We start from the raw sequence: 106,824 nt of genomic DNA, 5'->3' as shown, positions 1-106,824 counted from the left end.
CCCGGCTAATTTTTGTATTTTTAGTAGAGATGGGGTTTCACCATGTTGGCCAGGCTAGTCTTGAACTCCTAATCTCAGGTGATCCGCCCACCTTGGCCTCCCAAAGTGCTGGGATTACAGGGGTGAACCACTGTGCTCAGCCAAGAATTCCCATTTCTTAATCAGGCTACCTGGGTGGTGGAAGCATGGGCTCAGGTCTTGGCTGGGGTCTCTAGCTGTGTGACCTTGGACAAGTTTCTTCACCTTTCTGAACCTCAGTTTCATCATCTCTAAAATGGGAATTTTACTGTCTGCCACCTGAGCTGATGCTGTTTAGCAACTGAAGTAGAAACCAAACCTAAAGCTCCGGCTGCCTGCGCTGAGATTTGAGATTAACCAGGGCAAAGGGCTGATGAGGTGGAGGATCCAAGGGTAGAGGAATTTATGGCAGCCAAGGGTTTATGGTTTTGATATGGGTTTATTAAGCACAATTTAGGACTGAAATAGTCTCCTCTGGCCTCCACCCCCCCCCCCCCGCGCTTGTCCCCGATGGCGGCAGCATGAACAAGGCCTCCGTTGCAACGTTATCGAAAACATTTCCTGGTGCTGACTAGTGGAGGGAAGGCACAGGGGAAGGCGGGAGCGGCCCTAGGGATCAGGTAGACAGCGAATGGGTGCTCTGAAGCCTGGAGAGTTTAATGGTTAACTTCTCGCTAAAAAGGGGCGCATGAAGAGTTCACTTGTACTCCTCATGTAACGGGAGCTCTCACAGTTACTGTGATCTCATTCCATTGAATCCTGACATCTGCCCTGGAGGGAGATATCATTCCCACTTTACAGATGAGGCTCGGAGTGGTGGAGTGACCTGCCCAAGGTTACGCTGATCAGCAAAACGTGTGCTTCCCAGACCAGAACTTTTGTCCCCTCCCTTAAGGAAGAGGTGAAAGGATCGCCCTGCTCTACCCTCATCCCCAAGGAGGATGTCCCCATATGTAGGCATCCCATGGTCCAGCCATTGCCGAATGCTGTGGTGTGCTGGTGAATGTTAACAACGGGCTCTCCAGGAACAAAAGCCCGGATTTGTAGAGTTTGCTAGTCCTTGTGGTGTAAACACTCCGGCAATAACCAATTTCAAGCTATCAGTGTGGCACTGGCAAACATGGAGTTGGGAAGAGAAGCTAACAGTCAGTTCTCACAAGCCAGCTCCAGCACAACCCCGAGTGAATGGAACGCTGTGGTCTGTGGTGACCGAGACACAAGGCCACCCTCCTGTAATAGTTTAGCCTTGGAGAGAAGCCCAGTGGCTACAGATCTGGCTGGAGATTCTCAAGTGCATCTCTTGCTTTTATTCTTTTTACTTATTATTTATGTTTTGAGACAGAGTCTTGTTCTTTCATCCAGGCTGTAGTGCAGTGTTGCATTCATAGCTCACTGCATCCTCGAACTCCTGGGCTGAAGCAATCTTCCCACCTCAGCCTTCAGAGTAGCTGGTACTATAGGCACACACCACTATACCTGGCTAATTTTTAAATTTTTTGTAGAGATGGGGTCTCCTTATATTGCTCTGGCTGGTCTCGAACTCCTGAGCTCAAGTGATCCTCCCGCCTCAGCCTCCCAAAGTGCTGGGATTACAGAGGTGAGCCACTGTGCACAGCCTTGTTCTAGAAAAAAAAACAAAAAACAAAACAAAACAAAACAAAAAAACCACTTGCTTTTATGAAATGTCCCCACAGCTACTCATCTTCCATTGCTGGCAGATTGAGGTGACCCAGCAAAAGGTTCTGTCTTGAACCTTGGTGGAGGATGACAGACCCTTGGACCCTCTTGCCATTCTTCCAGATCTTGCCATTGCACTCTCCCCTCATCACTCCCCTCTTCAAGAAGGGGGATCAACTTTCACTCTCTCGATATACTAAGTACTTGGAATCAAGAGACCAGGGTTAGATGTCCACCTCTGCCTTCCAAGAGAAGTCACTTCCCCCAAGCCTCAGTCTCCTCATCTGGAAAGTGGGAGTAATCATGTCTAACTGCTTACCTCTTGATGTGAAGACTGAAAAATTATAATGGACACAAAAACATTCTGCACATCACAAAGAACTATAAAACTATTCTCATTCTTCCTTTAAAAAAAATTTTTTAACCCCCAAGTAGAACCAGAAGATTCAGTCTTATTTCTGATACCTGAAAGAAAAGATACTTATCCAAGGACTTAGAAAACATATGCGCCATTTATTTTGTTTTATAAACTTTTGTTAAAACACAGAAGAGTAAGAAATGTTTTTTGTTTCTTTGCCCCATCAGGCGGCAGTGATGGGGGCTCAGGGGTCAGCGCAAGACCTAATGACATTCACACCCACAGAAAGATGTGGGTCGTTCTGATGGGACCCAGCCCGCTTTGATAATTGCTTGATGTAAATTTCACAATTCATCTTAATCAGGGCAGATCACAGAAAAATTTGGCAAAAGTAATTGGCTTGGTAATGACAAGAAATAGAAGAGCGTTCATTTCTGACCCTCTCCTCTCCTCTGTCCACTCTCAGGAGAGCCATGCGGATTTTTAGAAGCTCCTGAGACCCGCCTGAAGATCAGGGTGTCTTGGTGGGGAAATTGTGCCCACGCTTGTCCCCCCAGCAACCCTCTGTTTGTCCATCAGATTTTATGTTTTAGGACCACAACTCAAGTAGCCAAAAAAAAAAAAAAAAAAAAAAAAGAGAGCGAGAGATTTTCTAATATCATGTCAGCTTAGAGTCAAAAAAGTAAACTTTGTTTTGTGTTTCTCACATTACAATAAAGTTATTAAGGTGGAATGGGTTTCTCCTCCAGAAAGGGGTAGATTCCCAGCAGAGAACTGACCCCCTGCTCCAACAGATTGTTCCCATGAAGGGCCACTGTTGCCCACGGCACTCCATGGGACATTCTTATCTCAACCTTTCTCCCAAGACAGAGGTCTGAGCAACGCTGGAGGGAGGAGGTGGAGGAACACAGTGGGAATGACCACAATGCCCAGAAATGGTTCCAGCCTCCCTGCCTTACCGCAGACCAGGCTGAGCCGTCTGGCAGGGATTTCAGGGGCACTTGAGTGAGGTGGTGGGGGAAGGCTTGGGAGCTCTGAGCAGGGCACAGTCTCCGCTGGGATTGGGGGCTTGGCTGGGACTGCCGTAGGGATGTGGTGATTCCTCCCTGACACATTGCCCCAATACTTCTCCACGCCTCTTTCTCATAAAAAACAATCACTAATGGTGGGATTTCTGGGCACTGGGGCACTGCCTCCAACCACTCAGAGGGGTCAGTGTTGAGCAGGGGGCAGGAGTCGGTCCAACAGTTTCCCTCCTACCTAATCACACCTCCAGCCCCATAACACATCCCTTTTGTTCACACTGGTCAGTGGCATTTTCCAGAATGTCCTCAAAGCCACCAAGATTCCACATGGATGACATGCTGGTCGCTCCATCCTGGGGTCTAATGCTTCCAGAATGCACCTGGAGTGACGGTCTCCGGAGCAGCCCTCAAACCCAGGCCTGCTTAGCCCTCCCCTGCCCCCACACTGTGCACACTGTCCCACCCCCATGCCAACAGGCCAGATGAGCCTGACTTCCAGGAAACAGACCCCTGCCACCCCTCCCCTTGACTTGGGGAGTGAAGAGAGAAAAGCTGTCAAGAGTCATGAATTCTCCTTAATATTTATCAGCAAACAGGATGCTCGACCCTAAGTGAATTTTAGTGCAGCCTCAGGCCAATCTTGGTCCTGGGAGTGGGCAGGGTTCCCAGAAGAACGAGTCTGGTTTCTGAGGCTGTAGAAGGGAGCCGGAAGCCCCTCAACTTGATCACGGTGAGAACACAGGGAGCCTTTGGAGAAGCTATTCAGCCACTGTAGTTAAGAGCTCCTGTTCTGATCCAGGGAGACCTGGGTTCAAGTCCTGACTCAGCCACTTCCTAGTTGTGTGAGTTTCAGAAAAAAAATCACTTCACCTCTTAGAACGCAATTTCAGCTTCTGTAACAATCTCTAGGTTAGGAGGGAGTGGGGCGGGTGAGGGCGGGGAGGGAGGAGGAGAATAAAAAACAAAAACAATCTCTAGGTTAATAGGGAGGAAGGGAGGATTAAATGAGATGATGCATGTCAGATGCCTTAAGACAGTGCCTGGGAGTAAGGAAGAGCTTGAGACAGGCCCTGGGAGCTTATTCCTCCTGGATGTCACTCTGATGTGAGGGTTTACCCATCTTGTCCTCTCCAGCCCCAAGCCTCATTACTCTCACCCGCATTATATCATCCACCCCACCTGACCTCCCAGCTTCCAGCCTCCCGTCCTCTGCAGAACTGCTGTGTTCATTTTCTGGAAGCCCAGCTCCCTGCATACTCCTTGAAGCTGATCAGGACCTCAGCCTGGTGTTCCAGACCCTATGCTCTCCAGCAGGCCCTCTCTCTCTTCATCATCCCTCTCCCACACCATTCTTCCTCAATTCTTGCTAGATTCTTACTACCACTAGGCCTTGGCTCAGGCTGTTCTTTGGAATGTCCCATCTCACCTGCTCTACCAGCCAGAATTCTACCCTTTCTCAAAGGCCTGGTGGATGGTCTGCCTCTTTCTGATGCTTTTCCTCTCCACTCCAAGTTCCTGTTGCAGTCGCCAACCTGGGTTTGTTTTCTCGGGTTGAAGGCCTTCAGGGATCCTCACCCAAGTACCCACCCAAGTCCCTGAAGAAGGAGGATGAGGTTGGGTTGGAGGAGAAAGGCGTCTTCCCTCACCACAGCCTTCTAGACCCTGCCTGGTGCCTGGTCCCAGTCAGTGCTTACAACATGTTCCCAGAATGACTGGGGGAATCGTTTCCAAGGCCTCCTTGGCCTCTGGAGAGGTGGTGTTGGAGAAGACGGGATGGCTGAGCAAGGTGACAGCAGAGGGAGGCAGCAGAGGTGGGGGCAGCAGCAGAAGGAGGAGCAAGGTGCCCCAAGTGCCACAATTGGACCCAGCCTCACAGGGCTCTGTCTGGACACCATGACAGGGGCTAGGAGAGGAGAAGCACCAGGCTAGGGAAGAAGGGAGCTGGGTTTAAGTAAGGCCTCAAGTCATCTCCAGGCGGCTGTCCTTTGGGATGAAGTCGGGGGTTGGACATGGATGAAGGTGAAGGTGAAGGCAGTGGCTTCAACATGAGAAAAGTTGTCCAAGGCAGTAGAGGTCTCCCCAAGTCAAAGTCTTGTTATCCAGAGCAGGGCGTCAAGGGTGGCAGTGGGATGTGGCCCTTAGGCCATGTTCTCGGGCCCTTCATCCTTCCCATTCCTGCTCTGGGACTGGTCCTGGCATCACGTCTTCCTTTGCCGTGACCACGTGATCACCAGGTGCTCTCTTAGGGGGCTGGGGGGAGCCAGTGGAGCCCCCAAGCCCCAGCGGCTTGCTAGATAACTTCCTGCTTGGTGATGGTCGGCTGGGGGATGGCAGAGAGGGGCTTGACGATTGTGGCGACGGCTCCCGGCAGGAGCTTATAGGGCTCAGACCCTGAGCCACCTGGCGGTGAGGGCTGTGGGGTCTCAGGGGTGGCTGGAAGGACAAACAGACAGACAGGGGCTGCTCAAAATTCCAGCCTTTGTGGGAGTAAATGAAGAGGCCCGGGAAAGTTCTCCCCTCCCACCCTGCCCCACCTTGACTTAATTTCTTCCTCTATAAAATGAGAGAATTAATTAAACCAGATAATCCCTAAGGTCTTTTATTGCTCAACCTTCTGTGAGTCCCAGATCATAAAGCCTAAGTTTTATGAGGTCTGGAAGGTCCTACCACCCATCTCCTCCATCATTTATTTGATATGCAGACTTGGACTGCTTCTCCCAAACCAAGGCCCAGGCCTGGCTGTCCCCAGCGGCAATGGGATGGGTGACAGGGATAGTCTTTCCTGGGAGAAGGAGCAGCAGTTGATGAAACCCCGGACCAGCTGGCTCAAAAAATACCATTTCTTGGATATTTAGGAGATGAGTAATAGAAACTAATTGGCCTCACTCTCATGGCAGGTTTGGAGAGCAAATTTGACCCAATTGGCCATCTTTGTTCAATGGAAAACTTTCCCTGAGAACAATGTCAGTAAAATATCATCTTATCTCAGTGGATCACTTCATCCCATTGATAATCTTATCCTTTGAAGAGCTTTGCCCAATGACAAGTTTATACTTTGGAGGTTTCAGAGGATGGTCTAGCCCAGCAGACATCCTGACCCAATGGGTAGTCTCATCTAATTGTCTAATGGATAGCCTTACCCAACTGTGCAGCCTTACTTCAATGACCACTTTTACTTAATGGACAATGTCAACTAATGGAATTCTCACCCAAGAACATCTTCACCCAATGGGTTACCTCATCCAGTGGATTGCCTCATCCCAACAATGGCTTCATTCAGTAAAGGCTGTCAGTCACCTTACTGAATAAACAGCCTCAACAAATGGACAATCTTGCCCTTTATTCCCTACCCTGGAACCCAGAAAACTGTTGCATCCTGGTTCTACCTTCTAGACTCCACTTTCTCCTGCCTCCTGTCTTAAGCCCCATCCTCACCCTTTGCAAGGTAAAATCCCAGAGTTTGCCCACCTGCCTGTCCCCTGGGTCGGGGCCACTCACACATCTGTCCGTTGCTGAGGTGAGTGGGCATTGTGTTGGCAACGATGACGTTGGTTCCCATATGTTCCTGCATCAGGTGAGGGTGCAGGGGGTGGTGGGCATGGGGTGCATCGCTGGGGGACCCTGCAGGTAGAGAAGGTCGATCAGGATGGAGAGTCTGGGATGCAGACCTCAGGCCTTGGGACGCCATCTTCCTCAGGCGTGGCCAATCAACCAGCCCATCCAATATTGGCAGTGCCTGTTGGGTACCTATTCCTGGGTTAGTAAACTAGGGTGTACCATTCCCATCTATAGACTTCATGAGGGTGTTAAGAGGACCCCAAAAAACCAAGAGAACAAAAGTGAGTTGAAAGGAACAAGGTGCATATAAGGAAGCTCTGAGATCACGTAAATGTTCTAATGAGTAGTGTATTGGTCACATAGTAACATAATGGATGTAATCAATGGCTCTCAAAGCTCCTTGGAGTGCAAGTCCTTCAACCATTTGGTCCCGCCTCACCTTTCAGCCTCATCCCCCACATCTCTGCTGCAGCCAACTGACCTACTTATAGCATCTATGTGTCCCCTGTGTTTTTCTATCTCTATGCTTCTGCTCACGTTGTTGCTTCTGTCAGAGATGTTTTTCCACCCCAAACCTGTTCCATGTCCATAAGCCCAAATCCCAGCTCATATATTTCCTCTCTTTAGAAGCCTCTCCTGATTCTCCTTCCTTGGATTTCTCATAGTAATTTGTCTGTAACACAACTTTTAGGAACAACCACTTCTTCTGTCTATGAGCATTACAATTTCAGAGGTATTTTTCTTCTTTCTTTGAGGGCCTAGCAGATTGTCTGGAACACAGTAACCGCTTCAAACATATGTCAGGGAGTAAAAATACCACATGGGATATGGTTTAATAATAGCCTATGGTGAGTAATATGACGATGATGGAATTTCAACGCTTGCAAGCGATCTCTACAGTACATCTATTTCAGTGATAAATAACAATTGTTGATAATTAACAATTATCACGTGCCAGGTACTGTTGTATAGCACTTCCCATGTTTCACATAATTTAATCCTCACAGCAATCCTATAGGATGGATACTATTATTAGCCCATTCTACAGATGAGACAACTGAGCCCAGAGAGCTCTTAATTATTTGGCAACAGACCACAGGCTCCTGATCCTGATCTCAATGACACCTGATTCATAATAACCCCATGTTCACAGGGTCAAAGTGAGAATGAAATGAGCTATCACATAACAGCGATTCCCAACTGGGGATGATTTTGGCCCATCAGGAGACATTTGACAATATCCAAAGACATTTTTGGTTGTCACCACTGGAGAAGTGCTACTGGCACCTTATGGGTACAGGACAGAGATGCAGCTGAACAATGTACAGGACAGCCCCACACAACAAAGAATTGTCCAGTTCCAAGTATCAATAGTACCAATGTTGAGAAACCTCACCCTCGCCTTGTCATCTTCAGTCACTGAAACACCTCCAAAATCTCGAATTCAACATCCCCACTTTGACTTCACCTCATGTCCTTCCAGCTCCCGTAATCTAATACCATCGCTGCAAAAATTCTTCAGCCCTACTGAGACTGTCAATTCACTGACACTCTCTTTTCACTATCACCCCATCCTTTTGTTGTTGTTGTTGAGACAGAGCCTTGTTCTGTCGCCCACGCTGGAGTGCAATGTCATGATCTCAGCTCACTTCAACCTCCATCTCCCGGGTTCAAGTGATTGTCCTGCCTCAGCCTCCCGAGTAGCTGGGATTACAGGTGCATGCCACCATGTCTGGCTAATTTTTTTTTGTATTTTTAGTAGAGATGGTGTTTTGCTGTGTTGCCAGGTTGGTCTTGAACTCCTAGCCTCAAGTGATCCACCCGCCTCGGCCTCCCAAAGTGCTAGGATTACAGGTGTGAGCCACCGTGCCCGGCCTCTATCTTTATTTCTTTTTGAGTGCAGCCCAGACTCCATGACCTATCATTCTAATCACTCCCTTGCAGTCATCCTAACTCCTTCATACTCCCCTTCATAGTCAAACCATTTCAAAGGGTTATCTACTCTATCTCCACCTTCCCACTCACTCTCTTTGGAGCACTCTCCAATCTGGTTTCCACTCTCCCAGCTCTCTGATGCTGCTTTCAACACAATTGCCAAGAGCCTCCAGCTGTCAATCCAATGGACCCTTTCCTCTCTCTTCCCCTCCTCTCTTCACCTCTCCTTTCTTCCCCGCTTCTTTCTGTTTCTCTGTAGAGTTTAACACCATTAAACACTCTGTCCTTCAAACACGCTCTTCTCTTGGATTCTGGAATTGCCCTGGTTTTCTCCTACCCCTCTGGCCAGTCTTCTTCCCTTCCCTCCATGGCTCCATCTTCCCCCTGATTCCACAGAGCTGCCTTTAATCTTGTGCTTGAGCAACAGACTCATACATTCAACAGCCTCCTTGATAACTTGGATTTGTAATAGTCATCTCATGCTTAATGAAAGTCCACAATGAGGCTGGGCATGGTGGCTCACACCTGTAATCCCAGCACTTTGAGAGGCCAAGTCGGAAGGATTGCTTAAGGCTAGGAGTTCAAGACCAGCCTGGGCAACATAGTGAGACCTTGTCTCTATAAAAAATAAGAATGAAGAATTAGCTGGGTGTGGTGGCACGCACCTGTAGTCCCAGCTACTTGAAAGGCTGGGGTAGGAGGATCTCTTGAGCCTGGAAGGTTGAGGCTACAGTGAACTATGATTGCGCCACTGCACTCCAGCCTGGGTGGCAGAGAGAGATCTCGTCTCAAAAAAAAAAAAAAAAGGAAAAAAGAAAAGAGGGTCCACAATGGATCTCTGAGGTCACCCCTCACTACCACCCCCAGACCCAGTGTCTTGTTGTTTATTCTGTCCTCCTCATTTCAGTAAATTACTCCATCGTCATTTCTGCTACTCAAAGCAAAAATGTAGACTTTGTCCTTGACTCTTCCTCTTTCTCTCACTCCCTATGTCTGATCAATCAGCAAATCCTGTGGGTGTGGGCTCTTCCTCCAAATAGATGATCAGGTTTATCTTCACTGCTCCATTGCCAGGGTCCAAGCCTCCATCATCCATCACATGATTGGAGACAGTGACATTCTCAGGAATCTGCAATTCACTCTCTACCCAACAGAGTGGTTTGTTTGAAGCATTAGTCTGGGATGGGTGTGGCGGCTCACACCTGTCATTCCAGCACTTTGGGAGACTGAGGTGGGTGATCACTTGAGGTCAGGAGTTTGAGACCATCTTGGCCAATAGGGTGAAACCCTGTCTTTACTAAAAATATAAAAAAATGAGCAGGGCGTGGTGGCGGGCGCCTGTAATCCCAACTACTCAGGAGGCTGTGGCAGGAGAATTGCTTGAACTCGGGAGGTGGAGGTTGCAGTCAGCCAAGATTGTGCCACTGCACTCCAGCCTGGATGATTGAGGGAGACTTTGTCTCAAAGAATAAAAATACTTAGTCTGGTTTTCACTCTCCTTACAATAGTTGCAATGAGAATAAAATCCAAATTTCTGAAAAGGCTGACAAAGCCATATGTTTATGATTTGGTTTCTGCCCAATCTCCATCTTCACCTCCTACACGTCCTCCATCTCACAACCTTGCCCTTCTTTCTCAAACACAACACTCTCTCCTATCCGCAGCCCTTGAAGTAGTTTCTTCTTCTTGGAATATTCCTCTCTTGTCTTTTAAGCCTTCCATTTCCTTTCAGCCGTTAGGGTCTTAGCACAAGAGTCACCACTTCAGAGAGGTCTCCTGTGGCCTCCCCTATCTAAAGAGGATTCCTTTTCAGTTAAACTCTATCATATTACCTGTTTATTTCAAAATCATAAAATGTGAGGCTTTATATACACATGCACGCACATACGGGCATATACACAGATATCCACGCATCCATACATACTCACACACACACAGCCTCCCCGAGGGCAAAGATCTTGTTCTTTGCTGAATTGCCAGCACTTAGAACAGTGACTGGCACGTGCTAGGTTCTCGGTGCCTGAACAAATAGACCATTGCCTTGTTCCCATTTTTCTGGTGAGGAAACTGAGGCACAGACAGGTTAAGCAACTTGCCCAAAGCGGCACAGTGGGGAAGCCAAGGAGCTGAGGGGTGAGCTCACTGTGTGAGGCCTGTCTCCTGGGGAGTCCCCACTCCAACCCCGCCCCTCCTGGGCTTGGCACGGACCTCCCAGCAGCATCTCCTGCAACAGGTTGTCAATCTTGGCCATGCCGAAGAGCTTGATGAACTGGATCTGCTCGATCATCTGCCAGGTGATGCTCTGCAAGGTGGGCAGCAGCAGCAGCAGCTCTCCAAAGCGGCCACGCGAGTCATACTGGCGGTCGTTGATGTAGTCCTCCAAGCTCACCTGCACCTGGGAACGCAGCCGCTTGATCTTCCCTGGATCGCTCAGCCCCTTGGCATCTACAATGGAAGAGGGTGGGCAAGGGAGGGCAGCAGGGTCCAGCTGGAGCATCTGGGGAGTCAAGACCCAGATGTCCCCTGACTTGTATCACACAAGGAGTCTTCAGCAGTGTGGGCACAAGGATTCAGGGACCTCAACAACCAGGGTACGCCAGCATGAATTATGATTTCCTAGACACAGGCAGAAAAAGATTTCTGCCACATTTCCTAAAGCACTAAACCAGAAGAGAGGGGAATAGGAGATGGAGGGCGGGACTTGAGGAATGCATCCAATAAGCACCTAGCAACCGCCTCATCTTACACACGGGGAAACCCAGACACAGTGCAAAGATAGGACTTGTCCTGGGTCGCACAGCCAGTTGTTGGCAGAGCCACAATGGGAACTTGGGGTTTTGGGCCACAGTTGAGGTCCCCTCATCCAGACCTCAGCAGTTGCTGCTTCTACTGTGTTAGAATAGGCTCCCCTTCCCTGGTTCCTGCTTCCTATCACCTTAGGGACTCAGGTTAGGTTTCACCTCCTCCAGGAAGTCTGCCTTCTACCCTCCTATATCTGTATCCTGTGTCCCTCCTGTTTCCAAATCTCTGCGGCCCCTCCATCACTGCTGACCACACAGGATGTAATTGTTGTGCCATCCAACTGTGAGTTTGGCAGGGGCACGCGTATGTCTTATTTGCCATTTTTATTTTATTTTATTTTATTTTGAGACTGAGTCTCCCTCTGACCCCCAGCCTGGAGTGCAGTGGCGTGATCTCGGCTCACCGCAACCTCTGCCTCCTGGGTTCAAGCGATTCTCCTGCCTCAGCCTCCCGAGTAGCTGGGATTACAGGCACACACCACCACACCCAGCTAATTTTTGTATTTTAGTAGAGACGGGGTTTCACCATGCTGGTCAGGCTCATCTCAAACTTCTGACCTCAAGTAATCTGCCTGCCTCAGCCTCCCAAAATGTTGGGATTACAGGCGTGAGCCACTGCACCCGGCCTTTGCCTTTTCAAACTCACCACCTAGCACCATGCATAGTCAATATTTATTGAATAGGGCCAGGCATGGTGGCTCATGCCTGTAAGCCCAGCACTGTCAGAGGCCGAGGCGGGGGGATCACTTGAGGTCAGGAGTTTGAGACCAGCCTGGTCAATATGGTGAAACCCCATCTCTACTGATAATACAAAAATTCACCTGGCGTGGTGACACATGCCTGTAATCCCAGCGACTCAGGAGGTGAGGTGGGAGAATCGCTTGAAACTGGGAGGTGGAGGTCGCAGTGAGCCAAGACGGTGCCACTGCACTCCAGCCTGGGTGACAGACTATATATATATATATTTTAAAAAATATATATTTATATATAAATATATATTTATTGATAACTATATGTATATTTTTTGTTAGATGGCTGGATGAATGAATGAAAAAAAAATCAGTGAATAAATTCTAGATCCTTAGCCTAGAAAGGAACTTAAGCGGTCATACAATATTTAATCTCAACCTTCATGGAGGTAATGCATTTATTTCCTCTTTCATGGACAAAGGAAGTGGCAGAAAGAACATTCACCCACATTTCTAGTGGGCTGTCTCCACTGAATCATGCTTATTCATTAGTTCATTCAGGCCACACATGTTTATTGAGCACCTCCTGCATGCCAGGCCTTGAACTAGGTCCCCCGCCCCTTCAAATTGCTGGAGGCTGCTGCCTCTGACTCAGCATCAGTGATCCTTCCCATTTTGCAGAACAATTCTGCCAGTCCAGCCTCGTGTTGAGCACTACAGAGGATACAGGCTGGGCCAGGCTGTGGAGGGAACTAGAACTAGAAATCTCACCCTCTGGTAAGTGTGGGATAGCAGGTGGTAGGTAAGAATGTGGGCTTGAGAGAGAGAAATTGGGATTGACAGGTGGTCTGAAGTTCAAATCCAAGCTCTGCCATTTTCCGGTTGTGTGACCTTGAGCAAGTTAATCATGCCTCAGTTTCCTTATCTGTAAAATGGAGATAATAATAATTCCTACTTCACAGGTACCATGTTGGTAAGTAAGACAATCCACATAAAGTGTTTAAAAACAGCTCTTTAGGGAGCATTCAATACATGGGGCTCATCTTCCACTTCATCACTCTCTCTATATATAATATATATCACTATATATATATAAAATATATATCACTATATATAATATATATTATACGTAATATATCACTATATACTATATATATCACTATATATTATATATATATAATATATATTATATATATATACACATATATGTATTTTTTTGAGATGAAGTTTTGCTCTTGTTGCCCAGGCTGGAGTGCAATGGCATGATCTTGGCTCACTGCAACCCCCGCCTCCCAGGTTCAAGCGATTCTCCTGCCTCAGCCTCCTGAGTAGCTGGGATTACAGGCACGGACCACCACACACAACTGATTTTTGTATTTTTAGTAGAGACGGGGTTTCACCATGTTGGCCAGGCTGGTCTTGAACTCCTGACGTCAAGTAATCTGCCTGCCTCAGTCTCCCAAAGTGCTGGGATTACAGGCGTGAGCCACCACACCCAGCCTTTTCATTACTATTATTACTAGAGGTAATCTATTTGCAGCGTGAAGGACAGTGCCTGGCACACAGTAGGTCCCCTCTAACATGTAAGCAGGGAAGGCAAGCAAGCCTCCAGAGTTCAGGCACCTTTGATGCTGGGAAACAAAAGCAAGTTTTGTACAAAGACTGATGACAAATGCATTCTGTATAAATGCAGGTGCAAAAGTCAGTGGACAGAATGGGGAGAGGAGAGCCAAGAGCCACAGGAGAGGGTAGGAATGCTTTTTCTTCATCCTGCAATGTGAAGGGTTGGGAGATACCGTCTACAGTTGATAGAACAAGAAAGGAAAGATAAAAGCACATAACTTGCAACAGAGACTCAAAAATAGCAATAAAAATATATTGGGAAAAATGGGGAAGAAAAGATGGGAATGGTGATGGAGAAAAGCAAAATCCTCTGCCATCCTAGGAGGAACATTATGATCCAAAATGGATGCATCAACAAATATAAGGCTTTGTCTTTCATTTAGAATTGTTGAGGAAACTGCCAGAAGAAACAATTAAAATAATCAGACATGCTTCTCTTGGGGAGTAGACTTAGAGCTGGAAAAGTAGGATGGGGAGAAGTATTTGCATTTTAAGTATGTGTAGATTTATTTATTTATTTATTATTATTTTTTAGATGAGGTCTTGCTTTGTCACCCAGACTGGAGTGCAGTGGTGCAATCACATCTCACAGCAGCCTCCACCTCCTGGGCTCAAGAGATCCTCCCACCTTGGCCTCCTGAGTAGCTGGGACTGCAGGTGCTCACCTTGGCTTCCCGAGTAGCTGGGACTGCAGGTGCTCACCACTATCCCTGGCTAATTTTTTTTAGTTTCTATAGAGACGAGGTCTTGTTATGTTGGCCAGGCTGGCCTCGAACTCCTGGCCTGAAGTGATCCTCCTGCCTCTGCCTCCCAAAGTGCTGGGATTACAGATGTGAGCCACCACATCCGGTTCTAGATATTATTTTGATAAATTTTTTTGAGGAAAAGAAGCAAATATGAAAGAAAAGAGGAAGATGGGAAGTAAAGAGAAAGAAGGATGGAGGGAAGAAGTAAAAGAAGGGAAAGCCCAGGCCTTTGGAGTCAGGGTGCCCTGTCAAGTCATATCCTCCCTTTGTTTTTGTTTTTTTGAGATGGAGTCACCCAGGCTGGAATGCAGTGGCGGGATCTTGGCTCACTGCAACCTCCGCCTCCCAGGTTCAAGCAATTCTCCTGCCTCAGCCTCCCGAATAGCTGGGATTACAGGCGTGCACCACCATGCCTGGCTAATTTTTGTATTTTTAGTAGAGATGGGGTTTCTCCATGTTAGCCAGGCTCATCTTGAACCCCTGACCTCAGGTGATCCGCCCGCCTCAGCCTCCCAAAGTGCTGGGATTACAGGTGTGAGCCACTGCGCCCGGCCATATTGTCTCTTCAAATCTTGACTTGCCTCATCTGTTAAATGAAAACGGCCTCTCCTGGCTGTCGTTAACATGAGATGAGGCTGTGAACTCAGTGTACAGAACCCAATAGGAGAAGTCTGGCAGAGCGTTCTGGAGAGAGAGTCAGGGATGGCTTAGGAGGTGTGCACTGTACCTGGGTCAAAGAAGATGATGGCTTTGAGGTAGGCATACTCATTGTCATCGATCTGCAGCTCCTGGAAGGGCAGCACCAGCTCGTCAAGGATGCGTATGGACACCCGGCTCATCTCCGCCAGCTCCGGGCAGTGCCGAGGGACAATGTAGTCATTGCCTGGAAGGGTTGGGAGGGAGGGAGGATGGGAAGTCACCTTGGGTTGACCCCTCTCCTCTAGTTTTGGCTTTTAAGTTGGCAAGATAGCTGGTGCCTGTGGGAGGAGGACCTGCAGGGATGGTGACTCCCATTTCACAGGTAAGGAAGCTGAGGCCCAGATTCAGAAGATAAGCTGCCTTGAGTCATCCGGCTGAGCTTGGAACTTGGCTTTCTAGGACCTCTTTCACATGACCCAAGCTCCATTTACCAACATGACTCACAAGATCGATGACATTCAAAGGTCACCTGATAGGCACCAAAGCATCAAGGTTAAAGGACCAGATTCTGGAACTGCACTGCCCTGCTTAAATGGCTCTGCCCCTGATAGCTGGTTATAGTTGGATAAGTTACTTAACCTCTCTGTGCCTCAGTTTTCTTATCTATAAGATGAGGATAAATAATCGAGCTTCCCTCATAGCATTGTTATATTAAAATAGGTAGTGTTTGCAAAGCAGTGAGCACAGTCCCTGGCACACAGTGTGTGCTGTACAAGCGTTTAAAATAATAACTATGCCATGAAGGCACAGGTGACGCGGGCTGGGGCTTTGTGCCATTCTTAACCACCTCTTGCTCCTACTCCAGAAAGAACATCAGAATGCACAGGTAGGCCAGGCGCGGTGGCTCACACCTGTAATCCCAGCACTTTGGGAGACTGAGGCGGGTGGATTATTTGAGGCCAGGAGTTTGAGACCAGCCTGGTCAACATGGTGAAACCCTGTCTCTACTAAAAATACAAAAATTAGCTGGGTGTGGTGGTGCACGCCTGTGGTCCCAGCAACTCTGGAGGGTGAGGCAGGAGAATTGCTTGAACGTGGCGGGTGGAGGCTGAAGTGAGCCGAGATCACATCATTGCACTCCAGCCTGAGTGACAGAGCAAGACTCTGTCAAAAGAAAAAAGGATGCACAGGTAATTCCAGGGATAACCCTGATCGTGCTCTGACTTCAATGCTGGGAATTTGGTGACTTGCATCCACATTTCCTTGCATCTGAGTGGGGTACCCAGTTGAAAACTGAGTCCTGGAGCCCTCTAATGCAAGCCTGAGGACAGGGCCACTCCTGACTAGTCTCCCTCACCCTTGCATGCCACCATGTGAATCTCCTTGCCTGGGTGAGTGCCATGCTAGGCATACCCTCCCTGGAGCCCTGGCCAGGGCAGGCAGCCGCCTCACCTAGGAGCAGCACGTCCTTGAACACCATGGATCTCTTGGTGGCTCCGAGCAGCAGGTGCTCGCCAGCATGGGCTCTGAGCAGGGCCACCTGAAAGAGAGAAGGAACAGTGTTTGCCATCTGTACCCTTGGGAAGGCTGCCCGTAGCCAACTCAGTGACGCTGGGCAAGTCAGCTTAATGCTCCCCTCTGCCTCTACCTGCCTGAACTGTGAAATGGGCATCATAAAACTACTACCCATAAAACTAGAAACCTGGAAGGGGAAAGAACATGTGCTCAGAGCTGAGAGACCTCGCGCTGACTCTGTCCTTGAACTGCTGTGTCCTTGGGCAAGAAACTGCTTCGTGCTGGGCCTCTTCTGTGTGCCTGATGAAACTGTAAGCAACATTCTGTGTGCTTTTTTTTTCTTTTTTGAGATTCTCAAAAAGGTCTATGATCCCAAAAAGTTCCAAAACTGTGGGTCCCAAATTCCCACCCATGGACCAGCTATGGAGAATTATGAAGGGTGCTTTGTAAAAATACAGATTCTATTTTTTTTTTTTTTTTTGAGACAGAGTCTCACTCTGTCACCCAGGCTGGAGTGCAGTGGCATGATCTCGGCTCACTGCAGCTTCCGCCTCCCAGGTTCAAGTGATTCTCGTGCCTCAGCCTCCAGAGTAGCTGAGACTACAGGCGTGCACCACCATGCCTGGCTAATTTTATTTTTAGTAGAGACGGGGTTTCACCATATTGCCAGGCTGATCTCGAACTCCTGACCTCAGGTGATCAGCCCAACTCAGCCTCCCAAAGTGCTGAGATTACAGGTGTGAACCACTGCGCCCGGCCTGAAAATACAGATTCTTAGGCCCTGAGATTCTGATCCTGATTTTGTATGTTTAGGGTGGGCCCAGGGATCTGTGTTTAAAAAGCTCCATAGTTGACTCTGAAGTGCAATTCTGTTTGGGAAATCATTGGTCTGGCAGATCCCTCCAGGGATCGACATTGCAGGACTCCAGGATTCTGAGAGGGCATTACAAGAACTTGGATGTGGATGTTAGGTCTCAGGGCTGGTCCTTCTCAGAGCAAATGTATGAGCACTGGCCCCTGGCAGAGAATCAGCTTGATGAAACCATTCTCTGCAGGGGGTACAAGGCAAGACTTCTAAGACTGGAGTCATAGGTAGGGGCCCAGCAAGCTCACAGAAGGACATAGCCAGCCCACTGAGAGCCATCTGCTTTAGTGCTTGCCTGAGGACCAAAGGATGGCTTGAAACAAAACAGCACCAGGCTGGTAGCCTCAAGGATCTCATCTTCTCATCTTCAAGGTTGGGTTAGGGAGTTTGGAGGTTCCATAGCAAGCCAAACTAGAAGGTTAAAATCCTTTGTTTGTTCATTAATTTGATTGTTCATTCTTTCAGTTATCAAATCCTAAATGCCTACTAAATGCCAGACACTTTTTAAGACAATGGAGGCACAATGTTTAAAAACGAGAGACAAGGTCTCTAATCTCATCGAACTAACATTTATAGGAGAGAGGATGAACAGATAGTAGAGAACAAATAAGTACAGAGGACACAGGGTGATCACAGCATAAAGGAAAGAAGGAAGGAGAAAAGGTGGGAGGAAGGGAAGGAGGGAGGGAGGGGAGTGGAAAGGATGGTGAGAGCAATGGGGCAAGAATGGCTACGTTAGATGGGGAGGTCAGAGAAGGCCTCTAAGGAGGTGAAATTGTTGTTAGAGGAAAGAAGGCATTTGTCTGAAGATATTTGGCACAAAATAAGCCTTCAATAAATATTTGAATGAAGGAAGGAAAGGGGAAATGAATGAATGAATGAGCAAACATCTTGACTTCCTCTCTAGCTCTAGCTGCTCCTGGGCAGCCACTTGTCCTTGCCCCTTCTATTCCCCATGGATAGAAACCTGTGAGGAAAACAGAAAAAGAGGAAACTGCCTGGGAGGGAAAATCCACTTTCCATGACCAGTATGGAGGGAGGCCGAGGATGCTGATTGCCAAGCGCCTCCTGCGCACTGGGCACTGTGCAAGTCTTTCATCAGTCACTCCAGTGGCCTTCACATCGCGAAGCGGAAGACCTGGATTTGAATCCCAGTTCTGTCGCTAACTTGCTCTGTGACTTCAGGCAAATTTCTGTCTCTCTCTAAGCCCCAATCTCTTTCTGCAATTGTATCCAGGCCCAAGAAGCACACCAACTGGGAATCTAGTTTCTGGGGCAATGTCAACAAAATTGGGAAGCCCTTTGGAGGACAATGCCCCCGACTTTCCCAGGGATGCCCCACCTGCATTGGGCAAGCTGGGCTCCTCATATACCAGGAATGGGGAGCTGGGAACCCTTCTGATCCCAGGTTCAACCCCCTGATATGGCAGCTGTTCTGGGGGGTGGGCCGGGAGGTCGGGGTGGTGTGTTAATGATTGTCCTGTGTTATTGGCCACCCATCATTGCTCTCTGAGAATGCTCTGAGCCCCAGCCAGGGAGGTTTGGGTGGGAAATCGAGGTTAACAATTGCTCAGGTTGGGGGTATCTTGTTGCCCTGCTAAGCCCCTGGGAAGGAACAGGAGGGATTAAACATTAATGTAGAGACTCCAGCAGAGGGGACTGGGGCCAGAGCACAAGGAACAGGGGAGAGGGTAGGGGCGGATTGTCCAAGATCCTTGCCCTGTCGACTCTGCTAATGGAAGGAGGAACCATGGAAGAGGGCCCCGGGTCCAGCCCCTGTATGAGGCTGGGGACAAGCCAAACCAGCGTTTTCACAGTGTCCCAATGTGCAGTATTAATAGGTGTTCCAGGAGAATCTTGCCGAAGGAGTTTGAGAAGCCTCGGCCTCTGCAAAGTCAAACAACTGCCTGGACGAGACTTCTCAGAAGCTTTCACAGACTCACATGCATTGTCAGTGTCTTATGCAAAGGTGCGAAACGGGTAAGCGAATGCACCAGAGTCTGTCTCCGAAGCTGAGAAGGTGGCCCAGCCCAGCTCCTCTTCCCCAGATGGGTAACATCTCTTTGGAGGCCCAGGGGTGCTCTGGGCAGGAGCTTCATAGGTGGCATCTCCGAAATTCATCTGTCCTCAGACACACGCCACCTTCCTTCAACCCTTTCTTCCCCCTAGGGACATTTCAGTATTCCAAAAAAATGTACGGTGGGAAATATGATGCTCAGTTCAATTGTTTTGGTGGGAAACACGATGCTGAGTTCAATCGTTTTGGTGGGAAACAAGGAAGAAACTAATGTTTAGGGAGACCAGCTCTGGTCTGGCCACTGTGCAGCTTGCCCCATCACCTGATTTTTGTACTTTTCAGACACCAATGTCCTCAATCCTCCCAACCACACTCTAAAGTGGATATTATCATTTCCACTTTACAGATAAGAGAACACTGAGGCTCAGAGAGAGGAACTCATTTGCCCAGGATTAGGCAGACAACCAGTCTTAGAGCCATAGCTTAAGCCAAAATCTCCTGATCCCTGTCCTAGGGTCCCTGTCAACATCCCCCTGGGAGAGCCTCAGGTACAATGGTCAGGAGCTTGGACTTTGGAGCTTCCTGCCAGGTTCTAATCCCAGCTATGCTGGATAGTAGCTATGTGACCTTGAGCAGGTTACTTAACCTCTCTGTGCCCCAATCTCCTCACCTATGAGATGGCAGTAATAATAGTACCTTAGTACCTACCTCATAGAGTTGTTGGAGGAGCTAACTGAGTTAATATTTGTAAGGTGATTTAAAGTTTCAGACACGTGTGTGCACTACATATTTTGTTAAATAAAATAAAATCAAGCCAGTCCACGGCTATATCCCAGGTGGGCCAGCAGCCCCCTGGCTGCCCCGCCCACTGCCCACTACTGCCCACCATCCACGCCCATCCTCACCTGGTCGTCCAGGGGGAGCTCGCAGAAAGCTGGGATGTACTTGGCCCACTCAACGAGAACCAGCAGCTGCTCCTTCATGGACTCACACACATCTGCGATGCTGGCAATCTTCTTCGCCCGAATGTCGCCGTTGATCCCGGAGACGGGGGAGGTGATCTTCGAGAGATACAGGGAAGAAAATGCTGGAGATGTCCGGGCCCTCCCGCACTCTCTGTCCCCTGCACAGAGCCCCCTCCCTGGAATCAGATGTGGGGAGGGGGCTGGATAGTGGGTGCCCTCCAGCTCTGAAGGAAGCTCAGGGTAAAAACGGAGGGAGGGAGGAGGCAGGGATGAGGGAGAAGGGCTCCCTCTGTGCCTTCACCTGTTACCTGCCCCCTGCCCCCTCCTCTGTCAGCTTTAGAGCCCCAAGGAGTCTGTCAGCCTTAGAGGAGAAGCAGGGCAAAAAATCATCATCCTTTTCTGACAATGAGGCAACCATGGCTCAGAGAGGTGCTGTGACTTGCCCAAGGTCACTCAGCAAGGGAAGGGCTGGGCCCCACTTTGCCACCTCTCTCCACTGAGCCACTGCTCTGTTCTCTCGGAGCTGAGCTGATCGCAGGCCCTCAGTGAAGGTGAAGACTCTGCTTGGCCTGTGGGATGCAGGCAGTAGGATGAATTAGAAAGTGCCCCAGGGCGCCAGGTTCGATTCCTGCCCTTGCTGCAAACTGGGCCATGTGAAACCGGACTCAGTGTCCCTTCTGTAATATCTGAGGCCCCTCCCGTCAGCTGCTCCAGGGCCTGGCTGGGGAGAATGGAGGTGGAGGAGGTGAGCTCCTCTGTAGTGTGGGGGATCCCTGGGTGGGTGGCAGGATCACCCCGGTACCTGTCGGGACAGGACCTCCGCCTGCAGGAGCGCATTGATGGAGGGCAGGCTGCTGTCCTCATAGCTTGACCTTCGAGTGCTGATCCGGTCCCGCTCATTCTGGACGGCTGTGAGGAGGCACAGAGAGGTGAGGAGGGAGAACAGGGATGGAGTAGGGGGTGGGGGTGTCTGTGACTGATGAGGAGTGGGAGCAGGAGGTGGGGGGTGTCCAGAGAACAGGCCCACATCAGCATGTGGAATGAGGGGAGATGGCCTCTAACTCAGCTGGTGGAAGAACTTTCCACATATCACAACTGCCCCCAACACAATGGAGAGGCTATAAGAGTGATCCACCCATCAGCAGGGGCGCGCAAGACAGTGAAGACTCGGCTATGGGTTTAAAATTGGTCTTGAGCATTGAGGAGGGGATCTGACTAGCTTAAAGATGTTCAAGCTCTGGTCTACAAAAGGGTCCCTTTCTTTCCAAATGAAAGTGAGTAAAGCAAGCAAAACAAATTACTCTGGGTGACAAGGAGATGGCCTGGGGATTCCTGAACAAGAGGATCTGGGGGCTCCAACTGCCTTGATGGTTTTGTCCATCAGCAGGAGCTGCATGTACTCCAGACTAACCTCAGCATCAGCAAGGCCAGGCGCTGTCTCCCTCCCTCCCACTGCTGCTCTGTTCCAGGCACTGAGGGATCTGGAGCCTACGCCCACCGGGGCCCCAGGCTCCACTGCCTGCTCCCATCTGGGTCAGTCCTGGCCTGAGATAGAAGATGATCCTTCCACCATCCCGACAGTGGATGGGATAGCCCTTGGAGTCCAAGAGGCCTCACTGTGGAATGAGGCTTGGCTGATTCAGAAAGGAGGGAGGTTGAAGCTGCACCAGACCCGGCTTCCTGTCTGGAACCTGCCACTCTGTGTGCCGGTGGCAATCGCAGCCTCTCTCTGGGGCTCAGTTTCCCTACCCGTAGGCATTTCCCTGCCAGCCGGCTCCCTGCACTCTTTCTCGTCTCAGGGACTGGCATCAAGCCTGGCCACCTTCCTTGGCTTCCCCTCACACCCCAGTGCTGTCGTGATCCTGACAAACAGACCTGCTGCTCCCTCCCTGCTCCCAGGCCCGCTGTCTCTCCTGGATTAGATCAGCCTCCTCCTGGGCTCTGCTTCTGCCTTGCGCCTGCAGTCTGTGTTCCTCTCAGAGACAGAGGGATCCGTTCAAGTCATGTCGCCTGCTGCTCAAAACCAGTGCCTTCCAACCTCACAAGTCCCCAGGGCCCTTCCTCTCCTCTCGGATCGCACCTTTTACCGGCTTCCCCCTACACACTCTGTCCGCGAAAACCCGCCTCCCCACCTGGACGCATCCGCACGCTTGTAGGCTGCTGTGGTCACTGCCTGGGGTTCCCTTTCCTGCACAGCGCAGCAGCATCTTCATTTCACTCCTGCCTCTGCACAAATGTCGCCTTTCAGACACCCTCTCCAGCCACCCTGTCTAACACAACATGACTCCCACCCTGGCCCTGCCCCCCATGCTTTATTTTTCTTCAAGTCACTTATTGTAGAATTATTTGTTACTTCCTTTACTATCTGTCTCTCTCTGAGAAGGAAAGCTTCAGAAGGCCAAAACTCCATCCCTCTAGTTCACTGCTGTAGTCCCAGCCACCAGAACAGGGCCTGGTTCACAGTAGGTACTCAATGAATATTTGTGCAGTGAGAGAACGAAGGCATTGGAAGAGACAAGCTCTAATTCTTTTTCTTTTTTTTTTTCGAGATGGGGTCTCATTTTGTTGCCCAGGCTGGACTGCAGTGGTGCAATCATAGCTCACTGCAGCCTCAACCTCCTGGGCTCAAGCGATCCTCCTGCCTCAGCCTCCCGAATAGCTGGGATTATAGGCGTGTGCCACCACGCCTGGCTAAATTTTTTTTTTTTTTTGAGAGACGGGGTCTCATTAGGTTGCCCAGGCTGGTCTCGAAAACCTGGCTTTAAGTGATCCACTCAGCCTCACAAAATGCTGGGATTACAGGTGCGAGGCACCACACCTGGTCATAAACTCTAATTCTTATAAGAACCCTATTTCTCCAGGGAACATTGACACCCCAGCTATTCAACTTTCTCTTGATGTTGACACATTGTTAAAATCAGAGAATAAAAGTCAAATCCTTTGCACTTGAGCCCGGGAGTCAGTGGATAGAACAGAAGTCCAGAGGCAAGCAACCTCCTCTCAGACCACCATGTGGACGGGGCCAGCTCAGAGCACGGCTTCCCTGACCGGGCCGTCCACCCCACCCGCCCACACCCCTCCCACGGCAGCCTCCTGCCAGCACCCGCACCCACCCATCAGGGCGCCGAGTGGCCGGCGGGCGGAATGAAAGGGCTGCTGTCAGCAGCTGCGGATAGGGCTCCTCAAGGTTAGGCGGGCGTTATCAGTGCCCGGCGCGAGCTCAGTCACGGAATGATGTTTTCCAAATGTTTGCTCAGTATTAGCAGGGTCGGGGACCTAATGTAACTTCTATTGAATATTAACCGACCTGGGCAGAGGCGGAGAGGTGATGAGCCTGTCTTCCCAGGGAACTCCTGGGTAGGGGGCTGTGGGGAGCAGGGCAGGGGCTTCCGAGGAAGGCCTCTTCAGATGGCCCCTGGCCCATCACCTACGCTCACCTCCTGCAACTCTGGGTCCGCTTTCTGGGCTGGGTTTTTGATGCCAGGAGCCGAATATTTGTCCTGGGCCTGACAGCTTAGGCCAAGGCAGGTGTCTGTCTCCCTGGCTTTCGGTTGCAGGAAAGAATTCTTGACCTGCTGTTGGCCCACTGACCCCCAGGGTTCTCCCTGGATTCTTTGGCCTTCCAGGGAGCCCCTTCCAGCCATGGTGGACTATCCTGTGGCAGAGACTTATAGGCCCATGAGACCTGAAGCCCCTCTCTGTGGTCGAGAGAAAGTTTCAGCCATCTAGATCAAGAAATGTGCCTCCCAAGCTGATCACTGCAAGTTTCACTCCAGGGAGCTTGGTGTCTGCTCAGCTCTGGGGAGCCTGAGTTCTAGACCTGACTCCACCCCTGACCCGTCACATCACCTCTCTAGCCTCAGTGTCCTCTTCTGTAAAGTGGGGAGCAGGTAGATTTGATGACCTCTTATAGACTCAGCTGGTCTTGAAATCCTACCTTTCCAGCTCACACTTTCTGGTTCTCAGGGACTATTTTAGGGTTTCAGTCCTCAAATTCTCCTAAGGTCATCAAGAAAAAGAAATAAAAACTTGTCCCAACTCTCCTGGCCAGTGAGACTTCCACCGAGACTTTCTTTTGGCTTTGGGAGCTTCCCAGCAGGCTGAGGAGGGGTGGTGGGGCCTAGAAGACAGGCACAGCTAGGAATACCCTCATTTCCTATGGCTTGACCACAGTGGCAACTGAACACTTTGTCACTCTGGCCCGTTCTCAAAACAACCAAGTGACTGCATGTGTCATGATCTTCCAGGTAACCCAGGCATGTAAACAAACACTAGCATCGACTAACCCACGCTCACTCGCCATCAGCCAACTCTCCTATCCTCCGGGCAGCATGTCCGTTTCCCTGGGCCAGGAAGCAAGCAGCTATTTTCAAGGCTGAGCTAAGGCTGAATGGTCTGGGGCTCTCATCCCCCTTCCAGGAGCCTAGTAAGGGGTTTGCTGGCTTTGCAGCAGCTCAAGAAAGGGCCAGGGGCCGGGCGCAGTGGCTCATGCCTATAATCCCAGCACTTTGGGAGGCCGAGGCGGATCACCTGAGGTCAGGGGTTCCAGACCAGCCTGGCCAATATGGTGAAACCCTGTCTCTACTAAAAATACAAAATTAGCCAGGTGTGGTGGCACATGCCTGTAATCCCAGCTACTTGGGAGGCTGAGGCAGGAGAATCACTCACACCCAGGAGGTGGAGGTTGCAGTGAGCCGAGATACTGCCATTGCACTCCAGCCTGGGCAACAAGAGCGAAATTCCATCTAAAAAAAAAAAAAAAAGAAGGGACCAGGGAACAAACACACCCATCCTAGTGGGCAGTGTGACTTGTGCAGGTAGGTCAGGGAGTGAGGAGCGAGACTCATAGGGCTGAAGGGTTCATTATCCAATGTCCTCATTTTATAGATGGGAAAACTAGAGCCCAGAAGAGACAGAAATGTCCCTAAATTACACAAGTGAAAATGACTCTGGATGTCTAATAAAAGACATTTATAACAACTGACCACACGCAGGACCAGGCCACACGCAGTGGAGGTGGGTAGCCATCCACTCAGGAGGGCTGCCAACCCCTCTCCCATCTGCCTGTCACAGACCTGAACTTTCACTGTGAGAGAGCTGTTCTCTCAAACACAGTGCCCTCTGGATGACACCTATGAGGAATCATAGTGCCTAAAATCTTAGGCTTTTGGGATAATGGAATCACTGACTAATACAACCACAGAAATGTTGGAACCTTAGACTGTAGTTCTCAATCTTTTTCTTGCCTCCAACTGTTCACACATGCATCAGGTTCCCATTCATAATCTTTCCCAGTCCACAAAATGGAAGTTGAAGTGGATGAGACAGGCTTAACCCCATTGAAAACTGGGTTTGGGAGAGGAGGGAGTATTTGCAGCTTAAAAAGCCCCTCTTGCCCTTGGAGAACCACTGATATCTAGATGTTAGAATTGCAGCGTTCAGAGCAGGCCTTGGGGACCACCCACTCCTGCATCGGGATCAGCAAGCCCAGATTTTCCAAGACAGCTCATGAGCCCAGACTAAGGTCCCATAAGGATGAGACATAGAAGATATTTCCAAGGGAGGGGGCAGAGAAAACAGGGGGCCAGGAGCAGATACAGGGGAAAGAGAGTCTACCAAAGCCTCCCCTCCCCTCCTTCTCAGTGGGCCCTGGAGCAAGCTGGGTCCTACGTTCCTGCTTCTGGGGTGTGCTGGGGTGATGGGGGTGAGGGGTGTTTGTACCGAACTAGCAGGACTAGACCAAGGTTTGGCTGGTACGGCACAACTGTGGGCTAGAAGGGAAGGTCTGGGACTAGTCGCAGAGCTGGGAAAGGTTGAGTTTAGAGGAGCAGGAAATGAAGAGATTCGAAAATGAACTCGTTACTTTTTTATTTTTTTTGAGAGAGTCTCGCTGTCTTGCCCAGTCTGGAGTGCAGTGGCATGATCTCAGCTCACTGCAACCGCCTCCTCTTGGGTTCAAGCAATTCTCCTGCCTCAGCCTTCCGAGTAGCTAGGACTACAGGCATGCACCACCACGCCCAGCTAATTTTTTTGTATTTTTAGTAGAGACGGGGTTTTACCATGTTGGTCAGGATGGTCTCGAACTCTTGACCTCAAATGATTTGCCTGCCTCGGCCTCCCAAAGTGCTGGGATTACAGGCCTGATTCACTGCGCCTGGCCTCAAGTTACTTTAAAGCAGTTAAAAGATTTTTGCTTCCCTTGCTTGGGCTGAAAACAATTTTAAATGTCCCTGGTATCTGGAGAGCATAAAATAATAGACAGTGCTGAAGTGTGGTCCAAATAGCAGAAGCTCTGGGACTTCAGATCTTCCAAGGATCAGTTGTGGGGCCCTAGGCAAGTTGCTTAACCATTGTGGGCCTCAGTTCCTTCATCCACAAAAAGGGAGGAATTGTAATAGGTTCAATGGGCTGGGCTCATTTCATTTTCACAACATTTTCCCATATAGGGTTGTCATGAAAATGAAATGAACCCAACCTACTGAAGTGTGGAAAAAGCACAGCCCAGTGACTGATACCTGCTGGTAGCAGGAAGCCTGGCAAGACCTTAATAAATGTTGTGCTCTGGTCTTCTCCTCCTTTGTCCAGGATGGGTCTGGGGTCTTGTTCCCATTTTCTAGAATGTGAAGACTTTGGAGATCACGTGATACCCACGAATGAATACTAAGGGAACTGGGGCATTTGTCCCTGGGACCGGAAGCTCAGGCATCGGGCTCCTCTGGCTGTCCCTTTTGTAAAGTTGGGATAGTGAGTACTCAGATGTTTGCAATATCATTCTCTATGCTTGTCCTAACGTTCGAAATATTATATTAAACACACACACACACACACACACACACACACACACAACGTGGCTGCTTTGTGGTGGCGCAGACAGGCAGGCAGGGGTGGTGGTTGCTGGGAGCCTGAGGAGCCAAGAGTGGGAGCTTATCTCTCTGAATCTTTCTCAAGACCAAGCCCAGCCGCTCCCTATGGTCAGATTTCCAGGCCCTCCCTCTTCTCAGCCATTAGCCAGTCACCCTGGGGCCTGCCACTGAGTCATAAAGTGTGGCTACAGTTGTAAATGACTGTCGGGGAGCTGTGGGTGCAGGTGGGGCAGTGGTGGTGGGGCGGGGAGGGCCGAGGCTCACCTTCCTTCTTCATGCCAGCCCGGAAGCATTTCTTGAGCCTGCAGTAGCGGCACTGGTTCCTCTTGTCTTTGTCCACCACGCACTGCCGGCTAAATCTGGGGAGGGCTTTGGATGGTTGGATGGAGAAGACACAACTTCCTCCTCTTAGGACAGAACTAGGGCCCTGGCTATCCAGTTGACCCCCCAACCTCAGTGCTCTCATCTCTTCATCCCGGGAGTTCTCTCTTGAACCCACCAGGAGCTGGAAAGGTGCTATGAACTCTCTAAGAGCCCAGTCCTGTCCTGCTAAACATGGGAAAACTGAGGCTCAGAGAGGCAACATGTGGTCCTGGGTCGCTCTGCTGGTTGGTGTTAGAGCTGAGTTGGGAACCTTGACCTCTGGAGTACCAGAGCCCTGCTATTTCCACCACATCCTATAAAAGCTCAGAACCCATAGCAGGCTCCTGGTTATGGCTCAGAGTTAATACTCGGTTCACATAAGCCTCTCTCTGGAGGGGGATAGGAAGTAGAGGCAGTGCCACACCGTGGTGATGGGTGGGGCCCTGAATGTTAACCCTGGCTCTGCCAGTGATTCAAGCTGGTTGACCTTGGGCAAATGCCTAGCCCTCCAAGCCACAGCTTCCTCCTCTATAAAATGGGAATAACAACAGTAACCATCTCACAGGGGTGTTGACAGGTGAAATGAAGTCATGCGCCGATGGGGCACAGTCTTTGTACATGACAAGTGCTCGCAATTGACAGCTGCTATGATTTTATTATTGTCATTACCCAGAACAGGAGATGCTTTCGAAAGAGGGCTCTCCAAGGCCTTGGGAAGACTTTGGGGTTGGTGGAAGCCCCTGGGGTAGGTGGAACGGCCTGGGGTCAATCTCCTATTTGTCCCAAAAACAGCACCAGACTGGAAGACGGGCTCATCTACTGAGGCTTCAGGAGAGGCCCCATGGAATGGGAAAAACAACAATGGGCTCAAGGGGATGGGTAAATACACACAAAGACTTAGTATTGTGCCTGGCATATGATAAGAGCTCAATAAACGGCAGCCAGTAGCTTGATGATCAGTAAATGTGGTTCCTAGAATAGATGCTCTTCTTGGATTCACAAAGTCTTTTACAAAACCAGAAGAGCCTTGAAGGCCCTGAAGGGCAGCTGTCTCTGGGACCTACCCACTCAGGGAGAAGACAGACCTTGGGGCCATGAGCCCAAGTGTGCCCATTTCCCAGCTGAAGAAATTGAGGCTCCTCACCTGCAGGAGTACATGTGGTTCTTCCGCACGCTCCTCCGGAAGAAGCCCTTGCAGCCGTCACAGCTCGAGGCACCGTAGTGTTTGCCCGTGGCCCGGTCCCCGCAGATGGCACACAGGGCGCTGACACCCAGGCTGTTGGGCGCGTTGAGGTTGGTGCCTTCTGATGGGGACGTGTCTGCGCCAGGAGAGAAGGGAGTGAGGCTTCAGGAAGAACAGAATGTCAGGCATCTAAGGGAGCCTTGCGGGGATCTCTCCAGGGCTTCGGCCTCAGCCAGATCTGGGGGCTGTTCCCACTCCATCACCTCCCCACTCAGTGACCTCCTGACTTTTTGGAGCTTCAGTTTCACATCTGTAAACTGGGGCTGGTTGTGACTTCACAGACTTGTTTCTGAGGGTCTGCGTCTTCCTGTGGTGGAGGCCACGAGCCCCAGCTTTCTCTAGGAAGGCATGAAAACCTGGCCACCTTCTGGGGTGGGAGCCGGCCTCCTAACTCGCAAGGGGGCTGTGGAAGGGAGAAACATTCCCCTGCATTTTCCCCAGAACCAGGTCCTGTCCCTCAGTTCTTGCCAAGGGACCAGGGCTGGGTGGATCTCAGCTTGTGTGCCCAGGGGCCCCGCAAATTCTCTGAGGAACGAGAAAGACTTGGGCCGAGAACAGTCACACTCATGTGGCCTCCTAGGAGGGTCTGGACACATCTCCCATCCCTCCCATCCCACAGGCAAAAGCTACTGCATCTACACAAATGTGAGGGGGGCCGTAGAGGCAGGTGGAAAGAGGATCTTGGGCTGGGTGCCAGGAGTCCTGGGCACTACTGCTGATGCTGCCACTAACTCGCCTGTAAACTTGGGCAACTTCGCTTTCCCTGCTTCAATTTCTTCTGGGCCTCATTTTCTCTAACCATAAAAGGCAGCAGTTTGACTGGTCTGTTTCCAAATTTAAAAAATTTAAAAAATTTAAAAAATTTGTTTCCAAATTTAAAAAAATAGCAGCAGCTGAACCCCCTTTATTTGTCAGCAAATCTTTCAGCAAAGATAGACCCCTTTGAAGAAGATGACAAATGCAATGGGTCAGCCCCCGGGAAAATGCAAGCGTGTGTGCCACACAGTCCACACACACGCACACACGCTACGCACAAGCACACACACGCACCACACAGTCCACACACACGCACCACACAGTCCACACACAAGCACACACACGCACCACACAGTCCACACACACGCACACACCACACACAAGCACACACACACCTTACACACCACAGTCCACACACACCACACAGTTCCCACACACGCACACACACCACACACAAGCACACACACACCACACACACCACAGTTCACACACACCAAGCAGTCACACACACGCGCACACACACCACACAGTCACGCACACACACACCACAGTTCACACACACCACACAGTCCACACACCACACAGACACACGCACACACACACATATATACACACATGTGTACACATACAGTACACACACATGAACACAGAGTCCACACATAAGCACACACACGCTCCACACACATGCACACACATACACACAGTCCACACATGCACACAGTCCACATACATTGCACACACTTGCACATAGTCCACACACATGCATACATACAAACACATCAACACACACATATACAAATGTGTGCACACATACAGTCCACACATATACATACACATACACACAGTCCACACACACATGCTCACATGCACAAACATACACACATACACAGACACACACACACACACGTGTATTCATAGAAATCCTGAATCCAACCTTGGATTCCTCAGGGGCATCCAGTTAAGACCCAGAGAGGGCCATGCACTGTAGGTAACAGCACAGCCTCTGAAGTCCTTCTGCCCAGGGTTCAATTCCAGCTTGCCCACTTTTTAGCCGTGTGACATTGACTGTGTTCGTTTACTTCTCTATGCTTTTGTTTCCTCACTTGTAAAATGGGGAACGTGATATTCCCCTAGGTTCGTTATGGGGATTCGGTGAATTCTCATATGTGTATGTGAAGTGCTTGGCACATAGTAAGCACTATATCAGTGTTCATGAAATAAAAACTTTTCCACATAGGAAAACTCTCGGAGCAGAGGACTTCCAGGCTCCTTGCACAAGCAGACACTGCCGCATCTCATTTCTGCCATCGCAGACTCCCAGGTGTCCCCAGGAGTGCAGCCCCCTCCACTTGGTGAATTATTCCTGGAGATGGGGATAATTGTTAAGCCACGTGGGTGCCCTTTCTCCCTCGGCCTCTCCTCCCCCGACCCCCGGGGAGAGCTGACCCCCACAGCTCCTGGCCATTCAGCAGGAGGCTGGGGAAGTAGCTCCCACCTCTGAGGCAGGATGGGCTGGGGGCTGTCAGCTCTATCATCTCCCCTCTGAGGTCAGCCGAGCACCTCTATTCCACAGATGAGGACACTGAGGCTTAGAGAGGAAAAGTGGCTTCCTGGTGTCATCGCACTGCTTCCCGTGAAGCAGAGCCATGGGTTTATGGTCCAGGCTTGCTGGGCTACTCCAGCCAGTGCCACACATGTTGAGGTGTCTGCTGGGCCTCTAATGAACAAGGAGCCACCCAGGGCTGCTGCTCCATTGGGGTGGGGAGAGGACGGGGGAGAAATATCCTTGGAGCCTTTCAGACACCAGCCCAGGATGTACTCAAAACACTTCAGAGGACAACTTCACATAACCCCAATTCAGACCACTTCAAACTCCAGTGAGGAATGTGGGGACCCTGCTTACAGATGCTCAGAGCCCTTGAGATGACCCATGGTGGGGCCAGGCCCTTTACCAGGGCTAAGCACCCAGGCACCTCATCTTATTTATCCTCTGGCCAGCCCTGGGAGACAGACACTATTATTTATTCCCATTTTATAGGTGAGGAAACTGAGGCTCAGAGAGGAAATTGCCTTGCCACATTCACACAGGTTGGAAGGATCTATGCCGGATTTGAGCCCAGATCTTTCTGGTTCCAGAGCTGGAGGTGGTCTTGTCTTTGGGACTCCCAGTTCAGGGGCTTGGCCTCTGCCTCAGGAGCACACAGTTCCTGGGCTTGGAAAAAGTGATGGGGGCGGGGAGCAGCCCAGGGCAGGGCAGTGGTCCTCGTGGGGCCACACAACACTCCACCTAGTGCAGCAGCAGCTTGTTTGCTATCTCTGGTGTGTTTTTGCCTTGCGCTCCTGGCGTGGTCCTCAGACAGGCCTAAAAGCCGTCCAGCCAGCAGGCCTGGGGGAATGAAGCCTGTTTTGTAGAAGATACAGAAGCCAGGATAGGGGAGGTGACATGCCCAAGGTCACACGTGACTGGACGGCAGGGGCAGGTGAGCACCTGCTGAGCTGACAACAAGCAGTGCCCAGCAGCTGCCTCCTCACCCTAGCTGAGCTGACCACAAGATTCCAGACCTCAGCTGGAGCTGCAGCCTCATACTGGCTGAGTGGCTCCAAGACACAGAAGGAAGCAGGGTGGCAGGCTGACCTCAGCCAGCTGCCTGCCCCCTCTCCTCTGAGGCTGGCCTGGGACCGATGGGGCTCTTCCCTCCAGGAGGGGTTTCCGGGCCTCCTCTTTTCCCCTACCTCCCTGTGGAGAACTGTCCACCCCTCCAGATATGCTCCAGTGATGTCGGAGGGGATGCCTCAATCTGGCGAGACGCAGCGGCAACAAAATCTGCTCAGAGACAAACGGACATGTTGCTGATATGAATCTCACTTGGTGAGTGGCAACAACAGAGTCCTGCATTTGGGTCTGTGCAGTCGTGCACACCAGAGACCGCTGACCCCCGCCCGCAGCACAGGGAACTGCATATATACACAGCAGGTACAAATATGGGCACACGACAAAACGCCCATACAGGATAAAGATGCAGGAAGAACAGGGCACTCCAACAGGTCCGCATGCACAAACGCATGTGCTCTATGACCCGCACACACAGCACACATGTACAAACATCCACAGACACAAGTACACACACATACACACTTACATACATAAGCAAGATCAACACGGGCAACTCCTAAGACACAAACACAGACCCACTCAATGAATACAAAGGAAAATAGACCCAGAACTCACACACAGAGACAAATGAACACACATATGCAAATGGGTTCCTGAAGGCATCACCCCACCCATACAACCTACATGGAAACTCACTATCACACACGAACGCACACACAACACACACAGTGCTGAGTTGGCTTCGTAGTTAGCAAAACTTCCCTGAGAGCTCCATTTTCCCTAAGTGCCAATTTCATTTCCCTAGGAAAGTCCCAAAGACACCGAGAAATGCGGTTATGTCTCCAACCACCATCTCCAGGGATACAACATCCCTTGCCGTCTCTCTGAACCTAGGCCCAAGGGGTTCACGAAGGGGCCGTGCTGGGCTGAATCGCTGGAGCTGGGCACCAAGGGGGAGCTCACCATCACGTCACTGTGCCAAGCGCCAAGCAGAGCCACTGTGAGGCAGTGAGGACTGGAAGGGCCTGGGAGGAATAGCCGGGATCGACTTTTGCTGGAAATTGGCCCTTGCAGGCCTCCCTTCACCCAGAATGCCTGTGATCACTGTGCCTGGGCACATGGGCTTCACTTGGCAACACCTGTGCTGGCCTGTAGGACCAACCTACCATTTTGTATCATTCTCCTCCCACCCCAAAGTTGAGTGCCAAAGATCTGCTCCTGGACCCAGGCACACCTGCCCCCACTGGCACACCTGGGCACATCTGCCCCCACCTACCATTGCCCATCGTCAACACCTGCACATTCTCAAATTCCAGGGTGGTGTAGGCTGGGTCCAGTGCAGCACTGTAGTCGGCCATGTCCATGTCGACGAGGGTTTTGGAGAGTCGCATTCTCCCTGCCTCCACGCCGCGGCCACCTGCCCTACCCTGGGCGCCCACCCCGAAGGCCCCCGCCCTCCGCCCTCCCACTGCCTCCTCCCAGTGCCCTCTCTGCCTTCCTTTCAAACCGTCCTCTGGGAAGATCTGCTGGGAGTCTTGGCCTAGCCTCTGTGAAGGGGTGGAGGCTCTGCCGGGGAGGGGTGGGGGTTAATGGTTAATCGGTCCCCCGCCGGTGGATAGGCTGGGCGGGGCTGCAGGGATTTGGCTGTTTGTTGGTTTCTGGCTGACACCCGGGGTGCTAATTACAACTGCTGGGGCCCTAACTCACCGATGTTCAGTTATCAATTGTACAAGGCAGGCATCATGACTCACGGGCACTCATTTGACCCTTGACTCACCCACCCCTCCAAGCCATTGTCACCCCAAGTCAGGCATTCTAACTGATACTATCAGGCACTGACAGCCTACCTCCGAGATCCCCTAATTCAATAACTTCCCAAATCATTGACTTCTACCCTCAATGCTTTTGCAGAGATAAGGCTGCCCCATGGCCCACGATTTAGAAACCTAAATCCCAGGCCCCAGATGCCAATCTTCTGGATCCTTGTTCTGGGAGCTCCCTTCCAGTTCCCCCGCAGTTTCCCGGTTCCCCTGGGAGCAGAATGGACTGGAAGTTTGGGAGGGCCAGATTCACCTCCAATTCCCCGCTCCTGCTCCCTGTGATCCCACCCTGCCCCTCTCCGTCTCCCACAGCTCCCAGTGTTTCTGGCCCAGGCTGGCTCCATCTCGGATTTTCCCATCACATTCTCCTGTTTCCCTCACCCCCACCCCCTCCCGGAGCAGGCAGAGACCTGGATTTACATTCAGGCACCTACCGTCTACTAACTGGGACCTTGGGTAAATGATTCTCCTCTCCGAGCCTCAGTTTCCTTTTCTGTAAAATGTACAATCAACTTCAAAGGGTGGTTTGAGAAGGAAATGAGATGGCATAAATCAAGCACCAAGTGGGGCCTGGTAGACGTCCATCCTCTTCCCCCTCCTCCCTCTCCCTGTTTCGTATCCCCCTTGCCATCCCCCTGTTTCTCTCCACCCGTCTCCTACCTTCAGAGTGGGCTTTGTGGGGGTATCGCCAGTGCAGTCACAGGCAACCCAACCCTTAGAAAGTCCTGGTTCCTGGTTCAGTGCTCTGCTGTGGTTGTCCTAAAATTCATCATGACTTTTGAACAAGGGATTGTGCATTTTTGTTTTGGACGGGGCCCTGAAAATTACACAGCTGGTCCTGGCTGTCTGAAGCTCATGGTGCACTCTGTTCTTCTCACTCCCTCCAGCCCTCATTGCCTTCTGTGCAGACATTTTCAAGGGCTGCCAATCAATCTGGGGAAGTAAAGTCTTGATGTAGAAGGCAGAGAGTGAGGGCAGAGGAAGAAAAGCCTGAGACTTGGGAGGCCTGGGAGCCTGTCCTCCACTGCTGGCTGGAAGGGCAGGTTGGAGGGCCTCGGTGACACCTGTGAGCAAGAGTGGGCGAATTAGTGGGAGCACCAATTAATGAGTGAGTGTGTGGGGGAATTGATGAGTGGGTGAATTAGGAGTGAGTGAATTAGAGACAGGGAGAATTAATGAGTGAGTTGAGTGAATGCATGAATGAGTGAGTGAATGAACGAATGAGGGTAAATTACTGAGTAAGTGAGCAAATGGGTGGGTGAATTAATGAGTGAATGGGTGGGTGAATTAATGAGTGAGTGAATGAGTGAATGTGTGGGTGGATTAATGAGTGAGCAAATCGGGAGTCAGGGCATGTGTGTTCGAGTGGTATGAGGAGGCATCTTCATGTTCTTTCCACTGCTAGAAGCCCTTTCTCTGCCCTGCTTAGCTTTATTCTGTCCACTTGATCTGACCTCTGAAGCTGAGATGACTGGGGAGTGCTATTGCCTGTAGGGAAAGGGGAGAGGGAGCAACTGTTGTGGAGGACAAGAGAGGCTAGATTTGATGTCAGGAGACCTGGGGTTAGGAACTAGCTCAGTCACTATTCCGATAACTTTATTTACATCGTCTCTTCTCAGGGCTTCAATTTCTCCCTCTGTAAAATAGAAAGATGATCCTGGCTCAGTTTTCTGTTAGCCAGGACAAGACTCTGAGGGAGGGAGCAAGAGGCAGCCCCCTGCAACCCACACTATGAGACTTGATAAGGGGCTGAAAGAGACCAAATACCGGCGGGTTCCTCCCATGCCTACCTCAGGAGTATCTGACCTGGCTCCACCGGCCTTGGGGGCAGTGCAGAGGTGGGAAGAAACAGAAGATCCGACCAAGGGGTAAACACAGAAGAGATGTGGAGGGCAGCTCCGGGAGGAGCCTCCAAGGGCTGAGCCCAGGCCTCTGCCACCTGCCTGGCACCTATGGCAGGCCACAGGCACAGCTACTCCCCACACAATCCAGGAATACATGGCCTCTTCCACTCTGAGGCACAGTTCCACATTGCTTAACGGGGAATGTGATCAATGTCATGTCAGAATTTCATTGGCAACAAAAATAACAATGCATTTTTCCATAGATGACATCTTAGATTCAATTAAATAAGGTCTACGATCAACCAAGATCAACCACACCATGCCACAGCCATGACCCGTTATATCCAAGAGCTACTAGGTGGACACTGCAAATGAAGAGCTATTAGATACATGAATCATGACATACCTGACTTACCAAATGCACAATCTGCATGACTGCCTAGGAGGCACATTCTAGATTCACATCCCACCACATTATAACCTACCCCATAAGTAAATCTATCCACTCATCACTGTAAATTGCATAATCTATTACATACATGATTCATTCCACCCTTAGCCAACGCCAAACAGTATCTCCTAGATACACATTCCTCATATAAATGACGCACCACCTATAAGATCTGCTGGCTCTGTGACCTCAGGCAAGCTATTATTTCTTTTGTTCTTGTTGTTCATTGTTACTACATAGTTTATTTAAACCAAGCTATGATAATACAGCTGCCCAGAATCTTTGTGGATTACAGATGCAAAGTAACTGGAGACGTGTCCTTGCACCTATAGTTCAGTAATAGACAGAAAGTTTGTTACATTTACTAAGTACAGAGAACTGAATACACATGACATTGTACATCCATCTTTTTGCTTTGTATTTCCATTTTAAACATATGTATGTTACAACTTTACATTTTAAATATGACTCCATGTATTTTGTGACAATGGCTAAGAACGCAATGATCCCATGCCCCTGAAATAAGCACACTTTGGTCTGCAATGCAGAATGTTTTCATTGGGGTACCAAACAAACCCTTAACACATAACAGACAAAAACTCCTTAAAAATCAGATTTAATACAATGTTCTTCATGTTAGATAAGGAGAAAGAACGGGAGGTGGAAAAGGAAAACATTGGGGTACTTTAAATGTACAGTGTCTTGAGACCTTGAAAGTTTCAGGCCAGGCACAGGGGCTCACACCTGTAATCCTAGCATCTTGGGAGGCCGAGGCAGGCAGATCACCTGAGGTCAGGAGTTCAAGACCAGCCTGGCCAACATGGAGAAACCCTGTCTCTACTAAAAATACAAAAATCAAAAATTAGCTAGGCATGGTGGCATGCCCCTGCAGTCCAGGCTACTTGGGAGGCTGAGGCAGGAGAATCACTTGAACCTGGGAGGTGGAAGCTGCAGTGAGCCGAGATTGTTCCACTGCACCTGGGTGACAGAGCAAGACTCTGTCTAAAAAAAAAAAAAGAATGTTTTCTTCAGGGGATGAAGAGACGTTGGTTCATGGGTACAAAAATAAGTGAGATAGAAGGAATAAGATCTAGTTCTTATAGCACAGTAGAGCGATTATAGTTAACAATCATTTACTTTATATTTCAAAATAGCCAGAAGAGAAGATCTGAAATGTACCCAACACAAAGAAATGATAAATGTTTGAGGTGATGGATATCCTAAATACTTTGCATGGTATGCATGTATCAAAATACATGTGCTCCATATATATGTACAATTATTATGTATCAATTATAAAAAGTTTCATTCCCTTCCTCCAAGGGATTTTTTTTTTAACTAGTGGAAAAAAGAAAGCAACTTCATAACGCCCTCCAGTGAGGAAGAACATTATCCTGACAATGCTTAGGTGCTTTCATATGAGCACATAATAAATACAGGAAGTCACAGAGCAAATGTCACAGTATTGGTTTGGTTTTTATTTCTATGCTTATAAAAAATATTAAGCTTCTTTCTGTGGACTGAGTGGGTGTTAGCCTGTGGGTATTGGTCTCTGGTGCCTGTATACCAGTGACTATTTATATTCCAAGCCCAGGGCCAGCTGTCTGCACAAGGCAAGTTTTTATTTCGAAGCCTTGGTTACTCCTTCTGTACAAGGGGTCTAACTTGTCGTTTGTCGTGAAGATTAAATGAGAGAGTAGATAAGCTTCTTAGCCTCTCTTCCCCTGACCTCTCTTTAGGGGAATAAACCACAGACCTTGTGGGTCAGATAGATCTAGGTTAAAATCCAGGCAGTGCCAATGTACCAAACTCTGTGACCTCAACTTCTACTTTTCTCAGCCTTAGTTTAAGCATCAGAAAAATTGGGTTGATACCTTCTTTGTAGGGATGGTTCAAGCATTAAATGACCACGTGTAGGCATACAGTACAATAGTAGCAATCACTGTCATTGGTCATTGATTGCATGACACACTGGCCACATAATCAGTTGGAATCAGGACCCCTGCTCAGGACAGCTCCAGGTACCACACACCCAGCCATGAACAAGCACTAGCCTCAATGCCATCAATTTAGCAGCTGTTCTTTACCTCTGCTCACTTGCTGTCGGGCCCCAGCTCAAGAGGCAGCAGATTCCAGGGGATAGCAGAGGACCTCAGAGCCCACAGAGAGACCCAGTTGAGACGGGAAGGGATTGCCCTGGGCAACCTGCAGTTGGGGAGGCATGTGTAGGGAGCTTGTGCCTCTGCTGTGGACGGTGGTAAGGGAGCTGCCACTACGAACCACATTGTTTCTCTTTTACATTATAATAAGGTCTAATGTTTACAGAGAAATTTTGTGCTAGCCCTGGTGCTAAAAACCTTCTAGCCTTCTCATATTATCTGCCTGTTGAGATAGGGGCTATTGTCATCCCCATTTTAAAGATGATGAAATTGAGGCTCAGAGAGGTGAAGTGACTTGCCCAAAGCCACACAGCTCGTAAGGGAGGGGCTGTTGTTTGAACCCGAGTCTGCCTCCAGAGCTTGAGGGCTTCACCCCTCTACGCATTGCCTGCATCATGACTCCTGGAATCCCTGAAAGGACTTCGGAATTCTAAGGCACTGGAGCTGGTGGTTTCACTGCCTCAGTCTTGCAGGGGAACTCAAGGACCTGAGAAGTAAAGCACCTTATCCCGGGGTATAGGCAGGGGCAGGGGCATCCTCCACACGCCTGGCCACCCCAGGGCTGCTTGGCATCTTCACTTCCCCTTGGCGCTCACCACACCATTATCTCCTATCTTTTCTTCCCCACCCACCACTCCGGGAGAGGTGCAGAGAAAACTGGGACTTATCAAGACAAAGAACAAAAGTCGTGGAGGAAAGAAGCCAAGAGCCATCTCTACTCTGGGGTAGGGCCCTTCAGTTTTGCCCCTTTGAAATTTCAAATTCCAGTTTGTGGACAAAGTCCTAACTATCTCACAATATAGGTCCCCAACCACTGACCAAACTCCAGTCCAGGCAGCCACCAGCTGGCCTGGTCTTGCTGCTTCCTTTAGCGGCTTCCAAGGTCCAGGGACAGGGGGTCTGGGCCACCAAGAGGCTCTGCTAGGCTGTCCCTGCAGCCACAGCCACCCCACTGGACCCCTGCCTCCCATCTGAGAGGACAGCCCTCTTCCTGGAGCTGGGATCTGACACTTGCTGATACCAACGGCAGATACCAGGTAGGTCCCCTCCCTTTCTCTTCCTTGAGCTCCTAAAATGCCACTCATACCACCCTCTGCACTCGGCAAAGGCCACTGTGGCTTAATCAAATCAGGCACCCACAAAGCTTCAAGACTGGAAAAGATGCCTTGGCTAACCCACCCATTTAGTGGACGGAAACACTGAGGCCGTCAGGGGAGTGGCAGCTGGCCACAGACTGAACCATAGACTTGGGGCCCAGACCTGGGGCCCCTCACGGAGCCTCAGAGGGTGAAAGGGACTTGCTCAAGTCCACGCAGCGGTGGTGGGTGAGCTTTGTCTTAACAACGAGCACTTTCTACTTCATCACAGACCATGAGTGGCATTGTGTTTGTTCACCCGATGATGGGTGGCCACTGGCTTGTTCACCCGATGATGGGTGGCCACTGGCTTGTCACAGGAGTATTTCCGAGAGGAAGATGAGGGAGCTTGGGGCTGAAGGCCAGTGGGTTTGGAAGGAAGCAACATTCATGTGGTTAACTGATAACTGGGCCCCATCCCTGGGCCTCCTTCCTCCCTCCCTGTCCTTAGCCTGATTAAGACCAACTTACCCAGCTGCTAATCATTGCTGAGCCTGTTGATTTTGCCTTAAAAAATTAACTGGGCATGAGTTTGCGGTTTTCCTCACCCCTAACCCTGAAAAGGCCTGGGTGGGCAGGAGGCCTCCAGGGTTATGCAAGAGGCCGCTGGCCTCCCAACGCATAGCCCACGGCCACCTCGGCTGCTCTCCAAAGAAGAGGCTTTGCTCAAGAGTCAACAGTCTGCTTGTTCCCCCTGTGCTGGGTCCTGAGCAAATTTGCTCTGTTACCAAAGAGAGATAAAGGCAGCTGGGGGAGAGCTTTCCAAACAGGGATGGGAAGCGGCAGCTTTGAGCTTGGGGTTCTAGAACTCTGCAGTGTCAGAGCCAGGAGAATCTTTAGGAGGATGTGGGCTGGGGTTTTTCAAGCTGGGTTCCGAGGCTCCCAGGAGCCAAGGGTATGCATCCACAGGCCCAGCTTCAACCAGCGACTCCCTTTTACATGTAGTCTTAATATTTTATTTGAGGGTTGGAAAACCACTGATTCAGCCCCATCCCCTCATTGCACAGATGGGGAGATGGAGATCAGAGGGGGAAGTGACTTGTCCAAGGACAGAAGGTCACCTCGGGTATTCAGGGGCTCCAGCCAGCATGGGAATGAATGGTGGGCTCTCTGTGGACCCGGGCAATGTCTTGAAAGACATTGGTGAACAAGACGGCTCTGCAAACGCCTTGCCATGCCGTTCTCCCCCTCCTCCCAGGGCTGGCTGGAAGCAGAGAGGTGCCTGAGAGCCATTGGAAGACCCAAGTCAGGGGAATGCACCTGGCTCTGTGTCCCATGGGCCCTGTGAGGATATGACCAGCAGCCAGGCACTGCAAACCGGAGACTACGTTATAATCCATCTCAGCCACGTCCTGTCTCTGGAGGCATCAGCACTTTGGGAGGCTGAGATGGGAGGATTACTTGAGCCCAAGAGTTTGAGACCAGCCTGGGCAACATAGTGAGACCCTGTGTCTATTTTTTAAAAAGATTTTTTAAAATTAAAGACAGATGCCCAGTCCCTATCACAAAAAAAGATGTAGAGCCCTGCCCTGACTCTCTCCACCTCTCTGAGCCTCAGTTTCTTCACCTGTAAATTGGGAATTATAATACTTAACTTCCAGGGTTGTCATGAAAATGAAATGAAGCAAAATATACACATTGATCATCATGGCCACTGGATATGCAGCTGTTTTAGGAGCTTTGCATGTGTTACTTCCTTGATCCTCCCAGCCACTCTGGGAGGTAGGCAATGTTTTCACCAATTTTTTACACACCAGAGGCACAGGGAGGTTGAGCCATATACCCATGCTCACACAGCTGATGAGAAACAAGAAGTGGAATTGGAACTTGGGCAGTCTGTCTCTAGAGTCTGTGCCTCTAACTCCAGGGCTACCCTTCCCTTCCAGGGATGCCAGTGAGAGATGGCCAGGAGAAGGGCAGAGAGCAGGGCACTGTGGGAGATGCTGACTGTAAGGCTCCGGAGGTAGGGCAGAGAGTATGGTCTGGAGAATGATCAGGAAGGAAGCCAGGAGGACTTGGATCTGTGTGGGTGGAGCTTCTCCGCAGGCTGCCTCCTGCCAGGTGGCTTATGACATCTGGGCTGAGGGTGTTGCTGTCCTCCTGTTTATGTTCATCCCTCCTGTTTATGTTCCTGAATTTATCTGCAGGGGTGACCTTGGGAATTAGATGCGGCCTTCCCGGCCCTTGTGGGGCCTGAAGGCTGATGGGAGCCCCTGCCTGACCCAGACTCTGGTTTGGGGAGTGAGGGCTGAGCCCACATCCCAGAAGCCACCCTTGGTCTCCCCATACTCTTGTTCTGAGGGGCCCCAGGGATTTGCCAGGTCACTAAGGTGAAGTGTTTGGAAGTCCTGAGGCTCAGATCAGAGTTACTGCCCTGTACAGTTGTGCAGGTTGCTCACTGCACAAAGGTTCTCCAGCCAAGAGGGCAGGTAGGGATGGAAACCCAGCCCTTGTTCCACTTGCCAAGCGAAGTGCCCATGGAGCTCTGCCTGCCCAGAGTGGGGTGCCTTTTTCTTATTTGCCCTAGGGCTTCATGTAAGCTGCTGGGTGTCCTGCCCCAGCTCTGGTTCCAGCCACTGTGTGTCCTTGGGCAAGGTCATTTCCCTCCCTGGCCTTGGTTTCCCATTGGAGAAGTTTTGTCTAACAAAGCAGAGACTCATCTCTGAAGATGAAATAGAATCATCTGAAACCTTTAAAATATACAGATGTTGGCCGAACATGGTGGCTTACACCTATAATCCTAGCACTTTGGGAGGCTGAGATGGGAGGTTTACTTGAACCCAGGAGTTTGAGACCAGCCTGGGCAACATAGTGAGACCCTATGTCTATTTTTTAAAAAGATTTTTTAAAATTAAAGACAGATGCCCAGTCCCTATCACAGATCAATGATCGAATCTTGGGGTAGGGGTGGGGAGGTGCCAGGCGTCTATATTTTTGTGCAGCCAATATTGAGACCCACTGTAGGGGGGCTTCAAATTTGAACCTGGAAAGCCTTCGATGGCATCAAGTTCTATCACTTACTACAACTTACTAGTCAAAACCTCAGCGAGGCTCAGTTTTCCCATCTGTAAAGAGGGAATGATGATCGTTTCCTCACAAAATCAAAATGCCAATTAAATGAGATAATGTTCAGACAGTGCTTGGCACCATGTTCCCCAAGTAGGGAGCTCCTGATTCTTGCTACCAAGACTATTATTGTTGTTATGGGCAATTTGACGTTGACAAAATAAAGGGCCTTTCTAGGTCAAGGATTCGGTGACTTGAAGACAGGCCTCCTCTGTTGCTTTGAGTCAATTTCTAGTACCTGGGCCTAAATCTTGACTGCACACCGGTCATATTATTGAGGTATGTGTTATTATTATTATTTAATATTTTACTTAATTTGTGAACATCTTTACATTTAGTTTTGAATTGGTGCTACATTCGCATGGTTCAGAATCAAAACATAAAAGGTGTAAATTGAGAAGTCTTGCTTCCAGCTGTCTCCTGTTCACCTGTTCTCCTTGACTTCCTCACTATGGGGAACCACATCCCTTACAGATGTATCTGCCAAGGTTTCTTTATACAGACCAGATAGCATGTAAGATCATACATGAGTAGCCTCTGCTCTTACACTGTTCTGTATCTTGTTTGGTTCATTTAATATCACAACCTGGAGATGCTTCCATAGCAGCTGAGAGCAAGCTTTGAGGATGGAAGGGTTCTCGTCTCCCATCACAGGTGAGGAAACTGAGGCTCAGAGAAGAAACATCATTTTCCCAGTGAGCCAAGGCAATGGTGTTAGAACTATCTCTACCTGGCTCCAGAGCTTGTGTTTATGCCCCTGCACCGATACGGCCTTCCATGAAGCCCGGCCCAGAAAGCTTTGGAGTCTGGTTACATCTCTGCCATGCAGGCCTGGCCTTCCCAGGACAAGAGGTGAGGAGGGGGGCTGTCGGGGTCCTCACTGTGTCTGGACTCAGAAATCCCAAAGAGAGGATGAAGTGTAGAACAAAGAATGTCCCAAGTCATCCAGATAGGGACCCAGTGGGAAGGTGTCCCCTGGATGGAATAGTGGGGGCCTGGTGGCTGTGCCCGTCAGCACTGGAGAACCTGCCAGGAACTCTCTGCCAGCCTCAGGTGGTGCGGGTGGCAGGGGAAGTCAGGAGGAGGATGAGAGGCAGGGAGGGAAGCATGGCCGATGAGACAAGCTCTGGGTGAGGGGATGGAGGGGACCCCATGCCTGGAGCTCAGGAAGGAGGATTTGGAGTTCAAGGCAGAAGTGGCAATGAGATTTTAACCGATTGTTTTCTGCTCAGGGAACTTCAGGGTTCCCTCTGGATTCTTGACCTGCTTCAGTTTGCTGACTCACTGGCTTTGGGCAAGTCATTTTCCCTCTCCGTGCCTCAGTTTCCCCAACTGCAAAATGAGAGAGATAAGAGATCTGGTCTTTAGGCAGCCTTGGACTACCCCTAATACTCTACGGGGCTCCTCTCACCTTGTTGAGGTCGTCTGGATTCTCCTTCTCTGATTGGAACGTCATTCACCCATCAGGGCCATGGACGTTCCTGGGTTAGGGGATGAGGGTACAAATCCTCCACACTGCTCCCAGTCTGGAATCCTCCCCCTTGGTTCTGTGTCTCTCTCCTACCATCCCATCCTTCCTTCCAGGCAGATGTGGAGTCAGGACCATACCTGGTGGGTCCTGGGGGAAGCCCTGGCCCCAGTCCGACATCCTCCTCCTGCTGCTATGGGGTCCCGCACAGTGCACAACCTCTTCATCCTTGAGGGAGCTCCTGCTGGCCCCTCTCAGCACCCCAGACCCTGCGAGGGCCGCTGGGCAGAGTTAATCCCTTAATACTGGTCACAATGAGATTTCAGGGATGGTGGGAGGCGGTCTCCATGGAAACTGCAGACCTGTCCAGGATCCATGCAAGGAATTAGCCCCAGGGCTCTGCAAGGGGCTCCTAGAGAGCCAACCCCAATAGGAATGGGAGACACAGTGGTCTGGACTCCTGGGTCCTGCTCTGGCCCTCCTGTTGTCTCTCTGGAGGGCTTGGAAAAAACCATAACTCTTGCATTGCTTCAGTATTCTGCTCAACTGGACAGAGCCATATTCACAGGGAGAGCCCTATCACCTTTCTGAGCGTGTTTCTCCATCCCCCTATTGGCATTGTAATCCTTAACCCAGTGGCTTTTCTAGAAGAGTGCAGGCTTCAGAGTCTGCCAGACCTGAGCTTGAAGCTCAGCTTTTCCCTCCACGACTGTAAACTTAGCCGAGGCATTTCACTTCTCTGAGCCTCAGCTTCCTCATCTGTATGATGGGCACAATAATAGCAACATGGCATCCCTCTTGTGCTGGCTGGTGGGTAGTAACATCCAGTGAATGTGAGTCTCCTTCTCACCTTTTCCTGACTGCCACGCCCACACTGCACATTTGCCCTCCCCAGCCCCCTGCAGCTTCCAGAACCCCGTGGTCTCAAGCAGAGAGCTGTCGCACTTCCTTCTTTGCCTTCTCATCCTCCAAGTCCCATCTTAGTCATCTTCCTCCGGGAAACAGAACGCCGGGGTCCTCCTCTGTCCCCCCATAGCCCCCAAAGCTTTACATCATCATCGTTTAGTCAGATGGTAATTAGACTGGTTGTGTGCCTCCTCCACTGGACTGTGTCCCATCTACCATTGTATTCCCAGGACCCACTTGATATAAATAGGCTGGATGAATAACTGAGTGAATAAAGGATGGAAATCGTCCATCGAAACAGTCAACATTTATTCAGCACCTTCTGCGTGCATCGTTGTGGGTGGTGGAGATGCAGCAGGGAAGACCATGGGCAAAATATCCCCCTCAGAGGGGTGCAGATGAGCAAATAAAAATACAGGATGCCCAGTCAAATGTGAATTTAAGATACACAAGAAATACTTCGTTAGTATGAGCGTGTCCCAAATAATGCATGGGACCTGCTTATACTTTTAAACTGTGGTGTTCATCTGACACTCATATGAAACTGGGTGTCCTGTGTTGTGTCGGGCAACCCTACACCCTCCCTCACAGAGCTTGCGTTTTGGTGGAGAGGCGGGTTGCAGACATAAGCAAGTAAATACATGAAAAACGAAGTCAATTACAAACAGTGGTTAAGTGCAGTGAAGACGCACAGCGCGATGTGATAGCACCTGGGGATGGGCAGGACGATCCCCTGAGCTAGTGGCCTTTGCCTGCACAGGTCATTTTAGCTCCAATGAGATGCCACTTTGCAAAAGTTCTTTGAGGATCTTAAAGGGCACGGTGGAGGCTGCTAAACTTGAGAGAAGGACTCTGAGGAGGGCAAGGGGCGCACCTGAGGGAGTGGGGCTGCTAAGTCTCACTTGATAGACTCCACAGTTTTGCAACTTGGATCTGGGCCTTCACAAACCTTCGCGAACCCGCAGCCCCACCCCTCGGGTCAGCCAATGTCTTCTGTGGGGCTGGGAGCCAGGGGAAGAGGCCAAAGGAACTGTGCAGAGAAGCGTGGCCACCCGGGCCGCAGCTGGGAGCCCTGACACCCTTTGCCGCCCCACCTCATCCCGCGGTTGCCCCAGGGCGCAGGGCAGGGCAGGCACCGCGCTGGGCCGGAGGGCGTCCCGGAGGAGGCGGCCAAGACTCTCCGCAGTGCTGCGCTTTGCGCTTCCTGGGCTCCTCCTCGTGGCCAACGCAGGAACTGGTGTTCAGAAACTTAGATAGCCTTAGGGACTTCACCAATCACAGCAATCCCGCCAATCACAGGCCCAGACGCACTATGTCTCTCCAAATCCAGAGGAGGCCTGCTCGGTTCGATCACCAATCACAGCTCGTTGGATTTAGTTACCTAAAAGAACATCTCCCCATCACACACCAGCACATGGCCACGGCAGCAATCAGAACGTAAGATTTTAAAACCAGTTCCCAGGGTAGCAGCCGCTGCCCTTCCACCACCTACTAAACTTCTGTTCCCAGCACCTTGTTCCAATGTACGGGGGTGGGGGGGGTCTTTGAGGAAGGTTCCAGGCTTTGTGCTGCTTCCATGTGGAAGCAGATGTTAGCATGTATGGGGCATGTATAATGATATTACTATCAGTAAATGTCATACCCATTATGAAAATTAAGATAGGCAGGGCGTGATGGTGCATGCCTGTAACTCCAGCTTTAGGTGGCCAAGGTGGGAGGATCGCTGGATCCCAGGAGTTGGAGGCTGCAGTGAGCCACGATGGCGCCACTGCACTCCAGCCTGGGTGATAGAGTGAGACTCTGTCTCAATTTAAAAAAAAAAATTAATGTGTGGATATAGGAGTGTGGAAAAATTATAACCTTTGGGTTAGACACACCTGGAGCCCATATACTATCTTTGTGAAGTAGGACGACTCACCTCCCCTTCCTCAGTCGTCAAAAGAGAATGATAGTCATATCTACATGTCATATATCATCACCCACCTTCTCTCAATTATTCAAGCCAACATCTTGCAAGTCACAATCTTTGTGTTGTGTTTCTCATGCCTTCCAGTTCATCAGAAAATCCAGTTCTTGCCACCCTCCAAACAGAATCTAGATTTTCCATCTTTCCATCTCCACCCCAGCCAACCTTATGCATCATCTCTGGAGGTCTGCAAAAGTCTTTTCACTTCTTCCCTTTTTTTTTTTTTAAACCTGCCAGGGTTGGGGAGGGGATCTCCCCCGCTCCACCGCCCCCCCCGCCTCCCCCCCCCCCCGCCTGCCTCCACCCCACCCCTTCACTTTTTCTCCTGTGGCTTCCCTACCCCCTACTCTTCACTCAGGGGCCAAGGGTGATCTTGTACAAATGTACATTGGCTCAGATCCTCTTCTACTTAAATTTTTATGACTTCCTATGCATTTATAACAAAACTCATACAACTCCCACTTAACACTGTGAGGCCATGCACGCCCTTGTTTTTATATCCCTCCGTGTCCAACCTCATTTCATTCCACTTGCCCCCACCCCTATCAGCAGCAGGCATACTAGCCATTTTAAAGTTTTTCTTTCCTGTCTTGGGGGCCTTTGCATATACTTTCCCCTCTGCCTGGAATACTTCTTTTTTTTTTTTTTTTTTTTTTTTTAAGATGAAGTTTCGCTCTTGTCACTCAGGCTGGAGAGCAATGGCACGATCTCGGCTTGCTGCAACCTCCGCCTCCCAGGTTCAAGCAATTCTCCTGCCTCAGCCTCCTGAGTAGCTGGGATCCACACCCAGCTAATTTTTTAATTTTTAGTAGAGACGGGGTTTCGCCATGTTGGCCAGGCTGATCTCAAACTCCTGACCTCAGGTGATCCACCCACCTCGGCCTCCCAGAGTGCTGGGATTACAGGCATGAGCCACCACACCTGGCCTGGAATACATTTTAGTAAGTGTTTAATGGATAGTTGTTGGATGAATGACTGAAAAGGTCTTTCAAGAGGAACTGATAGTGATGTAAACTTCAAGTGCTCGGTGCGTAACAGGTATTCAATGAAAAGGATTCTATGCATATAGTAGAAATTTTGGAAAATAAAATAAAAATTGAAGATTTAAAAATCGTATGTGCTCCAACATTTAGAAAGGTTCAAACTCTTAATGGCTAACCAGGGTTTCTTGACCTAAGCACTAATGACATTTGGGCTAGAGAATTCTTTGTCGTGGGGACTGTCCTGTACATTGTCCCTGGCAGCATGTCTGGCCTCTAGCCACTAGATGTCAGCAGCACTTTTCCCTACCCTCAAGGTGTGATAATCAAAACTATCTCCAGACATTTATAAATGTCCCTTGGGGGTTGAAATTATCTCCACTGAGAACCACTGTGCTGGGCTTCTACCCTTACAAGAAATTTTCTCTCAGTCATTCAATGCTTCTCAAATCTTGGTGTCCATAAGAATCATCTGGGGCCATTATTAAAAATTCAGATGGCAGCTGGGCGAGGTGGCTTACACCTGTAATCCCAGCACTTCGGGAGGCTGAGGCAGGTGGACCACTTGAGTTCAGGAGTTCGAGACCAGCCTGCCAAACATGGTGAGACCTCGTCTCTACTAAAAATACAAAATTAGCCGAGCGTGGTAGCACATGCCTGTAATCCCAGCTACTTGGGAGGCTGAGACAGGAAAATCACTTAAACCCATGAGGCAGAGGTTGTGGTGAGCCGGGATCGTGCCATTGCACTCCAGCCTGGTTAACAAGAGCAAAACTCTGTCTCAAAAAAAAAAAAAAAAAAAAAAAAATCAGATGGTGGCTGGGCACGGTGGCTCACGCCTGTAATCCCAGCACTTTGGGAGGTGGGTGGATCACCTGAGTTCAGGAGTTCAAGACCAGCCTGGCCAACATGGTGAAACCCTGTCTCTATTAAAAAAAAAATTAGCCAGGCGTGATGGTGCATGCCTGTAATCCCAGCTACTCGGGAGGCTGAAGCAGGAGAATCGCTTGAACCTGGGAGGTGGAGGTTCCAGTGAGTGAAGATCGTGCCACTGCACTCCAGCCTGGGCGCCAGAGCGAGACCCTGCCTTAAAAAAAACAACAAAAAAAATCAGATGCCTGGGGTCCTACCTCCAGGTGCCAGGACCAACAGTGGGCCTAGTCATCAGATTAAAAAAAAGAAAATATTTAATAAATAGAGGTGGGGCATGGTGGCTCATGCCTGTAATCCCAACACTTTGGGAGGCCAAGGCAGGTGGATCACTGGAGACTAAGAATTCAAGACCAGCCTGGCCAACATGGTGAAACCTTGTCTCTACTAAAAGTACAAAAACTAGCTGGGTGTGGTGGTGCATGCCTGTAATTTCAGCTACTTGGGAGGCTGGGGCAGGAGAATTGCTTGAACCTGGGAGGCGGAGGTTGCAGTGAGAAGAGATCAGGCCACTACACTCCAGCCTGGGCGACAGAGTGAGAGTCCATAAATTAATAAACAAACAAATTAATTAATTAAAAAATAGAGACGGGGGGAGGTGTCTTGCTATGTTGTCCAGGCTTGTCTTGAACCCCAGCCTCAAGCAAATCAGCCTCCCAAAGTGCTGGGATTAAAGGCAGGAGCCATGGAGCACCTGGCCCAAGTGTTTAATGAGCTTCTGGGCACTTCTGATACCAGGTGCCCTCAGACCGCACTTTGAAAACTCCTCAAGGAGGCCTCTCAATCACCTGATCACCAAACCCTGTGTGAGGCTCCCTACCCACCTGGACCCTCTCCTTGAATTCCTCTCCTTTCCAATTATTACCCTTCCCTAGATAGCAAGTGGTGACAGAACCAAACCCTAGCTCAGCCAAAGCCCAAATTGCCTCATCTCCCTTCAGGGAATAGGCAAAAAAAAAAAAAAAAAAAAAAAAAAAAGATCACAGAGTTCAGCTGAAACCACTTAGGAAATATCAGCATCCCCACCTCCCCACCCAAAAGGACTCCTGAGTGGCAGCCTGAGAGGTGTGTCTGCTCATCAGAATAATGTTGTCAGACTGTGTTCTTTCTGGGGGATCATCACACTCCCTTTTCTGGGAACAAATGTTGGCCACTTGGTGGGATGGGCCATCATGATCTACGTCAGACAAATTCAGTGAGTCATGACTCAGCCTATCTCTCTAGACCCATCTTTTATGCCCCCTTACTTATAGTCTCTCTGAGGGCTGTTCTCAACTATTCTATTTCTCTCCTTTCCGGCACATGATGGGGATTACATTTTCTTGCTTCCTTTGAAATGAGATGTGACCATGTTACTTGTTTCAGGTAACGAGATGTGAGCAGAAACAACCTGTGTCACACCTGGGCAGAAGCTTTAAAGGCCAGTGCTGCCCTTGTTGGGGAAGCAAGTATAGATATGAATCGTTCCACAACGCGGAGCGCCCCCTGCCGACCCATGCTGGGCGTGTACTATAGGTGAGCAATTAACTTTGCTGTTCAAACCATTGAGACTTAGGGGTTTTTTTGTGGTTGCAAGCTAACTTCACTTCACTTGACTGAACACAGTCTTTCCAAAGTTTCACTAATTTTTTAATGACCATTATGATTTTTTCATATCTGTAACATTTTTCTTACATCAACTCACTTCTTTTTACTTCAATTTATTTTAGAAAGAAATATTATTACTACCAAATGAAACAGTATCATAAGTAGAAAGCAATGAGAAAATAAACAGAATGAAAGAAATCCTGATATCAAATCCTGACTTAATACTATTTGCCTTTCAAAGCCTCTGGACCTTTGGTCTTTATTTAAAAAAAAAAAAAAAAAAAAAAAAAAGGAGCCAGGGGCCAGGCGTGATGGCTCACACCTGTAATCCCAGGAATTTGGGAGGCCGAGGTGGGAAGATCACCTGAGGTCAGGAGTTCGAGACCAGCCTGACCAATATGAGGAAACCCCATCTCTACTAAAAATACAAAAATTAGCCGGGTGTGGTGGCATGTGCCTGTAATCCCAGCTACTCAGGAGGCTGAGACAGGAGAATTGCTTGAACCTGGGAGGCGGAGGTTGCAGTGAGCCGAGATCGCTCCATTGCACTCCAGCCTGGGCAACAAGAGTGAAACTCCGTCTTAAAAAAAAAATGGGAGCCAGGTGCGGTGGCTCATGCCTGTAATCCCAGCAGTTTGGGGGGCTGAGGTGGGCAGATCACTTGAGGTCAGGAGTTCAAGACCACCCTAGCCAACATGGTGATATCCTGTCTCTACTTAAAATGCAAAAATTAGCTGGGCATGATGGCATGTGCCTGTAATATCCCAGCCTCTTGGGAGGCTGAGGCAGGAGAATCACTTGAACCCAGGAGGCGGAGGTTGCAGTGAGCTGAGATTGTACCACTGCACTCCAGCCTGGGGGAGAGAGTTGAGACTCCGTATTTAAAAAAAAAAAAAAAAAAGAGGTCCCCAAGAGTACTTCTCAATCTTTTGGATCCCCAAAGCTGTCTAAGATTGTCAGAATATTTGAAGGCAGCACAGTATTGAGGCTGAGTGTACCAATTCTGGAACTTGACATCCTGGGCTTAAATTCTGGTTCAGTCATGGACTAGCTGTGTGACCCTGGACAAGTTACTGAACTGCTCTGTGACTGTTTTCTTATTTGCAAAATAGTGACCATAATGATGTGTATGGCATTAGGTCGTGGTGGGGATTATTTGTGTTAATGTATAAAAAGGGCTTAGAAGTGTGCCTGGCACTTAGTGAGTGCTATGGAGGCATTACCTATAAAATGATGGCAGGATCCAGATCCAAATAGATTTGGTGAATTATTGTTTGTTTTTTTTGAGACAGGGTCTCTGTCACTCAGGCTGGAGTGCAGTGGCGCCATCACAGCTCACTGCAGCCTCCAAGTCTCCAGGCTCAGATGATCCTCCTACCTCAGCCTCCAGAGTAGCTGGGACTACATGTGTGGACCACCACCCCTGGCTAATTTTTCTATATTTTGTAGATATGGGATTTCACCATGTTGCCCAGGCTGGTCTGGAACTCTTGGGTTCAAGCAATCTGCCCCTTCTTAGTCTTCAAAGTGTTGGGATTACAGACGTGAGTCACCCCACCCAGCCTGGAGAAATGTTTGAACTCCATGGAGATAAGTAAAAAATCCTCTGCATTGGTTAAAAATAAATCACCTGGATGATTTATTTATTTAGTGTAGATGGGAAAAGCTACCTTAGCAGAAAGTGACATAGCAAAATTCTAGAGGTTTTACTTGGTGGCAGCTGCCCAAACCTCTAACCCAGTCGTATGTATCATTAGAGAGAATGTAGTTCCCAGGTCAGAGGAGCTAAGAGGTCCTTGGCATTCTACTCCTAAGGAGCATATATGGACAATTGTGTTTAGTTTTCATTTTAATATGAATACTTAAAATTTTCCTAGGATGGCAGAGGATGAGAAAGCTATGCCCCTTAGGCCGAGTGCAGCGGCATGGCTCATGCCTGTAATCCTGGCGCTTTGGGAGGCCAAGGCGGGCGGATCACGAGGTCAAGAGATCGAGATCATGTTGGCCAACATGGTGAAACTCCATCTCTACTAAAAATACAAAAATTAGCCTTGCGTAGTGGTACGCACCTGTAGTCCCAGCTACTTGGGAGGCTGAGGCAGGAGAATTGCTTGAACCTGGGAGGCGGAGGGTGCAGTGAGCCGAGATCTCGCCACCGCACTCTAGCCCGGCAGCAGAGCGAGAGTTCGTCTCAAAAAAAAAAAAGAAAGAAAGAAAGAAAGAAAGCTATGCCCCTTGAAGAATAATCAAAGATCCAAAAGAGTTTTGGGCTGGGTATTGGAGAAGAGGAGAGAAAGGTGGTGTAGCAGAGTGGTCAGGGCCATTGCCTTTGAAATATCAGTGGTGCCATTTACATAGCTGTTGGACCTTGCTAAAATCATAAGCTCTTCAAGCCTTATTTGCTTCATCTATAAAATAGGAATCAATGATAGGACCTTTTCATAGATTGCTTTGTGGAGTAAATGTGTTAAACCTTATAAACCTGGCAGGTAGCTGCCCAGCATATAGTTGCGTTATTTACTCAATTCAAAGTACTTTCCTGCCGGGTGCGGTGGCTCAGGCCTGTAATCCCAGCACTTTGGGAGGCTGAGGTGGGTGGATCACTTGAGGTCAGGAGTTCCAGACCAGCCTGACCAACATGGTGAAACCCTGTCTCTACTAAAAACACAAAAATTAGCCGGGCGTGGTGGCAGTCACCTGTAATCCCAGCTACTTGGGAGGCTGAGGCACAAGAATCACTTGAACCTGGGAGGCAGAGGTTGCAATGAGCTGAGATCGTGCCGCTGCACGCCATCCTGGGTGATAGATTGAGACTCAGTCTCAAAAAAAAGGCAACAAAGTACTTTCCTTTGGAAAAGAGTGCCCACTGGCTGGGTGAAGTGGCTCACGCCTGTAATCTCAGCACTTGTGGGGCTGAGGCAGGCAGATCAGTTGAAGCCAGGAGTTTGAGACCAGTTTCACGTGGCCAACATGGTGAAACCCCGTCTACTAAAAATACAAAAATAAGCCAGATGTGGTGTCATGTGCCTGTAGTCCCAGCTACTCAGGAGAGTGAGACAGGAGAATCATTTGAACCCTGGAGTTGGAGGTTGCAGTGAGCAGAGATCGTGCCACTGCACTCCAGCCTGGGTGACAGAGTAAAACTCTGTCTCAAAAAAAAAAAAAAAAAAAGCTCTCACTGATTCCTACAGCTTCAGAGAATGAACGAGGACCAAAATGTGGATGCTACAGGGAGGAAACTTGAGGCTCAAAATGGAGATCTTTCTATAAAATACAATTGTTCTACCACAGGAAAAGCTGCTTTATTAAGTAGTGAGTATTCCGTCATTGGAAGTATTAAGCCCAAGCTAAATGGTCAACTGTCAGGGAAGGATGGTGAGAGGATTCCAGTGGGTTAGAGGTCAAAGAGCGTCTACCAGGTGCAAAAGTCTTAATTAACAAAGTACTATCAAAACCAAATTCATGTTTGGGAAACTGTATATCCACATGCAAAAGAATGAAATCAGACTCTTTCCTTACACCATATACGAAAATTAACTAAAAATGAGTTTGACGGAAAAGTATAAAACCTTTGGAATAAAACATAAGGGAAAAGCTTCATGATATTAGATTTGGTGATGATTTCTTGGATATGACACCAAAAGCACAGGAAATTTTTAAAAATTAGATAAATTGGACTACATCAAAATTAGAAAAATTTGTGCACCAAAGGACACTTGACTGAGTGAAAAAGCAACTTACAGAATGGGAGAAAATATTTGCCAATCATATATCTGATAAGGGGTTAATGTCCGAAATATATAAAGAACTCTTACAACTCAATAACAACAACCAAAAACTTTAAAAATGGACAAAGAGGCCAGGTGTAGTGGCTCAAGTCTGTAATCTCACCACTTTGTGAGGCAGAGGCAGGAGGATTGCTTGAGCTCAGGAGTTTAAGACCAGCCTGGGCAACATAGTGAAACTTTGTCTCTACAGAAAAATTTAAAAATTAGCCAGGCATGCTGCACACCTGTAGTCCCAGCTTACTTGGGAGGCCGAGGTGGGAGGACCACTTGAGTCAAGGAGTTTGAGGCTGTGGTGAGCCACGATCCTGCTGCTGCACTCTAGCCTGGGTGACAGAGCAAGACCTGTCTCAAGAAAACAAAAAAATTGGCAAAGGACTTGAATAGGCATTTCTCCAAGGAAGATATACAAATAACCATTAAGCACATAAAAAGATACTTAACATCACTAATCATTAGGGAAGTGCAAATCAAAACTGCAATAAGAGGCTGGGCACAGTGGCTCATGCCTGTAATCCCAGCACTTTGGGAGGCCAGGGCAAGTGGATCACTTGAGGTCAGGAGTTTGAGACCAGCCTGGCCAACATGGCAAAATCCCAAATCTACTAAACAATATAAAAATTATCTGGGTGTGGGCCAGGCACAGTGGCTCACGCCTGTAATCCCAGCACTTTGGGAGGCCAAGGCGGGCGGATCACGAGGTCAGGAGTTCAAGACCAGCCTGGCCAGCATGGTGAAACCCCATCTCTACTAAAAATACAAAAATTAGCCGGGCATGGTGGCATGCATCTGTAATCCCAGCTACTCAGGAGGCTGAGGTAGGAGAATCGCTTGAACCTGGGAGGCAGAGGTTGCAGTGAGCCAAGATCGCGCCACTGCACCCCAGTCTGTGCCACACAGTGAGACTCTGTCTCAAAAAAAAAAAAAAAAAAAAAGGAAAAGAAAAATTATCCGGGTGTGATGGCACATGCCTGTAATCTCAGCTACCTGGGAGGCTGAAGCAGGAGAATCGCTTGAACCCTGGAGGAGAAGTTTGCAGTGAGCTGAGACTGCACTACTGCACTCCAGCCTGGGCGACAGAGCAAGACTATGTCTCCAAAAAAAACCAAGACAAACAAACAAACAAAACACACAATAAGAGACCACCTCACACCCATTAGGATGGATATTATAAAACAACAACAAAACAGACAATAGTAAGTGTTGGTGAAGATGTGGAGAAATTGTAACCCTTTTACGTTCCTATCACTGCTGGTGGGAACGTAAAATAGTGCAGCTTCTGTGGCAAGCAGTATGGCGGCTTCCTAAAAAATGAAAAATAGAACTATCATATGATCTAGCAATTGTACTCCCGAGTATATACCCAAAAGAACCAAAAGTAGCATCTGGAAGAGAGATTTGTATACTCAAGTTCATAGCAGCATTATTCATAATAGCCAAAAGGTACAGGCAACCCAAGTGTCAATCAATGGATGAATGGATCAATAAAATGTGGTATATGCATACAATGGAATATTATTCAGCCTTAAAAAGGATGGAAATTCTGACACATGCTACAACATGGATGGATCCTGAGGGCATTATGCTAGGGGAAAAGCTAGTCACAAAGAACAAATACTGTATGATTCCACTAGCCTACAGGAAAGTAGTCAAATTCACAGAGACAGAAAGTAGAAGGGGTTTGCCAGGGCCTGGGAAGAAAGGAGAACTATTTTCTTTTCTTTTCTTTTCTTTTTTTTTTTTTTTTGAGACGGGGTCTCTCTCTGTGGCCCAGGCTGGAGTGCAGTGGTGCGATCTCGGCTCACTGCAACCTCCACTTCCCGGGTTCAAGCGAGTCTCCTGCCTCAGCCTCCTGAGTACCTGGGATTACAGGCACGCACCACCACGCCCGGCTAATTTTTTTGTATTTTTAGTATTTATTTTGTATTTTTAGTAGAGACGAGGTTTCTCCATGTTAGCCTCCCAAGGGGAGCTATTTTCTAATGGGTACAGTTTCAGTGTGGGAAGATGAAAAAAGTTCAGGTGATGGATGGTGCTGATGGTTGTATTACAATGTGAATATATTTAATGTCTCTGAACTGTACGTTTAAAAATGGTCGGCTGGGCGTGGTGGCTCACACCTGTAATCCCAGCACTTTGGGAGGCTGAGGTGGATGGATCACCTTTGGTCAGGTGTTCAAGACCAGCCTGGGCAACATAGTGAAACCCTGTCTCTACTAAAAATACAAAAATCAGCTGGGTGCGGCGGTGCATGCCTGTAACCCCAGCTACTCGGGAGGCTGAGGCAGAAAAATCACTTGAACCTGGGAGGTGGAGGTTGTAGTGAGCCGAGATCACGCCACTGCACTCCAGCCGGGCGACAGAGTAAGACTCTGTTTCAAAAAAAAAAAAAAATACATGCATAAAAGATGTTTCTAAGAGTGCTAAAAAATGCCTACAAATTGATAAGGAAAGGTAAATAATACAATAGATAAATGGTCAAAGGATACAAACAAGCACACTCATAATGTAGGAAGCTCAAATGGCAAAAGAGCCTCTCCTTCTCTAGTAATAGAGGAAATGTAAATTTGAAAGTGAAGCATAATTTTACATTCAGTATCTTACAAAATCAAGTGCTGATGAGGTTGTAGAGCAACCAAAACTCTGTAACTATTGTTGGAAGTGGAAGTTGGCATTCAAGAATGAGCAATTTAGCAACATCTCTTAAAAGTGTTGATATCCACTGTCTAAGATACAGAAATTCCATCTCTGCATGTTACCTAGAGAAACTCTCATCCACAGGTATAAGAATAGTCTTTGGAGCATCATCTGAGATAGTGAGCCAAGATCGTGCAACTGCACTCCAGCCTGAGTAACAGAGTGAGACTCCATCTCAAAACAAACAAATAAACAAAACAGAATAAATATACTCAGGATATTTACAGACACTTTTATTTTATTTTTTGTTATTTCAACTTTGTTTTTTTTACCTGCCTCCCAGGTTTAAGCGATTCTCATGCCTCAGCCTCCCAAGTGGCTGGGATTACAGGTGCCCACCACCAGGCCTGGTTAATTTTTATATTTTCAATAGAGATAGGGTTTCACCATGTTGCCCAGGCTTGTCTCGAACTCCTGATCTCAAGTGATCCACCCGCCTCGGCCTCCCAAAGTGCTTGGATTACAGGCATGAGCTACCGCGCCCGGCTGCATGTGTTTTTAAACATTGCCTGGCCCGTTATTTCAACTTTTATTTTCGAATCAGGAGGTACACGTATAGGTTTGTTACAAAGGTATATTGCATGATGCTGGGGTTTCCAGTATGAATGAATTCATCACCCAGGTAATGAGCATGGTACCCAATAGGTAGTTTTTCAACATTTGCCCCCTCCCTCTCTAACCCCTTTGGTTTCTCCAGTGCCTATTGTTCCCATCTTTATGTCCATGTGTACCCAAGGTTTAGCCCCCACGTATAGGTGAGAACATATGTTATTTGAATTTCTGTTTCTGCATTAGTTTGCTTCGGATAATGGTTTCCAGCCATATCCATGTTGCTGCAGAGGACATGATTTCATTCTTTTTTATGACTGTATAGTACTTCATGGATACACAGCATTTTATCTATTTTATTTCTTTTTTATTTTATTTTTTGATAGAGACAGGGTTTCACCATGTTGCCCAGGCTGGCTCTTGAACTCCTGGGCTTAAGTGATCTACTTGCCTCGGCCTCCCAAAGTGTTGGAATTACAGGTGAGCCACTGCACCCAGCCTACACAGCATTTTAAATGAGTGGTCTGGTGCAACTTGTATCATCATGAAAAGATCCAGAGACCTATTATGAGGAGTAATAAAAGGAAGTTGCTGCAGGATATGTACAGTATATCATTTAAATAAATTTTCCAGATAAGCAAAATATTTTACTTTGCTTATATAGCCACGTATGGTAGAACTGTGAAAATGTGTCTGGTAATGACACATTACCAGATAAATACCAAATACACATGATAAATACCAAATGGTGACCATGATCACCACTGATAAGGGTGGCAGGGTGATGGGATCAGGAAGACAAGGGGCTTCAACTCTAAGTGTAATGTTTAATTTGTCATTAAAACAAACAAACAAACAAACAACATCCAAAGAAAACATGGTCATGTAGTAAGATTTGACAAAATTGAGAGGTGGATACATAAATGTTCATAATATTATTCTCTATACTTCTCTGCATATTTGTAATATTTCTTACTTTAAAAAAAGGAGAAATGAGATTATAAAAAAAAGTCAACCATCTTCCTACATACCAGCGACAGACAATTTGGTAGTATAATTTTAAAAATCATACAATTTGCACAATGACAACAATTTGCACAATGACAAGCAACCGTGGATAAAAATCTAGAAATCTATATATATATTTTTTTCTTTGAGACAGAGTCTCAGTCTGTTGCCCAGGCTGGAGTGCAGTGGCATGATCTCGGCTCACTGCAACCTCTGCCTCCCGGGTTGAAGCAATTCTCCTGCCTCAGCCTCCTGAGTAGCTAGGATTACAGGTGCATGCCACCATGCCCGGCTAATTACCATGCCCGGCTAATTTTTTTTGTATTTTTAGTAGAGACAGAGTTTCATCATGTTGGTCAGGCTGATCTCAAACTCTTAACCTCGTGATCCGCCTGCCTCAACCTCCCAAAGTGCTGGGATTACAGGCATGAGCCACCATGCCCGGCCCTAGAATCCTATTTTTTAAAAGCAACTAGGAGTATATCTAAGATATAGCATTTCTCTGTCTGAGAGCAGGGAGAGCTTGCATAGGTGTCAATGTCCTTCAAGGGACTCTTGAAACTAATTCAGGGCCCTATACACTGCAGGCATTTCTTGGAGTGGCCAAGGTATTGTCATGTGTTAAGAATTCTGAGAAGTTCTCGGATAATGAAATTTGTGCAGCTTTCTTTAATTCAGCAGTTTTCAAACATCTAACAATAGAATCCTTCTTGTCTGAGGGGCCTCGCCTTAGGAAAGGCTGCCCTAACAACCTCAAAGTTCCCTTCCAACACCCACAGTCCACCATTCTAGTCTTGGCTCTGCCACTAACTTACTGTATGACTTTGGCCGAATCACCTTTCCTCTTGGGGTCTCAGTTTGTTAAGTTATTAACACCCTGGGTGACAGAGCAAGACCCTGTCTCAAAAAAAAAAAACAAAAACATTTCCCTGGCAAAAAATTTATGACTAAATCCTCCAAAGCAATCGCAACAAAACCAAAAATTGACAAGTGACACCTAATTAAACTAAAGAGCCTCTACACAGCAAAAGAAACTATCAACAGAGTAAACAGGCAACCTACAGAATGGGAGAAAATATTTGCGAACTCTGAATCCAACAAAGGTCTACAAGGAACTTAGCAATTCTACAAGGAGCTAGAACCTACAAGGAACTTAAACAATTCAACAAGCAAAAAACAAAGAACCCCAACAAAAAGTGGATAGAGCACATGAACAGACACTTCTCAAAAGAAGATGTACAAGCGGCCAACAAAGATGAAAAAATGTTCAACATCACTAATCATCAGAGAAATGCAAATGAAATCGTGAGATACCATCTCACACTAGTCAAAATGATTATTAAGTTTCTTTTTTTGTCCCCACCCTTGATATCTGAAGAATGGCTGTCATTAAAAAGTCAAAAAAATAACAGATGTTGGCAAGGCTGTGGAAAAAAGGGAACACTTATACACTGTTGGTGGGAATATAAATTAGTTCAGCCACTGTGGAAAGCTATTTGGAGATTTCTCAAAGAACTTAAAACAGAACCACCATTCAATTTAGCAATTTCATGATTTGGTATATAACCAAAGGAAAATGAATTCTTCTACCAAAAAGACACATGCACTTATATGTTCTACACAGCACTATTCACAATAGAAAGACATCAGCCAAGCACAGTGGCTCACGCCTGTAATCCTAGCACTTTGGGAGGCCGAGGCGGGCGGATCACCTGAGGTCAGGAGTTCGAGACCAACCTGGCTAACATGGTAAAACTGTGTCTCTACTAAAAATACAAAAATTAGCCAGGCATGGTGGCACATGCCTGTAATCCCAGCTACTTGGGAGGCTGAGACAGGAGAATGGCTTGAACCTGGGAGGCAGAGGTTGCAGTGAGCTGAGATTGCGCCACTGCACTCCAGCCTGGGTGACAGAGTGAGACTCCATCTCAAACAAAACAAAACAGTAGAAAGACATGGAATCAACCTAAGTGCCCATCAGCAGTGGAATGGATAATGAAAATGTGGTACATATACACTATGGAATAGTATGCAGCCATAAAAGGGAACAAAACCTCAACCAAGTTCAAGGACAGTGTCAAAAAAATAAAAAAGGGAACAAAGTCGTGTCCTTTGCCACACCAGGAATGGAGCTGGAGGACCTCATCCTAAGTGAATCAACACAGAAACAAAAAAACAAATACTGCATGTTCTCACTTGTAAAAGGAAGCTAAACATTGGGTACACGTTGACATCAAGAGAGGAACAATAGACGCTGCGGACTTCTAGAGGAAGGGCAAGGGCTAAAAAACTCTCTGTTGGGTACTATGCTCACTACTTGGGTGATGAGCTCAATCATAGCCTAAACTTCAGTGTCACACAATATACCCATGTAACAAACCTGTACATGTACCCCCTGAATCTAAAATAAAAGTTTAATTAAGGCCTGGTGCAGTGGCTCACACCTGTAATCCCAGCAGTTTGGGAGGCTGAGGTAGGTGGATCACCAGAGGTCAGGAGTTCGAGATCAGGCTGGCCAACATGGTGAAACCCCACCTCTACTAAAAATACAAAAAGAAGCCAGGCATGGTGGTGCGTGCCTGTAGTTCCAGCTACTCAGGAGGCTGAGGCAGGAGAATTGCTTGAACCCAGGAGGCGGAGGTTGCAGTGAGCCGAGATCATGCCATTATTCTAGCCTGGGCAATGGAGCAAGACTGTCTCTGAAAAAACTAAAAAGTTTAATTTAAAAAAAAAAGGGTGTGTATAGTTTGATCTCTTACCTTTTCCCAGCCATAACACCTCATGTTGGACCCCACGTTTAGGGGTTTATTAGGGGCTTTTTAGGGGTTTGGTTTTATTTCTCCTCCCCCAGTTAACTGTTTCTTACTTAACTAAAGCAGGTTCATGGTAGAGGAATTACAAAAATGCAGAGAAGGATGATTAAAAAAGAATTAAACTAGGCTGGGTGTGGTGGCTAACACCTGTAATCCCAGTGCTTTGGGAGGCTGAGTTGGAAGGATCATTTCAGGCTAGGAGTTTGAGACCAGCCTGGGCAACACAGTAAGACCCCATCTCTACAGAAAATTTTAAAACTTAAAAAAATTAAAAAGTAAACGTTAGACAGGCATGGTGGTGTGTGTCTGTAGTCCCAGCTACTTGTGAGGCTTAGGCGAGAGGATGGCTTGAGCCCAGGAATTTGAGGCTGTAGTGGGTTTTGACTATGCCACTGCACTCCAGCCCGGGTGACACAGCAAAACCCTATCTCTTAAAAACAAATCAGATTTACTCCAAATGCCACTTTTGGCTCTTTATGATGACAGCTGACATTTATAGAGCCTTTATGTGCAAAGCGCAGTGGTAGGATATCTCGTTTCACTTCTCGTTGAAGTGGAAGTCAAGTCTATTCTTATCCTTATTTTACAGATGAGGAGACTGAGGATCAGAGAGATAAAGTCACCTGTCCAAGGTCATACTGTGGATGTAGCTCTAACCCAAGCCCTCCCGACTGCAGCACAAATTCTCAGCCACTACCCTATTAGCCCCTTCATTTGAAGGTGTCTTCATCATTGCCAAGATTCCTTTTCCTCCCGGCCCCCTAAGTCTTCAGGATTCCCTCATCTCATCTCCCCAGAGAAGCCATGACACCATCTTCTCCAAAAACAAAGTCAGCGCTTTCACTGTAGATGGACCTGTGTTCTTCCCCCAAACTCAGTCCACCTCATCTCCAGAAAAACTATATGACTTGCCCTGGAGAAGAGGGGGAAAAAAAAACCTCTTCCCACCAACTCCACCTCCCAAATTACTGGATTTGGGGTAAATTTACAGGCTGGAGACAGAAGAATGGATGTGTATTTAGCTTTCAAATTGACTATTGTTTTATGTGAATGTCTGATAAAGAAAACACAATGGCTGCCAGATGGGGCCTGGGAGTGAGATTTCCCATGTGGAGAATTCTAGAAGACATGCCTGGAGTTCTGGAGCCTGGATCCTCTGGACAGACAGGTGGCCAGCTAACCAGGGTGGAGGCACCAAAGATAACTGTGGGGTGGGGAGAAGACACCAGCCCAAGAGATTTGACTGGGATTGGTCTACGCAAGAATGGAAAATGGAGGCAGAATGAGTTAGCAGCAAGCACACGTACACTGCTATAGAATCTGAGGGACCCGGCCAGTGCTGGCCAATAGAAATAGAATGTGAGCCACAGACATAATTTAAACTTTTCTTGTAGTCACTTAAAAACATGGTAAATCTATGAAATAGAAGATTGCTCGTGCAAATAAATGAACTCTGCTTTGGTCTCAGTGATCAGGGGTCCCACACTCAAGTGCCCTCAATACCCAGAGAAGTAACTGAAATAAATGGAACAGATAGGGTGTGAGCAAAGTTCACACGTTCCTCTAAGAAAAACAATACAGCAAACATGGTGATTTATGTTCATTAATAAGTTTCCGTATGGGGACACTAAGGAATAGTGGGGACTACGGCAAATTAGAGGAAGCATGAGAATCTAAAGTGGCTCCAGGAGACTGTTGTCTCATAGGTATCAGTGTTGCTAGACCTTCACTTTTTTTAAAGGAGGTGAAAGTTGGGATTTTCTTTAATTTATTTTTTTGACAGGGTCTTGCTCTGTCGCCCAGGCTGGAGTGCAGTGGCGATCTTGGCTCACGGCAATCTCCACCTCCTGGGTTCAAGAGATTCTCCTGCCCCAGCCTCCTAAGTAGCTGGGATTACAGGCGTGCTCCAGCATGCCTGGCTAATTTTTGCATTTTTAGTAGAGATGGGATTTCCCACTGTTGGCCAAGCTGATCTCGAATTCCTGACCTCAAGTGATCTGCCCACCTCCACCTCCCAAAGTGCTGGGATTACAGGTGTGAGCCACCGGGCCCAGCCTCTAATTTTTGTATTTTTTGTAGAGACAGAATCTTGCTGTGTTCAAGACCAGCCTGGCCAACATGGCGAAACCCCGTCTCTACTAAAAATACAAAAATTAGCTGGGCAGTAGTGGCACGCGCCTGTAATCCCAGCTACTCCAGAGGCTGAGGCAGGAGAATTACTTGAACCTGGGAGGCGGAGATTGCAGTGAGCCCAGATCGAACCATTGCATTCCAGCCTCGGCGACAAGATTGAGACTCCGTCTCAAAAACAAAAAGCAACAACAAAAAAAATTGTTTGAAAGCCACTAATCTGCCCATAGCCTCTAACTTACAAGTAAGGAAGCTAAGGCCTACAAATGTCAAGTACCTGAGATCCTGTGTGTGTCAGGGCTAGAGCTGGGACCACAACCTGCTCCCAGCGCTGAGCCCTGCAGGCAGCTGGGTTTGCCTGGGAAGCTGCCCAGGGGAGCACCCAGGCCTCCCTCCAGTTTCTCTGGCTCTGCCCAGGGCAGGGCCGCCTGCTCTCTCCCTGTCTCCCCACCTCCTCTGCCCTTCGTCATGCCTGTTTTGACAACTTTCTGACCTGCTCCTTCACAAACTCTGCTGGAGGTATGGCTGCCTCCACTGCTTGTCCCAGAGAATACAGAGGCGTTGGCAGTTTGGCGGCCCAGGCTCAGCCAGGCCCATGGCAGACAGTCGTCAAACAGTGGCTGTCTGGGGAGAGAGAGGTCTGTTTACCCAGGGCAAGGCCCAGGCAGAGGCTGCCGTTTCCTCCCTCCACTACTGGCCCATCCAGCTGCTCACCCTACTGACTCAGCTGTCCCCATCTGTATTTGCTCATTCCGCAAATACTTATGGGGCGCCTACTGTGTGTCAAGCACTGTTCTACATGCTGGGGATACAGCAGGGGACAAGACAGCCTAACTCCCTGCTGTCATGGAACTTCTGTGAAGGAGACAGATGATAAACAGATCAAGGAATACGTAATTTCAGCGCTGTAGAGGATAATGGAATTGCTATCAAGGGATGGAGGTGGGGCAGGCTTAGATTTGGGTGTTCAAGGGAGGCTGCTCTGAGTGGAGGACATTTGAACTAAGGCCCTGACAATGAGAAGAAATCAGCTATGCAAAGATCTGGGGAAGAGGCATTCCTGGCAGAGAGAACAGCAAGTACAAAGGCCCAATGGCAGGAGTGTGCTTGGCGTGATTGAAGGATTGTCAAAAGGCCAGTGTGGCTGGGCGTTGTGGCTCACGCCTGTAATCCCAGCACTTCGGGAGGCCGAGGCGGGCAGGTCACAAGGTCAGGAGATCGAGACCATCCTGGCTAACACGGTGAAACCCCGTCTCTACTAAAAATACAAAAAATTAGCCGGGCGCAGTGGCGGGCGCCTGTAGTCCCAGCTACTTGGGGGGGCTGAGGCGGGAGAATGGCGTGAACCCGGGAGGCGGAGCTTGCAGTGAGCCGAGATCGCGCCACCGCACTCCAGCCTGGGTGAAAGAGTGAGACTCCGTCGCAAAACAAACAAACAAACAAAAAAAACAAAAGTCCAGTGTGGCTGACTGCAGTGACCAAAGGGAGAAAGACGAGAGACCATCAGACAAGAGTCAGAGCCTGTGAGAGCCTTTTGGTCAAAGAAAAGAGCCCAGGGCCGGGCGCGGCGGCTCACGGGAGGCCAAGGTGGACAAATCGCTTGAGGTCAGGAGTTTGAGACCAGCCTGGCAACATGGTAAAACCCTGACTCTATTAAAAATACAAAAATTGCTGGGCATGGTGACACGCGCCTGTAATCCCAGCTTCTTGGGAGGCGGAGGTTGCAGTGAGCCAAGATCATGCCACTGCACTCTAGCCTGGATGACAGAGTGAGACTCCAACTCAGAAAAACAAAAGAAAGAAAGAAAGAAAAAGAGCTCAGGTTGTATTTGAAGGGCGATACAAAGCTGTTGGAGGAGTTTCAGCTGGGATGTGAAACATGGCTGTACTCTGACCTTCTCTAACTCTGCCCCATTCCCTTCATGACTTCCTGTCCCAACTGTTTCCAGGTACATTTGAGATTGTTTGAAATAGCGTTTAAATATTTTCTTTTCCTTTTAAATTTTCATTTATTTATTTATTTTCCTTTCTCTTTTTTTGAGGCAGGGTCTCAGTCTATCATCCAAGCTGGAGTGCAGTGGCATGATGTTTGTTCACTACAGCCTCGACCTCCTGGGTTCAAACGATCCCCCCACTCATCCTCCCAAAATGCCAGGATTACAGCATTTTGAGCCACTGTGGCCGGCCCAGTTTTTTTTTTTTTTTTTTTTTTTTTTTTTGAGATGGAGTTTTGCTCTTGTTGCCCAGGCTGGAATGCAATGGCGTGATCTCAGCTCACTGAAACCTCCACCTCCCACATTCAAGAGATTCTCCTGCCTCAGCCTCCACAGTAGCAGGGATTACAGGTGCCCGCCACTATGCCCAGCTAATTTTTTTGGTATTATTAGTAGAGACAGGGTTTCACCATGTTGGCCAGGCTGGTCTCGAACTCCTGACCTTGTGATCTGCCCGCCTCGGCCTCCCAAAGTGCTGGGATTACAGGCGTGAGCCACCGTGCCCAGCCTCTTGTTTGTATTTCTAAACATCATGGTTATACTGACTTCTCAAGAAATCAAGACTTCTTGATTTTTTAGTTATAGACGTAATGTGTTAACTTGCTAGTAAGAAAGATCCTATACAACTATATCCCAATTTGGAGATAAATCAATATTTTAAATTGCATAACCACATTACTATTATGGCTATTACTCACAGCTGACTTTGTCTGTATGTGAACCAAGGTCTTTCCATGCACTGTTTCAATTAATCTTCACTGTAACATGGTAATGTAGCTTTGGTCAATATCATTAACAATACATACTAACATTTTACATTCAAGGAACTTTTTGCAGTTTGCAGGACACTCTTGCCTCTATCCCCTTGAGCAGCAGAGCTACCCTGAGGGGTAAATAGAACTAGCATTATTAACCCCATTTTCAGAGGAGGATGTGGATCCCAGAATGATACAGAAAATTCTACCCATCCCAGTAGGGCCCAGTGGTTCAAATAAAACCCATCTTCCTGGCAGGGCCTGGTGGCTCACACTTATAATCCCAGCACTTTGGGAGGCCGAGGCAGGTGGATCACTTGAGGTCATGAGTTCGACACCAGCCTGGCCAACATGGCAAAATCCCATCTCTACTAAAAATATAAAAATTAGCTGGGTGTGGTAATGCAAACCTGTAATCCCAGCCACTCAGGAAGCTGAGGCACGAGAATTGTTTGAACCCAGGAGGTGGAGGTTGTGATGAGCCAAGATGGTACCACCGCACTCCAGCCTGGGCCACAGAGTGAGACCCTGTCTCAAAAAAAAAAAAAAAAAAAAAAAATATATATATATATATATATGTATATACACACACACACACATATATGTATACACACACACACACACACACACACATATATATATATATTTATGTCTCAAAAAAAAAAAGCCCATCTTCCATCTAGGGAGGAAGGAGTTGGGGACCCTGGACAACTGCGTGAAGGAGAGATAAACTCTCCTCTCGTGTTTTGGGTTGATAAGCTGGTATTGCCTTTTCTAATACAATCCTTGATGTTGAATTCTAGCTCCGCCTCTCATGCGCTGCGTGGTTTTGAGTAAGCTATTTAGTCTCTCTGAGACTTTGTTTTCTCAGAAATGGGTATGATGACAGTACCTACCTCAATAGACGGTTGTGAGGATTAAAGGAGTAATTTATTTATTTATTTATTTTCTCACTTTGTAGCTCAGGCTGGTCTTGAACTCCTAACCTTAAGTGAGCCTCTTGCCTCAGCCTCCCAAAGTGCTGGGATTTAAGTGTGCGCCACCATGTCTGGCCAAGGAGTTAATTTTTTTTTTTTTTTTGAGACGGAGTGTTGCTCTGTTACCAGGCTGGAGTGCAGTGGTGCGATCTTGGCTCACTGCAACCTCCGCCTCCTGGGTTCAAGCGATTCTCCTGTCTCAGCCTCCTGAGTAGCTGGGACTACAGCCATGTGCCACACCCAGCTAATTTTTGTAATTTTAGTAAAGACGGCATTTCACCATGTTGGCCAGGATGGTCTCAATCTCTTGACCTCATGATCTGTCTGCCTCGGCCTCTCAAAGTGCTGGGATTACAGGTGTTAGCCACCGTGCCTGGCCAAGAAGTTAATTTTTTTTTTTTTTTTTTGAGACAGAGTTTCGCTTTTGTTGCCCAGGCTGGAGTGCAATGGCGCGATCTCGGCTCACCGCAACCTCCGCCTCCTGGGTTCAAGTGATTCTCCTGCCTCAGCCTCCCGAGTAGCTGGGATTACAGGCAAGCACCACCACTCCTGGCTAATTTTGTATTTTTGGTAGAGATGGGGTTTCTCCATGTTGGTCAGGCTGGTCTTGAACTCCTGACCTCAGGTGATCCACTCACCTTGGCCTCCAAAAGTGTTGGGATTACAGGCGTGAGCCACCGCACCCGGCCAGGAGTTAATTTTTATAAAGTGCTTAGAGTAGTACCTGGGCCATGGTGTTATACAAGGATGAAAAACAACCTAGTGCTAGAAAACAAATGAGCCGGGTCCCAGATCTGGGCCTTCTGATGCCAGGTTTAGTGTGTGGCCCCCAAGCCCTAGACACTTGTATTCCTCTTCATACAATTGTTACCACATCTGCCTTTTACCTGTACTTTATTTATCTATAATTGTTTACTTGATGTTTTCCTTTCTTTTGAAGATATACCTTAATTTTTAAAAGATATTTTATATTAATGCTTTAATATGCTATGTATAAATTTTTCTAACATACAATAAATGCACAAAGATTTAAAAGTGTTTGTGGACTACCTACAATTGGCCCCTGTACTTTGTGGGTTCACCTAATACAAAGTATGCTGTTTTTTTTGTTTTTTTCTTTTTGACACAGGATCTCGCTCTGTTGCCCAGGTTGGAGTACAGTGGCGTGATCTTGGCTCACTGCAATCTCCACCTCCTGGGTTTAAGAGATTCTCCTGCCTCAGCCTCCTGAGTAGCTGGGATTACAGGTGCGTGCCACCATGCCCAGCTAATTTTTGAATTTTTAGTAGAGATGGGATTTCAGCATGTTGGCCAGGCTGGTCTTGAACTCCTGACCTCAAGTGATCCGCCCACCTTGGGCTCCCAAAGTACTAGGATTACAGGCGTGTGCCACTGCGCCCGGCCAATAGGGACATTTTGAGAATTAGGAGTTAATATGTGTAAAACCCTAGTAAGTACTCTATAAATTTTTGCTATTATCACAACATCAAGCACAAATCCATAAATATACATAAATAAAACAAAAGTTTCAAAAACATACATATCTTACTCTTACTACATGAAATGCTCTATGATATTTTCTATTTTATTTTATTTCATTCTTTTGTTAAAATGTGAAATTTCATAAAGCGATACATTGATGATTTGTGCCTTTTTCTGTTTTGAATGTTATACTTCAGTAAAAATATTTTTTAAGTCCAGGTGTGGTGGCAATTTTTCTGCCTTGACCTCCCAAAGCACTAGGATTACGCTGTGTCACCCAGGCTGGAGTGTGGTGTTGTAATCTCGGCTCACAGCAACCTTCACCTCTTGGGCTCAAGCAATCCTCTTGCCTCAGCCTCCCGAGTAGGTGGGACTACAGGCGTGTACCACCAGGCCCAGCTAATTTTTGTGTTTTTTGTAGAGGTGGGTTTTTGCCATATTGCCCAGGCTGGTCTTGAACTCCTGGGGTCAAGTGATTCACCCACCTCAGCCTCCCAAAGTGCTGGGATTACAGGCATGAGCCACGGCGTCCGGCCAAATCTTACTTTAGTTATAACTTATTGTTTTAGTCTACTTATAGGTCTAGTAAATTTTAAGAATTTCATTTTCTCCAATATTTTACTTTGAAAAATTTCAAACTTTAAAGTTTGAAAGACTAGTATAGTGAGCACTGATGTATCCCTTCGCCTAAATTCACCAACTGGTTGCATTCTGTCACATTTGCTTTATTGCTATCTCTGTATCTATCTATGCACTTTTTTATTGAAACATTTTATGTAAAAAATTGTAAAGGCCAGGTGCAGTAGCTCACACCTGTAATCCCGGCATTTTGGGAGGCTGATGCAGGAAGATTGAGGACAGGAGTAGGAAACCAGCCTGTGCAACACAGCAAGACCTGTCACTACAAAAAAATAAAAATAAAAAATTAGCTGGGCATGGTGGCATGCACCTGTGGTCCCAGCTACTTGGGAGGCTTAGATGGAAGGATTGCTTGAGCTTGGGAGGTTGAGGCTGCAGTGAACCATGATTGTGGCTCACTGTAGCCCACATGACAGAGCAAGACCCTGTTTCAAAAACAACAACAAAACAAAAACAAACCAAAAAAAAAAGATACTTTTTTAAATTGTATATTTACACTTGTTATACATATTTAACGTGTGTGTGTGGAGGGACGTGTGAGCATGACCCTACTGCACAGACGATCAACTGTGTACCAACTAATTCACGCTCCCCTTTACAAACTTTACAGCTAGTCCCGCCCCGCTAGGGACCACATCTTCCAGACCCCCTTGCATTTGGCAAGGGCCATGTGACTAGTTCTCACCAATGGAATGTGAGTAGAAGTGAAAGTGTCTTTCTGGGCTAGGGTGACCTTAGGGGTCCCTGGATGACTATGCCACAGAGGTCAATAAACTTCTAACTTAAAGTCTGCATTTGCTTGTTACATAAGCTATATTGTCTGAACTAATATAATCCCAATAAATTGAAGGACCGGCTGGGCACGGTGGCTCACACCTGTAACCCCAGCACTTTGGGAGGTCGGGGCAGGTGGATCACGAGGTCAGGAGTTCAAGACCAGCCTGGCCAAGATGGTGAAAGTCCGTCTCTAGTAAAAATACAAAAAGTAGCTGGCCGCGGTGGTGGGCACCTGTAATCCCAGCTACTCAGGAAGCTGAGGCAGAGAATTGCTTGAACCCAGGAGGCGGAGGTTGCAGTGAGCCAAGATCGTGCCGCTGCACTCCAGCCTGGGTGACAGAGCAAGACTCCATCTAGAAAAAAAAAATAAAAAAAAAATTGCATGACCTATTCCTGGGTTAAGATTGCAGTTTGAAACACACTGGTGTGGTCTTCTGATTTTCCAAATATTTTTGAACTGTGGAGACCCTCCATTAAATATTTCATTTAAAAGTCAAAACAGAGTGCCGGGTGCAGTGGCATGAGCAGGTAATCCCAGGGGCTGGGAGGCTGAGGCGGGAGGATTGCTTGAGCCCAGGAGTTTGAGGCTAGCCTGGGCAACATAGCGAGACCCCTGTCTCTAAAATAAAATAAAAAGAAATATACAAAAGTCAAAAAGAAGTGTCTCTGATGGAGCCAGAGGTTGAAGGGTGGGGAGAGGCTAAGCCCTAGTCCATTTGAACACGTCCCTACCCACATTACCCTCAAAGGGAACCCTGCAGCATCTTTCCTGACTCTTAGGACCCAGGGAATACTGTGTGACAATGGCTGAGCCAGATGGTTGTCATACCTCCATTTCTCAAAAGAGGAAATGGAGGCTGGGTGCTGTGGCTTACACCTGTAATCCCAGCACTTTGGGAGGCCGAGGTGGGAGGATCACAAGAGGCCAGGAGTCCAGCCTAGCCAACATGGTGAAACCCATCTCTACCAAGACTACAAAAATTTGTCAGGTGTGGTGGCACACACGTGCAATCCCAGCTACTTGGGAGGCTGAGGCATGAGAATTGCTTGAACCCAGGAGGTGGAGGTTACAGTGAGCAGAGATAGAGCCACTGGGTGACATTGAGACTCTGTCTCAAAAAAAAAAAAAAAAAAAAAAGAGTAGATGGAGAAACAGCAGGAGAAGGACTTGAGTGAGGTCACAAACAGCTACCCAGGGCCAGGGCCAGAGCCATCTCCCAGGTCTCTGATGAGGATAGGTCTGTCCCCTCCCTTTCTATGCCTCTCATCTGCCTCCTCCTCTGTGAAGGAGCCACACAGGCCCCCATCTATGAACCAGCACCCCCAAGAGGAGACCCTGGGCATCCCAGGGCCCCAGAAGGCTTGCAACAAAGCCTTGTCCTTAGTCTCCAGCCAGAGACAGTTGCATCCTGGGACCAGTTATCTATTCCTTACTCATCTCTGTTGTTTCTACAACAGCCAAAATGATGCTAACACCTAGTAAGCATCCAGTCCTTTGCATATAGTAGATGCACACACTATAGGTATAATAATAATAATCGTTCAAATTCACATAGCACTTTCTATGTGCTAGACACTCAGCACTTTACAAATATTGACTTTATGTCTCACAACAACCCTGTGAAGTAAATGGTATTATCATCAACCCCATTTGACAGATGAGGAAACTGAGGCAAAAAAGATTGGGTCGGCCGGGCGCAGTGGCTCAGGCCTGTAATCCCAGCACTTTGGGAGGCCGAGGCGGGCAGATCACTTGAGGTCAGGAGTTCAAAACTAGCCTGGCGAACATGGTGAAACCCCATCTCTACTAAAAATAAAAAAAAATTAGCCAGGCATGGTGGCAGGCGCTTGTAACCCCAGCTACAATCCCAGCTACTCAGGAGGCTGAGGCAGGAGAATTGTTTGAACCCAGGAGGCAGAGGTTGCAGTGAGCCAGGATCATACCATTGCACTCCAGCCTGGGCAGCAGAGCAAGACTCCGTCTCAAAAAAAAAAAAAAAAGAGAATTGAGTCATTCACTCAAGGTCACACAGCTAGTAGGTGGTAGAAGGTGGTAAACTCCTTGGATGCTATTATGACATAATAGCTGAAAGAATGAAGATTTGGTGTCAGACTAGATTTTAATCACCTATTTGCAAGGCGATGCAGGGAAACGTGACTTAACAACTCTGAATCTCAATTTCTTTGTTTATAAAATGGAGATAATATTTCCTACTTGGATGGGTTATTGCAAGGCTTAAAAGGGAGAAAACATATCAAATAGCCAACATCTTGCCCATTACATAAAAGGGGCTTAAATGAAAACAAATTCCTTTCGTTATCATTGACCCATCCTTATGCTACAGGCATATGAGTCAGGAAAAATGGAAGGCACAATTCCTTCACTTAAGCATCTCAGCATGCTTTTTTTTTTTTTTTTTTTTTTTAAGACAAGTTTCCCTCTGTTGCCCAGGTTGGAGTGCAGTGGTACAACCTCGGCTCACTGCAACCTCCACCACCTGCGTTCAAGTGATTCTCCTGCCTCAGCCTCCCGAGTAGCTGGGATTACAGGCGCCTGGCACCACGTCCAGCTAATTTTTGTATGCTTAGTAGAGACAGGGTTTCACCATGTTGACTAGGCTGGTCTGGAACTCCTGACCTCAAGTGATCCACCCGCCTTAGCCTCCCAAAGTGCTGGGATTACAGGCGTGTAATCCACAATAAGCCACCATGCCCAGCCTCAGCATGCTTTTAGGAATAAGATTAATCAATCATGAAACAACCAGACAAGTCTCAAGATACTTTCAGTAAAGGATGGAATTAATTGCAGTCAAATATAAGTAAAATCAGAGCAGTGTGTGGCCAGGCTCCAGGCCTTTTCATATGCTGTTCCCTCAGCTGGGAACACTCTTCCCCACCGTCTCTTCTCCCGGCTGACTCCTGCTAAACCGAGGTTCCAGCTTAGATATCAGTCTACTCCTCCAAGGTCAAGAAGTCTGTGACCCCTTCCCCTTCTCCTAAGTCCCTCTGTATCCCACAGTGCCTTTGCTGTCCTTATCATGGCACTCTGTCTTTGGTTGCTGCTGGCTTGTCTGTCCTCCTGCCAAACTGAGCACAGTTTAAGATCTGAAGCAAAGTTGTTTTTTTTGTTGTTTTTTTTTGGTTTTGTTTTGTTTTGGTTTGGTTTTGAGACATAGTCTGACTCCTGTCGCCAGGCTAGAGTGCAGTGGCGTGATCTTGGCTCACTGCAACCTCTGCCTCTACCTGGTCTCTAACTCCTGACCTCAGGTGATCCACCCACCTTGGCCTCCCAAAGTGCTGGGATTACAGGCATGAGCCACCACGTGAAGCAAAGTTTTATCCTCCTGTGTTTCCCCAGTGCCTTACAAAATGTCTTAAATACCATAAGCCTCCAGTGGAAGATTGTTGAAGAAATGAACAAATGAACAATGAATTAATGAATACGGGAGGCTTCTGGGTTGAGGCAAGATGCACTCTGGATATTTAGTTCCTCTGTTTACTAAATGGGAGAAAGTAAGGCAATGGTTTCCATACCTCAACTGAACTGCATACCCTAAGTCACACAAGGAGCTCAAAAAATTACAGACTCTTGGAACTCACCCCAGGAGACTGATTCACTGGGTCTGGAGTGGAGCCCCAAAATTGTTTTAAAAAGTTTCCTATGTGCAACCAGGTTTGTGAATCATAGGGGCTGAAGACTGAATTGACGTAGGATGGGAAGGTGATGTGGGAGGGGAGATAGGGGAAGGGCTGGAGAGGGGCCATATTTTAAGAATGAAGGGTGGGAACAGCCATAGCCTGATATTGGACACGGTCCCATAGCCAGCCAGCATCTGGGGTCCTACTCGATTTTGGGCCTATCCACCCTTCACAAGGACACGGCATGTTTGTTATAGCTTCTATTACCTTTTCTCTTTCATTAGCTCATGGAATCTTCACAACAACCAAGGCTCATTTGATGGGTGAAGAAACTGAGGACCAGAGAAGTGAAGCAAAGCACCATCATCATAGAGCTTCAAGGGGCAGAGCCACATCACCAAACTGTCTCCGACAATGGCCTCTGATCTGTCCTCAAGCTGATGCTATTGGTCAAAGGGACTAGGCCTACATAGCTAGGAAAAATTAGGCTCACCTGGCACTTAAAAACAGATATACAGTATTGCCCTGATGGAAGATTGTTGACATCCCCTATCTCTTCACTTGTCCTGTTTAGAGCACTTGAAGATGCTGCTATTCCAGGCTACCTCAGCCCACCCCTTCTTATCCATCCATTCATCCATCTTTTCATCAACCCACTCATCACATCATTTGTCCATCCATCCTTCCCCTAACCACCTACCCATCTATCCAGCTACTTATTCATCCATTTATCACATGCACCTACATATCTTTCCATCCATCTACTTACCCATCCATGCATCATCCTCCACACCCAACCATCCACCCATAACATCTTTTTATTAATCCATCCACCCATCTATCCACCCAGCCATCTCCCCAGTTACTCATTCATTTGTCTCATCCATCCAGCTATTTCTCCCTCTATTCCATTCATGCATCCCTCCACCCATCTATCACATCCATTCATCACATCACATTCATTCATCAGTCCATTCACCTATCCACCCACCTAAACATACATTTATTCATCCATCCATCTTCCCATTCATTCATCCACTTAATTAATCTTCAATCAAGGTCTACATGGGATCAGGCCCTGTGGAAGGCTGGACTATAACAAAAAGAATGAGATAGATACAGACCTTTCCTTTAAGGAGATTCGAGGTACTTACGGAAATGAGCAACTACCAAAGAAGCAAAATAAATAACCAAGGGAAACTTGTTAAAGGGAAAATAAGGGTAGAAAAGTAATAAGGCCAGGAGTCAGGTTAGCACACAGATATGCATGTTTAGCATCTCATCCTCAGAGTTACTCAGGGTAGTACCAGATTGGCACTGAGCAAGATCCTGGCACTCAAAGCAGAACAACACAAGAGTCACAGTCTACTCTACTCCATTGTGGTAGACACTCCCCAGAACTACCTTGTTCTCCTATAACACAGTGGGGTTATATGTGCCCCAGGGTACATTTGGCTTTCTGGAGACATTTTTTCTTTGGCAAAACTGATGGGAAGAGATGTTACTGGCATCTGGGGAGTAAAGGCCAGGGATGCTGCTTAACATCCTACAGTGCACAGGACAGCCCCTCACCACAGAGAATCTTCCAGGCCAGAAAGTTAACAGTGCTGAGGCTGAGAAACTCATTTATACCAGAGCCTCAGTTCTGTTTGGAGCAGGAGTGTGCCACACCCCAAGAGAAAAATCACTGGTCTAGGTCCATCTTGGCTTTCCCATCTCTTTCCACTACATACTTGTCTTCCCAGCTTTCCTTGAACTAGGGGAGTCTGCCAGGAGGTTTCTGGGGAAGTTTTGCTTTTGGATAAAAGAAACAAGGGCACTGAGGAAAACCTCTTCTCCTCCTGCCTCCAGCTTCAGACACGTAAGTGCAGACATGACAGCTGAAGCTGGGACAGCCAGTTTGGGTTATAATGGGGCAAATACAAGGACCAAAGACAACGCAGTGAGGAGGGCAGAGAGGAAGGAAGGCAAGAGAGTGGGATCTGGCTGACATTGATGATCATCATTGTAGCGCTGTTTTAAGCCCATCATTTCACTCATCCAACAAATGCTTATTGAGCATTTCTTCTGTGCCAGTCACCATGTGAGACATAGTGAGACAAACAAGGCTGAACAAACTACCCAGGTCCCAGAACTCACGGAGTTTATAGTCTGGTGGGGCAGCCAGACACCACAATTCACACCAGCAACTATCTGATCAGAGCGATGACGAGAACCGCAAAGCCAAAACCAGTGTGCCGTGGAAGCACCGGAAGTCCAGGGAGGGCCAAGTCCACCCAGCATCACCACACCAAAGAGCAGCTCTTTAGAATCCTGCTAAAGCTCAAAAACATGAAACCACAACGAGGATTTCTTGCGTGCTTGCTCTGGACCCAGGACTGTTCTAAGCACTCATGGATCCTTCCATTTGATCCTCACAACAGCCATGTCTTCCTCTGCCTCTAACTGAGGCTCTGCTATGTGCCATGTCCCTGACCCACCAATGCACCTCTACTATAGTCATCTTAGGAGATGATTAATGTTATCCCCATTAGAGAACCCCAGAAGAAGATTTTTTGTTTGTTTTTTGTTTTTTTGTTTTGTTTTGTTTTTTTTGAGATAGAGTCTTGTTCTGCTGCCCAAGCTGGAGTGGCAGTGGCATGATCTCAGCTTAATGCAACCTCTACCTCCCAGGTTCAAGTGAGTCTCATGCCTCAGCCTCCCAAGTAGCTGGAATTACAGGCGTGTGCCATCATACCCGGCTAGTTTTTGTATTTTTAGTAGAGACGGGGTTTTGCCATGTTGGCCAGGCTGGTCTCGAACTCCTAATCTCAAGTTATCTGCCCGCCTCAGCCTCCCAAAGTGCTGGGATTACAGGCGTGAGCCACTGCACCCAGCCTGGGAGAGGGGTTTTGTTTCCTCGGAGCACTTGTTTCTTTTCTCAGAAAGCAAATTTTTCTTTTCTTTTTTTTTTTTTTCTGGAGCCTTCCAGCAGACTTCAGTAGCTCATTTTACAGATAAAACATGTGAAGCTCAGAGAGGGGTAATGATTTGACTCACAAGACCACACAGTTTTTTGTTTTGTTTTTTTTTTTTAAATAAGGTAGATCTAGGATGCTAACCCAGGTGTATTTTATCAAAAATATCAAATCAGGGTCTTTCAGCCACTCTCACACACATACACATAGGCACACATACACTGCAGTGAATGTTCCACTGCCCCAGGACAAAAGTGCTCATTTTTTGTGGATGTACTGCAAGGTCACTGGAGTTCTCCTTTCTCTGTCCAGCCATATCTGTGGCCTAGAGCAGAGGGCCAGCAACAGCTGGATTGTGTCAAGTCTCGAGTCAGATGACATTTTTTGTTTGTTTGTGTTTTTTTTTTAATCTTGAACCTTAGTTTTTTCTTCTGTCCTTGGAGATTACAATATTATTTATCTCAGACAGCCGTTTGGAAAATGAAACAGCTGTCTGAGAGATAATAGTAGAACATTCACTAACCCATTCATCCATCCATTCACCCACCTACCTGTCGATAGAAGCAACCATTCTAATAATTGCTGAATGTTTGCTATATAATGAGTATGACACAGGAGCAGAGATGAAGAGACATGAGGACATCCTACAAGGTGCAGAGACGTGGGAGACAGTGAAAGGCTGTCAGGTTATATTATTGTATCATCCTTTAAGAGACACTGTGGGGCCTTCTGTTCACCCCTAGCTTAGCCTTATGACCTGGGCTGTCCTTCCCCAGAAGCTGTCTGGCCCCTTTGAGAGACAATGTCTTCCCCTAGCCACAGGTTCAACCAAGTCATCCATTGGCATCTATACTCCAGGTCTTAAAATTGTGGATTAAGGGTGGCCTCACCCTTAATCTCCTCTATGCTATCTCCTCTAATCTCCCCGCTCTCTGGGAGATAGGTCCTGTTGTTATCTTCATTTTACAGATGAGGAAATAGGTTCAGAGAGGGGAAATGTCTTGCCCAAGGTCACACAGCTGGTGTGTGGGATGGGTTCCCAGGCTGTTGGTTTCTTCAGCCTCTGCCATTTCCAGTGCATCACATATTCCTGTTTGATGGGGGTCAAAGCAAAGAAGATTCTTCCTGACTAGAGTCAGGAGATCAGGCCCTGATTCTGTCATTCCCTGGCCCTCTGTCCTCAGCAATTGATGACATAAATGTTGATTGTGTCTTTGCAATGCACGTGGTATCAAGGGCTTTACATCCTTGTTCCCCACGGCATCCACCATGATCTTAAGACACATCCTAGTCCTGTCTCCACTTCAGAAAGAAAGCAAGAGGCACGTGAATGTTGAGCCGTGTGACAGAGTCACAACTAGACCCCGAGGTCTGCTGGATTCCAGAGACCAAGTTCTGTGCGGGTGTGTGATTTGAACAGGTTTATAAAAGGCACCCAACTTTTAAAAAATCCAAAATGTGTCCCCAAAAGATAAAACATTCTCTTGAATTTCCCTCCTCAGAAACAAACCTGTCACCAATTTTATTGTGTCATTCCACGAATTTTCTATGCGTGGAATGTACACGTATACGCGTGTGTACATATATACATCTATATCCGTTTCGCTATCAGCAACTACACAGTTCTTCAGTGTACCGTTTTCACTTAATTTAACTGAGAGGTTCTTCCCTGTCACACACAGATGTGCGTTGTTTCCTTGAACAATGGGATAGCATTCCACTGTAAAGACGTCTCACGCTTTATTTACCCGTCTTCCCTCTGCTGAGGGACATTGGGTTGCTTCCAATGTGGGGGTCACCCTAAGGAGTGAGCCTGAGCCTTTCACTCTCAGTAACACATGCTTTCTAGCCCTGCATCTGAGTTTCACACGTCCGCACAAGATATTCTCATTTTCCAACGCTCCACCCTGCGCGGCGCTTTCTACCTCCTCCCCATTATCCAGAGCCAACGGAGGTGCGGAGCGACCGAGCTGCCCGGTCCCACGCCCAGCTTGATAATGCACCAGCAACGTGACCTAGGCCCAGCAAGCCTCTCCTGGTGGACCTCAATTTGCCCCGCATCGAAACAGGACGGTGCTTCCAAGCCCCACCCTCTGTGGGGTTTTGGAAAGACCCCTGAGATGCATTCCCAGGAAGGCCTCTGGACAGACAAAATGAGCCAAGCCTCTGCCCCAGGGCTTCTCGGCCCCTCCCAGCACTTCTCGCACCAAGCAGGCCATGCCCCGGCTTGAGAGCTTAGGGAAGCGGTCACATTGCCTCCGTGGGGCTTCCTGCCCTTCCAGAGGAGCTCCAGGAGGAGCTTTGGGCCCGTAAGAAACACACGGGGAGGTGTCCCATGGCCTCCCAAAGCTGACCGCAGTCCCGCCCTGTCCAGTCTTCCCCCAGCCCCACTTACCGTAAGAACTCTCCACTGGAGCCCCGAGGGGCGCGTTCACGCTGACCATGGCCAAGCCCACCCAGCCGGAGAGCTGGGGGCATGGAGGAGCAGGGGCCCGCTCACAGCAGCAGCACAGCCACCAGGAGCCCGTCCACCAGGAAGGCGGTGAGTGCGGCCAGCTGCCACCGCCCGGTTATCTTATTGATTCTTCTAATCACCCAAGGTGGGTGGATACGTTAAAGAGTAACCAGTCACTTAGGGAACCCGCGGCTGGGGACTGTTGCTGTCTCCATGGCAATGGCGACCTGGCCAGACCTGAGGTCCACTCGGGTCCTAGTCCTGCACTCTGGGGTTAGGGGAACCCAGAGCCAGGTGTATGGGGACATCAGCCCCCCAATTTGAGGACAGGGCCGGAGCAGAAGGGGCTGGAGAGGTGAGAGTCCAACCTGGGTTGGGTTTTATGGCTCCAAACTATGGGTGTGTCACCATGCAGGAAGTAGTGGGAAAACCGAGGGAGGGGCAGAGGAAAAAAGGAGGGTGGAGAACTGTGTTTAGTGAGTGCCTACTGGATGCTGGGAGTTGCATACAGGCGTTACCATATTTAAATTAAACCTTGAGATGAAGGGACTGAAGGACAGAGAGAAATTGCATGCCTGGAGTCTCACTGCTAGTACATAGAGGTGTTATCTTCCTTTCATCTAACATATTTATTGAGCACCTACTATGTACCAGGCCTTGTGCTAGACTCTGGGGATATGGAAATGAGCAAAGTAGATGTACCCCCGAAACTTGTGGACTAATGGAGGAGACGGACCTTAATCAGATCGTCATTCAAAGATACTATTACAAACTGGTGAGTGATATGAGGGGTGGAGAAACATGGGGCTGCCTCCAGGCCAATGGGACAAAGTCATCCTGTCTGGCGTCTCCTCTGGTCTCCTTCCCCATTCTAAATTCAACCTGCTGCTGAAACTCACACACTCTGTTTTAGCTCCCTGGCATGTTAGACACCTGCCACCTAGCTTTTTTTTTGGAACAGCCCCGTTTCTTTTGTCTCAGTTTTGGATCTCACCACCTGCTTGGGGATTCTGAAATCAAGGTCATTCATCCTGTTAGAGAGAGCTGAAATGAGAACAGTGAAACAAATTCTGGACTCAGAAAAATCAGAAAACTCCAGCTCTATTATTTTCTTGCTGTATGTTTTTTAGTAAATTATTTCATTTCCTTATAGGAATACCTAGCTCATAGTTTGCCCTGCTTCTAAAATAGCTAATTGATAATATTCCTCTTCTCTTCCCATAGTCTCTTTTTTCAGCTTTATCAATCACCTCAGAGGGACCTTCAGCCCCTACAGATGGGCATGGGTTGCATTAAAATGTCCTTTCTTTTCTAAAACAACAGTGATAACAAACGTTAGATTTTGGGGCCGGGTGCAGTGGCTCACGCCTGTAACCCCAGCATTTTGGGAGGCCGAGGCGCACCGATCACGAGGTCAGGAGTTTGAGGCCAGCCTGACCAACATGGTGAAACCCCGTCTCTACCAAAAATAAAAAAATTAGCCGGGCATGGTGGCAAACGGGAGGCTGAGGCAAGAGAATCGTTTGAACCAGGGGGACAGAGGTTGCAGTGAGCCAAGATCGTGCCACTGCACTCCAGCCTGGGCAACAGAGAGAGACTCCATCTCAAAATAAATAAATAAATAAATAAATAAATAAATAAATAAATAACTTCGATATTTTTTAAAAAAAAGTATTAATATTCTTGGTCGGGTGTAGTGGCTCATGCCTGTAATCCCAGCAGTTTGGGAGGCTGAGGCAGGTGGATCACTTGAGGTCAGGAGTTTGAGACCAGGCTGGCCAACACGGTGTAATCCCATCTCTACTAAAAATACAAAAATTAGCTGGGTGTGGCAGCGAGCACCTGTAATCTCAGCTACTCGGGAGGCTGAAGGAGGAGAATCGTTTCAACCTAGGAGGCAAATGTTGCAGTGAGCCAAGATTGCACTACTGCACTGCAGCCTTGGCGACAGAGCCAGACTCCATCTCAGAAAAAAAAAAAGTATTAATATTTTTATATGGGGGTGGGGGAGGTTTGCTAACCCTATGTCAATTTCCCAAAATGTTCTGGAGATTTAAGTGGTACGTAACCCCCTGCATGAAGTGGCGTCATGAGGTCACATAACTACGAAGGAGCCAACACAGAACTGGAATTCAGCATCATCTGACCCCAAAGCCCGTGCTATTTCAACAGGTCTCACATTGCCTTCCTGAGCACCAGGATAATGAGGATGACAACCACTGGCATTTATGAACTCTTTAGTTTGTCAGCATTGTATATTCTTAACGTCATTGAATTGTCACTGTCAATATTCCCATTTTACAGATGTAAAAACTGGGATTCAAGAAGTTTCATTAAATCTGTTCTTTTTTTTTTTTTTTTTTTTCTGAGACAGAGTTTTGCTCTTGTTGTCCAGGCTGGAGTGCAATGGCGCCATCTCGGCTCACTTTAACCTCCGCCTCCTGGGTTCAAGCGATTCTCCTTCCTCAGCCTCCCAAGTAGCTGGGATTACAGGCACACAGCACCACGCCTGGCTAATTTTGTATTTTTAGTAGAGACGGGGTTTCACCATGTTGGTCAGGCTGGTCTGGAACTCCTGAACTCAGGTGATCCACCTTCCTTGGCCTCCCAAAGTGCTGGGATTACAGGTATGAGCCACTGTGCCAGGGAAGAGACAAGCCAAAAGTGCCACTGTAAGGTGGGAATTCCACGTGATCTCTTCGGTTTTCCATTTCTGATACTGCCTTCGAGAGCCCATTCCAAAAAATAAAGTAGGAAAGATATAGTCTAAGAACAATGAACTCACAACAGTGTCCTTAATTCTCTCTCTCTTTTTTTTTTTTTTTTTGAGACACAGACTTGCTGTGTCACCCAGGCTGGAGTGCAGTGGTGCAGTCTTGGCTCACCGCAACCTTCACTTCCTGGGTTCAAGCAATTCTGGTGTCTCAGCCTCCTGAGTAGCTGGGATTACAGGCGTGCCCCACCATGCTTGGCTAATTTTTGTAATTTTAGTAGAGACAGGGTTTCACTGTGTTGCCCAGACTGGTCTTGAACTCCTGGCCTCAAGCTATCTGCCGCCTTGGCCTCCCAAAGTGCTGGGATTACAGGCATGAGCCACCACGCCCAACCTCTTAATTCTCTTATTTCACTCATTTCCAGCATTTGGAAGCTAGTACTCACCCCATGCCTCATTTATCTCATCTGTAAAGTGGAGCAATAGTATACGTGCATGCACTTGTGCATTGATCTAGCCTTCTGCAGAGCGGGGCCCAAAGCGCTGTTAGTTCCTTCCCCTGGTCTTCCAGTTGAGCTGGTTTTCCTCTCACCCATCTTCCCCCACCCAGTTCCCATTCCTTGTGTTTTGACCCTCTTGGGAGCCAAGAGAGGGAGGGACCAGAAAGAGCCACTACACTGGATCTCAAAAGACTTTATTGGGGGTGGAATGGGAGGGGGTGACATGCACAGGATGAGAAAATTCATTCCATCCAGGACAACGTAGGGACTCCATGGAAAAGGGCCTGTTTTCCATCCCGGGTCTTCAAAGGAAAAGCTCTCCAGCCAGGCAGGGAGTGGGCCCCAGCTGCAGGGCAAGGTCTGAGGGAGGAGATTTTACTATCTCTGGAGACAAAAGGACTTTTGTGTGCTATGATCCCTGGGTGGGATGGTGGGGGGAGAGGGGAAATGGTTTATTGGAATGAGAGTAAGATTATATGGGAGAAAAAGAATCAGAGATGCAGAGACCAAAACAAAAACAGGCAGAGATAGAACGGACAGTAGACAAAAGAGAGAGAGACCGAGGCAGAGATAGAGAAAAAAAGGCCCAGAGAGAGTCCCCTCAGGCCAACTTTGGTTTTCACTTCTCAGTTCTGAGAGCCGAGGAAGCAGGAAGGAGCTGTGAGAGACTGAGCTCTAACCTTGGCCATCAAAGACAAGCTGTGCAGCTCTGGGTAAGTTACACCCTGCTCTGAGCCTCAGTGTACCCATCTGTAAAAAGGGGGGCCTGGACTCTGTCGTGGCTCCAGTACCATGCAGTGGGGGTGGGGGGGCGGATGTCCACAAGCCAATTTCAATGTTTTTCAAAATCATGGGCCTGAAATGTGCCCAACTCAGGGAGCGAATCACGAGTCCTCAAAGACTGCCCAGAAACTGGTTGACTGTTATGAGACGAATGAAAGCGGGTTTCCTTTCTTTCTTTCTTTTTTTTTTTTTTTTTAGAGACAGAGTCTCACTCTGTCCTCAGGCTGGAATGCAGTCGCTGGATCTCTGTTCACTGCAACCTCCGCCTCCTAGGTTCAAGCGATTCTCCTGCCTCAGCCTCCCGAGTAGCTGCGATTATAGGCGCGAGCCACCACTCCTGGCTAATTTTTGTATTTTTAGTAGAGACAGAGTTTCACCATGTTGGCCAGGCTGGTCTCGAACTGTTGACCTCAGGTGATCCACCTGCCTCAGCCTCCCAAAGTGCTGGGATTACCGGTGTGAGCCGCCGCACCCAGTGGAATTCCTTTCATTGGATGGACAAAGTCATTTGGGTTTGACAAAGCCTGAGAGTTACAAAACCGAGGTGCCAGGTTTTTTATTTGTTTGTTTGTTTGTTTCTAAATAGAGATGGGGTATCGCCAGGCTTTCCAGGCTGTTCTCCAACTCCAGGACTCAAGTGATTCTCCCACCTCAGCCTCCCAAAATACTGGGATTATAGGTGTGAGCCATTATGCCTGGTCCCAAGGTGCCAGTTCTATGCCTTCCAGCCTTGGTTCTCTGAGAACCGAATTAATGAAAGATGCAGGGCTCTTTCCCAGAGGCCCAAGAAAAGAAAGATGCAACTAGGAAAGAAGGAAGGCAAGGAGGTCATTTTCTTTTGACCCATGTTGGACATTTAAGAAGGGGATCTAGGAGGGAAAATTCAACAGGGGGTGATTCTAACTCATATCCTTTAAAGAAACAATTATTTCTCCACCCAGTTTTTTGAGGGCAGGACATGGAGGGTCAGGCCCAGCTGGAGGCGCACCAAAGCCCAGAGAAAATTCAGAACCACGTGAACTTGTTGGATTTCAGCCCCTTGAAGCACATGTTGCTATTGCAGCTGCCTTGATAACTGGGGGGACAGGAGGAGCACGGCTTTCCCATCTTGTACGGGGACTCGCCAATCCAGTTGCCCCTGGAAGAGAAAAGGACCCAGGGAGACAGAGGAGCATTAGGTGAGTAACCTTCACACAGATGTCCAGATCTCAGCGCTGCCACTGACCAGCCCTGGGGACCTGGGGCAAGTCACATCTGCAAGCCTTGGTTTCTTTTTTTTCTTTCCTTTATTTATTTATTTATTTATTTTGTTTTGCTCTGTCACCCATAGCTCACTGCAGCCTTGACGTCCTGGGCTCAAGCAATCCTCCCAACTCAGCTCAGTCTTCTGAGTAGCTAAGACTACAGGCACATGCTACCATGCCCAGCTAATTTTTTATTTATTTGCAGAGATGGGGGGTCTCCCTATACTGCTCAGGCTGGTCTCAAACTTCTGGACTCAAGCAGTCCTCCTGCCTCAGCCTCCCAAAGTGCTGAGATTACAGTCATGAGCCACTGTGCCCAACCTGTAAGCCTTGGTTTCTCCTGTAAAACCAAGAGAAGAGCCTCCTCTCTCTCTAAGGAATTCAGCAAAGATCACATGTATGTATGCACCTAGCACTGTGCCTAGTTAATTAGTGGCTCCCTTGTAAGGGTTGATTTTCTTATTCTTTTTGTTTGTTTTGTTCTGAGAGGGAGTCTCGCTCTGTCACCCAGTCTGGAATGCAATGGTGCGATCTTGGCTCACTGCAGCCTCCGCCTCCTGGGTTCAAGCAATTCTCGTGCCTCAGCCTCCTGAGTAGCTGGGATTATAGGCATGTGCCACCACACCTGGCTAATTTTTGTATTTTTAGTACAGACAGGGTTTCACCATGTTGGCCAGGCTGGTCTCGAACTCCTGACCTCAAGTGATCTGCCCACCTTGGCCTCCCAAAGTGCTGGAATTACAGACGTGAGCCACCGCGCCCAGCCTTTTTCTCCCTCTTTCTCCTTTCAAAGCCTAAAATTGTTCCTCCAGCTCTTGCTCATGGCTGCCTAATAATCTCACCACTGGCCTGTGGCATTCTTTGCCAAGCCCCAGTGCCTTGTTTTCTCACCTTAAATGAACACACCTTTGAGCAGAAATATAATCTTTTTTCTCCAAACGTGATTGTTGAGTGACCATGAGTGAAATCAGCTGAAGTGCTCAGAAAAATACTCACTTCTGGTTTCCTAACAGGACTCATTCAATCATTTAGTCATTCAACAAACACTTCTGGAGCACCTATTGAACATCAGGATTTGTGCCGGCTGCTGTCAGTCCACAGTTCTCAAAAGGTGCTCTCAGAAGTTTGGGGGCGGGGAGAGTGGGTGGTGGTGATACCTGGGATGACATGGAGTTCTTTTTTTGTTTAATTTAACCACTTAGAAAAAAGTTCTGCTTAAAAAAACAAAGGATTGCAATCACTATAGTAGAAGGATATAGAAATGAAAACGGTCGATTTCCCATGCCCAAGAGTTTATAACTTGGTTCTAGTCATGGCCACCATTTATTTAGCATGTACTATGGGCAAGGCACCACAGAGGCTATTTTTATTTTATTTTATTTTATTTTATTTTATTTTATTTTATTTATTTTATTTTATTTTACTTTGAGATAGAGTCTCGCATTGTCGCCCAGGCTAGAGTGCAGTGGCATGATCTCAGGTCACTGCAGACTCCGCCTCCCGGGTTCAAGCGATTCTCCTGCCTCAGGGACGCACCTCCATGCCCGACTAATTTTTGTGCTTTTAGTAGAGATGGGATTTCACTATGTTGGCCAGGCTGGTCTCGACCTCCTGACCTCAGGTGATCCACTTGCCTCGGCCTCTCAGAGTGCTGGGATTACAGGCGTGAGCCACCACACCTGGCCTCACATTATATTTTAATCCTTAAATTCTGTGAGCAGGTAGCATTTACCTTAAAGGGGCTGGGCTTGGTGGCTCGTGCCTGTAGTCCCAGCACTTTGGGAGACTGAGGTGGGCAGATTGCTTGAGCCCAGGAGTTCCAGACTAGCCTGGGCAACATGGCGAGACCCCCGTCTCTACAAAAAACAAAAACAAAAAACAAAACATAAGCCAGGTGTGGTGGTGAACGCCTGTAGTCCCAGCTACTGGGGAGGCTGTGGTGTGAGGATTGCTCGAACCAGGAACGTGGAGGTTGCAGAGCTGAGATTCTGCCACTGCACTCCAGCCTGGGTGACAGAGCTGGACAGAAGAAAAGAAAGGAAAGGAAAGGAAAGGAAAGGAAAGGAAAGGAGAAAGGGAAAAGGAGAAAGGGGAAAAGGGAAAGGAAAAAGGGAAAAGGAAAGGGGAAGGAAAGAAAGGAAGGGGAAGGGGAAGGCCGAAGCCTGTCAAGATAAAATGATGTATTCAAATGCTTAGTAGATGCATTGCAGAGGGGAATCAAACCTAGGCCTGGTAATAACAATAGTAACCAATCTGTATTTCCCACTTATGAGCCTGGGGGCATTACCTGTGTTATCTCACTCAATTCCAAGATTGGGTATTATTTTATTCCCATTTTGCAGATGAAGAAACAGGAGTAGAGAAGTTAAGTAAGATCACACATTTGAACCCTGGTAGTCTTGGCCCCAGAGGCTAAAAATCTTAACAACTATACTGATAACACTCAATGCTTCAAACATTTGATATGTCAACAAACAAACTAGAAAACTTGAGCCTGGGAGGTTGAGGCTGCCGTGAGCTGTGACCATGCCACTGTACTTCCGAGCCTAGGTAACACAGCAAGACCCTGCCTCCAAAAAAAAAAAAAAAAAAAAAAAAATTAGACGCTATTTGTAATGAAATTTGGTTTCTTGTATTTTTCTGTCTCTGATAAAGCTGGGCTGTAACGTGACACATTGTCAATAGATGCCATTTCTAACAAATAACAAGTATCCTGTTTTGAGAATTTGTTTCAGGCTACTAATGACTTCAAGAACATCAGAATAATACAATAGAAAGAATTTGGAATTTGGAATCAAAAGACTGATTCTTCTGAACCAGCTCTACTACTTGTTGGCTTTGTGACATTTGGTAAATTACTCAACCTGCCTGAGCCTCAATTTCTTAATTTGTAAAAAGAATGTCCTCCTAGGGTTCCCCCCTTTTTCCTTCTTTCTTTCATCTCTTCAATGAGATAGTGTGAAAGTAGTTTGTAAATGATTAAAGGCTATGTGACAGTAAAATGTGGTTATTATATAATTTTGGAATTCTAGGGCAGGCACGGTGGGTGGCTCACACCTATAATCCCAGCACTTTGGGAGTCCAAGTAGGGAGATTGCTTGAGGCCAGGAGTTCAAGACCAGCCTAGGCAACATAATGAGCCCCCCATCTCTACAAAAATGTTAAAAATTAGCCAGGTGTAATGGTGCATGCCTGTACTCCCAGCTACTCAGGAGGGTGAGGCGGGAGGATTGCTTGAACCCAGGAGTTGGAGGCTGCAGTGAGCTATGATCTGGCTATTGCACTCCAGCCTGGGCGACAGAGCAAGACCTCGTCCCCCCCCAAAAAAAAAAGAAAAAAGAAAAAAAGAAATTCTAAATATCATGTTTACTTAGAATTTGTTCTTGTTTTGTTTTTGTTGTTGTTGTTGTTTGAGACGGAGTCTTGCTCTGTTGCCCAGGCTGGAATGCAGTGGTGTGATCTCAGCTCGCTGCAACCTCCACTTCTGAGGCTCAAGCGATTCTCCTGCCTCAGCCTCCCAAGTAGCTGGGATTACAGGCACGCGCCACCATGCCCAGCTAATTTTGGTATTTTTGGTAGACACGAGGTTTTGCCATGTTGGCCAGGCTGGTCTCAAACTCCTAACCTCAGGTGATTCACTCGCCTCAGCCCCCCAAAGTGCTGGGATTGCAGGTGTAAGACACTGCTCCTGGCCTGTTCTTGTTTTTCTATGAGAATCTGGAACGTCTGCAAGTTTCATTACGCTTGCTCCCTGTTTCCAAGAGGCTTGTATGCAGGCATCTCCTAAACTCTCCCACCCAGCAAACTGGAGAAGCTAAGCACACTCATTCCTCCTTCCTTTTCTTTGGGATCTGCCTGCCTGCAGGGAGCATGTGTTCTTGGCTGTATTTTTCTTGTCGTAAGCTTAGAGGGCTGGCACTGTACTTCTAAGAAGGGGCCTTTGGCTATCCAGTGTTACCTGCCACTGGATGTGTAGGTCTAATTCAGTAGTGAGATATTTGTAAGCCTAGTTGGCTGGTGTATTGGCAGATGTAAGCCACATTCTCCACTACTGACTTCAGCAACACTGTCTTTCCACCTGTGTCAATCCTGTCTATTTCCCAGTGATTCTCAAACTTGGGTAAAGGAAAAGGATTATTGGGCTGGGTAGGGTGGCTCACGCCTGTAATCCCAGCACTTTGGGAGACCTTGGAAGGAGGACTGCTTGAGCCTAGGAGTTCAAGACCAGCCTGGGCAACATAGTGAGACACCGTCTCTACAAAAAATTAGCGAGGCATGGTGGCATTCACCTGTAGTCCCAGCTACTTGAGAGGCTGAAGTGAGGAGGGTTACTTGAGCCCAGCCAGTCGAGGCTGTAGTGAGCTGTGATTGTGCCACTGTACTCCAGCCTGGGCAACAGAGGGAGACCTTGTCTCAAAAAAAGAAGAGAAAATAGGCCAGGCGCAGTGGCTCACTCCTGTAATCCCAGCACTTTGGGAGGCCGATGCGGGCAGATCACCTGAGGTTAGGGGTTTGAGACCAGTCTGGCCAACATGGCGAAACCTTGTCTCTAGTAAAAATACAACAATTAGCTGGGCGTGGTGGCAGACGCCTGTAATCCCAGCTACTCGGGAGGCTGAGGCAGGAAAATTGCTTGAACCTGGGAAGTGGAGGCTGCAGCGAGCTGAGATCATGCCACTGCATTCCAGCCTGGCTGAGAGAGCAAGGCCTCTTCTCAAAAAAAAGAAAGAAAGAAAGAAAAAATGGATTATTAATTGACTTTTTTTTTGAGACAGTTTCTCACTCATGAGTGAGCATGATAATGGCTCACTGCAGCCTCAACCTCCTGGGCTCAAGTGACCCTCCCGCCTCACCCCTCCCCCAGTATCTAGGACTACAGATGATCACCATGACACTCAGCTAATTTTTTTTTTTAAGAGTTGGGGTCTTGCTTTGTTCCCCAGGCTGATCTTGAACTCCTGGGCTCAAGGGATCTGCCCACCTTGGCTTCCCAAAGTGCTGGGATTTCAGGCGTGAGCCACCATGCTCGGCCTTAGTAAACTCTTAAAACTACCCAAATTATATGGTATTGAGGGCACTTAGAATGAAGAAGGGATATGGAGCGTATCTTTCTTTGAATTCTCAGGACCCACCCGCCGGCCCCAGGGCCCTCTTTGCCTTGGTGCAGGCACTTACTTAATGGCATAGTTGCAGACCAGGTATGCCGCCCGATGCCAGGTGTTGCCCCAGACACTGATGCTACTACAGGTGTGGATGGCACAGCCCAGCCGATTGGAGGATGCCCACACCATCTGGTGAAGGACAGAGACAGAGGGGGCTATGAGAAGGGCTCAGTGGGACCCAGGCTCCCTGGGGTTGTACAGTTGCATTAGGTGAGGTCTTCCTGGGAGAGACAGTCTGCCTGTTCCAAGGTGTTGGGGGAGGAAACGGAGGCATTTATATTGTAACATGATGTTTCTCAATGTTTTCTTTTTATTACAACCAACAGTAAGGAATAATTTTTATATTGTTACAGGTGTACAAACAGACACACACATACACACAATTTGAACAAGAGTTTTACAAATCACTAGCCTTATCATGTTATCATGTGTGATATATTTTCTTTCTTTCATTTCATACTGCACTCAGTCAAGTGCAGTCGCGAGAAGGAAGTTGGATCTGTAACTGACTGTAAACAATCAATTGAGAGAACTCACTACCTTCAGACTAGCCAATATATTTTCTTTTTTTTTTTGACAGTCACTAATGTTTTTATTTATTTATTTATTTGGAGACAGAGTCTCGCGGTCTCCCAGGCTAGAGTGCAGTGGTGGTATCTTGGCTCACTGCAACCTCTGCCTCCCAGGTTCAAGTGATTCTCCTGCCTCAGCCTCCCGAGTAGCTGGGATTACAGGCAACCACCAGCATACCTAGCTAATTTTTTGGATTTTTAGTAGAGATGGGGTTTCATCATGTTGGCCAGGCTGGTCTTGAACTCCTGACCTCAGGTGATCTGCCCACCTTGGCTTCCCAAAGTGCTACGATTACAGGCATGAGCCACTGCACCTGGCCAGCCAATATATTTTCTATACTTTTCTATTCATTTCCTTTTTAAATTATTATTATTTTTAGAGAGGTGGGTCTCACTGTCACCCAGGCTGGAGTGCAGTGGTGGGATCATAGCTCACCACAACCTCAACCTCCTGGGCTCAAGCAATCCTCCTGCCTCAGCCTCCCACGTAGCTGGGACTAAAGGTGTGCACCACCAAGCTTCACTTTTTTTTTTTTTTTGAGACGGAGTCTCGTTCTGTTGCCCAGGCTGGAGTGCAGTAGTGCAATCTCGGCTCACTGCAACATCTGCCTCCTGGGTTCAAGTGATTGTCCTGCCTCAGCCTCCCGAGTAGCTGAGATTATAGGCACATGCCACCAAGCCTGGCTAATTTTTTGTATTTTCAGTAGAGACGGGGTCTCACCGTGTTAGCCAGGATGGTCTTGATCTCCTGATCTCGTGATCCACCCCCTTGGCCTCCCAAAGTGCTGGGATTACAGGCGTGAGCCACCTTGCATGGCCACACCTCACTATTTTTAGAAAGGTTTTTAGAAATGAGGTCTTTCTCTGTTGCCTAGGCTGCTCTCAAACTCCTGTGTTCAGGAAATCCTGCCATCTCAGCCTCTCAAGTTACTGAGATTACAAGCGTGAGCCACTGCACCCAGTCATTTTCTTTCTTTATATATATATAACTTTTAATTTTTTGCGGGGGGGACAGAGTTTCACTTGAACCTGGGAGGTAGAGGTTACAGTGAGCCGAGATCTCACCACTACACTCCAGCCTCGGCAACAGAGTGAGACTCTGTCTCAAAAAACAAACAAACAAAAAACAAAAACAAAAAAGATTCACCTCAATTCATTGTGCACACAACTTTCCAGGAATATGCCTCTTTGGTGAAAAGAAGCTCATAACGGTCTTTGTTTGCATTCTTATTTCTGCTCCACACATTCCTTTTCTTCTAAGGCGCCAGGATGTGTTATCCCAGGGGCCCTCAGCCCTGACGGAGGAGTACCTGGGTATAATGGGAGCAGGTGGGGCCATCGCAGCGCCAGGGGCAGTGTGGGTTACAGTCCCTTGGGGCCGGAAACAAGTAATGCCACTTCTCCTCAGACCAGGACTTCATGAGATCCACTACGGACCGGTACCTGGGGAGGCGGGGGACACGGAAGAAGCTGGGTGAGAGGATGGAAAAGTGGCTCGGCCGCCAACTTGCTGGTGACCTTGGGTGATCACTTTGCTTCCTTTCCCCCATCTCAGTTTCCTATCTGTGAGCATGAGGGCAGTGGCCCTGCCTCACAGGCATGTTCTGAACCCATGTGAAGTGCCTCCCTGTACCTGGCAAGTGGTAAGTCCTCAAAAAAGGATACGTGTTACTGTTATACAGAGGGCCGGGCAGGAGGTGCATCTCAGACGGGGGAGCTTGCATTTTTAGGAAAGGAAGGGCTCCTCGGATGATCTCCTAGGCCTCTGAGATGTGAGGAGAAGGCAGATACTGGTGTGTCACCCAGAGATAACCTCTGTAGTCTGAAAAGCCATCTGGGAGGACCTGAGGGCTTTTTCTTTTTTTTGAGATGGAGTCTCGCTCTGTTGCCCAGGCTGGAGTGCAGCAGTGTGATCTCAGCTCACTACAGCTTCTGCCTTCTGGGTTCAAGCAATTCTTGTGCCTCAGCCTCCCAAGTAGCTGGGACTGCAGGTATGCACCTGCATACGCCTGGCTAATTTTTGTATTTTTAGTACAGATGAGGTTTCACTATGTTGGCCAGGCTGGTCTCGAACTCCTGACCTTAGGTGATCCGCTCGCTTCTGCCTCCCAAAGTGCTGGGATTACAAGCATGAGCCACCGCACCCGGCCTCTGAGGGCTTTTTCTATTACACATATTTGACAGGGGCACAAATATATAAAAATATACATAAATGACTAAAGAGGGAGAAAATCTGGAAGAATGCACATTCATAATTTACGACAGCACAGCTTCGTGTCTAACACTGCTTTCTTTCTCTCTGTGAGCCTCTCAAATGGTGGCCATGGGTAGGGGTGGAGTCTGGCAGGAAGAGTTCAGCAGCGGGGGAGAGGGAAAGTGAAATGGAGGCAGGACTGAATCACCCGATGTCTGCTCTGTAGGGCTCTGAGTGACCATTCACGGCTCTCAGAGGCTGGTGCTGGTTGTGACCAGTGAAGGACATGAAAAAACACAGACAGGGCCCTGAATTTCCACTGAGCTCACTTGAAGGGACTGGCCTTAATTCTTTCCCACTCTCCCCGGGGTGATGGCAGAATGGCGAGGATGGGAAGGTAGTTGTTTTTCTGACATCCTTATTTGGCAAAATAAAAATCTGACAATTGTGTGGCAGTCTCACAGATTTCTTTTTGCAATTTTATAGGCCTGTGAAATCCACAAGTCTGGAAAGAACTGAGCTAGGCTAACAACTTTGTTTTACAAACAGGGACACCAAGGTTTAGAAAGTGGAAATAACTTCCCAAGGCTACCCAGATCAGAAGGTCCCCGGAATCTGACTTGACAGTCAGAATGGCGGTGAGAAGGTCAGGCCAGAAGGGTGGGTTTGCCATTCTCAGACTTATCTTTATTTTATTTTATCCCCTTATCTTTATTTTATTTTATTGACATTATTATTTTTGAGACACAGTCTCACTCTGTCACTCAGGCTAGAGTGCAGTGGCGCAACCTCAGCTCACCACAACCTCCACCTCCCAGGTTCAAGTGATTCTCCTGCCTCAGCCTCCCGAGTACTTGGGATTACAGGCATGCGCCACCACACTGGGCTAATTTTTGTATTTTTGGTAGAGACGGGGTTTCACCATGCTGTCCAGACTGGTCTTGAACTACTGACCTGAAGTGATCTGCCCACCTCAGCCTCCCAAAGTGCTGGGATTACAGGTGTAAGCCACCGTGCCCGGCCCCCTTATCCTATTTTCTTAGTCTTCCAATCCCTCCTCACTTTCCACCACAATCTGTGCACTTGTTTGTTCTCAAACCAAACAAGACTTGCCTCAATTCAATGTATACACAACTTTGTTAGGGTTTTGCCTGCCCCTTCTAACTAGAATGCAGGCTCCCTGCAGGTGGAGAGCTTGTCTGCCTTGCTCGCCACTGTATCCCAGTGTCAAGTGCAGCACCTGGTACAGAGTAAGTGTTCAATGAGTATTTGTTGAATGACTGAGTGAAGGAAGGGCAGAGGGTCACTCACTGGCCAGAATGGATGGAGAGGTTCTGGCCCACGTATCTCATCAGCTGTGAAGGCCCATGTGCCCAGATGCACTGGGTGGCCCAGGCTTCGGCAGCCCTGGCCAGCCGCTTGTCCCAGACCTGGGGAAAGAAAGGCAATGAAATTCCCCAGGGGAATTGCCACCATCGTCACAACTGTGTCCAGAGATGCACATTTACCTGGTGCCGTTTCTACCCCATCTCCCTGGAACCCTGCAACAAACCCACGTGACAAAGTAGAAGACTGAGGCTCAGCTCGCTGATGACTTGAAGGGCAACCATGAGTCCATACCAGAGCTGGGGTCCACACCCAGATCTCTTGACTCTGAGCTTGGGCTCTGCTCTGAGCAGGTCCCAGGGTGTTCGTACAGGAGTTCTCAGCAGTCCCTAGAAGTGACTGAACCCAGAAGGATGAGAAAATAACTAATTCTTAAATTGTACTTATAGTATTTTCTTTTTCTTTCTTTCTTTTTTTCTTTTCTTTTCTTTTTTGAGACAGGATCTCACTCTGTCACCCAAGCTGGAGTGCAGTGGTGCGATCGCAGCTCACTGCAACCTCTGCCTCCTGGTACAGTGGGAGGTGGTGAGGTGAGAGGCGATCCTCCCACCTCAGCCTCCTGAGTAGCTGGGACTGCAGGCGCATGCCACCACACCTGGCTAATTTTTGTAGAGACAGGGTTTTGCCATGTTGCCCAGGCTAGTCTCCAACTCCTGGCCTCAAACAATTCACCTGCCTCAGCATCCCAAAGTGCTGGGATTACAGGGCACTTCGGGAGGCTGAAGCAGGTGGATCGCACCCGGCCTTGTAGTATTTTCTAAATGTGTTTATTTTAACATTGAAAATGGTTAAGTCAAAAGCTTTTTTAAATCGTGAAAATATGCATAATTTTAATATGTAAGATATCCGCTTGGGCACAGTGGTTCACGCCTGTAATCTCAGCACTTTTGGGAGGCTGAGGCAGGCAGATCACTTGAGGTCAGGAGTTCGAGACCATCCTGGCCAACATGGAGAAACCCCCTCTCTACTAAAAATACAAAAATTAGGCCAGGCATGGTGGCTCACATCTGTAATCCCAGCACTTTGGGAGGCCGAGGTGGGCGGATCACCTGAGGTCAGGAGGTCGAGACTAACCTGGCCAACATGGTGAAACCCTGTCTCTACTAAAAATATAAAAATTAGCCGGGTGTGGTGGCGGGCACCTATAATCCCAGCTATTCGGGAGGCTGAGGCAGGAGAATCGCTTGAACCTGGGAGACCGAGGTTGCAGTGAGCTGAGTCCATATCATTGTACTCCATCCTGGGCAACAACAGTGAAACTCTGTCTTCAAAAATAATAATGATAATACAAAAATTAGTCAGGCATGGTGGTGTGTACCTGTGGTCCCAGCTACTTGGGAGGCTGAGGCACGAGAATTGCTTGAACTCAGGAGGCAGAGGTTGTAGTGAGCCGAGATCGTGCCACTGCACTCCAGCTTGGGCAACAGAGGGAGATTCCGTGTCAACAACAACAAAAATAGATAACCAAGGAGGAACAGTAGAAAGTCTCATCTCTCTCCTATACTTCTCCCCCAACCCCACCACCCTGCACACCGTCCCAAGAGGCAGTCACCACTGCTTCTTGTGTCCTCTGTATACAGGTATATATTCTATACCTGTACAAGCAGCTCTCTATATATACACACACACACAGACACACACACACACACACACACACACATATATATAGGCAAATGGCAGCATATTCTATTCTGCACCTTGCTCTTTTGTCTTAGTGATTATTCCCCATCACTACATGGTGAATGCCCTCCTCATCCTCCTTAACAGTTTTGTAATTTTCCAATGTATGAATTCTCCAAGTTTTATAACCAGAAAATATGTCATTAAAATACTAGTTCCCTTCCATCTCTGACTTCCTGGGATTCTCTGAAATAGGATTTGTTCATTCATCAAATATCAAACAACATCTCTAGGCACTGAGGACTCAGGGTAGCAAGGCAACAAGGCCTTCAACAAGTCATTGATTATTACAGTCCTGGTCGGTGTGAGAGTGAGAAATGGGAGCCAAACTTTCTTGCGGCAGTGAGAGAAGGGCTGCTAGGGCAAAGGCTGTCGAGTTGGACAGCCTGTTCTGTGAGTAGAAGTCAGCTAGGGAGGGAGAAATGGGGCATCCAAAGAGGGGTCCAGGTATCTACCAGGGTTGTCTGGCCCAATATTTTTTTTTTTTTTTTTTTTTTAGATAGAGTTTCACTCTTGTCATCCAGGCTGGCTGGATCTCGGCTCACTGCAACCTCGGCCTCCCAGGTTCAAGCGATTCTCCTGCCTCCACCTCTCAAGTAGCTTGGGATTACAGGCGCTCATCACCACACCCAGCTAATTTTTGTATTTTTAGTACAGACTGGGTTTCACCATGTTGGCCAGGCTGGTCTGGAACTCCTGACCTCAGGTGATTCACCCACCTCGGCCTCCCAAAGTGCTGGGATTACTGGCGTGAGCCACTGCGCCCGGCTCTCTGGCTCAGTCTTTTAGGGAGAGCAGAGGAGTGCTTCCCTCATGCTACAAAGGGGTAAAGTGAGGGAAGGAGCAGGCTAAACATCAAACCTACATGTTCAGGCCCTCCCTGGAGTCCCTGGTGAGATATTGAACCCTCTCTGCTCCATGCCGCCTGCAATCATTAAACACCTGTTGGGGCAGGTGCCACACACGCACAACGGGTGCTCAATAAATGTGCCATTTGTTTGAAAAATGGAGGGCATTCTAGGTGCTAACGAATGAATGAACAAGTCAATGACTCCCCTGCACTCTAGCTGCCTGCCATCCCGGCTCTTATTCCCGCCCCTCCCAACACTGTATTGCCTCCTCACGTTATCTTATGTACATTAATATCTTGTTGTTCATGCTTGTTTTCTCTTATTCCCACTAAAATGTCACCTTCGTGAAGGAAGGGGCCTTGTCTATTCTGTTACCAGCAGTATCCACAAGGCTTAGCACGGTGCCTGGCTGCAAGTGTACTCCAAGTATAAGTCAATGGATACGATGAAAAAGTTAAGTTTTCAGGCTATCGAGTGGCATGTGTTGGTCTTTCAGGGGGCAGACTGGCAAACTCTTTCCCTAAAGACATCTCTGGGTGGGCTGGAAACCCATCCCTCTAGGCTGGTTTTGGACAGTGGCCCTGGGGGAGGAGCTGTAAGCAAAAGGTTGGTGCCCTCCTTTGACTTCTTGGGGGCTGGAGTGAGAGCCACCAGCCCTGCCTCTTTGAGGGGAGACATCCCAGCTTCCTCTGCTGGTCAGCTGTTGGTTTTCCTCAGCCTGAGATTCCCCAGTACCTGTCCCCACTGCTCCAAGCCTGCCTCCAGGGGCTTGTGGAGGATGCTGTGGGTGTGTCAGTCAAGACCTTAGGGTAAAGAGACAATAGCATAGAAAGCACCAGCCACGCACCCCATGCAGGTCCCCAGTGTGGGGAGCCAAAATTCTTGGGTAGGGGATTGTGATGGTTACAGTTGTGATGGTGCCAGGTGGCAGCAGGCAGACCTGGATTGAAATCCTGGCTGGGCAAATTAATTCTCTGAGTCTCAGTTTCTTCCTCTGGAAAATGGAGATGATACTCACGTGCAGTGCCTGGCGCACAGTGGTGCTCCTTACATAGTAGTCACATGCCTGACTCACTGGAACAGCTGTGCAACCTTCTTGGTTTCCTCATCTGTAAAATGGGCAGATTAACTCCTGCCCTTTCCACAGGTCGACACCCAGATACTGGCTAGTGGGGCCAGGCAGGCAAGTGGTCCAGCTCTTCAAAGCCAGTCATTCTAGGCCAAGATGAGTCCGGCTGCGTTTGCCGGAAGGGACACTGCGGGGGGTGGGGGGCAGGTACGGGGACTCACCATGTATTCCATGTTGGCGGCAGGTGGGTACACACTGGCCCGGATGTGGTTGTGATAATCCAGTAAGGCATTCATGTCTCTCACAGAGATGTGGCGCTTCCGGCGGTACCTGGGCACCTCCAGGCCACTCAGGAGCCGCATAGCCGTGCTCTCGGGCTGGGCCGGGGCTGGGGTAGCATTAGGCATTATCAAGGCGTTCACTGCCTGGCCAGCCCAGAAGAGCAGGCCTGCCAGGCCCACGGTGCTGGGCAGCAGGGGCATAGCTGGATGGAGGAGTCACAGGTCTGCCTTGTGCAATCAGAGCCGGCTGCCTGGAAGGGGCAGGCACGAGAGCACCAGACCCTGAGCGTTCTCCAACAGTGCCGACCCAGAGGATGCTGCCTCCTGGGAACTTGGCAAAGACCTCCAGATGCAGCTCTGGTCCAGATGCCCAGCACCCCTTCCTTTCCACCCCAGGGGACTGAGTGGGTTGGGCAAGGGGAAGAAATGCCCAGACAGTGGCTAATCCAGACATGGCCCTGGGGTGAGATGGTGCCACCACTTCAAAGCCAGTGCTCTGTCCCTCCAGCCCAGGAGACAGACAGCAGCCCTCTCCAGTCTAGACATCCTCTTCACCAATCCTGCTGGAGCGGGCTCAGTCAATGCCCTCGGAGGGCAGGGCCCACCTTACCCCAAGTCATATTGCAAGGTCCTTTTGTCCCTGCTTTGCTGCAATTTAGGAATTGAGAATGAGACACAGAGAAAACCCAATGGCAGAGAATGAAAGAGGCAGAGAAAAAAGAGAGACCAAAAAGGGGACAGAAAAAAAGAGTTACAGAGAAAAAAGAATGAGAAATAGAAAGGTAAAGAGATAAGAGAGAATGAGAGAGAGGCAACAATGTGGCTGGGGGAGGACAGAAATAGACAGAGAGAGGGGCACAAACAGAAGAAAGAGCGAAAAATCGACTTAGAGAAGAGACAGAGAAGCACGAGAGACCAGGCAGGAGGCTCCAACGGTGCGTACCCAGGACGGGCAGCCCAAGCGGTGGCAGGCGGCAGCCCAGGAGGCCGGGGACCTCTGCAGACACCCTGGCCCACCTGGCGGCGCAGCAACTTTAACGGTCCCCTGGTGCTGTTGGCATCTGACGTCCCTGGCCCCACAGCCCCCTCCCCTTCCAGCCAGGCCAGACTCCTGCAGGGAGGCTCCGCCTGCTGCTTGATGGGCTTTTCTCTCCCGCCCCTCTCTCTCTGCTTTCACCTGAAGCATGTAGGGCTGGGCTGGGCAAATGGTCAGGGTAGTGATGTGGCAACAGGGCAGGGATTCCAGGAAAAAATACTCATCCCCTATGGGAGATCCCAGACCCCGAGGCTTCTCTCTGCCTTCCACATCCTGACATATTAAGGCCACCTTGCATCTGGAGAGTATTTTCTGACTGTTTTCCCTATAACACCCTCCAGCCTTGGAGCAGACAGTTAATATGGCCCATCTAGTGAGCCCCTGCTATGTGCCAGGCCCAGGGCTGAGTGCTTTACACAAAAGCCCAGCCAACCTTCAGAAGCAGGTACTATAGCTCCCCATTTCATAGATGAGGAAACTGAGCCCCAGAGAGGAGAAAGAACAAGCCCAAAGTCAAGCCAGCCAGTCTGCAATCACGCCAGGATTTAAGTCCAGATCTGACCCCAGGCCTGGTTAGTATCTAAAAGGATGCCTTTTCCTTTTCCTTTCCTTTTTTTTTTCTTTCTGTTTTTTGTCTCACTTTGTCGCCCAGGCTGGAGTGCAGTGGCGCAATCTCGGCTCACTGCAACCTCGATTCTCCTGCCTCAGCCTCCTAAGTAGCTGGGGCTACAGGTGCACACCACCACACCTGGCTAATTTTTGTATTTTTTAGTAGGGATGGGGTTTCACCATATTGGACAGGCTGTCTTTCTTTTTTTTTCTTTTGAGACAGAGTCTCGCTCTGTCGTCCAGGCTGGAGTGCAGTGGCACAATCTCGGCTCACTGCAACCTCCACCTCCCAGGCTCAGGTGATCCTCCCATCTCAGCCTCCTGAATAGCTGGGGCCACGGGCACGCACCACCATACTTGGCTAATTTTTTTGTATCAGCCAAAGATGCCATTTTCTAACCAAACCAAATATAGATGCATAAGGAAAAAAGCCTAGGGTGATGTTCGTTATGATGCCACTCAAACACAGCCTATTCATTAGCAAATGAATTAAGCCCACAAATCTGGGTTCAAATTTCCCTTATCCCACCCCCTCACTAACTAGGTGTTGGGCACGTTACTCAACCATTGTGTGCCTCATCTGTAAAATGGGAGAAATAGCGGTGCCTACCTTGTAGCATTACTGCGAAGATGAAATGAGTGAACATTTGTGGAGCCTTAGTACAGTGGCTGGCACACTGTGTGCACTCTAGGAATGTGTGTGTGAATGTGTTTGTGTGTACGTGTGTACTTGTGAGAGTATGTATGCACTTGTGTATGTGTGTGCAAGTATACTTACATGTGTGTGTGTTTGAGTGTTCTTGAGTCAAATGTGTCCCCAGGTGAATGTATGAGTATGTAGATAATGGACGTGTGTGCGTGTGTGTGTGTGTGTGTGTGTGTGTTTAAAGTCTCAGTCTCTGAGTTGCTGAAGTCCTAGGTTAAGAAAGAGTTCAATTTTCTCCTCTTTCATTACTTGTATTCCCCAAAAATAAAATGCATTACTTTTGTAATAGAAGGGGATAGACTTACAACAGAAAGGTGTTATATAAAAAACACAGGTGAAGAATTTGCAATCCTCAGACTACTCTTCTAGCAAGCTCTGAGGATTCCCAGGCTGAACCTAGTCTCGGGGCAGCAGGCCAAACCCTGGGCCAGCTGGCGAAGCAGGGCTGGGGGCTGGGACTGGGCTACTCCAGACGGGTCCTCTCCAGACATGTGGAATTCCCACCACAGGCAGCCCAGACAGTGCGGCTGCCAAAGCACACACCTTCCTGCTGGAGCAGTGACCTTCCTGCTGGATGCTGGGGAAGGTGGGGAGGGCAGAGCAGTGAGGGGTGAGGGCTGCGACCCCTGACCCCTATGGGGGCTCTCCCACTATGCCAGAAGGACAAGAGAGACTCGTTCGATCTAGCCCCGTCTCTGCCTCCAGTGTGCTGGGTGTCTTAAGGCAAGTTCTTATCCTTCTTTGGGCCTTGGATGCCCCACTGAAGAAACTGAACTGAAATTGCTGCCCCCACTGAAGAAGGCTGTTCCCAGTTTCTCTTTGATAGGTTCCCAATTCTGGCTCTTCGGACAACAACAGGTGGGATCTTCGATACACCAGGGCAAATTCTGCAGCCCAGGGAAGGCAGACACAAACAGCCATGGCACTTAGGAACCCAGGAGTGTCAACAAGTAAGCCCGGCTCTCTCAGAACGCATAGCACAAGCCACTCCTATGTAACTGGCACTTTGCACTGGCTCAGAACTTCACATCCTCAATTCACTTGGGCCTCACAGCTCCCTTTGGGGTAGTGACTCCACCCATTGTATAGATGAAGGAACCGAGGCACACGTGAGCCTCAGTGACTTGTCCTAGGGATGGAGACTGTTTGTGTGGTAACCTGGGTCCTGGCAGTGAACGTCCTTGCACATGTGCAGAAGGCGCAGGCATCTGCTGTACACACAACACATGTATGTGCACACACACACACACGTTTGTGCACACACTCATATAAGCACATCCCCTCCCACAAATCACAGAGAGCTCGTCCCCGCCAGGCCCTCATATCCTCTCCATTGTACACCACAGGTGTCCTGTATAAATATACAGAAACCCACAGGTTACACACTTAAGCATGTCTACTACATATAAGCTGATGGTATTAGCTACTTTCTCATAAGTGGCCAGCACTGTTTTAAGCACATTACATGGGCAATCTCATTTAATCTTCAGAATAACCCTATTATTATCATCATCCACATTTTTATATACATGAAGAAACTAAGGCACAAAGAGGTGAGTCATTTGCCCCGGGTCACACATCCTGTGGGTGGGAGAGGTGGGACAGGCACCCCCATACTGCCTCTCCACAGTGTTGAGAGACAGACAACGAGGAAGACCCCACAGTCCAGCCACACAGACAAGACCACCATCGCCTACTCCACACACTCATGCATCCACAGAAACACAGAAATTCACTCTCGTAGCAAACACACAGCCACATCCCAGTCAGACCCTCTCTGCTGCCCCCATTGAAGAAAGCTGGTCCCAGTTGCATTTTGGCAGGTTTTCAATGGGTAAAATATTAGGGGTGGGGTCAGGAAATAATCAGGGGTGACCCAAATTATTTTTATTTATTTATTTTTATTTTATTTTATTTTGAGATAGAGTTTCACTCTTGTTGCCTAGGCTGGAGTGCCGTGGCACAATCTCATCTCACTGAAACTTCTGCCTCCCAGGTTCAAGCAATTCTCCTTCCTCAGCTCCCAAGTAGCTGGGATTACAGGCACCCACAACCGTGGCCTGGCTAATTTTTGTATTTTTAGTAGAGATGGGGTTTCACCATGTTGGCCAGGCTGGTCTCAAACTCCCTCCCAAAGTGTTGGAATTACAGGTGTGAGCCACTGCGCCTGGCCTATTTGTATTTTTATTTTAGTTTTGAGACAGGGTCTTGCTCTGTTGGCCAGGCTGGGGTGCAGTGGCACGATTATGACTGAGTGCAGCCTCGATCTCCCAGGTTCAAATGATCCTGTCGCCTCAGCTTCCCCAAGCAGCTGGGACTATAGGCACGTGCTACCATGCGGCTGATTTTTAAAATGTTTAGTGGAGACAAGGTCTCACTATGTTGACTAGGCTGGTCTGGAACTCCTAAGCTCAAGCAATCCTCTTACCTTGGCCTCCCGAAGTTCTGGGATTACCTGTGTAGGCCACTGCACTTGGGCCAGCTCAAGTTAATGCCCTGGACATTTATCTCGCGTTAGGGTAAGAACGTCTTTCTCACCCTTGGATTTGACCAACTGAATTCAGCTACTGCTCCATCCTCACCCCTACTGGAATTCTCTCTGGGCTTGGACAAGCAAAGAGAACATTCTTCCAGAAAGTAGTAGTATTTGAGACAGTGCAGCTTGGTGGGTGATAGAGCAGGCTCTGCATCCAGATAGCCTGGGTTCATGGATCAATTCCATGGCTTTTTAGCTGTGTGACCATCAGCAATTTACTTAACCCTTCTGTGCCTCAGTTTCCTCATCTATAAGATGCAGCTATCTCATAGCATGGCTGTGAGGATTAAATGAGTTAGTACATCTTAAGACACTTGACACAATGCCTGGCACAGAGCAAACAGTCAATAAATAATGAATAATAATAGCTAATAACAATAACAGTCAACATTTCTGTAGCACATACCAGATGCCAGACACTAAATGTCTTAGGGACATGACTTCAGGTAAGCCTCATTCCAGTTTCACGGGTTGGGTTTCAGGATCCCCATTCTATAGACAAGGAAGTGGAAACTCAGAGAGGTTAAGTAACTTGCTCAAGTTCACACAGCTAGTTCCAGTGGAAACTAGATTCCAAGGCCAGGTCTCTCTGACTCTTACCCAGTGTTCTTTTCACCCAGTCAAGTTGTTTTTGGCTGGGTGCGGTAGCTCACGCCTGTAATCCAAGCATTTTGGGAGGCTGAGGCAGGTGGATCACTTGAGGCCAGGAGTTCAAGACCAGCCTGATCAACATGGCGAAACCCCATCTCTACCAAAAAATACAAGAAATTAGCTGGGCATGGTGGCGACGTCTGTAGTCCCAGCTACTCGGGAGGCTGAGGCACGAGAATTGCTTGAACCCAGGAGGCGGAGATTGCAATGAGCCGAGATTGTGCCACTGCACAACAGCCTGGGTAACAGAGCAAGACTCTGTCTCAAAACAAACAAAGAAAAAAGTTGTTTTTGAGAAGAGACTGTGGGGCAAGAGCCTGGTGCTTGAGAGAGGAGACTGAGAAAGCAGGAAGGCCCTTAGAGATGATCTAGGTCATGTACCCATTTGTCAGTTGAGGAAAGAGGTTCAGAGAGGTTAAGTGATTTGTCCAAAGTCACACAGGAACAGGTAGACTCAGGACTGCAACCCAGATCTATGTTACTCCAAATCCAAGCAGGAGGAGGGAGGAAGCCGGAGAGAAGGGTGTGTGAGTGGAAAAGAGCAGCGAGGATCCAGGCTCTGAGGAAACTCTTTTTTTTTTTTTTTTTGAGACAGAGTTTTGCTTTTGTTGCCCAGGCTGGAGTGCAATGGTGCGATCTCGGCTCACCACAACCTCCGCCTCACGGGTTCAAGCAATTCTCCTGCCTCAGCCTCCCGAGCAGCTGAGATTACAGGCATGCGCCCCACACCCGGGTAATTTTTTGTATTTTTAGTAGAGACAGGGTTTCTCCATGTTGGTCAGCTTGGTCTTGAACTCCTGACCTCAGGTGATCCATCTGCCTCGGGCTCCCAAAGTGCTGGGATTACAGGCATGAGCCAACATGCCCAGCCCTGCGGAAACTCTTAAAATTCAATGCCCCAGGTTCTTCAAAAGACAAACTGTAAGGAAACAAAGGGGATGGGAGGCAAATTACTATAGACTTAAAGGCTATACATTTGGGTGTAAAACTGTAAAGAAACAAAGAAATACTATAAAGGCAGGCTGGGGTGGGGCATTTAAGGAGAAAAAAAAAAAATATATATATATATATATATAATTTTTTGAGATGGAGTTTTGCTCTTTCTGCCCAGGCTGGAGTGCAATGACACTATCTCGGCTCACTGCAACCTCCTCTTCCCAGGTTCAAGCGATTCTTCTGCCTCAGCCTCCTGAGTAGCTGGGGTTACAGGTGCCCGCCACCATGCTCAGCTAATTTTTTGTATTTTTAGTAGAGACAGGGTTTCACCATGTCGGCCAGGCTGGTCTCAAACTCCTGAGCTCCTGTGATCCACCCGCCTCGGCACCCATCCCAGCACCTATCCTCCCAAAGTGCTGGGATTACAGGCGTGAGCCACTGCGCCCGGCAGGGCTTCTATTTCTTGATCTGGCCTGTGGTTACAAGCTGTTTACCTCATAATAACCTAGTAGGTTCCTTGTTTGTTTTATGTGACTTTCAATATTTGTGTTTTAATTAAAAATAAAAAGTTTTTTATTTTTTTAAAGAAAATAGCAACAGTAGCAATTTATACAGTGACACCTTCCATCTGTTACCCCTTAACCAAGCAGGAGAAATTTAACCTCCTTTTAACAGTTGAGGACACGGAGGTTCAAAGACAGAGGCAACTTGCCCAAAGTTATACAACAAATAAATCCCGGAGCTGGGACTCGACCCCCATAGCTTGATGAGTCTCCACAGCATAGCAGTGGTTGGGCTGCTGAGTCCCTGACCCAGCAAGGCGGGGTTGGAGAGGCCTCACAACAGATTCTGAGAAACCGACTTGGGGAATAAATCACACACAGAAGCATCTCTGAGCTCCAGGCTCTGTCTTCTGCTCTCTGCACTCAGAGAGCAGTGCCCCTCTTCTGCAGATCACCCCAAGGGAGGCAGGACCGTCTAATAAGCATGGACCAGAGCTGTGGATTCTGATAACTCTTGAGTGACCTGGAACAAGTCGTGGGCCTTCTCTGAGCATTTGCTCATCTGTAAAATGGGAACAATTAATAGGTGCTGGCCAGGCATGGTGGTTTACACCTATAATCCCAGCACTTTGGGAGGCCGAGGCGGGAGGATCACTTGAGCCTAAGAGATTGAGAGCAGCCTGGGCAACACTGTGAGACTCTATCTTAAAAAAAAAAAAAAGTACAAAAATTAGTCAGGCCTCGTGGTATGTGCCCATAGTTCTAGCTACTCAGGAGGCTGAAGAGGGAGGATTGCTTGAGCCCAGGAGGTTGAGGGTACAGTGAGCTGTGATCATGCCACTGCACTCCAGCCTGGGTGACAGAGGCCTGTCTCTAATAAATAAATAAATAAATAAACAGGTGCTAGCTGATTCGGCTATTAGGAGAAATTCAGTGAGATATGGAAAGTTTTTAGCACACAGAGCAAACTTAGTTCAATATCAGCTATTAACCTCGCCAAAGAGAAATGCTGTGTGATTCCATTGACAAGATACTCAAGAACAGGCAAACCTAACTTAGGGTAATGGAAGTCAGAACAGTGGCTGCTTTTGCGAGGAGTTGGGGGTTACTGGCTCAGAGGAGGCATGAGGGAGTTCCTACAGGGGTGTTTTACATGTTTTATATCTGTTTTTTTTTTTGTTTTGTTTTTAAGAGACGGGATTTTGCCATGTTGCCCAGGCTGGTATCTAACTCCTAGGCTCAAGCAATCCTCCTGCTTTGGCTTCCCAAAGTGCTGGGATTACAAGCATGAGCCACTGCTCCTAGCCGTTTGTTCAATTTAAAAGAGCACTTTCAACAGGTATAAAAGTAAAATTATATAGAAGAAAAAACACACACACCAACAGAAATATCCTGTTCTTGTCCCCCCAACACATACTTCCTACCCAATACACATAAATACCCTCCCCAATATAACCACTAGCCCCCCAACACTACACACATTGCTAATGACCTTGACACCAACGCAAATAGAAGCTACCTTCCAATAAAGCAGACACGCCTACACTCCACCTCAACCCCATCTATCTTTAAATAGAGATGCTTTTCCACTCTGGGTACATGGAAACATACCCTACCTGCAAACACACAGACACACACACAAACCAAACCCATGGACTGAATCGACTGAATAGGCAGATTCTTGAGCCAAACAGACATAGGTGGGATCTTGGCCCCACCTTTTCCTTACCATAGGACCAGAGCCAGTCATATCAACTCACGAGCCTCAGTTTCTTCATCTGTAAAATGGACCCAATAAGATCTTCTCTTACAAAATAAAATAAAGTAAAACAAAATAGGAAGAGTATAAATAAGCTCTTCGAAGGAAGGAGTTATGTCTAATTTGTATCGTCACTGACTCATGTCATCATTTTGGTAAACCTATGTGTTGTCAGTTTACTCCAGATTAATCTATGATTCGATACAATCCCAATCAAAATTCCAACAAGGTTTCTAGAGGAAGCTGGAGGGCTGATTCTAACCTTCCTGTAGAAGAACTACGGTTCAAGGATTTTCAAAACACTTCGTTCATGACAATGTTAGTAACAGGTGACGACTAAGCAGAAAACAGAAAAATAAGTGGAGGTCAGATGAAGAAAACCGGAAGCTGGAATGTGGAGGAGGGGGGAAGAT

The 106,824-nt window shown here is 48.2% G+C and overlaps 2 protein-coding genes, 2 long non-coding RNA genes and 1 other non-coding gene across 20 annotated transcripts, besides 5 other annotated features; 2 read left to right on the top strand and 3 right to left on the bottom strand.

The window, feature by feature from the left end:
* Positions 1 to 437: 437 nt before the first annotated feature.
* HNF4A (hepatocyte nuclear factor 4 alpha) lies at positions 438 to 79,335 on the bottom strand. Of its 14 annotated transcripts, XM_047440136.1 has the most exons (13): positions 79,181 to 79,335; positions 34,751 to 35,154; positions 34,525 to 34,583; positions 33,547 to 34,300; positions 28,802 to 28,976; positions 27,559 to 27,653; positions 21,234 to 21,340; positions 20,372 to 20,527; positions 16,522 to 16,609; positions 15,158 to 15,313; positions 10,780 to 11,016; positions 6,547 to 6,699; positions 438 to 5,511 (listed from the first exon to the last, which is right to left on the bottom strand). In XM_047440136.1, exons 4-13 carry the CDS (start codon positions 33,659 to 33,661, stop codon positions 5,369 to 5,371), a joined length of 1,425 nt encoding a protein of 474 aa, XP_047296092.1. In that variant the 5' UTR covers positions 33,662 to 34,300; positions 34,525 to 34,583; positions 34,751 to 35,154; positions 79,181 to 79,335; the 3' UTR covers positions 438 to 5,368. The 14 variants fall into 14 exon arrangements, with proteins under 14 accessions (XP_047296092.1, XP_047296091.1, NP_001274111.1 ...); XM_047440135.1 differs by having other exon boundaries at positions 33,547 to 34,583; NM_001287182.2 differs by lacking the exons at positions 33,547 to 34,300; positions 34,525 to 34,583; positions 34,751 to 35,154 and adding an exon at positions 44,355 to 44,576 and having other exon boundaries at positions 6,577 to 6,699.
* MIR3646 (microRNA 3646) lies at positions 26,831 to 26,914 on the bottom strand. Its single transcript, NR_037419.1, has one exon. It is a non-coding gene; the product is annotated as a microRNA 3646 (primary transcript).
* On the top strand, positions 39,328 to 78,290 carry HNF4A-AS1 (HNF4A antisense RNA 1). Of its 3 annotated transcripts, NR_109949.1 has the most exons (4): positions 39,328 to 39,581; positions 42,924 to 43,025; positions 50,362 to 50,511; positions 57,150 to 57,291. It is a non-coding gene; the product is annotated as an HNF4A antisense RNA 1 (long non-coding RNA). The 3 variants fall into 3 exon arrangements; NR_172878.1 differs by lacking the exons at positions 42,924 to 43,025; positions 57,150 to 57,291 and adding an exon at positions 74,113 to 78,290 and having other exon boundaries at positions 39,372 to 39,581; NR_172879.1 differs by lacking the exons at positions 42,924 to 43,025; positions 57,150 to 57,291 and adding an exon at positions 62,025 to 62,906 and having other exon boundaries at positions 39,372 to 39,581.
* Positions 45,623 to 46,124: an enhancer, noted in NCBI's record as "H3K4me1 hESC enhancer chr20:43017550-43018051 (GRCh37/hg19 assembly coordinates)". NCBI's record gives its function as "activates a minimal SCP1, AML or CMV promoter by ChIP-STARR-seq in primed H9 embryonic stem cells {active_cell/tissue: H9 hESC(primed)}" and the evidence as "EXISTENCE:reporter gene assay evidence [ECO:0000049][PMID:30033119]".
* Positions 46,495 to 46,584: an enhancer, noted in NCBI's record as "active region_17923". NCBI's record gives its function as "activates an Ori minimal core promoter by ATAC-STARR-seq in GM12878 lymphoblastoid cells {active_cell/tissue: GM12878}" and the evidence as "EXISTENCE:reporter gene assay evidence [ECO:0000049][PMID:35858748]".
* R3HDML-AS1 (R3HDML antisense RNA 1) lies at positions 79,792 to 87,482 on the top strand. Its single transcript, NR_184036.1, has 4 exons — positions 79,792 to 80,015; positions 83,084 to 83,166; positions 84,178 to 84,414; positions 87,216 to 87,482. It is a non-coding gene; the product is annotated as a R3HDML antisense RNA 1 (long non-coding RNA).
* Positions 81,504 to 82,003: an enhancer, noted in NCBI's record as "H3K4me1 hESC enhancer chr20:42981671-42982170 (GRCh37/hg19 assembly coordinates)". NCBI's record gives its function as "activates a minimal SCP1, AML or CMV promoter by ChIP-STARR-seq in primed H9 embryonic stem cells {active_cell/tissue: H9 hESC(primed)}" and the evidence as "EXISTENCE:reporter gene assay evidence [ECO:0000049][PMID:30033119]".
* On the bottom strand, positions 83,796 to 97,991 carry R3HDML (R3H domain containing like). The gene is made up of 5 exons (NM_178491.4): positions 97,616 to 97,991; positions 93,720 to 93,838; positions 91,525 to 91,657; positions 89,656 to 89,771; positions 83,796 to 84,374 (listed from the first exon to the last, which is right to left on the bottom strand). The coding sequence occupies exons 1-5, from the start codon at positions 97,874 to 97,876 to the stop codon at positions 84,242 to 84,244; spliced, it is 762 nt and encodes a 253-aa protein (NP_848586.1). The 5' UTR covers positions 97,877 to 97,991; the 3' UTR covers positions 83,796 to 84,241.
* Positions 98,320 to 99,309: an enhancer, noted in NCBI's record as "H3K4me1 hESC enhancer chr20:42964365-42965354 (GRCh37/hg19 assembly coordinates)". NCBI's record gives its function as "activates a minimal SCP1, AML or CMV promoter by ChIP-STARR-seq in naive H9 embryonic stem cells {active_cell/tissue: H9 hESC(naive)}" and the evidence as "EXISTENCE:reporter gene assay evidence [ECO:0000049][PMID:30033119]".
* Positions 100,564 to 101,075: an enhancer, noted in NCBI's record as "H3K4me1 hESC enhancer chr20:42962599-42963110 (GRCh37/hg19 assembly coordinates)". NCBI's record gives its function as "activates a minimal SCP1, AML or CMV promoter by ChIP-STARR-seq in primed H9 embryonic stem cells {active_cell/tissue: H9 hESC(primed)}" and the evidence as "EXISTENCE:reporter gene assay evidence [ECO:0000049][PMID:30033119]".

The sequence above is a fragment of the Homo sapiens genome, chromosome 20, assembly GCF_000001405.40.
Source record: "Homo sapiens chromosome 20, GRCh38.p14 Primary Assembly".
In the NCBI taxonomy this organism is placed as follows: Eukaryota; Metazoa; Chordata; class Mammalia; order Primates; family Hominidae; genus Homo; species Homo sapiens.
This window is presented reverse-complemented; position numbering and strand designations above follow the sequence as displayed.

Excerpts from the sequence above, each read along its gene's own strand:
- HNF4A (XM_047440135.1), bottom strand. The coding sequence starts at position 33,661 with ATGCGACTCTCCAAAACCCTCGTCGACATGGACATGGCCGACTACAGT. Across the intron at positions 28,977-33,546 it reads GGTGTTGACGATGGGCAATG|ACACGTCCCCATCAGAAGGC; the intron begins GTAGGTGGGGGC and ends CTCCTGGCGCAG. Across the intron at positions 16,610-20,371 it reads AGCTCCCCCTGGACGACCAG|GTGGCCCTGCTCAGAGCCCA; the intron begins GTGAGGATGGGC and ends TCTCTCTTTCAG.
- R3HDML (NM_178491.4), bottom strand. The coding sequence starts at position 97,876 with ATGCCCCTGCTGCCCAGCACCGTGGGCCTGGCAGGCCTGCTCTTCTGG. Across the intron at positions 93,839-97,615 it reads CCGCCAACATGGAATACATG|GTCTGGGACAAGCGGCTGGC; the intron begins GTGAGTCCCCGT and ends TTCTTTCCCCAG. Across the intron at positions 89,772-91,524 it reads CCTGCTCCCATTATACCCAG|ATGGTGTGGGCATCCTCCAA; the intron begins GTACTCCTCCGT and ends GTCCTTCACCAG.